The sequence below is a fragment of the Phocoena phocoena genome, chromosome 2, assembly GCF_963924675.1.
Source record: "Phocoena phocoena chromosome 2, mPhoPho1.1, whole genome shotgun sequence".
Lineage (NCBI taxonomy): Eukaryota > Metazoa > Chordata > Mammalia > Artiodactyla > Phocoenidae > Phocoena > Phocoena phocoena.
This window is the reverse complement of record NC_089220.1, coordinates 151938199-152061467: the sequence shown is the minus strand read 5'-3', so window position 1 is coordinate 152061467 and position 123269 is coordinate 151938199. Positions and strand designations below refer to the sequence as shown.

Sequence of the window (123269 nt, the reverse complement as noted above, 5' to 3'; positions counted from 1 at the left end):
ATGTTACTTTATTCTCCATATTCTCGTGTGTGTAAAATATGTTCTACTGAGAACAATGCAAACAGTTCATGGACGGTTAGAACTTACAGAGGGAAGGAGAGAGGTAAAGCCACCAGCAGTCCAGGGAGGTGGGGGCCAGGCTGGGGTGAGAGGTGGGACCCCTGAGGCTCATCCCTGCCGAGCTGTTGCCGAAAAGGGTTCGATGGGGCCACAAGGCAGGAAGAAAGCAGCAGAAATATCTCTTCATCTATTGCCTGGGGAACAGAACGGGAATCTGGGGGTCTGGGAGAGGAAGTGACTTACTTCAGGCCTCGGATGAGAGAAGGACCTGGATGGACCGCAGGGCTCCACCTGCATAGCTGCTTTCCAGGGGGCGTCCTGGTGGGCCCACCCTTGGAGGAAGGAGCCCTGGGGAGGGGTCTGGTGGAGACCAGGGCTTCACCATCTTCTTAAATCTGCCGGCCTGTGTTTTAGTGACTTTCTCTTTACACCGGACACTGCAGGGGACAGAAAGAGCTTCACGTTGGCTCCAGGTGGCCTGGATGACCTTGGTGGTGGTGGTGGTGGGGGGGGGGTGGCCCAGGTTACCCAGCCCCTAGTCCTGAAGCTTCCCTGCCCCATCTAGACCCCGAGAGGATAAGGAGAGCGAGCTAGAAGCCTCCCAGGAGCCAAGGCGGCTCGAGGTCACATCAGGAAACCGGGGGCTCCGAAAGCCACCTCTGAAAATCCATTTGCCGAGACTGGTTCTGCAAATGGTCCGCTTGCTGGTATTTCCCAATTTCCCAAAAAATTATTTCTAAAGACACTTCACAGGATTACAGGGATTCACATTGGATAAGATGTTCTTAGCCGTTGTTGAATATTTCTCTGAAGTTTTGTTTAGTTTGATATTTCAGTTTTTAGTTTGACTGTGGCTTGGAAATTGTTTGAGTTGCTGTCAGTTCACCTAAACATCGAACAATAACCTGACAGAGACGAACAGTCGCATTTCATCGCCAGGGTGGATGCAGAGCGGAGCTGACCTGTTCGCTGTTGTCCTGCAAACAGGAGCCGACACTCACCCCGAGTGCCTGGAATGTGAATCACACACAAAACTGACATTTGGCTGAGCAGAACTGAACTGATACATTTACGGGAACTGGTTGGGGTGAAACCACTTTGGTGAAAACAAAACTAATCTCAACTAAAGCAAAAATCCCTCCAAATCCTTCCAGGCATTAATTTTAATGAATTATGCTACCTCTGGTCGAAACAGATGTTTCAAATTCCATATACTAAATAATACATTTTCTTCACTGAATTGTCCCTGTATCTTTTAAATCTTAATTTATATCTATTCCTGACAGGCCTTCTAAGGTCCATATCAAATGCCTCCTCCTCCAGGAAGTCCTCCCAAACAGGACCTAGCATGTTGTGGATCCTTAACATATACCCTTGGAGTGAATGACTAAACATCTCCCTCTTAGTATGAGTCTCTCAAAGTGCATCTCGTATTGTAATTCCTTGTGAACAAGGCCAAGTCTCCTTCCTCAGGACCCCACATAACAAAATAAAACTCATCAACGTTTACCCTAGATTGTAAACCCATTGAGCTCAGGGCGTGTGGATTTCTGGATTGGGGTTGGTTTAGTACAAACCCTCCCACCATCTGCACTAGATGCCAGACCTGGCAGGCTCCCTCCCACATGAGGCATGACCTCTGCAGGGAGGAGGTGGTTCCCGTGCTGCCGATGGGGTGAAAAGGAATCTCTACAACTTCACACTCGACAAGAAGATGTGCGACTGGAGAGAGAGGGCACCTTATGCCCTGGCTTCTAAGAACCATGAAGACAGTCCGCATATGATCATAACATCCCAGCTGTTCTGTATTTGGGTTCTCCAGAGAAACAGAGCCACAGAACCGGTAGGGTCTGTAGAGACACAAGGAGATTTGTTATAGGAATCAGCTCATGCATTACGGAGGAGACAGAGAAGCCCCAGGACCTGACTGCTGTGGGTGGAGACCCAGGAGACCTGGGGAAGTAGTTCAGTCCAAACCAAAGCCTGAGCCTCGGGAGCTGACAGGGTAAGTCCTGATCTTAGTCTGAAGGCTCAAACCAGACCCACATCCGAGGGCAGGAGAAGGTGGATGTCTCAGCTCAAACCAAGGAGTGAACTTACCCTTCCTCTCCCTTTTTGTTCTGTTTGGGAACTTCAGTGGATTGGGTGATGCCTACCCACAATGGGGAGAGAAATCTGCGGAACCCGGTCACATGTTCATGGCTGCTGGACACACCCTCACACACGCACCCATTAACACTGTTTCCCCAGCTCCGTTTAGCCTAGCCAAGATGCCACATTAAAGTTAACCATTACAAAGTTCTTTCCCTCTCTGTGTAGGAGGGAAAGATTCCAGGGCAGGTAACTGGTAGGACAGACAATGATTTAGATGTCAGGCCACTTGTACCAGTTGATAAGATTTCAGATCGATGCTTCTCTCTTCACAGTACCCGCCCCCCCCAAAAAAGAAGTTGTTAAGAGTATGTTCTCAATAGATACAGGCTACGCCCTAGATTCTCAGGAACAATCTAGATAAATTATCCAGCCCCATTTTCTGTCAACCTGTTCGGGTTCTGAGTTTTGGGGTCATGAATATGGCTGCCCTACCCCTCCCCTTCACCAGGACTCTGCTGGGTGGTCACGCTCCAGAAGGAGCAGCCCACTCCTGGGAAACCAGGGCCCTCCTCCCCCCCTCCCCCGGCACACTGGGAGGCTGCTGTCACCCAAGTCCAGTCTGAGTCACTTTGGGAACAGACGGTGCTCTGCTGGGTGACCCACGGCCCCCCACCTGCTCTGTCCCCCTGAGAGCCAACATGGAGCCCCCGCCTTTCTGATCTTTGGCCCAGATGGAAGTCAGTTCTCGGGGAGGGGATGCCAGTGCTCTCAAGGAGTCTAGTTTTCCTGCATCCAGACCCATGTGGTCACAACAGCGAGGTGGTGATGGCGGTGACATTCACTCACTCACTCATTCATTCCTCCCACAGTGTTTCCTTGAGCCCCACGCCTCCCCGTGGGCCTGTGAGGATGGGAGCAAGGTCACAGCAGGCTCAGGGGGAGATGGGAGCCGCCCGAGTGTGCAAACAGGAGCCGACACTCACCCCGAGAGCCGGGCTTCTGCTGGAGCTCAGGGACTCCTTTGTCCTTGCATCTTCCCCTCCTTCCCTCTTTTCTTCCTTCACCATTATTTCCTGACACAGTGTTAGGCGCTGGTGATGCAAGAAAGCCTCCACTTTGAAAGCTCCCTGTATCGGGGACCAACGTGGGCACAGACGATTGCTGTTAGGGAGGGGGCGCCCACTGGAGAGCTGGTACCCCCTGGAATGGGGACTCACCCTGCCGGGGGCAGAGGCAGCTGGACATGACGTTTCAGCCGGGTCTCTCAGTGTCCAGGGCTTCGAAGATCACGTGGGTAGTGGGCATTTCAGGCCCGGGGAGAGTTCGGGGTTCACTGGAGCCAGGGCTGCAGAGCCTGCCTTTTAGGCACCCTCTGTGCCCACCTTTGGGCTCGTGGTTCGTCCTGGTTAGAAGCAGCCTCATACCTTTGGGGAGGGCACCAAACACCCGGACCCCATGCTTGTCCAGAGAAGTGTGGGCTGCCTAAACTGCTATATAATCCTCTCTCCTCAAAGCCACTGAAATTCTGTCTTTAAGGACGAGCCTCCTTCCCAGGGTGATGACCTTGGGTGGCCCTGCACTGGCTGAGCTGCCCCTGGGCTGGCCCTGCTTCAGAGGCACCTGAGGTCTGGAGAGACAAAGGAGCCAGTGGGGCCTTTGGGAAGGGGGTGCGCAGGAGGGGGGCTCTGCTACCTTAGGGACTTTGCCTGAGCTGCTATCCTTGTCATTGGATCTCAGCCCAGAGCGCCTGCCTCACTATTGCTGGTCGTGCTTCCACTCCAGGGAGCATGGCTCTGCTCTGTCCCTTGCTTGTTCCTCTGCATCCACCATTCCTCCCCCCGCCCTGCCCCCGCCAGAACATGAGCGTCAGGACCGCTGGACTCTATGCTTCCTGCGCATTGCTGTTACCCCAGCGGCGGGGCTGATTTCATAGGATGGATGAACAGCACGGACACGGCCATCGCTTTCATTTCCAGGCGCCTCACTTCTTGGTGAAGGGTAGAGACGGACTGGAACCTGCCCAGAGAAGAGTGACCAGGAAGACACTGCAGGGGGGGCGTTCAGCCCGGAGCAGGAAGACCCGAACAGCGGCTGCTGCATAGCTGAAGAGCCGCCCCTGGAAAGGGATTCGGACCTGCTCCAAGCGGCCCCAGGGCCGGCATGTGTGCTGGGGGCAGGGGGTGAGGTGGGGTGGGGAGCCCGACGGCAGCTCAGCAGAATGACGCTCCCGGACCGCAGGGCCACCCGAGGGGTCTGGGGCTGCCTCGGGAGATGGGGGACAGAGGCGTTCCCTAAGATGCTCGGGAGACATTTGGGAAGGACCGTGGAGGAGTCTCACCCATCCCGCGGGTCCTGGGCTGGATGGACGTTGATGTTCCTCCCGTTTCTGAAGTTCAACGGTTCTGTAGTTTGGGAATCGTTTATGAAGGTGGGTCTAAAGGTCTTTGTTTTATTGGAAATACTGAACGTTACGGGCTGCATTTTGTGTCCCCCCAAATTTATGTGTTGAACTCTAACGATGTGTGAAGTTTTCTCTGGGAAACAGATCCTGGACAGAGTGGGGAAGGCCAGGGATGGGAGGGTTGCTGCTACAAGCCGGGTGTGCCGAGGATGCAGACAGCCACCAGCACCCCAAGAGGCGAGGAGGAGATTCTCCCCGGAGCCTCCCATTGGGAACCAGCCCCGCCTGCCCACAGACACCTGGCCTCCAGATCTGTGAGGACAGAGCCACCAGGTTTGCGGTCACTCGTTCCAGCAGCCACAAGAGACAAGTATAAGTGGGTAAAAAGTGTCCAGCACTTGCTCACAAATGCACGTTGAGGAAGGAGCTCCCAGGCTCTCCAGGGCATCACCCAGCAGAGACAGCGAGGTTCTCCTGATGCTCGGGGACGTCTGAGCAGCTCCGCCCATCCTTGATCACATCTGGAAAACAAATGATGCAGCAACTGTGGTTTGTTTGGTGAAAACACAGTTTGGGGAATAACAGGGGTCCGGGGTGGGAGAAAAGTTGGGAGGCGTCGGATGCGAGATTCTTGAAGACCCTCCACTGCGAGGCCAGAGCAGGGGTGGGGGACAGAGGCCTCCCAGGCTGTGGGGCAGCCACGCGCCAGGCCCTGGAAGTGAGAGCCAGGGGTTTGAGAAAGGCTGGGGGGGGGTCTTCACCCACCCCTCAACCCCCGAGGCTGAGCCCCGTTCAACCCAGGCAGAGGGCTTGGGTGGCGGGTGGTCTTTGACGTGAGGATGCAACCCTGTAACTGGGGCCCAGCTGTTCCCTGGGGCTATGGCCCAGGCAAGGATGGGTGTCATGGTCCCTGAGGGGAGAGAAGGCAGGACAGGGCGCCCCATCACCAGGAGAGGAGGCCCAGGGAAGTCTGTGGGCGTGGTGGGGTGGGCTGGGGACACCAGGGCAGAGGCCGACCCAGGCTCTCCCCCTACAGCTGCTCAGAACACACGAGTGGCCTCAGCGTTCGGGAAGGAAGGGCAATACATTTGGTGAGGACTTACTCATGCCCACTGTGGGTGGGGGAAGCGAAGCTGACCTTGTTAGATCTCTGGCAGAGCTCTTGACCCTGGTTTGCTCATTTGCAAAACGGAGGTAGTAACAGCTCTTCCTTTGCGGGCTTTATCAAGTGGTAGTTGGACTCCAAACCAGCTCAGATCTGGTAAAACACGGTGCAGAGGCAACCGCACGGGGCCTCGGTGGTGTGTGTGTCTTGTCGCAGGCTCCCGGGTCCCTGCAAGTGTATGCAGAGCCTGTGGGCTTCCGGGCCCGAGAAGATGGGCTGGTTTCACTCCAACATCTTGGGGTGGAGCCTGAACAGTCCTCACGACTCCACTTCCTCCTCTGGGTTTTCCATGAGGCAGAGGGGATTTCCTGGCAGGAACCACCACGGTATCTGTCAGGGCCAGTGGGCAGAGATATTGGAAACACAGCCTGTTATCGCTCCCCAGACAATGCCGGTGTCTTGCTCCGTGGCTGGTGCTAGCAAAAGAAGAACAAAAACAAAAACGCTTTTTTGGCATACGCACTTTTAGACCAGAGGACTGTGTTTGCATGTATGTTATGATTATTATGGGGTGGGGGCGGAAGAGCGGGGAGAAAGAAACAGAAAAGTAACTTGTAGACTTTTTAAAATTTTTTGGCCACGCTGCATGGCACATAGAATCTTAGTTCCCGGACCAGGGATCGAACCCATGCCCCCTGCAGTGGAAGCGTGGAGTCTTAACCACGGGACTACCAGGGAAGTCCTAAACTGGTAGATCTGAAAGGGAGTCCATTGTTGACTAAAGTTTGGGGCCTGATGGTACCTGAGATGATTTTAGGACTTAATCTGGCAAAGGTAACAAAGGAGAGAGGTGACCTCCCTTTCAAGGCAAGAGTGTCTCGGGCAGGACTTACCGTGTTGCTTTCAGGATGGTGATTGTTATTGTTTCCTTCTGGTTATAGCGAGGGAAGCTGGTTTTCCACTTATAATCACCACCTTTTAAATACACTTACTAAACGCAGAATGTGTCGATTAAAGAATAGCAGGTAGAGAATGGTTAAAAAATGCAGAATTGTGATGGTGGCTCTAAATGACTGGGCCTGGATGTGCTCCAAACCTTCCATTATACTGAAGATGGACTGAGGCCACGGAAGGGGTGGGCTTGAGCCGAGTCCCAAGAGGGAAAGATGGGTGGTGGGGACGGTGTGTGAGTGCCTTGGAGAATGAGAAAGACAGAGGATAAGTGACAGTGAGGGATGCAGGAGAGAACTTCACCTACATAGACTCTTCCAGGGGGAGCCGGGGGCAGGGCAGGCGCAGGTGGGGGCAGAGGAGCCCTGGGCCTCGAGCTCCTGCAGGTGCAGCCAGCCTGCCTACCTTGGCTCTCCCCCTGGGGAGGGGGCACAGCACAGGCACTTCCTGACCCTTTCTCAAGACCAGAGGGAGCTCAGAACTCAAGCCAGGGGCCAAAATCTGGCTGCAGCCACGGGGGGACCTTTTTAAAGATTCAGCTTTCAAAACTTCTGATTCATTTCCAAAGGTTTGCAAAAACTCCCCGAGGTCTCAGAACTTGTTTTTGCTCATCAAGAAGAGCACCAGGGACCACTTCCTGCCTCGTGACCTGTAGGTTTCCATCCAACCCAAAGGGAGGCAGAGAAACAGGGGGTGGGAGGGGGACGGGCACTGTTTGGCCAGAAGTGAGGAGAGGAGAGAGAGGGCTTGTTCTTTGGGTCCAGGGGAGACAGAGAACGAAGGACCAGTTCAGTAACTCCAGGAGGAGTTCAGAAGGCATCCAGAAAATATTCTCAATATGAATGAATAGCTGACAGTTGGCAGGTCATCTGGTAAACCTGCCTAAGCTCTGAAGCCAGGGGCTCAGCCAAGTCACTGCTGCAAGCTTCTGGTGTACACAGAAGTCTGGATGGAAGGGTAGTGAGGAGGTGCAGAGAGAAGAGAGCCTTCCTGAGACTGCCCTGCAGGCTCTCCTCTGCATCTCATTCTCCTGTTGGGCCTCCCAGCACATTGGGGACATGGCTGCAGAGGCTGGGAAACAGCCCTGCTTCTGAGAAAAGGGTCTCTCCGGAGACTGAAGAAAGGACGTCCCCAGGGACTGGGTGGCGAGAGTCCTGCCCGGGCCTGGGGGTGGGTGGGAAGCTGTGTAGCTGAATTTAAGGGGTCCCCTGGGGAACACCAGGTAGAACCTGGGGGAGATTGCAGACACTGCCCAGGCTGGATGTTGAGTTACATCCGCAATTAGTGCAAGAGCCACCAGAAGTGTGAAGGACAGGCTGTTGGGGGAGTGACTACCGTCCTGGCCAGTAGGCAGGGGCAGGTGAGGCGTGGGTGAGGGAGGCGATCAGCCTTGAAGCCAGTCCGTGGGGCGGTGCAGCCCGGCTGGAGTCAGAGGAACGGGATGCAGCTCTCAACCCCGCGGACAAGTCAGTCCTCCGCTGTAAAGTCAAGAGATTGAGTAAGACCAGGGCTTTCAAGGTCAGCTTGTTTGCCTTGTCCAGTGGGATGCAGGATTCAGGGACAGAGGGCAGCAGGCCTTAGACCACAGCTGCGTCTGGTTGATGTTTATGACCTACTCCCCTGTTTGGGGCCCCGGGAGACGAGCCTTGGTTTCTCTTCCTGAGGTTTGCACTAACTTGCTCTCTCTGGTTTGGTCCAAACCACAGGGCCTATGAGGCCCCTCGGACCGGGCTCTCCCCAGGTCTCCCCACGACAGCTCCAACCCAGCTCACCTATCAGGGTCTGTACTTACCTATGACTACGATAAGAAATTCCGTAAAAACTGTTACTAAACCTGGCTCAGTTTGCGTAGCAGCCAGACACCGAGTCACTGAGGTTTGCAGCCGAGAAAGAGCAGAGGCAGCCGGATGAGGAGACTGGAAAACAAACCGCAAATCTACCTCCCCGAAGGCGAGGGCCTGGGGTATTTATGGGGTAAGGAAGCAGCGTAGTCTGAGGCGTGGGGCGTGGCGGAGTGATTGGAAATAAGAAAAAGGTGAGTTTCCTTGTTGTTCTGAGCAGGTGTTAAGCTGCAGGCTTTTCCACGGGAGCTTGCTCAGAAGACGGAGGAGTTAGCGGTTCTGAAGGTGGCGTTCTGGGCTCCTGATGACAAAAGGTCACTAAGCAGATACCTGTGCATGCCCAGTTGGAGGGTCAGTGGTCCTAAGCAGCCTTAAGTGGCTGGGGCTTGAACTAGACACAGCTGACTCCAAGTTCCTGGAAAACAGCTAGGGCAAATATCTTATTGTTTGGGCTCCGTGACATGTGGAGGACGTTCAAGTCTTTCATGGCAGCCATGAAAGCGAGCTTCATAGGTGAGGGCAGGTACAGGTGCAATGGACTTGACGTCACCCTCGGCTTCAAAACCTTCATCAACACACACAATCTCACAATTTCTCCAGGAGCAAATTAAGGAGTGGTTCTGGCCCAGCATCTTTGATGAGGTTGCATCATCCAAAGGCTCGGCTTGGGGCGCGAGGTCTGCCCCCCACCCCGTGTCTCCCTCACGCGGTGGGCAAGCTGGTGTTGGCTGTGGGCACGAGGCGTCAGTTCCTCCGCCCGGGGGCCTCTCCACGGGCCAGCGTGAGTGTCCTCACAGCATAGTGTCTGGCTTCCTCCAGGACCGAGTAAGGCGGAAGTGGCTTCAAAGTCACATGCTGTCATGTCCATCTTATTGTGTTGGTCATGCAGACCAGCCCAGATGCATTGTGGGAAGGGGCTGGAGAAGGTCTGAATTCCAGGATGGGGGCTCATCGGAGGCCTGGCTGCCACAGGGCCCTCGCGGGGCTGAAAGTCTTCAACCAGATCGTTTCCTGTAACACTGACTCTTGCTGAGGCAGAGCTAATTTAGCCTTCCTGGTTCATTTAGCAAACACGTCCAAGCATTTTCTCTACGTCAGGAGAACTGGTGGGTAGGACACAAAGACCAGTAATCTTACAGACGAGTAGAGAAGGTGATGCTCACACTGGAAAGTGTTAAATGTCACAGGGGTAGCCACAGACCCCCGGTGTGGTGGGGACGCAGCGGGGGGATGGGTCTACAGGGGTGTCAGAGGCCTGCAACAGGGGAGGCCTAGCTGGGTCTGAAGGATCAAAACCGAGGGTGATCATTAACTAACTCCATCGCACCTGCCTTTACTAATCAAGGTTGTTTTAATTGTTGCTACAAAAAACTTGCTTGTTCTCCAGGCCGCATGGAGCCTAAACAATAAGATGTTTGCTCCAGTTTTTTTCCAGAAAGTTGGAGTCAGCTGCGTCTAGTTCAGCTGAGCGAGAGTCAGCTGTGTCCAGTTCGAACTGAGCTGGTTAAGACTGGGTGGGACCACTGACCCTTCAACTGGGCAGGCGTGCATGTCCACGTGGTGGGTGACCTTTTGAACGTGCAGAGGCCTGTAGCTTCCTTAGGCCTGCGCAGAACAACCATCACCACACCTTTTCCCAATCAGCTCTCCCCATGCTCCCCATGCTTCAGATCACCCTGCTTCTTTAGTCCTCATCCCTTAAGTGCCCTGGCCGTTTGCCTTCGGGGAGCCGGATTGGAGATTGTTTTCCTATCTCCTCGCCTGGCTGCCTTGCGAATAAATCCCTCTCTTTGCTGCAAACCTTGGCGTCTCAGCATTTTGGGTTGCTGTACACGGGGCAAAACAAGCCTGATTCAGGATGAGTAGGAGGTCACTAGACAGAGGGAAGGAGAGAGGCGGGGAGGGAGGGGGGAACAGCTTCCCAGGTTGGGGAGCCAGCCTGGCTGCTGCAGGGGAGGGAAGCTCAAGGTGCCGGCATTGCCGGGTTAGGGTGTCACTTTTCCCTGCTCTGATTTCGGCACCTTATTTCGCATCCCTTGGACCCATGCTGTTCAGCAGGCATATGCCAACAGCTGCACTTGTTTGTTACTGCAACAAAGAAACTAACTGCAAAGTTCTCAGAGATCCAGCCCCAGAGGACCTAGCCTGTTAGAGCAGCAGAGAACGACTGCAGAAAGTTTCCTCTTGTGGAAAAGATTCACGCCCCTGCCGTGCAGGCAAACATCATTTTGTGCTGCAGGGACTCTGCCCAGTTGCTCTCAGATGGGAGGTGCGCGGGAGTGTGTATTTACTTGCCTGTGTGTCGTTTTCCTTTGTTTTGGGCAAGTGCGCTGCCCGCTGGGATCAGGCACGCATAGGTCTGAGGGAACACACCTGACTCAGGCCTGCCGGTCCCCGGGCCGCGTGAAGGCAGTGCTGGGTTTCCAGCTACTTCTGCTGCCCTGTAAGAGGCATGTACCTTTGACGCTACGGAAACATCACCTGCTGGCTATTTGTCTGTCCCTGTGGTTTGTGACGTTTGTCCCGTGTGGGTTTCACTGCTGGCTGTCTTGGGCCACATGTTCCTTTGGGGCAGAGACTCTGTGCGAAGGTGCCCCCCGCCCCCGTCACTTGCCTGGAGGGCACTGAGTACAGGCCCTGGAAACGGGAGAAGAGCAGGAAGAAAGTGGGGTCGAGGGCTCCACCCTACACCTCATTTGCCTGTATCTGCAGCGTCGACCTCGGGGAACTGCCTGCCCTTCCCCCTCCCTCTCTTCCCCCTCATCACAGCTTCCACGTGTTTTCTCTGACAATGGGGCGAAGATCCGAGCGCTGAGCATCACACCTGGAAATGGCCCGAGATGAACATTCAGGTGGGCCCGCGGAGGTGCCTGGTAGGGAGAAGGCGGACCAGCTTGAACTCGATGCTCGACGGTTGGCGAAGGTGCGCGATGTCAGCCAACAGCCTTTTTCCAGTCCTGGGGCAGTTTCTAGGAGCGGAGAGGGGCCTGGTGCCAGCCTCTCAAGTCACGTTCAACGGGCAGCTATAGCCCGAGCCGCTGGAGGGGAGAGAATTACTTCAACCAGAGAGCTGCAGCCTGCTCCTTCCTCATCCTGTCCCCCAGCGCTGCCGGGGAGGGGGCGATTGGCAGCCCTGGGCCTCTGCCCACGGGGCACGGAGGAGAGGCCCGGCTCGGACTCCAGGCAGAGACACAGAAGAGGCAAGGGCCTCTGCCTGGGGCTGGTCCACCCCTGCTCAGCTGGGACAAAGGCAGCTCCAGCCCAGACTCAACAGGGGTGGACAAACGGCAGTTCGGAGCCCCTCTCACCCAGACTGCGGGCACCTCGGGCACATGCCTGCCTTAGATCCTGACCCTTCAGGAGCTGGAGGTGCGGCTGCCCTGGGTGGGCGGGGCCTGCGATTAGAGCCTGAGACCTGGCCTCTGGGTGCACAATGTCCCAGAGCAGCCGTGGGCTGAGAGCGAGGGCTCCTAGCCCGGTCGTTCAGGCAGACGGGCCTGAATCACTGTGCTAGGTGCTCGCCGGCAATGTGTGTAGAACGCGTGCTCTGTCACCCCAGTTTTGATCTCTGTAGACAGTCTTTGAAGGATGTGTGCTCCTAGTGGCACATTGGGACTGGGTAATTTTTTTCTTTCTCTTAAAAAAAAAAGACTTAATTTTCTTAGAGCAGCTTTAGGTTCACAGCCAAATGAGGTGGAAAGTGTAGACTTCCTGCATCTCTCAGCCCTCATACCCACGGCCTCCCCCACCATCACCACCCCCACCAGACGGCACAATATCTTTGTCAGTGTCCTAAGGGTTGCAGAGGTGGAGTCTATGATACTATTGATCTAGTGGAGTTGGCCATAGGTGCTGAATACAAACAACCATTGGAAATGGATTGTCATGAGATGGCAACACTGGAAATTTTTGTTCACTTTGGTCTTTGGGAAATTGATGGGAGTGGGAAGGTGTCACAATTTGCCTTTTCTTTTTTGCTCTATCTTTCTAGGGCTTATTTCATCAGCATATTTTTTTTTAAAGTGCTTTGAATGCAGATGACTCCTTCCTGCTGAGCTAGTCAAAGTGCTTTACATACATTATCTCTCATTTGTCCTCCTCTAATCCTCAGTGTTTGATAGGTGTCAAAGGAATGAAAGGAATGACCTTTTTTTTTTTTTATTTGAGGGGAAATCAGGGCTACAAAAATCAAAAATACAGAAGAGTGATTTTCCAAGATGGCAGCCAACTTTGGAATTCACTTATAATCCAGGAAAAAGGTATGGACACGTCATCCTCATCCAGAGTCTATTGTTGACATTAGGGTTCACTCTTGTGTTGTATATTCTGTGGGTTTGGACAAATGTATAATGACGTGTATCCATCGTTACAGTAGCATTCAGGGTAGTTTCACTGCCCTAAAAACCCTCTGTGCCTCACCTATTTATCCCTCCCTCACCACTAACCCCTCAAAATCAATGATCTTTTTACTGTTTACATAGTTTTGCCTTTCCCATAACATCAGTACAGTTGGAATCATACAGCATGTAGCCTTTAAGTTTCCTCCATGTCTTTTTCATGGCTTGACAGCTCATTTATTTTTAGCGTTGAATAATATTCCACTGTCTGGATGCACTGTAGTTTATTTATCCATTCATCTACTGCAGCACATCTTGGATGTTTCCAAGTTTTGGCAAATCATGAATAAAGATGCTGTAAAAGCATCCATGTGCAAGTTTTTGTGTAGACATAAGTTTTCAATTTCTTTGGGTGAATGCTGAAAAGCATGATTGCTAGATCACGTGGTAGGTTTTGTAGTTTGGTTAGATTGCCAAAACTGTCTTCCAAAGCGGCTGCACAATTTTGCCTTCCTGCTAGCAATGAATGAAGGGTTCCTGTTGCTCCACAGCCTCGTCAGCATTTGGTGGTGTCAGTGTTTTGAATTTGGGCCATTATGATGTTGAATATCTTTTCATATGTTTGCCACCCACGTATGTTCTTTGGTGAGCTGTCTACTCAAGTCTTTTTAAACTGGTTTGTTCATTTTCTTATTGCTGAGTTTTAAGAGGTTCTTTTTAAGAGGTTTTTTGTTTGTTTTTTTGGTATATTTTTGGGTAATAGTCCTTTATCAGATATGTCTTTTACAAATACTTTCTTCCAGTCTGTGGAGCCTGTGGGGTCTGAGATGAGGGTATTCTCATTCTCTAGAGGCAATTTCTTTTTTATACTTTCCTGAGTTATCGAAATTTTCCATGATGAAAATGTATGATTTTATTTATTTATTTGTTTTAGTTTGGGCTGCACTGCTGCGCTCGGGCTTTCTCTAGTTGCGGCGAGTGGGGGCTGCTCTTCGTTGCAGTGTGTGCGCTTCTCATTGCGGTGGCTTCTTTTGTTGTGGAGCACGGGCTCTAGGCGCATGGGCTTCAGTAGTTGTGGCTCGTGGGCTCCAGAGTGCAGGGTCAGTAGTTGTGGCTCACAGGCTTAGTTGCTCCATGGCATGTGGGATCTTCCCGGACCAGGGCTCGAACCCGTGTCCCCTGCACTGGCAGGTGGATTCTTAACCACTGCACCACCAGGGAAGTCTGAAACTGTATGATTTTTAACAACAGAAAAAATTATTTTTAGAGCTCTAACATTTTGCTTTGATATATATATATTTTTTTTTTTTGAAGAGCAAATATCAATTCTCAGAGGAAACAGTTAAATCTTCTGGATTGAAATAAGGACTACGCCACTTGAAACTAAATGTGAAAACAAGAGCAAGGAGTTAAAAAAAAGAGGATGTTTGTGCCTTACAAATAAAAACCACCCAGAGGAAGACCAGGAACGAATAGGAGAGCAAATATAAGGACTAGGATATACAGCTGGCGCAGACTATCACTGACCTACTTAAGGAAGACTATTATTGTTATCTAGGGTAGAAACAGGACCTTTACATTTATTGTAGGACTTAGAAGAGAGCCTTATGTAGGAAATTTACAGTTCAGCCCATCTCCAATTTTCCTTTCTTCAGGTACCATTCTAGCAAGTTGCTAAGATGTTTTGAAGGTGCGTTTTAAAGGTTTCCCTTAAAGACTTAGTGTTTAGGATAATGGCCTTGTTGTTTTCATGAAGTGGAGTACACAAAACCAAGAGATTTGATAACTTATCATGATCTAATTCTTTAGAAAGATCATTCTGGTTGCTGTATGGAGGGTGGATTGAGAGTGGCGAGGAGTGGAATGTAGGGACCAGAGTTTACTGCAGCTCACCCTGGGTGGGATTCTGAATGTGATGTGAAGTCAAGGTGATGCGGCTCAGAGAGTGAGTGGTCATGGCATGTGAGTGAATTAGAGGAATCAAGGGTGGATGGACGGTGGTGTCATCTACTGAGATGGGGGAAGGTTCAGGGTGGCGGGGGAGAGGATTAGGGATGGACAAGCAGTGGTCCTCTTGGGTCACGTCAAATGTGAGATCTTAGATTTCCAAGTGGGCACATGGGAGAGGCTGCCATGCCAGGTGGTGAGTCTGGAGCTCACGGGAGAGGTGAGGGCTGGAGGTGTCCTTTGGGAATTGTCAGGCACTGGTGACAGTAAAGTCATGGGAATGGATCAGGTTTCCCAGAAGCATAGAAGAAGAGGTCTGGGGACCGAGCCCTGTGGCTCTCTGCCATTTCAGGTCTGGAAGAGAAGGGCCCAGAGGAGAGAAGATGTGAGGGAGGGAGGACTAGGGGAATGTGCTGGCATTGCAGCTGGAGGACGAGGGCCTTCAGGGAGGAAGGTGGTGCCTGCTCCCAGGGACCGAATCTGGAGAATTAACCCAGAGGGCGAGGCCTACCGGGGACGGGAGGGATGGTGGGTTTAAGTTGGCTCTTCTTAGAGGAAGCTGAGGGGTAAGGCACATGCTGCTCGGGGCCACATAGGCCGCAGTGCGAGCTCCAGGTGCTCAGGGCCAGCGTGAAGGGCGGACGAGGCCTGCCAGGAGGGGACCCCGGACAGCGGGAGCCATGGGGACGGACGCATATGGTCCTCGAGCTGTGCCTGCTGGTCTGCTGGGGGCGTGGGGCTGATTTTGCAGAGTGCCCGGAGCACAGCAAGAACGAAGACTCTCAGGTCCCGTGTTTGGGATTTGGCAGAGTGGGGTTGGGGAGGCACTGGAGACACCCTCTACTGGGAGCGGCTTGTGTCCTGGAGGGAGCAGGCTGGGGGGAAGGCAGGCTGGGTGGGCACCAGGCAGCAAGTTGGGCCTGTATTCAGAGGGACGAGGGAGCCACCTGACCACATAGGTTGTGGGTAACACAGTGGATGACACCAGGCGCTGGTCAAACCTGAGGGTGCGGGTCTCTAAATGCGCAGAGAAGCCGGTGTTTGAGGGGAAAGAAAGGGAGATGGAATGTCCAGTTAAGCCTCTGCTTCCTAGTTTAGGGGGGGCAGCACCCTGGTTGGAAGGCTGGGACCAACAGGCCTTGAGGCCTCAGCACAAGCAGAGAGCTCAGAGGCCAGGGCCGTAGAGCCCAGGTCAACCCACCCCCCATTTTCTAAACCAGGGAAACGGGGTCACGTCTTTTCTTCCCCTTCACTCCCAACACTTCTGCCAGCCCTGCGACACCCTCTTCCCTTTCAAACTGAAAGAGCACCTGTGGCCACCTGGGTGGGGGGACACCGACAGGCCACCCTCTGCCACCCCTTCCCTGCACCCCAGCTTTAACATCCCCCCACCCCCAGACCTCCTGAGACGGGAAGTTGTGAACACAGTGAGTGGAGTAAACAGCACCAGCAGTCCGAGCCGAGTTTCCAGCTCCATCTTTGTCACCTGCCAGCTATGAGGCCCTGGGTGATGCTTTGACTCTGAGCCTGCACCTGCATAACAAAGAAGATGGCACTCAGTCTGGGAAGTGTAAGGCATCAAGGCTGGAGAGAGCTCTGGTTTTTGGTTTCCGATTTGAGAACAGTGTCAGCTCCTGGGAACAGAATGAAACCAGTTTCTGCGGAGCTGTGTGAAGAGGTGAACTGACCAGGGTCGTACCTGCTGCCTATTCGAACCAGACACGAATCTCTGCTGTGGTCACTACTCATAACACACTCGTTTCCAAGGTCTGCGGGAGTCCTCCAAGGCGGGTCCTCTGAACCTCCGTGGGCTGTTAGCAGAGGCGGCATCTTCAGGGGACACACACAGGCCGGCACAGGCCTTTAACCTCAGCTCTGCTACACACCCGCCGGCTTATCCTGGGCGAGTCATGTGATGTTTCCAGATCTCAGATGCCTCAGCCGGTGAACAGGGGATCAGACTAAACTCTGTGTGAGGTTCCAGGCCTGACTTTATTGATTTGTCTCTCCTGGCCCTGCCCAGAGAGGGAGGGAAACAAGACCCCCACCCCTGCCCCCAGCAGCAGCTACAGAGGAATCTGAATTCCGTGGAAGGTTAGCTGAATTCTTCGAAGGTAGCTGATTTTGTCTCACCTTCTGGGCTACTCAGCTGCGCAAACATTACCAGAGACTGTAATGCTGTCTCCTCTCTTAAGGGGCAGAGATGTAGTTAACCAACTGGCCCTTGCTGGAAATTCTCAGGGTCAGGCCACATGGAGTCGCTTCACTGGGGACCTGGGAACATCTTTCTCACTGCCTCAGCTCAGGGTGGAAAACACGTTCGTGTGTCCGGGAAAGAGGGCAGGTGAAGGAAGCAGATGATGGTAGAGGGAGACACACAGGGAAAGGAAAGTAGAGGGAGGAAAAGGCTGTGTGGATTAAACCAGAATCCAGATTAGTCCGATCCTGTCGCCAAACTGTAACAGAGGACGCAAACGTTGAATTTAGGCACAAGGTTTGTGTATCTGTGAGAGGGGAGAGAGCAAATCATCTGTATTTGATAAACATTCTGCCTTTATTTTGAAAAGTGAAGACTGGGGGTTCAGAGTGGGTTAAGAGATTGAGAAGTTGGAAACATTAGGATCCTGGAATTTCATTAAGTTCTTTTTCTTTTTTAACTTCTGCTTTTTTAGTGAAAAATTTCACTTATCTTCAAAAAGATATGCAAAGAATATAATGAATTTTCATGATCTCTCATCCTGTTTAAGCAATCCTGAACTGCTGGCCAATCTGGTTTCATTTTTATCCCTAACCATGCTCCTGCCCTGCAATTTTGAAGGAAATCTCAGACCTCATACAATTTTATCGGCACAGTGGCTAAGAATCCTCCTGCCCATGCAGGAGACACAGGTTTGAGCCCTGGTCCAGAAGATCCCACATGCTGCAGAGCAACTAAGCCTGTGTGCCACAACTACTGAGTCTGCGCTCTAGAGCCCACGAGCCACAACTACTGAGCCCACGCGCCTACAGCCTGTGCTCTGCGATAAGAGAAGCCCCCACTTGCTGCAACTAGAGAAAACCTGTGTGCAGCAATGAAGATCCAACACAGCCAAATATAAATAAATTTATATAAAAAAACCCCATATCTAGGGGACTTTAAATATCCAGTCTATCCTGGATATTTCAGATTGTCTTATTTAAAAACAATTTGATTTAGGATCCAAGTAAGTCCATACATTGCAAAGGTTTGACATGTCTCTTAAGTCATAGATACCTCCATCTTTCTCTTTCAATTTTATTTTGTTGAAGAAACTGTCATTTGTCTTAATTTCCTGCAGATGCAACTCAGGCTGATTTTCTTGAGAAGACTGCTTAGGTGGTAGGGGGCACCACTGTCAGGAGGTACGCCGTGGCTGGTGGTCTTTATTAACGGCTGAAATCTAGATCCATCAATCCACCAGGGCTTACAAAATGGTGATATTCTATCATGCCTTCTTCATTGATTAGCTGGGCTACTGCTATAAAGAAAATCTTCCCTTTCTCAGCTGTTCAGTTACCCTGAGATACAGTTTGTAGAGGAAAAGGCAGAATGCATGCTTGATTTTTTTTAAATCAGTTCTCAAAGGAGTAAGTTGGTTTCATGAGATACTCCAAAGGCGATTTAAAAGGTTGTGCTTTTTCTTACAGAATCATTTTGAAGCTATGGATTTAAACATTTATTTGTTACCCTAGTGGATGCTCCCATTGTCTCAAAGCGCGCATGCTAAATAAGATTATGTACCACCAGACCTGAGGAAACCACCATATCTGGTAAGTTCCTCAGACTTGCAGTTGGTTCTGGAGTTGCTCAAATATGCAAGCAAAACCCCAAACTCCTCTGATATAGGAAGTTCTAGACTCTAGGACTGAGGGAGATTTACTTTGCTAGGATATTCCTCTCATGGGTATCAGCTTCAATGGACAAAGGAATGCGATTCTTTCAAGGGTGTTCGCTAATGCTGATTAAGAAAAGCCCAAGTTTGCAGGTTGAGGTATCACCTACTTTGAATCCCAGGACTTCTAACCCTAACAGACAATACTACCCACCAGTTTCCCCTTTAGGGACAGGCAGGAGTTCTAATAAGGAAGAGAACTGGAGAGATGCCCCCTTTGGTCTGTATCTCAGTCATCAAGACTGACAGACGGGAGCCTTAGCCAGGCATTTGCAGATGGCTGTAAAATGAATTCAGTAACATTAGCGTTAGCCATACATATACTGTAGAAAACCAAGTACTGTGCTGGGTCTGCACGTTTACTCAAGCACTAAACATAAAGTAGAGCTAAGCCAGCACAAGAGTGGCAAGTCGCCTCCCGGATCAGCTGAGGAAATGCCAGTCTTAATAGCTTCAAGGGTGATTTAGTGACACTGGTGTCCCACTGGCTGACAGTTAATCCAGATACCTGACCTTCCCTCCCACCTGTGTGCACACATCCTAGGTTGAGCCCTCAGTTCAGAGAGACTACCCTTTGCTCAAAATATACAAACATGCTCATGGAAAGAAGTTAAAAGAAAAACTGTACTTACTTCAACTCAGACTCTGAAGAGTTTAAAGGCAAACTGAGAGGCTAATAGATATATGTCAGTACTTACTATATAGCATTTACATAATGGCTACTGGCTAGATCAGTGATTACTAAGTGCTGACCCAAGGAATGCACTGTATCAGAATCACTAGGGGGAAGTGTTTACAAATATAAATTATCAGCCTTCTACTCCCACCCCCCAGATACTGACTCAGTGAAACAGGTGTAGGAATTGGGGGAGGGGAGCTAGGGGGTGAGGCCCAGTTACCTTTATTTTTTTCAAATTACCCCTCGTGACTCTGATGCCCAAACAGGCTTGAGAACTACTAGGCTAAATCGTCAGATGTTCTCAAATATAGATGCAATTTACGAAGAGTGTCCATTCTACACAATTATTCAGTTTCTGGGTCTTATTTTTTCCCTTGAGTGAACCCAAGGAAGCTAGAGTTTTCAGTAAAACATCATTTCATTAACAATATTAGAACTACTATTGTTTCTACAACTTGAGGCTGATCAAGGTAATTCTGGAAGAGACTGTATCTTATAACATCTCTACAAATGATTAGAAATCTTGCTGATTTTTCAAATCACAACCACTGGTATAATCTATACTACTGACTTTGAATTTCCAGAGTTAGAAACCTGAGATACCTAAGTTAAAATCTGAAAATTAATCAAATTAATGAGGATGCTTTGCTAATAGCGCTACTATTGTATCCAGAAAGTGGCCAGATGTTCAGCTGTCTTCAATTCAACTGCTATTTCTGATTATAATGTGTTGTAAATGGTTTAATAAGATTCAAAAAACTTGACCTAATTGAAGCTTTTTCTCTTACTTTTCAATGAATTTCAAAGGTGTAAGTATTTATGACTTTTTAAAGAACTTTGTGAGGCTTGCCATCACCCCCTTTGCTATACCAACGCATTCTGGCAAATGTCCCCCAAACATCCACCAGCAAAGAAACCTTTAAGGGTGATTATGTGTGTGACTTTCTTTTTTTAATTGTATAATTCATTTATACAGAGAAATCATTTGGATGTAACTATTTACAGTCTTTTTCAATTTTCATTTCCACTGGCCAAATATAGTTCACATAATAGTCAACATTTACTTGAGCTGATCACCATTACAAATCTGCCATGACATAGGGCTTTTAGCACCCCCGCCTTAAAGACTACAATCTCATTTGAACAGAAACATTTCATAGTAGAAGATTCACCAGTCTCTTATGAATACATCTGCCAAAACTGATCTCATATGGTCAAATTTTCAACACATTTTCTTTTCAAACCCATTATTTGCAAGTATTGTAAACCAAGGCAAATACAGTTCACTTCCCTCAAGCCTTCTACAACTTACTACACACTCTCAAGTTTAGCTTTTACTATCTTTCATAAATGTCTGACACAACCAGACATTTTTTACTTTAAGACAAAACTACACTCTTTTTCCCTCTTTTTTTTTTTTTTTAATACTTATTACCAGCCAACTTCCTTCCCTCTTGCTTTTCAGACAATATTAACTTTCCATGAAATCCTTAAGGTGGTTTTCTTTCAGTAGTCCAGAATATACTGAGTCATTTCATGTATGTTCTAACCCTGAAATACTACACTTTAAAAATTGCAATTTTCTTAACTGGCTCAAAAACAGTATGGCTTGATTTCACTTGGTAAAGTTAATATGATTTAAAAAAATACACACACACACACACACACACACACACACACACACACACACATTTTTAATCAAGGAAGAAAAACACTTTAAAGACATGCCAATTTGAAAAGGCATCAAAGTAAAAAAATAAAAGCAAACACTAAAAACTACTTTACAATGAAAAAATTAAATAATTGGCAGGTTAAATCAATGAAAAATGAGGAATGTGCAGTGAAAAACAAACTAATAAAAAGCATTCCAGTTGGTAAAATGGAAAACCTATTAAGTTTTGTTTTTCCAAGGAACTTATGTTTCAACATAAATTCTGAAATATTGCAAACATATATTCCAAGTAGATCTTAGATGCTGATGTTAAAATTTCAAATTCTGCATGCAAAGTTTATCAAATAAACACTGGTAAAATCCTTGTATTTGCAAAATTTTAAGCTTTGGCCAATATTATAAATATCACAATTGGTATTAAAAAGTCATGGGGCTTCCCTGGTGGCGCAGTGGTTGAGAGTCTGCCTGCCGATGCAGGGGACACGGGTTCGTGCCCAGGTCCGGGAAGATCCCACATGCCGCGGAGCGGCTGGGCCTGTGAGCCATGGCCGCTGAGCCTGTGCGTCCGGAGCCTGTGCTCCGCAACGGGAGAGGCCACAACAGTGAGAGGCCCGCATAACGCAAAAAAGAAAAAGAAAAAAAAAAAAGTCACAATGAATGCAGAATGAAGAGAAAACCCATTTCATAAGTATTTCATTTGATTAAAAATACCAGACTTACATGTTCTAGATGATCTGAGGAAAAAAAAAAAAAGACTGCAGGTTAACAGTAATCTGCATATATCTTTAGCTGCCATTAAAAAAAATTAAAAAATAAAAAACCACCACCAAAACCCAACCAAAAACACAGAAAATGTGAAGACTGGTATTAAGTAACCCTGCAACGCTCCCATACTCACATTACAAGAAAGAACAACTGTACACAGTTATAAATAAAGTCTCTCCCCCGGTTACCACAGAGCTTCCTTTACACCAGTGTCTCTTTCCGCTTGCCACCGACCTGGGCTTTGTCCCTGGCTTTTCGGAGGCCAGCCTGGGCTCGGGGCGCTTTTGTGCCCTTAGCATCGTCTGCTGTGTGCACCGGGGTGCCACTTTCGGAAGCGTTTCCATCAACTTCCACCTGAGTCACGCTGGATGCCGTGGACGCCCGTCTCTGGGCCCTGGCATTGCTGGCAGGGGGGCAGTTCTCTCTGTACTCCTCGTGGGGCTCTGGCAAGCCCTGCAGCTCGGAGGGGCTGGTGGCCTGTCGGGAAGGGGCCATGGCAGCTCGGATACAATTGAACCACTGCTGCTTGTGGAACACGTCATTGGCTTGTAGAGTGTGGGACTGGCCTGGAGAGGGGTCTTGGAAGCGAACTCGAAAGATATTTTTAGCTAGAAAAAGAAAAATTAAAAAATGGAAATCAGACTTAAAAAGTATATTCTAGATAAAGTGAATATGGGTGCTGGTATTTATACAGCATGCACATGTTAGGCAGATACATTACATAGTGCCTAGATGTTACTTATTAGGTACATGTGCTGTACCTAACTGTACCTAGTTGGCAGCACAGCACCTGCCAACTCAAGGAGTGTAATAGGTATAGGATGATGGAACCCATTTCATTTTTAGTTTTTTGTGTGGGGACAGAATTCTTATAGATTAAAACTGAGTTTATGATTATTGAAACTATTTTAAAGCGTGTATTTTTACCTTTATCTGAATTGCTGAAAGCCCCTCGAAAGGACCCTCCCATCCTCACATCTCCATCCTGCAGGTCTTCCAAGACCAGCTCCTGGATTGGGATTGGCTGCCGGTAAACCTGGTAGGAGTGACGCTCGTTTCGTGTAACAGGCCGAGTCAAAACCAAGATGTCTTGAAACAGGAAAATGTAGAGTTTCTGGAGAAATGAGAGAAAAAAAAATGCTTCCTAGATATGGAACTTTGTGACTTTAAGTGACTGAAATCCATTGTAAAAACAACTTGATTTGATCTTACTAATTTCATCAAATTGATTTACTAAGATCCCCCTTACAAATGACTTCATAACGATGGTGATTTTAAAGTTATGCATGTTCTCCTCGGAGAGCTTTTGTCATCACAGACTATATGCAACTTTTTTATCCGTGTGTAACATTAGATTCAGCAGCAGCTGAGCAAACGCTATGCACCACAAAGACCTGACTGTCGGTGGTAACGTGACTGGAAACACCAGGACTATACACCACAGTCTTCTAACAGGGTGAGGATTTAAAAATGTAAGCTGGTAAAAATGTTAATTGTTCTGTTTTGTCCCACATAAATTTAAGCTTTTATAGAACAATGAGGCCTCATGATAGAAATCAGAGATGAAAGATTAACTCTTTTCCAAAAAAGAACCTCAACTTACAAATTGGGCTTCTGAAAAGCACTTAATGAAATAAAAATACCGTCCCATGCTTATACTTAGTTCTAGCAGGTACCTTTGTAATTAAGATTTAAAAAATAAGTTTGCTCTCATTCAATCTGCTGTAAAAATTTGTTTAGTAGTGCTAAAAACTACTTTTATTACTATAAACTCTTCAAAAAATTTTTTTGAAGGATATGCTTTTTTATTAAACATCATAAAACTAATAATTTATTTAGAAAGGAACCCCTAGCCAAACAAGTTGATTTATGCTTCAAAACTAAAAAATAAATGATTACTGATTCTCCACCCAAGACATTTAACTTATTCGGTAATGACAGAAACCAAATGTTTGCTTTACCAAAGCTGGTAACATAAAATCCAGTTACCTTCTTTCAGTATGTGATGAGTTTATTTTATAAACCTGCTTCATAATCAATGTGGAAGAAAATTAAACAGTGAGAAAAGGGCAGTAACTGCTCACTTCATATGTTAGTGTCCAAATGCACTTACATGTCCATTTTTATTTTTCAGTTCCCCATGGCAAAGCAATACTTTGCTAGCTTCAATTCTAGGGTCCTTCTGCTTTTCATCCAGATACTCCAGCTTGTCAATATAATACTGGCATTCCGATTCACCTTTCTTCAAGTTGATATCAGAGAGAACTCCTTGTATTATCAATATCTAAAAATAATAAAAAAAAATCAATGTAGCATTTTCAGCATATTAGTTTATCCTGTTTCCCTACAGGACTAAAATGTCACATTAAAATGATAAAATGTTAAAGCTTGAAGGGACTCTAGAAATCGGGTAATTCAGCCGTCCCTTCATTTTACAGCCTCAGCCAAATGGGTGATTTGCCCAAAGTCACACAGCTAGCTGATCGAAGAGATCAGATTAGAATCCGGTCTTCTAACTGAAATATAAGTATAAAATGTGTTATGTATTACACATCTCTTTATTAGTGCAAAGTGCAGTAACATACGAGAACTTAAAATGACTACAGAAAACTTCACTGTGCTGATTCAACATGCAGACAGTGTGAGAGTATCATTGTATATCTTTCTCAGGCAAGCTAATATGTAAACTTGAAAAACGTAAGAATCACTTATTGGACTACTTACAGCTTCCTCCAGAAGCTGAACATCAGAGTGATCTTTTGGAGTGTGTCTAAGAATTTCTTTCAACAGTAAAGGGTATTTAACGAGGCGGCTTCGAGGAATATCTAGGAAGCTCCAAAGATCTAGTTTTCGACTGAAGGGAGACTCAAGACATCGCTGGAGGAAGTCTTGGACTCTTGGATCCTGTTTCTTTTGATCAAGAAGAGCTTTGGCTGCCAGCTGGTTACTGCAGTAGCCTTTGTAGGCATTCAAGCCTGGCAACTGAAGAGTAATAAGAGAAAACAAAGTATAATGAGTTCCTGTTACAATTTAATCCATTAGTAAGACTGTGGACACAAAACAGAAAACTTATAGCTATTCTTTTTTTTAATCAAAAGCTTATTATATGATCCTTTGAGGTTTATCACAGTAGTTCAGAATCAGTTTAACATTTGAAAAACCAACATAATTTACCATAGAATACTTATAGCTATTCTTGAAAGTTTTAACAAGCTGTGAAAATTCTCCTGCAGGTGATAATGGGGGTTGGATAGTATTTCGGGCCAATCTGAGAATGCCCTTTTTCAATTTCCCTAATATGGCTAAATCCAAACAAAGACTCATGCCTCCTACTTCCCCAGCCTCAGTTACATGCTGGTCTCCTGTATTCCCAGGACACCTGAGCCCTCCTCTCTCACATTCTTCAACAGCCTTGAGACTGGTTATTTACTGCCTGTTCTCTCACTTGACTATAAATGCAGAGACCATCTTTTATCACTGAATCTCTAGTCACCCCTCCTAGAACAGTGGCTGGCATCTGGCAGGCACTCAAATGTTAACTGAGAGAATAAAACAGATAACTGATGGTATATAATGTGGGAATTCTGTCTAAGGAGGAACATATTCTTAAAACAAATGAAACTGCATCATTCATGAAATATTTTTTAAACAGAGACTATAACTTCTACAGCTATGTAAATTTGTTCAGTTTTAACGCCTTATTTATCTGATTTTAGAATCCAGTAACTGGATCAAATCAATGTGATATTGATCATAAATGACAAGTCTGGCACATCTGTATAAACCTATCTGAAGGCAACAACTTGCTACATACCCAGTTCACAAGAATGTGACCAATCTGCTCTACTGTTCCACCAGGCTTGGTTGCTTCTCCTATTCTTGCCAACAAATCTGAAGTGTAAAGAAGCAGAAATGCCAATAATAGGTTTATTTAAAAAATAATTCAGGGAGGAGAAAGATAGGGGCAGGGGATTAAGAGGTACAAACTACTGTGTATAATATAAATAAGCTACAAGGATATATTGTACAGCACAGGGTATACAGTCAATATTTTATAGTAACTTTAAATGGAATATAATCTATAAAAAATCTTAATCACTATGCTGTACACCTGAAACTAATATAATATTTAAATTAACTATACTTGAATAAAAATTTAAAAAATATTCAGCACTAAGTTAGAAGTTAGACTTAAAATCACTTGTTACTGCTGTTCAGAATCCTACGAAAATTAGGTAGCATATCTTACCTTCATGCAGGGGTATATAAGCGTCCAAATCACCAAATATCTGTGTGAGTTCCTCTTCTGACATAATAGACAACTTTAACATGGGGTCATGATAGGCCTGTCAGAGGGGAGAAATGTGTCACACAAAGAGATCAAGCAAATAAAACATGATGAGAGATCTGTACTTGAATGCAAGCATGACTAACTATGTAAAACTAGTGTGGATTCTATTTTATACATAAAAGAAATTAAAGTATATGTTAAGCCCAAAACAGACTTACTGATATTCATATTTGAAGAGATGCATCTAATAAACCTCATCTAAAAGAAGTATTCACCAGTAGATATTCTCTACTTTTCAACTTCTAAAGGTAAGAAAATCATCCTTTAGAATTTGTGAAATGTAATTTTTAAAAACTATGGCACATGATAGAAAGTTATTTACTGACCTTTCTTGCAAGCTTGAGATCCTCAATTAAATCCTGTTCACCTCGGGACATTTCATATATTGCCTAAAAAGAAATCCAGCAAACATCATAGATCACTCCTCCCTTTGAGAAACAAAAATTATATACAACTGATATTTACCATTTAACTGACGTTTTGAATGGCGCTTTTTAAAGTGATTCCATCTGAAAACTAATTCAGAATGGAATCTCAAATTAGAGGATGCCGTAGGTTTCATAATTCTACCCCATCCGAGTTGTTAAACTGGATGACCATCCCCCATCTCAGGTGCTGCTCAGCATGTGTTATGAATGGCCTTCAAGTATAAAAATGCAAGTTTATCTTGCCATAGGCATTAGTTTGCTATTCTTCTGGCAAAACATATGTTTAAGAATCAGGGTCAGGGCTTCCCTGGTGGCGCAGTGGTTGAGAGTCCGCCTGCCAATGCAGGGGACACGGGTTCGTGCCCCGGTCCGGGAGGATCCCACATGCCGCGGAGCGGCTGGGCCCGTGAGCCATGGCCGCTAAGCCTGTGCTCCGCAATGGGAGCAGCCACAACAGTGAGAGGCCCGCGTACCGCAAAAAAAAAAAAAAACAAAAAACAAAACAACAACAGAATCAGGGTCTATTTTTTTTTAGTTTAAGCCAGTACACATGGTCTTGCTACTGAGCATGGCACACCTCCTGACGTTTGATCTCTCTGGAGGTTAAAGACTGCTTCATGTTGACGTCTAACATCTCCGACCACAGGGCACTGCTTCTCCTTTTGGCGGGCGCCGGGACTGTAGATCTGTTGGATAACTTCTGGGCAGAAGCGGGGGATCTGTTGTCACCACGAAGGGTAAATGACTGAAAAGAAAAGAGGTGAACGAGAAGAAGGTTTGGAGGATACAGGAATTATTACTTTTTTTCTTAAAAAAAAAAATAGAAAGACAAATTAAAAGCAAGGTTCTGAGAATTTCTCTATGCATAAAACAATCATTTATCCAAGCTTCTATCTAGCAGTATTCTAAATATTTATCAGTCAAAGTTCTCTCTGGGAATAAAAATTATCAAAGATCTTGCTTTGATATAAGATACAAACTAATATAATGAGGTTATATAAATATTGTTCTGGCAACAATATGCCTTACCAGCACATTCCAAAAAAGGAAAGTTATGTTTAAGTATAATAGTAAAAACATGTTTGTATGACTCAAAGAAAATGCAAATTTTAGGCTTCTATAAAAAGTCCCCTCACTACATTACTTGTCCCTACCTGTATGGTTTGACCAAATCGTCTGACGGCTCCATTTCTTACAGGAGAAATTAAATTTGCCAAGGATGTGACCCGAGCTAGAGGCCGAACTCTTTTATTGCTTGGCTCCTGTGAAAACAAAAACAAGTTATACTAAATGTGTGTTTAGGTGTAATGATTTCAAACAAGTTTGGACAAAGTTAAGCCCTCTCAAAAACCAGATATTTGTACAGTATAAAATGCAGAAACATGGAACTCTGAAAATGAATGTTGTTTTTCATTGTTGAAATACAAAGAACACTAATGAATAACAGTAATTTATTAAATAATAAATGGTGTAAGAAAGGCCAGTCAAATATCTGAACATCACTCTGAGAACATAACATACTATCATTAAACAGAAAAAAACCCAAAATTAAAACAAACAATTAGATTCTAAAAACCTTTAGAAGCTTTTAGCTTAATATAGAGAGTAACTTTTAAAAAACACCTCCTTATTTAGAAAAATTTCAAACATACACAAAAGGGGAGAATAGCATAATGGACCTCATGTACTTATCACTCAGCTTCAGCGGTTTTTAGTGTAACAATTTGTTTCATCTCTGCCTCTACTGAAATATTTTAAAACAAATGCCAGACATTCTATTATTTTACTCCTGAATACTTCAGTTAGAGAATAGCTTTTAAATGAACACATCTGACATTGGAATGGGTCAGCTCTAAAGGCAGTGAGGTAGGTCCCTGTTGTGGAGGTATTCTAGCACAGTTAGGACAGTGGTTAAGAGGACAATCCGCCTCTGGAATTAGACTGACTGGGCCCAAATCCTGGTTTGGACACTTGATATGAAACATCCTCGGTCCCAGTTTTCTCATCTGTAAAATGGGGTTAATATTAGAACTTCTCTTATAAAGGTGTTATGAAGATTAAGGTATGTTTAAAGGGCTCAGAACAGTTCTTGGAGCATACTAAGTTTTACCCATTACTAACATTCTTTCTTAGGAATATTTCCACTTACTATGTAAATGTTGGTATTTATAAATAATTAGATCCTCTTTCATACATTTAATTAACTTCAAGGAAAAATATATACAAATTCAGAGGACATATTATTTTACATGTATTGTTTTTAAAATAATAATAGTATAGCAAACATCATTTATCATTCAAAGACCTCAAAATTTTACAAATTTTTTTATTACTCTAATTTTACTGCTAGGAAAATGGAGGCATACCATTAGGTGACTCACACTGCTATTGAGATAAAGAAGGCCAGATCACAGAACAGGCCTATCCTTTATGATGTCTATGGAGCATAATTATTTGTTTATATTTGGTGCCTTTGACAATTGTGGCATACTTGACAAAATAATTTTAATGAGACTTCAGAAGGATATACGACAAAAAATTATATAAAAATTACCACTTAAAAATGACAGATAAAAAAATTTTTTTCCTAAGAATTATTTGATATGACCAATCAAAGAATTGACTGGTCATAAAAAAGAGATGAGGAAAGTGAGTAAAAATAATTCCCTAAGAATAATTTAAAAGTAAAGTGGCAGAAAGGGTTAAAATCCTCTGGAAAGAAACTTAAATGATGTGAATATTCAAAGAAGCAGTTAGACTTATTAAAGCTCCTAAAGGTATATACACATATGAGGAGGGAATATGACCCACTAAGGTAAGAAGACTTTGTGGACAACCAACAGAGTTCAGGCCCCTGAGTCCTTAAGAGGTGGGGCTGTAGACCAACCCTCCCCCGCCAAAATAATTAACTCCAAAGTAAAACTATGACTATAAAGCCACTAATGTGCCAATGTTAAATGAACCGAAAAAGAAGGCTCCAGGATATGTAGTAAAATGACACACTGTGTGGCCAAGGCCATGTGTGGATGCCTTTACCAGACCCATCTGTGCGAGACTGAAGCGACACATGCATGGGCAGAAGGCGGCAGAAGGCATTCCTTTCTCTTGAGTAAAGACAGGACAAAGACACTTCTGTTTGAATGGGGATATAATTACCTCACAAAGTAAGATATGCCAACGCCAACTAGAAACAAAGCAGTTGTCAGAAAGTTCTGTTCCATAGTTTGGAAAGAGGTTAATTCCTCTTCCTTGTTTAGATCATAACCCATTTGACTTCCTAGTAAATCATAAAATATTTAATTTCAATTTAAAAGTCTTTGGAAAGGTGCTCTTCTCAGTGAATTTGAAAGGAAACAGTTTAGCTGGAAGGAAAAGAATTTTTGATATCTAATTTAATACATAAAATCAAAAAATTCTTATCTTTGGATCAGTACAACTATTAATTTCCTGGTAATTTAAAACTGTGATATTTAAAATAAAAACCACAGAATTTAGATTTAGATAATTAAGTATAAACATATCTAAAGCACCTTTCTGAAACTAAAACTCTGAAATGTGGATTTTGTCTCTTTAGTGTGTCAGGATATAATGCTAATAAGCAGTATTTTGTTATTAAATATGTTCCACAGTCCTTTAGAAACTCACCTATAATCTCACTTCTTCACAAAGAGTAACTTAGTCTCAGGGCTGTATCTAATCTAAAACGTCTGGTAAGAGCGCCTGGCTAGCTCAGTCAGTACAGCATGATACTCTTAAATCTCTCTGTACCAAAGTAGTGCTGAATCAGGAAGTATATGGGGGAGGGGGTGGGGTGGGAGGACACCTTGTACTTTTCACACAGGCTTTTAAGATCCAAAAGTAACTTTCCTGCCTTACTAAAAGTTCATATGTGATGAATGTTTGGCAGACAAAACACAAACTTTTAGCATATATATTTACTTCAAAAGTATGAAGAATTTTAATGAATAAAATAACTCAAAAAGTGTGACTGAAATGTAAAGGCATAATACTGAATATGGCTCACGAATTTCAGGATAAATATATTATTTGAAAAAAATCATACAGACAACTTTTGTGGAAAAGTGTTATGAACTACGCATTCATAGGTCACCTATAGGGTAGGGACAAAAAATTGTCTCTTCATAGATTAGAATTTGGTTCATGTGAGCTACAACCAAAAGCAGTTTTTCTTTAGAGGTCTAGACGAGCCACTTTATTTTGGTTTGGTGTTTTGAGAGCTGGGATTCCGCCCACCTCTGCCCCTTTGCAGACACAATGCAGGTACAGGGTTTGGAGGTAAAGAAGGAAGAGAGGAGTAGGACTCTACCTATCTTACCATCACCCAGAATAAGGTTTTCATAATGGTTTTGCTGCCGTGGTTGTTTATTTTTGTTTTGGAGCATTGTTAACAGCATTATGGTAAATACAAGAAGCTTAAAGAACGAGTACAGATACTGAAACTACACACCCTCCTCAAAAGACAATCTGAAAACTTACGGGAATAGATAAAGAACACCAACAAGTTTTACATACTCAAGGAACTTTTTCTACTGTAGGCAACCTTTCACCAGGGCTAGAGTTCACTTTACGAACTGTAATATTCATTTATGTTGTTTACTTAGGTTACCTTTTAACCACACTATCTAGTTTAGCCAGGCAATCACATGCGTTGTTATAGGGAATCTGACTTGAGACGAGTTTTTAATCAATCTATTTATTTTACTAATCCAGTTGTAGTCAGATTTTATGCCTTAAAATATTTTCTGGATATCTATAAACAGAAAATTGTTAACATCAATTTCAAGTCTTTTACTGGAATGTACCTTGCACATAAAAGCAACAACATGGAAAAATTCTGTTGTGAACCCGGTTTTTTTGTAAAACGTTTTTTTTCTCCTAATGATGTCACATAAGAGAATACATTCCAGGAGGGTCTCTTCTAGAGTCAACCAAATCAAGACACACAAAAAAACATGTGTCTGGGTTTACTCATTTGGGTTACTAGATAAATAATTTTCTCCTCTACCTGGCAAGAACTTTAAGAAGAATGAAAAGAAAAAGTTATTTATAAATAGATAAAGATGAGTTATCTCACAGGATGTCTTCCCTTTCCTCTTAGTAATAGAAATAGTCAAATTTAGTTATTTATTTAAGGCTGTGTTGCTAAAAACCTGACAACATTCCTGGTGTTTTTAATCTTTGGAATAAAGGTGTGCCAGAACATGGCCGGTGTCTGATACCAAACAAAAAGACTAGTTCAAAAGACTAGTTCAGTTTTAGTATTTACACTGATGACCACTTTTGAGAAAACAAACATATAAACAAAACCAAACAAATAGAAAAACAAAGACAAATCACACCAAATAAAAGTATACCTTTGAAAGACGGCAGCTATTCTAACTACCAAAAGGTGTGCGTATGTATGATACACAGCTATACTGAGATATACAACACATTGCACATATTTAAAATGTATAATTAGATAATTTTGATATATGTATACAACCACAAAACCATCTCCCCAATGAAGATAAGAAGTATAATAATATAGTATAACCATGGAGTGTATATATATTGTGCTGTGCTATATAAATAGAATGCCCACACAGTATTAAGTCAACTATCAAAATTAAATAAAATGGCATAAAAATCACTTATTTTGATAAATGTTCATAAAGACTTTAAAAGTACGACTTACGTAATTAAAGCAAGGAGGGCAGAAGCACCTAAATAATGGTTTGTTGGCTTAAATATTTTAACACATTTTGCTTTCTTAAGAACAAAAGTCACACACAATGAACTTATTAGACATGGAAAGAAAAATGAACACTAGGTCAGATGGCATTTTGTTCACTAGCACTAACTTGCAAGGAAGGGATTCTTATTTTCCTCTTACTCCACAAAGCAGTTCTTAAGACTTACTAGGTAATATAAATAAATGCAGGTCAAAACCCCCCCAAAACCAAAAAACCTCAACCAAACAGAAAACTGTATTAAGCATCAGAAATGTGACCAATTTAACCAAACTGAACAGCATATACATTTAAAATGTTTTTCTTTTGTATAAAAGTTTGTGTACACTCAAGCTACACTATGCATAAATGTTCCTAAACACATTTCAAACCTGTATGTAAATCAAAGTCATACATTTTAATACTCAGTGAGATCAAAAGTTTAACAATATACTGTTAATAAACTGTTAAACATCGAATAAGTTTCGTGGAGTTAGAAACCTTCCTTTGGCTTTTCAAGTCTCACCTCCTGCTCTCTGAAGGACTGGTTGTTCACATCGAGGACTCGTATAGTCCTTTTAATAGGTAGGAGACCTCCGACCTCATCGTGCGCCACCATGCTTTCCGAGTACCCTCACGCCCCCAGCCCAAGTCCTCCCGGAGTCGGCAGCCTGCAGGGAAGTTCCCGGCTCGGCCCGGCTCGGCTCAGCTCGGCTGGGCGCTCAGCTGCCCCGCGCAGCCATCACCCAGCGTCTCCGGCGTAGCGGCTTCTGCAGGCGCTCGAGACGCCAGCAGCACTCCAGGCTCTGTGGGCGGGGCCGGCTGGGCCGGGTCTAGTGGGCGGGCACCCGAGGGACACGTGACAGCCCTTAACTGACAGCGGGGCACACCTAGGCCTCTCCGCTTTCTCTGCCAGAGAAAGCTCTTTATCAAGAGGTTTGGAATTTCTATAGTGAGACCAGAGGGGAAAAGGAAACTGGGTTACTGTAAGGCTTTTCCTGATTTAAAAAGCATTCCCAAAGACAAATGAATTGCGTATCTAGGTTACCTTTCTTAGTACTTAGCTGCACACAGGGATACTTTTTCTATAAAACCCTATTTCCTAGAAAATAATTTAGAACGACTTGACAACTTTAAGAAAATTGTAATTCAGAGTTAAAAAATGTATATACTAAAGAAAAGCCTAATTATCCAGGGGCCTTGCTTTTATATTACGTAAGTGCAATTTCTAGTCCAAAGCCTTGCATCTATGAAGCAACCCTACTTCTGTTGGTTTGGTAGGCCTGCAACAAAGCAGAGTTTCTTCTTTAACAGTAAGTACTGTATTCTATTTCGAAAAGTAGGATTTCCTCTTAACCATATGCTACTATGAATGATATGATGCTGATAATTTGCAAAAACGTTTCTATTAGGATTTATTAGGGTCAGAGAAATCTGAGAAATCTATGTAAAAGGCACTATTCTAGACGCTATGGGTGATAGAAAAAACTAGGTTTCATATACGCTCCTAAAGCGCTAACAGACCATTGTGTAAAGCTAGGCCACACGAAGAGATAAGTAATGCAAGACAGCTTTTGACAAGTCCAAAATAAGCTGTACAGCTAGCAAGGAGTTCAGGAGAAGAAACCAATTCTGGCAGATGAGATGAGGGTGGCAAAGACACTAGGGAAGAGGCTGTAACATGTTGTTTCAGTATCTTGAAGGCCATGTTATTTTTTTCAAAGGTCTGAGCAAGGGAAAAGTGCAAGGCTTTCCCAAAGGAGCATGAAAAGCAAACTCACAGCCTGACGTCTCAGGCTGTGGGTAAAGACAGATGAGCAGAGGGGTTTACTGAGCACGTGAGAGAGATAATGAGAGGTATGTTGTAAGGTGGTGTTTAAGATGGCTTGAAAGATGGCTGGAACCATAATGCAAAAATCACAGTCAGGGACCAAGAACTTTGCCTAAGGTAGGACCAGTGGGAAAGGAAAAGGATATTTGCAAGAAGTCAAAGATGCCAACAACTGTAAAGTTAGGAAGGGTAACTGTTAATGCAAATAAAGAAATACGGAGGAATAAGCTTTGAAAGAAAATTCTGGGTTTCATTTTAGATATACTGAGTCTTGGGTGGTGGAAAAATATGCAAATAAAACTTGAGCTAGAACCTGGAAATGTTGGACAAGGACTTGAAGAGGTCAGAGGGTGGATTTAGACTGGGGAGTCGGAGACACAGGGATCAGAGTTGAAGCTCTGAAGTGAACGAGATGCCTGGGGGAGAAAATCTGGACAAAAAGAAAAGAGGCCCAAGGATCTAACTTTGGAGAGATGCCAAGGGAAGAAAAGGTGTTAGTTACGGCAAAAAGATTAAGATGGGTAAGAAAAGATTCATGGATTTAGTGATTACAAGTTTAATGAAGACCTCAAGTGTGCTAGTTCAGCAGAATAAAGACAAAAGAGAAACCACAAAGGTTTGAAGAGTGAATAGAGCAGAGTAATAGTGGACATAGACTATAATGACAAATAATCTATAAAAAACAATTTAATAAGGTTCACAGGACAGTGTTACTTCTTGCAGGAAGAAAGAACGCTGCCTTTACATAAACACCAATGTGTTTTGCATTTGGGATGATGTTCTTAATTTGTCTTTCTGCTTTTAGACTTCTGAAAAAAGTAATGGTGATTGGTTATATTTCGTCAACTGTTCTTTATTACCAGGTCACACCTGGGCAACATGTGTGATGCAGTTGGCCTTGAGAGGCTGTTTGTGGTAGGTAGTTCTATGCTATACAGCATTAAAGTGGAAGCACCTTAGAGATCATGGAATCCAGTTCCGCAATTTTACAGGTAAGAACACTGATCTGCTTAAGCCCTCAGAGTTAATAAGAACCCAGTAGTCTGGTTCAGTTAGTTTCATCAGTTAAAAGATGGTTGCAAGTAAGGCCAATACTTTATGGCTACTTAGTTTCATAAGGGAATAAAGGACTTATGCAGAGTGGGAGTGAGGAAAGAAGTTGCTAGGGCATTCTCATGGTCTCTTACCTGATGTCTTTCTCCAAACTATGTTTTTCTATTTAGTTCTGATAGAGGTAAGGCCAAGGTAACGAGGGGAAAGGACATCTCTCATTTCTCTCCTTCAGTAAGGGTCCGAAGGGTAAAGGTAGAAGTCTTAAATGCAGAAATAGCCTGCAAAAACCAAGTAGGGTCTAATAGTGAATAGTCCCAGTAGAAAAATCCCAGCTCACCAAACCTAAAATCTTAGTTTCATTTTGGATGTTCAGGTTTGTGGTCTAAATATAATTCAGACAACTGTAGACAGCATCTATAAAAGCAACAATGGACAAGGGATGTTCAGTTAGCACTCTGAGCCATGAGCCTGAGAGAATCTTGACTCTAACAATGCTTTATAAAATACGAGGGCTGAAAAGGTCCTTTGTGATCATTAATTCATCCTCCTCAGTTTTCTTAGGAGGAAACTGGATAGTGAGGAAAAAGAAAAAGGAAATGTGAGTCCTTACTCTGTGCCAGGAGCTTTATGCATATTATCTTATTCAACCAACTTTATGAAGTATGTATTATTACCTTCATTTTACAGATGGAGGAAACTCAGAGAGTTTAAGAAACTTGTCCCAAGTTGCATAGGTCATCAGTGGCTGGACAGGTTTGAATCTGGTCTGCTCAACTGTGGCTGCAACGTCTCTTCCCCGTGAGACAATCCATGTACCACCTTCAGCACCGGTCTGTACAGCTCAGTGCTCAGGCACTGCTAGTTGTCATTCTACGAGTTAGGAGCAGAGCTGGGTTTAAAACCCAATCTCCTAGTCCCAGGCTAGTTTTGCTAAATAACTGCCAACATTTTATAGAGAAGGAAAGCATAAAACCACAGTAGAGAGATTACTTGTATTATAGGCAGGTAAATAAAAAAATAGTAACAAAATAGTTCCAACTGCTTAAGTTTTAGAAGAGATCCTATTTCAATCAATGGTTTACTTTACTGATCATGTTATTAATAGCAATTATTTATATGACTTTCTACAACTGAAACACAGATTGGTTGAGTGTCTTTTCTTTGTGTAGAAAATCTAGAGTTTATAAACTTAAAAACATAACTGTGTTATCTAAAAAGAATAAGGCAGCTTTGTTTAAGAAATCAAGTTTTTGATAAAATTACTGTTTTCCAAAAACCAGGTTTAGTTAGAGCCTCTGTTCTTCTGTTTGTATGGAGCCTTCAATGCTTCGTTTCCTACAATTTGAATAAGGTAAAGAGAAAGATGTTTCCCTTCTCTACAGAAAAAGGACTATTACCCTACTTACCATTTTTCTCCTTTTAATGTGAAATTAGAATTCTGGAATTTAGAAATAAATTAAAGCTGAAGAATAATCATTACTTTTTTTGGTATAGATATCTGTTTTTATTTACTTTTGTCTGGAACAATAACAAGCAATTGGAACTTAGGCTAGGAAAGCCTTATTATCGGTAAAGAAAAAACAAAAATCTAAGCTCTCTGCTGCCCTCTACAAGGGATATTGTGAAATGCAATTGCCAACCTACTTTTTTCCACTTTATGTTGTAAGGGCTTATATTGATAGTAAAATTTTTATCTTTAGCCCTGTGTAGCTCTCATGTTTTATATTGATAAATTAAACATATATTTTAAAATTGTACAAGTGTATAAAAAGATTCCACAGTTCACAAGAAATATTTTAAGGACTTTTTCTAAATATAAAAAAAAGATGTTCCACTTTAAAACTCTAGAGTTCAAGATTACAAATAACTACTATGTATCTCACTAAAAATAGGTTAGTTAAAAACAGAATTTCAAATCTTACTAAAAAAGGAAACACTGATTGAAATATTAACAAGATGGAACTTCTGAAGAATCAGAGTTCTAAAATATCTAGTAATGAGTTTAAAAACACCACCAAAACAGGCAGTTACATTTGGATGAGATGAGTATGAAAGAAGTTAGTAATGAAGTTGTATGTGGATTTGAGTTCTTAAATGTCATTTGGATTAAAATTTCAGTAGGTCCAAGCTTTACTAAGAATTTACTTTGGGAAAAGATCAACTCAGATCAGTTAATACTATTAGAAAGACTAAGAAGCTTGATGTTATCAAAACCATGGTTCTTTTTGCAATGATAATACAAGCAGCAAATAAAATTGGGTATTGGTGCTGTCAGTGGTGACTTTTTATTTCAAGTACACAGGGATCTTCCAGTATCATGTAAAGATTGCTTATACTTCTATAACAAAATGTTGAGTGGGATTTTCTGCCTTTTTTCCCTGAAACTCAGCTAAGGTCAAAACCTGACGACCAACAACACTGTCTCATGCCGGCCTCCTGTTTTCTCAGCTCATTTCTTACTCCAGTTGTTGCTGCAGTAACCAGCCCCGCCTCCAACAGGTCCTGGCCTCAGCTGCGCCCCTCTTGCTTTCCACCCTCGACTTCTCGGATGCCGAGTGTGGCATTTACACGTGTAGCCTGGAAGTGTGAGGGATTAACACCCCATAGGACAGCCATTGACTAATGGAGCACAGGAGCTAGTGGATAAAAGACCCTCTTCAGACCCTTGAGAAGACAACTGTTTGGTGTATTTTACATGGCTCTTTAGAAGGTCCCATAATTAGATGCATGCATGAGCTGCCCCCTTGTTCCCTGGCACCACACCTGAAAAGAGACTACCTGTCAATTATCTCACGTCTCAGGCTCTGATTTCTGGAGGGAACACTGGCTAAGACACTGACACTGAGACTGGCCCTAGAGATTAGACACACCGGATGGGATTCTGGAACTGGTCACTCATTGATAAAATGGTATTAAGGACCAAGATATGAACTGGGTACAGATGGAGCAGTGAAGCAATAACATATGTATAGCAGTGGTGACAAATGAACAACATGGGGGCAACAGTAATTGTAAGGATTGCAGAGTTGGCTGGCTTTTGTTAATTGCTTTAAAAGCCTGAAAAAGCAAGTGGTAACCTTCAAGTTCTCAGAGTCATTACAGAGGGAAAGGCCAAGTGGGAGCCCCTGAAATTTCACCCCCTACACCTGGGCCAAGGTAATAAACTGAAGCAATATTGCACACCGAGAGAAAACGCAGAGATGGCCATCAGAATTACAGCAGGTAGGAGTGGTAGTCTCTAATGTATCTCCATTCAGTTGATCTGTGTGCCTCCTGCAGCGAGATGGCCTGTGATGGCTAACAGTGGACCACTGAAAACTTAAGTGGCAGCTTTAATCTCAACTGTTGTGCAAGATGTAGAACCTTTACTGGGACAGATCAACACATCTCTAGTATTTGGTATACAGCTATTAATCTAGCCTGTGTGTTCTTTTCAATAACCATTAGTAAGGAGCGAACGTAGTTATCTTTTATGTGGTAGACAGCACTCTACATTTCATGTCCTGAGGCTGTTAACATTTATGTTCTCTGTCATAGAGTCCACAAGGACCTTGACATCCCATAGAGCATCATGTTAGTCTAGAATACTGATGACACCATACTAACAGGATGTGGTGAATGGGAAATGACAAGTATTCTGGACAGTCTAGGAAGTCAAATGCATGCCAAGAAAATTCAAGGGCTGCCATATTAGAAAATTTTTAATAGGTCCAATGGCCTGAGGCTTTCTGGGATCTCCCCTCCTAGGTAAAGGTCAAATTGTTGCACCTTGCATCCCAGCACTAAGAAAGAGGCATGGCACTAGGTTGAAGAGAGCAGATACTGCACTTGGAAATTCTGCTCTGACCCATTAATGAGGTAATCTGAAACGCTCACAGTTTTGAGTAGGATCCAGAGCAAGAGAGGCCACTGTAGCAGGTCCAGGCTGGGTGTCAGGTGCCCTGCAGGCCATGTGAGCCAGTGTATCTGATCAAGCTTGAGATGTCTATGGTAGACAAAGATGCTGTGTGACGTCTTTGGCAAGGCCAGGAAGAGAAATTCAATGCAGATTCCTAGGGTTCTGAAGCTAGGTATGCTTTCCATGGCAGGAAACCACTTGCTGTTTGAACAGCAGCTCCTGGTGTGCTAGCAGCCATAGTAAAGACTGAGGACCTGCCCACATTACATCATGTGACTAATGCAATTAGAGCCGCCCCAAATGAACAAGGCCAAGTATACCAACTGAGTCACAGGATTGGCCAGGTACCATGGAAATGGTCTATTTGGAATCAGGCCTGAGCCAGTCCAAAGGGCATAAGTAAATTACTGAACAGATTGCCACGTTACCCGGTACATTACACTGAAATTTCCCCTTCAATTCTTCATCTGTTGGTGGGGGTGGGGTGGGGTTCTCAATAATCAACTAACATAGGAGAAAAACTTGGCCCTAGTTCATGGGTGGATTAGCTTCATCTGTTGTTTTGAGCACGATTACGGACCCATTTAGGGATGGTAAAGGGAAATACCTCCAGTGGGTAGAGCTGTAGGCAGCACTTGTGGCTGTTCACTTTATACAGAGGGAGAAAGGGCATGAAGTACTGATCCATACAGGCCCCTGAGAAGTGGTGAATGGTCTGGCTGATTGGTCAGGGACTTGGAAGGAGCAAAATCAGAAAGATTGAGACAAAATATTTTGGAGAAGAGGCATGCAGATGGACCTTCGGAGTGTGCACAAAGTGGGAGAATCCCTATCTCATGTTAATGCTTATCAAGAGTACAGAGGTGCTAGTATCCTGGAGGCATTAGTTAAACAGGATGATTTATCTCGTGCATATCAGAAGGTCTCTCCCTGGGACTATCCCAGCAAAATAAGAAAAGGCCTGAGAAATAAAGCTGTTGGTCTTTGGGGGCCTGCACTTTTCATGGAAAGAGATTATTCTCTCTTCTCCTCAAGCCCTCCATCCTTCAGGGACTCTCAATAGCAGAGAGGGCCAATATGGCACTGACTCCACATGAGTTTCTGGTTCTACCAGTATGAGGAACAGAGAAGAGACTGGGGAGATGGTCTTACTGGCATGGTTGCATCAGGGTAGGCAGACCCTACCCTGGGATGGTAGCATGCACTGGAAGGGCTGTTGGTATAATGCTTGCTAAGGTCATCAAAAAGATGTGGCTAAATCTTGCAAGAGACTACCAATACCTAGGGGAGTTTCACAGAATGGATTCCTTATTAGCCATCACTCATTCTCATTGATCCCATAGAGGGAAATTTAGAACAGAAGTTACAGCCAACAATGAAAAGGATGGTAATCTCATCCAGTAAGGTGACTATCTTATTTCCAGTCCTTTCTCCCTGCCTAACATCCTGGAGGAGACTGGGTCTTTAAGGAGGTGAAAAGAGGTATTCAAAGACTAGAATACATGTCTCCCCCACAAGTTTCTAGAGTCACAGACAGCTATAATCTATGCCCCCAATAGGATGTAAGCTTCATGAGGGCAAAGACTGTTTTGCTCTCTGTGTCTGGCACATAGTAGGAGCTCCAAAATATACTGATAGAAATGAGTGAGTGAATGAGTGAATGAATGAAGACCGAATATGCTGGGGAGTGGAGAAGAGCTACGAATGAAGTTTGAGATTAAAATTTTATCTTTAAGTACAGGTAACAGAGGCTTAGAATGGCTATGTAAGTTATACAGTCAAACAACTAGTAACACACAACTGGTAAGTCCAAAAGTTAGAGTTCATAACTTCTAAACAAGCTTCACTGGCCGTAGCATAATTTCATTTGATTTATGGCTTATTTTATATTAGTTAGTAGAGCAAATAGATGTTAAAAGAAATATAATTAATATCCCCAGAAACCTAATAGAGAAAATATATTAATAAAAAAAGACTATTATGAGAAAACAAAACAAAGAACTAGAGATTGTGGAAATTAAAAAGAAATTGTCAAAATAAAAATGTCAATAGTTAGGCTAAATAGCAGAACAGACACTAATGAGAAATTAGCACATTAAGGAATTCTCCCAGAAAATAGCACAAAAGACTAAGAGATGGAAGAATTTAAAAAAAAAAAAGAAAGAAAAAATGGAAGAATAAAAGAGAGTAATAAACATATAAAGTAATTCAAGATGTTCCAGATATTCCAAAATCTTCTGAATAGGAGCTTTAGAAGCAGAGACCAGAGAATAAAAGGATGAAAATAAACTAAAAAACAAGAAAATTTCACAATGCTGAATTAAATATTAATCTTTAGATTAGGTAGGTTGTGTGTTTCTAGAAATTTGTCCACTTCATCTAGGTTATCCATTCTATTAGTGTACAATTGTTCATAGTACTCTTGTAATCCTTTTTAATCCCGTAAATTGGTAGTAATATCTCCATTTTCATTTCTAGATTTTAGTAATTTGAGTCTTGTCTTTTTTTTCCTTAGTCATTTTACCTAAAGGTTTGTCAATTCTGATCTTTTCAAAGAAACACATTTTAGTTTCATCGATTTTTCTCAATTTCTCTCTTGACTGTTCTATTCCCTATTTTATTTAAGTCTACTCTAATCTTTATTATTTCCTTCCTTCTGCTAGCTTTAAGTCTAGCTTGTTTGTCTTTTTCTGGTTCCTTAAAGTGTGAGGTTAGGTTGTTGATTTGAGATCTTTCTTTTTTTTTTGCGATACACGGGCCTCTCACTGTTGTGGCCTCTCCCGTTGCGAAGCACAGGCTCCGGATGCGCAGGCTCAGCAGCCATGGCTCACGGGCCCAGCCACTCCACGGCATGTGGGATCTTCCCGGACTGGGGCACAAACCCGTGTCCCCTGCATTGGCAGGCGGGCTCCCAACCACTGCGCCACGAGAGAAGCCCCTCTTTCTTTCTTTTTAACGTGAGCATTCATAGCTATATATTTCTCTCTTAGCACTGCTTTTGCTACATCCCATTAGTTTTGGTATATTTTGCTTTCATTTTCATTTGTCTCAAGGTCTTTTCTAATTTCCCCTGTGATTTCATCTCTGACCCATCAGCTGTTTACTAGTATGTTGTTTAATTTTTACTTACTTGTGATTTTTCCAGTTTTCCTTCTGTTACTGATTTCTAGTTTCATTCCACTGTGATTGGAATAGTACTTTGTATAATTTCTATCTTTTCAAATTTATTAAGACTTGTTTTGTGGCCTAAAATATGGTCTATCCTGGAGAATGCTCTATGTGCACCTGAGAAAAATATATATTCTGCTGTTTTGAGGTAAGATGTTCTGTATTTGTCTCTTAGGTCCAATTGGTTTATGGTGGTGTTCAAGTTCTCTATTTCCTTATTAATTTTCTGTCTGGTTGTCTATCACAACAATTGGAAAAAGGTTTTAAATATTAGTAAAATCCAGGGCTAACAAGAGTATAAGGATATGTTTATTATCATAGACTGATGGAGAAGTGAAAATCAAATTTTTCTGGAAGGCAAATGAACAGTATTATCAAAACTGAAATTTGCAACCTAGCGATTCCACTTCTGGGTAACTGTATTAGAGACATAAGCATGGTCCCTCCTTTGTGCACAAGGAAGAGGTACATTAAGCATTATTTTTAATGTAGAAAGAAAAGACAAATATACTAAAGGGCCATTCTTAAAGGACTGGTTAAGTAGACTATGGTACTTTAATACTATGGAATACTATTTAAAAAAAAAGCACAAGGTAGCCCTATATGTATTGATAAGATATAAATAGCAAAAGCAAGCTATAGCATAAGTATATATACGACATCATATATATGTCACCATTATACACACTGTGTGAAAGTAGGTAAATAAACAGAAAAGGACCTGGAACACATAAAATAGTAACTGGTTGCCTCAGAGGATGGAGGTGATAAGAGGGGACTTGAAAAAGTTGTTTTACTTTTGTACAAGGACAATGCATTTGTGTGTTACTTTTACAATTAAAAAGCACACAAAAGTATTTAGATGCACATAGCAGTCTAGGAATGATTCATAGCTATCTAGGAATGATTAATTTTAAGGATAAATAGCTCTGGATTAATGGATTTTTAGAGCATTATCAGGAATAATTGTTTTATATTTAATTTTTATATTTTAAGTTAAGAGGAACCATTTTGATATACCTTTGGTTTCTCTTAACTTTTATCACCTGTACCAACAGTTGGCTTTATTTTCTGGACTTCTGTCACAGAGAAACAATGTTTTATTATTTTACAGGGCAACCAGTAGAGATCACAAGTTATATCAAAATGCAAAATGAAGGGCGGTAAGGTAGCCTTGTTCAACAAGTTATATGAAAATGCAAAGTGAAGGGTGGTAAGGTAGCCTTATTCATAAGTTAAGTCACCAGCTTTTGTGTGTCAGCTAGCTTCAAACTTCTCAAATCTGTGCCCCAGGAAAATAACCAATTACCTGTCATAGTTATTAAGGAATAAAATACATAATTTAGTATTAGGCTTAATCTAAAATTGCACAGTACAGCAATACTCAAAATATAACACTTCAATAGGCTATTTAACTTTTAAGAAAATGAGATCCCCAAATCTGAACGTTGAGAAAAAGAACGAACTGTTCATATATTTTAAAAGATTTCTTCTGAAGTGTTTTGGTTTGTTTTTTGATCACTATCAGAGTTAAAGAACTTCAGTCATAAAAATGACTCAGTATTACTCATCCCAGTATTATTTCACATTAACAAAGTAAACAGTCACTTTTGACTCTTCCTATCAGAAGAAAAAGGCAAGGTTATGGCTGCTAAGAAACAGAGCTGAGAAACACCTTTGGAAAACAAATACTGTGTTCTTTTTAAAATGAATAAACTTATACATACCACAGTAGTAAGACAACCTGATAAAAGATAGTGCTGAAATTTTACTTAGAGACAAATCTGATAAGCAATCACAGCTTCACAGCCAATGATGCATCACATGATAATTCAATTAATACTAAATTCTTCATATAAGATATCCTAAGTCAAAATACATAACACAATGCTCATGTTACATCCTTACCCAAATCCAAGGTCTTATTTCATTTATTTGACCAATATTACTTATCTGTTTACTCATCAAACAGATGGCTATGAAATATAGAGGTAAATAAAGTGAATGATTTTCAGCAACAGGCATTAAATGATCATACGAACTGATTACATTTAGCTTATTACATACTAACTATCGTTCTTAGATGAAAGCCCACGCAAAAAACAGGGGTTGGGGAGTCGACACAGTATCTATTTTGGGGGGAAGGATAAGTTTAAGAATGCCATACTCTAACTCAGTAGTTTTCAACCCTGGCTATAAGCAAGAATCACCTGGACATCTTAAAAACAAACAAACAAAAAAACCAAACAAATTCCCTCCTCCCCAGATGTTCCTAGGTCCCAATGTCATCCACCCTCATTCCTTACACCATCACCCAACTTTCACATAGTCTGGGATAAGGCCCAGCAGCACATTTCTTCCCCTAAAAGCTCCCAGGTGACTCTGACCTGACACCAGGGTCGAGCACCTCTGTTTTGGCTGGTCATTATTTTCAAGGTGTAAATACAGCTTAATGCTACTGTGAACTTCATTGCTAACTTCTTTCCTCCTCGTGGAATCCTAACTTGCTCCTTCCCCATTCAATTCTCCCTACCAAGGGGCACATAGGAGAAGTAGCCACCCTAGGCGGGTGGGGGCATGAAATACACAAAGAGAGGTAAGACTCTGGGAAGGACTCCTGGAGATAATGCCTGAATAGTGGATAAAGAGGCATAAGCCAGGTAAAGAAAGGGAATGAGGATGTGCAAAGGAAAGGGAATAGGAAGTATGATATGAAAAATTCTGGAGCGATGGAGTAGGGAAACTCATCATAAAGGGGTTTATATGTTAAGTGAAAGATTTGATTTTTATCTTTAAAGCAATAAACAGCTTCTGAAAGAACTCAAGCAAGGTACTAAAAAGACCAAGTTGTGGAGAAAGATCAATATGGCACCATAAAGAGGCTATAGGCAGGGAGGCCAGTTACAAACCCCTAGAAGCAATCGGATAAAAAGTTCTGAACATTAGGACTGTGATCTGGCTTAAGGATTCAGACTAGGAGTCATCAGTTTTAGACAGCAGCATCTATTGACTGAATGAGTTCTCCGAGAAGGATTAACTAAGAAGAAGAGATTGATAAAGATGGAACCTTAGGAATGCTGTTTTCATTTCCACAGCCATTACTCCAATTCAAGGCCTCTAGACTATACCAGACCATTACTAACCTATACCAGACCATTACTAACCCATACTTTCTATACAGATGGAAAGACTATACTTCAGAAAATCATTTCAAGAATCCAGAATGTTGCTTCTGTTGATTTTCATGTGAGATCAATAAATTCTTCAGCCTATCATTTATAGCCTTCAACTAAGTGGCCAATTAACCTTCTGTACTTCATTTCTTCATTCTCCTATATTTCTTTGACTCTTTCCAAATCATTTGTTCATCATTGTATTAATATAACTGATTTTAATTCCTGGTACTTGTAGATGCCCCTTCTCTATCTGGGTTGGTCTTCCTAAGTTCACATTTGCTTTCATAAAAACCCAACTCCAAACCAAGACCTCCAAAATATCTTCTATTACTCTCATTCCTCCTTCTAATACCAACTGGTACTTCTGCACAGTCTATTGTAATCTATGCAGGCATGATTTTGTCAGAGGTTCTTGTTTCCTGTTTGTATATAATCTTATCTCTAAGGTCCAGTATGGTGCTTGGAACATTGTGGGTGTTCCATGAATGTTTGTGGAATTTAAAAAAAAAAAAAAAAAGAGGGCTTCCCTGGAGGTGCAGTGGTTAAGAATCCACCTGCCAATGCAGGGGACACGGGTTCGAGCCCTGGTCTGGGAAGATCCCACAGGCCGTGGAGCAACTAAGCCCTTGTGCCACAACTACTGAGCCTGCACTCTAGAGCCCGTGAGCCACAACTACTGAGCCTGCGTCCTGCAACTACTGAAGCCCACATGCTTAAAGCCTGTGCTCCGCAACAAGAGAAGACACTGCAATAAGAAGCCTGCGTACTACAATGAAGAGTAGCCCCTGCTCACCGCAACTAGAGAAAGCCCATTTACCTAGTTGGTGAGTATTAGTTCATAATATAATATCTACCCTAAAAATTATAGTAATTCAAATAATTCCAGTAAATTCAATGTCAATAAAATCTGCTAAAATTACATTATGTTTAGAAGAATGCTGAATTTGCCTTTCACCACACTGGGAACAAAATAACATGAGGCACAATTCTGGGAATAAGGTGGTGGCAGCGGTACAGTTTTACAATTTTTCCAAATCCTTCCATAAGGACATGTAGAGCAAGGACAGCAAAACCAAAACCCAAAGTCAATATGCACAGCACTCTGTAACAAGATACACATCTCCATGAATCCAAAAATACGTTAACATGGATAAACTAACAACAACTCTAAGACCTATATGGTATTGGATGAGAAAACAGAGAAAAATAGCAAAACATCTGCCAGATCTGAGTAGAGAAGAATCCCCAAAACTATTAACAGCTCCTCACTGCAGAGTGAGGCAAGCCACTCTGAGAATAGCAACTGCAACTGGAAAGAGTTTTATATACTCAAGGGTGACAGTAAGGAGTTTGTGACTGGAACACCTGAGCGTAATGGACTTTCAAAGCTCATTCAAAGGACAAAGCCCTACACCATGGAGCAAGTTCTGGGAAGATTTCAAATACGAACACAGTAGAGTAGAGCTGACAGATACAGGAAAGAAAAAGTTCAGATAAAAGTTGAGGAGAAAAACAGGTCCTGGAGAACTCAGAAAGTATATCTATATATTTATCATTTCTTTCTTTTTTTTAGCCACACAGTACAGCTTGTGGGATCTCAGTTCCCCGACCAGGGATTGAACCTGGGCCCTTGGCAGTGAAAGCACAGAGTCCTAACAGAAGAGGAATTTTTAGAGTCATGAAGCTCTCCTGACTCATTCCTTCTTTCTAAAACTATTTTCACATAACAATGACCAGGAAAAAGAATCATAATCAAATCCAATACAAAGTTTTTATATTAAAAAAAGATATAGGGGAAAAAACATCCCTACAAAAAATAAAGGCATTGGGGCTTCCCTGGTGGCACAGTGGTTAAGAATCCACCTACCAATGCAGGGGACACAGGTTCGAGCCCTGGGCCAGGAAGATCCCACACGCTGCGGAGCAACTAAGCCAGTGCGCCACAACTACTGAGCCTGTGCTCTAGAGCCCGTGAGCCACAACTACTGAAGCCCGCGTGCCACAACTACTGAAGCCTGTGCGCCTAGAGCCTGTGCTCCGCAACAAGAGAAGCCACCGCAGTGAGAAGCCTATGTGTTGCAACGAGCAGTGGCCCCTGCTCACTGCAATTAGAGAAAGCCCACGCACAGCAACGAAGACACAACGCAGCCAAAAAAAATAAATAAATAAATAAAATAAAGGCATGGTAGAAAAACATACTCACAAAAACTATAATATTCCAAAATTAGCTATGAAGGAACATAAATCAGAATTAGAGAGGCAATAAAATTAAGGAAAGAATGAGGCAGAAAATACCAAAACTTGAAACCAGACAAAAAGGATGCCCGAATGCTTTTTCATTAGATTATCTCATTTTCTAGGGCTGTGTACCTTTTGCTTGATTCACTATTTGCTATTAAGGTTTTTTTGTTACAACTCTGTAAGGGTAGATGTTAACTCTGTAGGGACTGATAGCAATGTAAATATATTTGGTAGGCAGACATGTAGATGAGGCTATTAATCTATTTTGTATCAAATTTAGCAATTGTACTCCACCATTCCTTCTTTCAGTGATTAGAATACTTCAGTGTTTCCTATAGCTCTTTGACCAGCTTTACCATTCTGTTGGCTTACTCATCAATACATTAATACACTAATCTTTGATAGGTCTTCATTCTTTAAAGAAAAAGAAAAGGCAGATAGAGCGACTACCATAGCAAAACAGAAAACCCAATAAACACCAAAAATGAGAGTGCTTCCCCCCACACCTTTTGTTGGTCAGATGGAGGCAAACTGAACAGCTATGAGACCCACATGGTTTCAGCATTTGTGCACAGAGAAGCAAAGGGAAGGCAACTGGGCTTGTCTGATGGCCCCAAGAATAGGGGAACCCCAACAGTGGTGCACTGCGAACAGTGGTCTAAACTGGGAAGGATTCCAAGGACCAAAGCCTCACGCCATGGGCAAGAGCACCTCCAAGTAACAAGGTTTATTGGTGCTGGAGCAGTCTGGGCCACAGAAACTCTTGAAACTAACACTGCACTGAGAAAAATTTCTAGGAGTAGGATCCAAATTGAGCAGAACAGGGTAACAGAAGCAAAGACAAGAAACAGTCCAGATAAAAGAGAAAGGGAGCAGAAACGAAAGATTTCAGAAAACATGAGGCCATACTTTTTTTTTTTTTTTTTGGTACGCGGGCCTCTCACTGTTGTGGCCTCTCCTGTTGCAGAGCACAGGCTTTGGATGCGCTGGCTCAGCAGCCATGGCTCACGGGCCTAGCTGCTCCACGGCATGTGGGATCTTCCCGGACTGAGGCACGAACCTGTGTCCCCTGCATCGGCAGGTGGACTCTCAACCACTGCACCACCAGGGAAAAGCCCCATACTTTTTTTTTAATAGATCTTTATGGGAGTATAATTGCTTCACAATACTGTGTTAGTTTCTGTTACACAACAAAGCAAATCAGCCATATGCATATACATGTCCCCATATCTCCTCCCTCTTAAGCCTCCCTCCCATCCTCCCTATCCCACCCCTCTACGTCATCGCAAAGCACGGAGCCGATCTCCCTGTGCTAATGCTGCTGCTTCCCACCAGCCAACTATTTTACATTCGGTAGTGTATATATGTCCATGCTACCCTCACTTCATCCCAGCTTTGCCCCCGCCCACCCCATGTCCTCAAGTCCATTCTCTATGTCTACCTCTTTATTCCTGCCCTGCAACTAGGTTCATCAGTACCATTTTTTTTTTTTTTAGATTCCATATATATGCATTAGCATACGGTATTTGTTTTTCTCTTTCTGACTTACTTCACTCTGTATGACAGACTCTAGTCCATCCACCTCACTACAAATAACTCAATTTCATTTCTTTTTATGGCTGAGTAATATTCCACTGTATACATGTGCCACATCTTCTTTATCCATTTATCTGTCGATGGACATTTAAGTTGGTTCCATGTCCTGGCTATTGTAAATAGTGCTGCAATGAACATGTGGTACATGTCTCTTTTTGAATTATGGTTTTCTCAGGGTATATGCTCAGTAGTGGGATTGCTGGTCATATGGTAGTTCTATTTTTAGTCTTCTAAGGACAAAAGAGGCAAGAACATACAATGGAGAAAAGACAGCCTCTTCAATAAGTGGTGCTGGGAAAACTGGACAGCTACATGTACAAGAATGAAATTAGAACACTACCTAACACTCAAAAATAAACTCCAAATGGATTAAAGACTTAACTGTAAGACCAGAAACTGTAAAACTCTTAGAGGAAAAACAGTCTTTGACATAAACCACAGCAAGATCTTTTTTGACCCACCTCCTACAGTAACAGAAATAAAAACAAACAAATGGGACTTAATTAAACTTAAAAGCTTTTGCACAGCAAAGGAAACCATAAACAAGACAAAGAGGCCATACTTTTAAAAATCACTTTGTGAAAACAACACAAGAGGGGCTCTAGAGTCATGAAGCTGAAAACAGGCTACCATGGCCCACTCCTCTCACCTAAAAATACAGGAAAGGAAAACTTAATGTACTTCATAAATGAATCATGAAACCCATTTAAAACTACTATAAGAAAACAAAATGTGGAGTAGAATAATGTCTTTATAGCCTAAAATAAATGAAAATTATAGAAGCTATGAAAGAACATAAAGTTCAGAAATTAGGTAAGTGGAGAAAGGAGGATTTGAAATGAAGTGATAGAAGGAAAGAATTAAAAATAAAATTATTTCAGAATGAAAAAAAACAATGACTAATGCATTGAGAGAAAAAGAAGGTAAAAAAGGAAGATGAATTTAAAAATAAAAAAGACAAAAAAATGTTTTGAAAGAAAGTGATAAAAAGAAGACCCAACCTAAGTATAAAGGGCAGGGAGGAGAGGCAAAAACAATAGAAAAAATACCAAAAACTATAATTCAAGAAAAAATGCTCCTAAAACAAAAGATGACTTGAAACTATACACTTATTATAACTTTTCAACAGTGGCACTTTATACCAGAAAACAATGGAGTAAAATATTTAATATATTCAAGGAAAGAAAATATGAGCCTTAGATTTCATATTCATCCAAACTAACCTTCAAGTATAAAGGCTGCAAACAAACTGATATGAACATTCAATAACTCAGGGAATACTGCTCCCATGAACACTTCCTCTGAATTTACTCAACTCTAGAGCAGGGGTCAGCAAACTTTTTCTGTAAAAAAAAAACAGTAAATATTTTAGCCTTTGCAGGTCACATGGTCTCTGTCACAACTATTCAACCTCTGCCACTGTAGTGTTTTTAAAAGCAGCCATAAACAATATGTAAATAAATGGGCAGGTCAGATATGGCTTGTGGCCCACAGTTTGCTGACCCTTGTGCTAAAGAATGAGCTTCAGAAAACCAAAAACCTAAAAAGGTATAGATATAAGGACTGGTGCTGATCATTAAATATATACTTACCTGTAGAACTAAGTCTAAATGGTGGTTATCAGGGTACACAGCTTAGTTTATAATGGCTGAATGTGCTGACCCTGGGGATACAGCAAAACTATTTTTTTAAAAATGGAGAATGATGAGTGTACATGAAAAGTAAAATAAGCACTTATTACTTTAAATATATTAACTTAGAATAAAGAGAGATTACTTCAGTCAGAGGAGAGGAGAGGAGAGGAGAGGAGGGAGAAGAGGTGGCTAGTTAATTAAAACAATGCTCACAGGAATGAACAAATCTACAATAGACAAAAAGAGAGAAGTGAAGGCATCATAGAAAGATAACCAATAGAACAAATACATGAATCTTCCTAAACACTGAAAGATATAACAAAGCTAAAACATACAAGTAAAACAAAAAGGAGAGAATAAAACAGAACACATAAGGAAAGATAACATGCTATTGTTTATCCAAGAAAGTGGGATATACAAACATATGCAATTACTTATAATTTTAAAAAGTGGAAGGATAAACCATGAAATTAATAAAAGGAAAAAAAAAAACATTTTGTATAGAAGAAAGAAGTAGGGTAGGAGAACCAGGGATAGAAACAAGAATCTTGTAGAACTGACTTTGAAATTCTACACAATTTTGTTACATGGTTATAAGAAAAATTAAATTTAAAAAGCAGTAATTCTTAAAAATTGCAAATAAAGTGAGTTGGCATAATTACACATAGGAGAGAACTAGTTCAATAATTTTAAAACATAAAATTTATATATCCTCACTATAACCTATATATAAAAAACAAAAAATGTGAAACATAAAATTTTTTCAGTAATTTTATCATTTGTAGTAATGTGGTAGTAATTTGTAATAATGTAGATTTGTCTTTGAACCAAGGGTAAATCAAGTGAGTAATTATGTCAGTGTCCCACAGAAACCAGATTTTCGGTGCAGGTGAAAGAGATCTAGACAGTAAGATTAATGAGATTAAGTAAAAGATCCTTTAGCATTGAATTTAAAATATCAATATAAACTCATAATTTATTTTATCTTAAAAATTATATATATATTTTTAGCTCTGTCCATTAAAAAGGCCTAAAAACAATGATCAACTGGTAGCAACAAGTGTTCAAAATGCCCAGATTTTAGCCTCTAAAATCAGGGCTTTTAGAAATGACCGATTCCAGGTATGGAACAGGAAAAAAAGAAATGTACAAGTTGGCTTGGAATAACCTGTCATCCAGGAAGAAAAGGAGGCCATTTAGCCTCTAGATATAAGGTGAGGGTCATGTCAAAAGGACATAGGGAATCAAAACGTTGTACACCTTAAATTTATACAATGTTATATGTCAATTATATGTTAATAAAGCTGGGGGAAAAGGACATAGGAGACCTCCTGAGGCAGCACCCAGAGACCGAAGATGGGAAAATTTGAGCATAGTAAGAGTAATAACTAAAATGGATCAAAACACAAAAATGTGTTCATATCCATGAGTTCATAATAATATTAAAAAGAAAAATCATTCGTTACTTTTAGAGCATTTTAATGAATAAAACTCATTATTTTTGAAAACTGATAAAGGAAAGGAATCAAACACTTGTCCTACCTTTATTATAAATCAGTACCTTTGAGTAACCAAGGCTGATGAGGGGAATTTTCTCTTTACAGAAGTATTCCAGTTAATAAACAAAGGACTGATAAAGGCACAATATAACCACTTTGCAACCTCCAATGAATAAATGGATCTAGGCAATGATAATTAATGTTGGGAACATCACAAAAAGACATTACATACCTTCTGAGGGAAGTACATAATAGCCCCAAACACTCTCTAGATCTAACTACCAATTTATCAGAAATACAGAGAAAAGAGGAACACAGGAAATGATACCATGGGGATGCAGTCACAACTTTTCAGGCTGTGGAAAGCTCCCCAGGAAAAAAGACATGGTTCCCTCAACAACAACAAAAATTTGCAAGAAAACAAAGAGCTAGAGAGGAAACCTATATATTAAAAGATACTAAAGAGATATAATCAATCTCACTGTATGGACCTTATATGAATTACAATTCAAACAGATAAAATGAACAAAAACAAAACAAAACATGTTTAAGACAATCAAGGAAAGTGAGAACACTGAATCTGATGATACAGATGAAATGATACAATGTCTAGGATTTGCTTCAAAATAATCCAGGGGAGGCAGGGTAGGTGAGTGGATAGATGATATGAGACTGATCTGATGGTATATTAATTATTGCTGAAGCTGGGGTGAAAAAAAGGAGGATTGTCTTTAAGTAGATCTGACCATGGATTTTATTGTGGCAAACTCTTATTTCTGCATAAGATTTCATTTGAAGCACACCTAAAAATACTCAGGGTTGCCATTCACACCTTTTTCTTTCTTTGAAAACAAGATTTAAAAAATGTAACTAAAACTGTTTTGCAAAAAGCCTAACACTTAAAAACACATAATTCTTCTATAAAGACATGTACACATACCCACAAAATCTGGATTGCCAGATTTGCTAAAATGTTGATGGGCAGACCTATAAAAATTTAATTTTTAGAAAATACCTTGTCTTTAAAAAGAAGCAGGGACTTCCCTAGTGGTGCAGTGGATAAGAATCTGCCTGCCAATGCAGGGGACCCAGGTTCGATCCGTGGTATGGGAAGATCCCACATGCCATGGAGCAACTAAGCCTGTGCGCCACAACTACTGAGCCTGCGTGCTATGACTACTGAAGCCTGTGCGCCTAGAACCTGTGCTCTGCAACAAGAGAAGCCACCGCAAGGAGAAGCCTGTGCACCACAATGAAGAGTAGCCCCCCGCTCACCGCAACTAGAGAAAGCCTGTGTGCAGCAATGAAAACCCAACACAGCCAAAAATAAATAAAAAATTAAATCTTAAAAATAAAATTTTTTTCCAACCCTTTAAAAAAGAAAATAAAAAGCAGCAGCTGCCATCGTTAAACATGATGTCAAACATTTTTTAAAAATATTACTTTAAAAATGTGTAACTTTTCCATAACAATCTTTTTAAAAAGGTTCCTTAAAACCAAGATGGTTCTGTAAAACTTGCCAACTGACAAAAATGAAATAAGTAATTTCAAAGATGCCAGAGTTTTGGACTTAACTACAATTTTACAGAAGAGGATTATTTGGGGGGGCAGGTTTTTAAAATTATTATTACATTTTTCTTATTCTTTTAAAAATTTTTATTTGAGTATAACTGATTTACATTATTAAATATAATTATTTACATAATTAAATAATTAAAAATAATTATTAAAAATAATTATTTTTAAGTTTGCACTGGGTTTTAGTTTATCATAGATCACACATTAGAAACCCCTGGGCTACATCTGGCTTGTAGACAAGTTGTTTGGCTTGCATGGCTTTTTAGATTTGGGGGCTAGAGCAAAGGAGCAGCTACCTCTCTTGAGGAGAGGCATGGTGCCCTTCTAGTTCACCACAGTCCCCCACCTACTCCTTTCTCTGCATAGACTACAGGCCTGGTCTCCTTAGGCATGTGAGTTTGTGTTCACTATTATTCTGAGGGAGGTTTTCTATTTGTTCTTAACAAAGAAGTAGAACAGAAAACGGAGGAGATCTGTGACAGCCAATATTATTCAGTTTTGCACTTAAAAAATGCAAAATGCAAAAACCCCAGCATTCATTATTTTTATAGCACAGAAATAAAATGCTATCTGCATACTCTTAAATGTTTTTCCTTGCCAGAGCAGTAAGGCTTACCTTCAGATCAAGGCTGCTAAGGCTTATGACATCATCATCTTTTGCTCTTCGTTTTCTTTTCTATAAAAAGGAAAAAATTTTATTCTTATATAGAAGGCATGCATGTTAGTCCATTAAACAAAGACCACATACAACTAGAAAAATCAGTTTTAAAAAGTGAAGTCTTAGGCTGTATTCATAAGAAAATTATTTTTGTGAGGGATGCCCATAAATTATCGCCAGCACATACTATATACTTTCTAAAAAGTCCCCTCTGACTAAACCATCCCTTGTTGTGAAGTGATTCCACCCTATTAAAAAACTTACTTATCTAAAGTTTTTCAGAACAGAACTCTTATGTAAGTCAACTCTATACTTGTTAGAGAAAAAGTAAAATATGTTTTATATATAAAGATAATAAATTTCTTAAAAAAGGAACACATATTATTTATCCTATGGGGGGGGTGATTTCACTAGGAAAAAAATATCCTTTTCTCATGGCCCAAGTAATTAAGATTTGTTGCCTGAAGCAGGATTTATCAGGTGGAAAATGAACATCCATGTACCGGGAGTACCTTCCAGTTATCATTCATCACCTTCATTCAGCCCTACTGGTGCCAGTAGTGACAAAACTGTGTATATAGCTTTAAGTTCTGGTCCTTAATCAATACTGAAAAAGAATCCTTAAGTAACGTTTCTTCCCTTAAACCTCAAAATAACTTTTCAGGTTACTTGTGATACAGCTTAGCCCTTGTGAACTCTCAAAACTGACAAGCCAGGGCTCCCTTCCAGGACCTGGCCCCACCCTGAGGAGAAACTGTTGAGAGCAGAATCAACATAGAGCAGGATGGGGGCAACTGAGAAAAGGAAAGATAAAGTCCAGATAGAAGTGGGGGAAATATACGGAGCCTGGAAGTCTCAGAAGCAAGCCCCATGAAAACAACAAAAGAGGGAACTCTATAAAGTTAGAAAAGCTATCTGCACCAAGCCTCTTTGTAAAAGTTCAGGAAAACTAAATTCATATTAAAATGAACAGAAAATTCCCCAAGTCAAATTCTACACAAAATAACTGTAAGAAAAAAGAGAGAATAAGGGGCAGAATAACATCCCTACAGGGAATGAAGTCACCTCAAAAGGAAATGCTCACAGATGCAGAGCAAACCTATAAAATACTATTTCGAACTTAGCTAAAAAGACATTAAGAAAATGATACAAGACACGAAAGAACAATATAAATCAGAACTGGGAAAAACTAAAAAATGAGGTGACAGAACTCAAGAAATCTCTATTGATTCTAAGGTTATATCCAGAAGATGCAGCAAAGTATGAATAATATGATCCTAATTTTGAAAAGCAAACTAAACAAAAATCCTGCTTATGTGTATCTTATCTGTGAGGCTGTGTATTTGTAAATAATTATATGAGCAAAATATAGAGGGATACATACAGTGTTGGTGACATGGGTTAGCGCAGAACTGGGGGAATGGAAGGACTTACATGGGGAGAAGAGAGGAAAGGGGGAGGAAACTGCCAAGCAAAAAGAAGATTGTACTGAGGGAAAAAAAGCATGTACAGGATCATACTTATGTATTTATATAGAATCTATACATGTGTGGGCATATGTATAAAGAAATTTAACAGATTTTAAAACATTCTACTGTATTTTCTTTTAACTATTTTAAAGTTTCATCTTTCATATTTGTATATTCAACCCATCTAGAATTTACTTTTGTATGTATGTGGTATAAGGTAATTTGGCCAACTGTCCCCACCCCTAACATCATTTGCTGAGAGCACCATTCTTTCATAACGCCTATGATACAATAAGTTCTCATAAGTCGGTTTCTGGGTTCTCTATTTCATTCCAACGGTCTATTTATCTACACTTGCACCCATATAATGCTGTGTAATTTCTGTACCTTTGGAGTGAGTCTTAATAGCTTATACGCTCAGTCATAATGCTCCCTGATGGGTACACTACTTTCCCTGTCCTGGGCCTTCTATTTCTCTGCATGAATTGGGATCTATTACATTCTAATGAGATTTCTATCAGAACAGCATTGGCTTTATGAATTAATTTGGGAAGAATGGACATTTTTATGCTATTGAGCCTTTCCTTGCATGAAATGGTATATCTGTCCATTTCATTAGGTGTCCTATGTTCTTTACTAATGCTTTCCAGTTTTTCCCATAAAAGTCTCACCCATCTTTTCATAGATTTATTCCTAGTTTAACATTTTTTTATTTCAATAAAAGCATCTTTAAAAATTACATTTGTTGGGCTTCCCTGGTGGTGCAGTGGTTGAGAATCTGCCTGCCAATGCAGGGGACACGGGTTTGAGCCCTGGTATGGGAAGATCCCACATGTCGTGGAGCAACTAGGCCTGTGAGCCACAACTATTGAGCCTGCGCGTCTGGAGCCTGTGCTCCGCAACAAGAGAGGCCGCGATAGTGAGAGGCCCACGCACCGCGATGAAGAGTGGCCCCCGCTTGCCGCAACTAGAGAAAGCCCTCGCACAGAAACGAAGACCCAACACAGCCAAAAATAAATAAATAAATAAATTTTTAAAAATTACATTTGTTTGTTACTAATATACATACGTGCTATTGATTTCTTTTTATAACTTTTATGGCCTTGCTCAAACTCTTATTAGTCCTAATAGTTGCTATTAATATTCTCTTGGATATTCTATGTAGACAATCATATTGTCTCTAAGTAATGAAATCAGACTGTCTCTTCCTTTCTAATTTGTGTACCACTTGTTTTCCTGTCCTACTGTGTTGGCTAAGAGCGCTAGTACAATGCTGAATAAATATGATGACAGCATGCTTTTTTCTAAATTTAAAGGGACTGTCACTATCATTTTATCATTATGTATGTTGTTTGTGGTAGGTCTCAGGGTAAGGAAGTTCTATTCTATCCCTGGTTTGCCAAGAATTTTATCATGATTGGGTGTTGATTTTAATTTTTCCACTCTTACTTCTCCTCCTCTTTTCTTTGATTTACTCTATTGTTCTTTTTCTCACCTCTTGAGTGCTTAATTTTTGTTCTTTTCCCTTCTTAAACTCTGTACTTAAAAAGTTATAAATCTCCCTCTTAGTATTCCTTAATCAATCACATTCCAAAAGTTTTAATACATGAACCGTTAGATATTTCTTTTGTCACAGAGACCTCTACACAAATGTTTTCCCAAGTGAGATGCATCTATCCCAGATGATATGCAAGGTAACTTTCCTGGAATACAGGAGGAAAATGTTAGAACTTCATTTTTATGTATTTCTTAATCCTTAAAAAATAAGCTTTACTAAAATTTAATACACAGATGATGAGCTCATCATCAACCACATTTAAAAATGTGAGTTAAAGATAATGGCAATCTTATCAAATCCATTTTAGAAGTCAGCCCCAAACTGAAATTATCCCGACTATTTGAAATATACATTTATGTCCACTATCATTAATCTCACCCTAAGTGAGTACTGAGCTTTGAAATATTAGCTAATAAAGTTGCTACATACCTAAAAATTATAAATAAATATATCAGGGGTAATGCTCCAAATATTTTTGCTGATAGTCTTGCAAAATCAAATTTGGAGACACTTCTCTACTAGTTTTTCTGTTTAAGTTTAGGTTCTTCAACTAGTAAGGGAAAGGGACCAAGATGAAAAAAGTTTGAAAGGAAAATGTGGAACTGCATTAAAATCAGGAGACTCTTACCATGAATGCTTTACTGACCACTTAATGTATGTAAATGCTATTATTCACAGAAATCTCGAACAGGAGTCCCCAACAGAAAAACAAATTAAATACAATAGAACAGAATACAAATGAAATGGCACATCCTCAATACATGCACATATGTAAAGTTTGGCAAACTAGAGGCAGAATCGTTTTTGCTATTTCCCCCAAATACGAAGAGCATAAGAATCATGTTCTATTTGTACATACTTTATTTACATGAGTATTGTGAAGTAATGAGTATTTAATTATAAAATCCCCCAATTTTCTGGTGTCACTTTGCACAAGATTAGATGCCTCTGTAAAGTCTCATTCTAAAAATAATGGAGTCCCTCTATACTAAGATGACTAATAAAAGATTCATTCATTATATATATTATCTACAAGCATTTTAATATTTTTCAACCAAGAAAAAAGCTGTTAGAGTGTGTGCATAAAAATAGCCTCACGTTTCATTAATATAGTCTCTTAATTTTAACACGGGTAGGGATGAGAGAAAGAATTGCATAGAGTTAAAGATGAATAGATCTGATACTTTTCAAAATATATTTTATATTTAATTGAAATAAAAATTTCTTTCAGTTTGTTAGCAGAAAAGAATTAAATTAGGCTGCCAAAGATAGTGATAGAAACTCTGTACTTCAAGGTTTTCAGAGAGGTACAGACAACTGAGCTGTACACCAGACTGAAACACAACCCAGGAATTAACTAATGTCTTGAAATAAAAAACCTAGGTGTCTACTCACCAAAGTGAAGTCCCAATGGGGGCCAGGTGTTAAAAATGTGAAGGAGCTACCTCTCTGAAGGGAATATCTGTTAACAGAAAATTCAAACAATAAATACACTGAGAGTAACTTCAGTAAAATAAAGCACTAGACAGATAAAAGCTATCTTTTTCATAGTTTCAAAACTGTTCAAAGTAGCCTTATTAGTCATTCAATTGTAGAAATAAGAGGAAGGGTATGTAAAAAAGAAACCACAAAAAGTAAAAAATCAGGGTATAGGTTCTGGTCATTTTCAGAAACTTTACAAAAATGAAAGGAGCTTTATAAAATTAGTGAACAGATTAAGAGTATTTAAAGAAAATAATTCAAAACAAGCAGAGTTTATTCTAGGAACATACACATGGCTCAATAATATGAAATATATTTATACAATATACTGCACTAATAGGTTAAATAAAAACCAGTAAATGATGCAAAAATTACTTGATAAAATTCAGCTTCATGCTTAATATTTTAAAAATAAGAATAAAAGAATACTCTTAACATAATAAAACCTAAATGCATTTATTTTGTATTTCATGTTTAAATCTCTTCCATGTACTGATTTTTTTAAAAAAAAAAGATTTAATAAACCAAATAAAAAGTTTTGAATAACTATATAGGAGACAAAGGTCTCAAGTAAGATTAAAATTTGACTAAGATTTTGTTCTTTACTTCTAAGTGACACATTTTTATTCTGTGTCATCTTGTCATTCAATGTAAAGAAACAAAATAATCCTTATGACAAAAATCTGTCTTCACCTTTATAAAATATAAACCTCTATGTTTATAAAACATGTAGAAAATCACGAAACATAGCTAGCACATGAAATAAATTTTATAAACTATACTTATGAGAAAAGCAAAGGCTATTTATTCAGAGCTTGCTACGGCAAGGGAGATGGCCACCATCACTTGCGTTTAGGCAGACTCAAAGGCAGGCTGAGTAATGAGAAAGCTTTACAGTGGAAAAAAGGGAAGGCTTCAGGTGTACCCTGACTGGCAGGGGGAAGCTGTAGGCAGGCTAACTAGGACTAGGGCATCCTATGTGATTTACTGGGTGCAGATTTGATTTGCTCTAGTTGGTTTTAAGTTGGAAGCAAGGACAAAAATTAGGGAAGCTGGCAGCTACTGATCAAGTCCTGGCCATCTGGGGCTGATTATTACAGAAATTACTGCGCTTAGCTTCCTGCATTGTCAGGCCACTGTCCACTTGTATATTCTGTCTCTCACCCTTGACCCTCATAAGGGGTCTATAAGTTACAGAAAACCACAGATGGCCGTTATTTCTACAAATATTTAGAAGCTTAAATCAAACACAAAAACTTTTATAGTTTTCTAAGCTAAATATAAAGCAGAAGTTTATTTGACAAGGAACACAAGTGAAAATGGCTACAAGGAGAAAGAGGATAGCAAAATGGCTTCACAGAAGAATTAATACTTAAGTAATACTAAAGCTGAATCAAAGAGAAATAGCAATTAGCAAAGCATACAAGAGCCAGGAAGGCTCTGTGGGGAAAGGGAATAGTACATGTTAAGGGGGAGTGAACTGAATTATATTCAGGAAACTGCAAGTAGTTCCTTATGTTTGAGTATCAAAAGAAATAAAAAAGGGCTAGATCATGATAAAAGGCCTCACATACAATCCTTAAAGAGTATGGACTTGATCTTGAATATGTACGGCAACTGTCAGCAATTGAGTTCTAAGAAACAAGAAGGCTGGATTGGAAGAAGGCCACACTGGTCAGGAAGACAAGTTAAGAGGCAGTTCCAATATTGCTTACAACAGATGGTAAGGGGCAGAGGGACAGCAGTAAGGTTAGAAAGGAAAAGCAGACCAGAGAGGGCTCAATGGCATAACTGGATGGAGAATTCTTTTCCTCCCTAGGCCTGTTCAGTTACTATTAAGGTTCCTGACATAGTGAAATAGGATGACACTAATAATAATTAGAAACAGTTGCACAAAGATCTTAAGTTTTTTTTTTTTTTTGCGGTACGTGGGCCTCTCACTGTTGTGGCCTCTCCCGTTGCGGAGCACAGGCTCCGGACACGCAGGCTCAGCAGCCATGGCTCACGGGCCCAGCCGCTCCGCGGCATGTGGGATCTTCCCAGACCGGGGCACGAACCCATGTCCCCTGCATCGGCAGGCGGACTCTCAACCCCTGCGCCACCAGGGAAGCCCCCAGATCTTAAGATATTTAAAGCAAACATTTCCTAAATAATTATTTGGAGCTCAAAAAAATTTTTGAGGGCCTCTTTAGTGGAGCAGAATAACCCTAAGGAACTGATGATTTCTTGCCATTGCAGAAAAGTCAAGCAACAATGAAGAAAATAGCATGATTTTTGATAAAACACTAAGACATCAGCAATAAATTATAATTCACATGACTAAAGAATACATGGGGGGCTTCCCTGGTGGCGCAGTGGTTGAGAATCTGCCTGCCAATGCAGAGGACACGGATTCGAGCCGTGGTCTGGGAAGATACCACATGCCGCGGAGCAACTAAGCCTATGTGCCACAATTACTAAGCCTGCGCTCTAGAGCCCGCGTGCCACAACTACTGAAGCCTGCGTGCCTAGAGCCCGTTCTCCGCAACAAGAAGCCACCGCAATGAGAAGCCTGCGCACTACAATGAAGAGTAGCCCCCGCCCGCTGCAACTAGAGAAGAGCCCGCACACAGCAACGAAGACCCAACGCAGCCAAAAATAAAAATAAACAAATCAAAAAAAAATAAAGAATACGTGGATATAGTATTATAGTATACATAGATAATATCTATAATATTATAAGCAAATGCCAAAAGATTACAGGGAAAACAGGACCTTCATACCTTATGAGTCCACAGAGCACACTTTTTAAAAACACTCCTCTAGGGCTTCCCTGGTGGCGCAGTGGTTTAGAGTCTGCCTGCTGATGCAGGGGACACGGGTTCGTGCCCCGGTCCGGGAAGATCCCACATGCCGCGGAGCGGCTAGGACCGTAAGCCATGGCCGCTGGGCCTGCGCGTCCAGAGCCTGTGCTCCGCAACAGGAGAGGCCACACAGTGAGAGGCCCGCGTACCGCAAAAAAAAAAAACAACACTCCTCTAGGTAAGTGCTATCATCTACCAGTTAAAAAGAGCCCCAGTAGGGACTGGGCTGAGAAGCAACAATTATGATTTCTCAGATTATCTTTAATACAAATATTCATTACAAAGTAGTAACCATAGTGGCACTTAAAACAGTCAATAAACACTTCCTTTTGGGTATAAGACAAGTATTAAGGAGAACACAAAACCAAAGCTATTCATTTCTTTATTCCCTAGAATTGTCCATACTGACCTCAGAATGAATCTGATGTTTGAAAGCTGGAAAGAATTAGCTGTTCGGAATTTTAAACAGGTCAACAAACTGGAAAAATATTTCCAATTGGATGGCAAGATTCTTTCCAGCACCAGTTGTAATCAGCTTTACAGTAATGCTATTTTTTCCTATTTCAATAACAAGTACCTATTTATTTTGAAAACTCATGTAAAACAGGAACCCAAAAAACAAATTGTGCCCTGAAAGCATGTGAGTCAGTGCCGGCTTTCAAAAATCTTGGAAAGATATATAATCATTTTTTCACAGGGGTCAGACTCAAAATGTAATACAGCTATTTTAAATCCTTGTGGGAAAAATTTTTGATTTCATAAAACATTAAAAATGGCCTTTCTAGAAGATACCCAGTACAGTCCATTTAAAAGGGAGCTCAAAGGCTGAAATAAGAAGTGACAGTTCTTCATCTTTTCAAGAATTTTTGTCCAATCCCCTTTTCTCATATATCCAAATAATTATAACATTTAAAGCATAAAATAAACTAATACCTAAAGGAACTAGCTTGGTATATTAATTGTGTTTCCTACTAACCCCACCATTGTGATTATTCCTTGGCCTCTAACACTTTTCCTTTTGTATCACTTGGTATGTTTTCAAACTATTATTTTTACAATAAACTAAATTTAGTCTAAACAAAGCGTAATTAAAATGGCAAAGTTGATGTTCAAAAGAAAATCATCCTGTTATTTCATTCTTAAACCGAATTGTATTTTCAGAGATTATGACTTGTGTCACTGTCCTCCTCTATCATGGCAGGTAATTAAGAGCTGAATTGGATTTATAATGGCAGATTTATAAAAGGCAACATTTTCATAAAGTGTACCAGACAATATAAGTGACTATTCTAATTAAAAAGGAAAATAAACCACAAAAATATAAAGATACTGGCTTATAATAAGATAGGTATTTAAGGTTTTGCAATGAAAATAACCAAAATGAGTTAGCAAAGTAATGTTTTTTAAAAAGCAAGCTAAATAGAAGGGCTAATGATAGGAGTATAGTAGAGTAGGTCATTGAAATTAGCAAAAAAGAAGACTTGAGGGATAGGGGCATTTGAAATATGACAAAGTATAATTGAAAAGTTTTTGGGATGCCTCCAGATCTGTTAAGAAAAATTACTTCCTATGTGAAAACAAGAACACAGTATTACTGACATGCAGCTGTTGGGTGCCACTCAAACACATTTCTCAGCCTGATTACAAACAACTATACGTAACTCACAGATAGCTAAATTAAAAATGTAATCTGTAAATGCCAAAGGTACCATGAATGTATCAATCTTATAGAATGAATGGTGTAAACTATTCTTTATAGATAACATTTGCTGGTATTTGGGGTGCTGAACTACTCAGTGTCTCAAGTGCTTTGCAAATTAGACAAACAATGACAAAATTCACTTATTTGGGTTTAATATCTGAGGAAGCAGACATCTCCTACTGCTTTGACTGCTTAGCATCTTAAGGGATTGTCTCCTCTCCACTTCGGAAAGAGCCTGGTGCAGCTGATAATCATGTAGACTATCTCCTCTACCACACTGGGGTTTTCTCACCTGTATCTGAAAGCCCCAAGTAACAGATAAATCTTGGAACATCTCTAGTCCAGAACACAGCTGAGCATCTAGAAACCAGCATGCACACACACATTCCAGACATCACAACATCCTACACTAATACTCAAGACTATCATTCAATGCTTTTGCGTTACAAATTTCTAATATACTTATCAGGTTGCCTTGCCCACAGCATCAGATTCAGGAGACAGAGTACAGGGGATAATGCCAGCAGCAAGTAATAGTGAGGGAAGAGAAAAATATCTAAAAGCTACTTCATTAAAAATCTAGTAGCCTTTGGAAAACAGTTTGGCAATTCCTTAAAAGGTTAAACATAAGCTTACCATATGACTCAGCAATTCCAGTTCTAGGAATCTACCCAAGAGAAATGAAAACATATGTCCACACAAAGACTTGTATGTAAATGTTCACAGCAGCATTATCCATAATAGCGAAAACTGGAAACAATTCAAATCTCCAGCAACTGGTAAATGGAGTAACAAAATGTGGATATTCATTTCATATAATGGAATACTATTTAGCAGTAAAATGGAATGAAATACTGATACATGTCATAATATGGACAAACTGCAAAACATGCAAATGCAAAAGATTATATATTGTATAATTCTATTTATATGAGATGTCCAGAAATAGACATTTATAGACATGGAAAGCAGATTAGTGGCTGCCTAGGTCTGGGGGTAGGAGCAAGGACAAACTGCAAACAAACTTGAGGGAGTATTTGGGATGATGAATGTTCTAACAGTGAACTGTGTCTATAAATTTACTAATAATCACTGAATTGCACACTTACAATGGGTGAATGTTATGACATGCAAATTATATCTCAATAAAACTGTTAAAAAGTACCGTCATTTCAATGTGGGAGGAAACAGCCTTAGGAGCTAGGTGGGGGCATCCTTTTATTTTCAGCAACTATTAATAGTAATAATAATGACAATTCGGGATTATCAAGGATTGGCTCAATTTGTGTTTATATGCCCTAATTTAGTTTTTTAAATGTTTTGAAAAATAGTCCATCCAAGAAGTTAAATTCCCTTAAAGGCAACAGGAATCCTCAGCTCTAAGTTAACAGAACAGCTAGCTTGGCTTAAGAATATACCTTTAACCCTGGATGTCCATTCTACAAATTCATCAGTTTCACTAGGAAAACAAAAGTCAAAGATCTAGCATTGTGCTGTTACCAACTATACTGTACCACCTCTACAAAAACTGACAACAGAGGTAATTGCTAAACATTCCTTGATAGAGGGTAAGTAAGTTATAGCTCTAGTGCTTCCTGCAGAAAACGAAAATAATGACACTTAAGATTTCTGGAGTATTTGCTGTGTCTAAGTACTATTCTAATGTTTTACTTGAATTACCTACCATAATTTTCACAACCTTATGAGACAGATACTATATGAAGTGAGATTTAAAGAGATTAATCACAGCCTTATGAGATAGATACTAATAATGAGCTAGACACTATGAAGTGAGACTTAAAAGAGATTAAGTCCTCAAGAGCAAGAGTTTGAACCCAAGGAGCCTGACTGTAAAGCCTAAACTCTTTAAACACTAATGTTTTATTTGGCTGTGGGTCACAGTCTCAAAGAGTGTACATTCCCAGAGAAAATAATTAGCTGAGTCAAAGCTGGGGCTAGAACAAACAGTGTTAGGAAAACTGGGCCAGAAAAGCAAGCCGCCTTCTGAGCTATGGGCTGCGTGGTGGGGCCCAGGGCTGCCTGAGGACAAGACCCTGGCCTATTACTACCCAGAACAAAAAGAGAGGGACGGTGGCGCAGGGGTTAAGACTCCACGCTCCCAATGCAGGGGGCCTGGGTTAGATCCCTGGTCAGGGAACTAGATCCCACATGAATGCCACAACCAAGGAGCCCACCTACCGCAACAAAGACCCTGTGCTAATTAATTAATTAAATGAAATAAAATAATAAATAAATAAAATTTTTAAAAAACAAAATAATCAAAGAGAGGGACGGAAGAGGAAAAAGGAGCGAGAGGCCTGCCACATAAGAGGCAGCTGCACAGAAAGCTTACACCCCAGTGGATTCCAGATGTCTCCACTATTTTCTCCCTAATTATCTTGCCCCTGCCATATCCTATAGTAGTCATCACACACATTATGTTCAAAAAAATTTATCTACACGCAAATGTGTGTACACATGTACGTGTATACACACACACACACACACACACACACGCTGCCTAGTTTCACTATGAATTCCTGACCACAAATTTCAAGTGATCCTCAGTTCTGCTCAGCAACGCTATTAGATTTCCCTTGTCATTTCCTCGCCTACCCTCTGAAATAACTATTTCAAACCTTTCTCTTTACTCTTCCAATACTCCTTCCCCATCCCCACCTCCCTAACAGCTTTGACTCTGCACCTTATTATATTATATCCCACATATTTACACTGTCCAGTCTAACAACCATGGACTTTTTCTTCTCTCTTGTTATAGTGGATAAGCTCTATTATTTAAGGCCAAGCCTTCCACTTGTACACTGGGTCATATCCTTGGTTCTCTACTCTTAAAAGCAGTCAGAGACAAAGAATAAGAATTAGATATTAAATATAAATGAATTAAGTGTAACGATACAAATTCCAGGAGAATATCCCTTCTGAATAAGGGAAAATGGCCAGTGTAATAAGGTTGTCTTGAGGAAAAGCAATTGTGTGATCAATCAGGTTGTGAACCAAATTAGCTTTGCAGAGAACAATATTTTTACTTGACAGAATGACTAACAGATAAACTGTCATTTGGACTTGAGTATTTTGCGGACATTTATCTATAATGAAGTATTGCTGCTGCCAATGATAAAAATTTGAGCTTTCAAATGAAAATTAGAATTTTTTGAAAACTGTACCCATCACTATGAGCATGGCATCCTCCCAATACTTAAAAGCTTTCACATGAGATTGGTGGTACTATTAATAATTGTGATTTTCTGATAGCATGTAACGGTATGTATCAACCTTTAGAAGATATGCTTAACTCCCTGTGCCAATATTTTCCAAATGACAAATGCATAATGTCACAAAATCAAGGATGGGTAAAATAGATCTATTCAAAGTTTTAACAGACCAATGGATTTTAATGTAACATAGAATGAAAAGTTCATTGCTATGGTTTCAGATTCTAAATTCCAGCCACCTGTTAAGAAACTACCACTTGTCAAGCTCTGGTATATTATCAAAGAATATCCTCAATTATCTGAAAAGCCTATTAAAGTACCCATGCCTTACTGAACTGAAAATCTATGTCAGGGCAGATTTTCTTTATCTACTAATATACTTCATTCTTTATATACTTCAACTTTATACATTGCAACACATTATATACAAGGCGATATAAGAATCCAGCCCTCCTCTGTTAAGCTAGATTATCAGTGATGTCAAACTTATAGAACTGCTACCCTAGAGAAAACCTGCACAGATACACAGAGGAAATGTACCAAAAACAACAACAAAAAAGAAACTAAAAACCAAATATACTGTATACAATATACCAAATAAACTCCATCTGAATTATGAAAAGAGATTTTAAAAACTATTATAGCTAATGATATTTCATTGTATAAAAGTATAATGTATTTAATTTTCTCATTTTTTCTAAACTTATTATAAAAATGTGTTGTGATATACTTCCTTATACATACATCTACATATGCTATGCAACTGCTTTTTTAAGATAAATCCCTCTAATTGCTTGGTTTAAATATACACCTTATTAAAATGTTGTTTTATCTACCAGATTTCGCACCAATATACATGCAGTGAGAGTACCAGAAGGAAAGGAGAGAAAGGAGCAGAAAAAAATATCTGAAGAAATAATGGAGCAGCAGAGCGGTGACAGGAGGAGGCAGAGGAGGGAGACCTCTAGGGAGGGTCTGCCCGGCAGCGTCCCCCTCGCCACAATGCCCGAGCTGCTGCCATGGCTGCCGCTGGAGGAGCAGAACATGGCTCTACATTCAATATTTTGCAATAAACAATAATGGAAAAGAATATATATGTATAACTGAATCACTTTGCTGTACACCAGAAACTAACACAACTTGTAAATCAACTATACTTCAATTAAAAAAAAAAAAGACAACCCACAGAATAGGAGAACATATCTACCTGCAAACAATGTATCTGGTAAGGGACGTGTATCCAGAGTAAAGAGTTCTTATATCTTAATAATAAAAAATATAAATAACCCAATTTTAAAAATGGGCAAAGGATGGCTCACTAAAATTGGCCACATGATTCTATTCATGTGAAATGTCCAGCAGAGGGAAATTCATAGAGACAGAAAGTAGATTAGAGGTTGGGATAAAGCAAGAAAGGAGTGTTGGGGAGGGGGATGAATAACTAAAGGGTATGGGTTTTCATTCTGAGGTGAAGAAAATGTTCTAAAATTGCCTGGTGATGGCTGCACACGTCTGTGAATCTATAGGACAACAATGAATTATACACCTCAAATGGGTGAAACTATAGTATGTGAACAATGTTTTTTAAAAAGGTGATTTCCTTTTCCTGTATGTGTTTTTTTTTTTTTGTTTTTTTTTTTGCGGTACGCGGGCCTCTCACTGTTGTGGCCTCTCCCGTTGCGGAGCACAGGCTCCAGACGCTCAGCGGCCATGGCTCACGGGCCCGGCCGCTCCATGGCATGTGGGATCTTCCCAGACTGGGGCACGAACCTGTGTCCCCTGCATGGGCAGGTGGACTCTCAACCACTGCGTCACCAGGGATGCCCATCCTGTATGTTGTCTTTCAAATCAGTGTATACTGAGTTTGTCTAGAAAAAGTTATAACATTTACATTGTCATATACATCAATCTTTTTCATTATGATTTCTGGATCTGATGTTATGCTTAAACAGTTGTCTTGCCCCACTATTAATTGACACTATCTTGTCAAACTTCACATGTTCTTGTAGATGATCTTACATCCTCTCCCTCCAAGGTTCTTCTAACTTCATTACTCTCCTCATGCTGCCTTTGCCTCCACCCTTTTCTCAGCTGACACCATTTCCAACCTCACACAAAAAATAGAACCCTGGTGGGAAAGCCCTCAAATTCCTGCTTACAACATACCCCATCCCCCAAACTTACCTAGCTCTTAGCCAGGCTAGATTCTCTACCCGTAATTTGGATTCCATCCTTTTCTGCCTTGCTGGTCACTTGTTTCATCATCTTTTCTCTCTTGTCTCTTCAACCTCTCCCTGTACTTGCTTATTCCCCACTGCCCCCACCCCATATCAAGTTTACCCCTTCTTAAGATTCTACCCCACAAGCTTGCGTTGCCTCCATTCTTCTTTCTTGCTCTCCAGTTGCAGCGAGAGTTCTTCAAAGTGGAACCCACACTTAGCGTGTCAAGTCCTCCTATCTCATTGCCAGCCATCAGATTCAAACACTCATCTAGGCTACTGCAGATAGAGTTCCCACCAATTCATCATCTTCACTTGGGGATTTTTAACTTGGTATCCATAGTTGGGCTGCAAGGGTCCACAAATCTGAAATTTTATGTATATGAGCACTTTTTAGGGAATAGTTTTCCTAAGATTTACTGTCATGGCATACAAGGTCCCTTCATGATGCGACTCTTACTTCTTCAGTATAATCTCTCATCACTACCTCCTCTGGGTCTGAGTCCTCTCCCCTACACAACTAGTGTCAAGCCACAGTGAACTAGTTATGATACCTAGAGCTCATCATGTTCATTTGCTTAAGGGCCTTTTAACATTTAACATCCTTCACCCATATGATGTCACCCATTTACACCTACGGTCTAAACCGGTCCTCCAAGACTCAGGGCTTACTACAAGGAATCATTTCCTGTCCTCTCCAGTCAGGGTAAGTTCTCCTTTTATTTGCATCTATGGCATCATATATATACAGCTATAGTAACTGTTGTCATACACTATTATAATTATTAACTTTCTTCCCTATATCATTATAAGTTCTTCCAGAATAAGGACAGTTTTTTCCATCTCCATACTCCTAGTGTCTAACGCTCACATATTTCCGGAACAAATCACACCGCATTCTCTTCTCAACCCACTACAAACATTCTAAATTCAATATTTTAACTGTTTCATGGAAACTATCCGAGGTCAATATGCTCTTCTCATTAGCAGATTTAATGGTCTTTTCATTCCTTATCTAACTAAACTTTCCAGTCCTTCCTTATAAGTCACATTTGACATAGTTTCCCATGTCCTTTCTCAAAATCCTTTCTTACATTTGGCGTCCTGGATCCTGAGCTCACTTGGCTCTTTCTTACCTCACCAGCTGTTCCTCTGAGCATCCTCATTACCCCGACCTTTAAATGTGGGGAGTGCCTCAGGGTTAAGTCCCCAATCTCTTCATTTTTAAAAAATAAATTTATTTATTTATTTATTTTTGGCTGTGTTGGGTCTTTGTTGCTGCGCACAGGCTTTCTCTAGTTGCGGTGAGCGGGGGCTGCTCTTCGTTGTGGTGCACGAGCTTCTCATTGCGGTGGCTTCTCTTGTTGCAGAGCACGGGCTCTAGGCGCGCGGGCTTCAGTAGTTGTGGCACGCTGGCTCTAGAGCGCAGGCTTAGTAATTGTGGTGCACGGACTTAGTTGCTCCGCGGCATGTGGGATCTTCCTGGACCAGGGCTTGAACCCGTGTCCCCTGCACTGGCAGGTGGATTCTTAACCACTGTGCCACCAGGGAAGCCCCCCAATCTCTTCTTTACTCAGACTCACTATCTAGATGACTTCGCAATGCTGTGATTTCAAGTCTGCTTGCTGACAACCTCCCGATTTATACCTGGTTACACAGATGCATTCACTTTATGAAATTTCACTGAGCCAAGAACACTTATGATTCATGCCCTCTTTCATTCGACTGTTACACTTCAATAAAGCATTTTTTTTTAAAAAGAGAAAAAAGCAGAAAAAGAGAAAAGAAAAAAGAAAAAAGAAACTGGTGTGATGAACTCCTTAATAAGAGTCTTATAACATATCCCAAGGCAAACTCCCCAGGTCTTTCCTTTGTAGGAACATGGAAACCCATTCTTCTGGTGCTCAGACCAAAAACCTTGGAATCATTCTTCATTCCTCTATTTCTCTTAACTCCACATTTAATCCATCTGCAAATCCCGTCAGCTCTACTTTCAAAACACATCCCAAATATGAATATTTTCCACCACATCTACCACTCGGATGTTTCAACTGCAATGGCCTCTTAGTTGGTCTCTCGGATTCTATCCTTGCCACGTAACAAAGTGATCCTTTTAAAAGACAGATCACATAATTTCCTACTGCTTCCCAACCACGGATTCAAATTTAAAGTCCTTCTGGCAGCCAACCATATACTACCCGATCTGGCCCCAGCCATCTCTCCGACCTCATCATCTACCTTTCTGCCCTTTGTTTCACTCCACTCTAGTGACCCTGGCTTCTCTGCAGTCCTTGAACATACCATATAGATTCTACTTGCACTTACTGCCTTTCTCCCCAAATATTCACATGGCTTTGTTCCTTAATTTCTTCAGATCTCTGCTTAAACATCATCGCTATCATCAGAGAGGCTTTTCCTTGTGATGTTTTAAAAACAGCAACATGACCCTCTCCTTATCTCTATCCCCCTTAGTATGCCTCTTCACAGCAATGACCACCTGATATTTTATTATTTATTTCATTATTGTCTTTCCTCCCCAAGCAGACTTTAAGCTTCAGGAGAGCAGGGAGTTCATCTGTTCACCAGAATTCCCAGTATCTACAACAATGTCTGGCGCTAGGCAGGTGCAATGAATTTAACACTGCCCCACTTGATGTTTTTGAAATTCTATGTTCATTTTCCCTTAACTAGGCTTTCCCGATTCTCCTATTTCTCAGTCTCAGAGATGATGACATCTCTCTCTCTGCTCTTTCACTTCTTCTTAAACTAGGCTGTAATCAGTATAAAAGTTTCAGGCAAGGGTTATCGTAAACTTCAAAATAAAAATCAGTATCTAATGAAAGATACTGTTCTCTCTGCATGATAACTTACAATGAGTTTATAAATGCCTTATCCATGAAAGTAAGGTGTTTTCCTTTCTCTCAAAAAGGGATTGGCGGACCTCCCTGGTGGTGCAGTGGCTAAGAATCTGCCTGCCAGTGCAGGGGACACAGGTTCGATCCCTGGTCCGGGAAGATCCCACATGCCGCGGAGCAACTAAGCCTGTGTGCCACAACTACTGAGCCTGTGCTCTAGACCCTCTGAGCCACAACTACTGAGCCCATGCACTGCAACTAGTGAAGGCTACGCGCTCTAGGGCCCATGCTCCGCAAGAAGAGAAGCCACCGCAGTGAGAGGTCCGTGCACCTCAATGAAGAGTAACCCCTGCTCGCTGCAACTAGAGAAAGCCTGCACGCAGCAACCAAGACCCAGTGCAGCCAAAAATAAATTAAATAAATTTTTTTAAAAAAGGGATTGGCACATGCAGGCATGACTGGAATGTAAATTATGTAAGGAACTGTAGTTTATCTCAAGTAATAATGTGAAGTGGACCACAGTGCTTCTGAAAAGATGGAGCAGAGGTGGAATTATAGATAAAAATCAACAAATAACAGTTAACATTTGTTGAGAGCTCTCTGTGTACAGGGTTACACACATGACCTCACTGAATTTCACAACTTACAGGAAGTGGGTACTATTATAATCCCAGTTGACAGATGAGGACACAACTTCAGGGATGTAAGGTCCAACCGCCAGTCAGTGGAAACCCACCCCCTGCAAAATCGTGAGGGGAAAGCCACGCCTTTAGCACTTTCTCACCCTCTCCTCTTGCAGACACAGCCTCTGAAACCCTCGGCTAGTGTCCTTCCTTTGTAGATACACGGGACAGAATGTGAAATGTGTCAACAGCTAAAAATTCGTCGACCATCCTCTTTGCTCTCTTTACCCAGGAGGCTGGGGCCGTGAGCTGCGCTGAGCACCGACTTGGCCAAGGTTCCAAAGGAGGGACTCTGACCTCGGCAAAACTTTTCATATTAATGCTCGTTTTTAGGCTAAAAGTTTGCTGTCTGGTAGAAGTCCTCTGGCCCCAGGGACGATTCCCGTCCCCCGACCCAGCAGTTCCCCGTGGGCATTTAGGAACCTTCCCAATTCCGGCCCGAAACCTGATGGATGTTTAGAGGATCTCCAAGGCCCCCTGAGGGAGGTGGGGGAGGAGATTGGAGGGAGGGGGAAGGGGAGACGTAGGAAGGAGTGGGAAAAGGAAATAAAGGACGAGGGAGAAGATGATAGGAGGATGAGAGAAGGGGGAAGAGGAGGAGGAAGGAAAAGAAGGGGGAGGAGAAAAAAAGGTGGGGAGAAGAGGGAGGGGGGAGAAGGGGGAGGAGAGTAGGCAGCCCGGCCCTCCCCTGCCCCTCCCCTCCTCCCACCCCCTCCCCAACCTCGGACCCAACGCGAGGGGTCCCCAGGCGCCGCCGCCCCCAGCGCTCACCTGCCATCTGGCCCCGGCCCGGGGGTGTCGGCCGAAGGCTCTGCGGCGCCGCCCGCGCTGAGTCCCGAGGCCCGGCGGCTTCGCCTCCGCGGCCGGCTCTGCTCCTTGGCCGCCAGCTCGGGCTCCATGGCGTGAAGGGGGCGGCGCGGTGGCCGGGTGCCCGGGAGGCCCGCTGGGAGCCGCACGGCGCCTGGCCGCTTCGGCCCGGAGAAGAGTTCCTGTCAGGAGGGCGCCGCCACCGCCGCCGCCGCCATCGCCATCTTCCGGGGTTTGAAAATGGCGGCCGCGCGGCGACCAGCCAATCAGGGGACGGCGTGCGGTTGCTAGGAAACGTGGAGTCCCGCCCCTCTCCTCCTACCTCCAGGCGCTTAACTTCATAGAAGCTAGAAGGGGAGGGTAGCCGAGGGGGTCACCCTGTTGAAAACGTGTAACCTGGGATTTAGTTCTGACTCCATTCCTAAATCCCCAAGACCCGATTAGTAGTTCACAGTTCATTAGGACTTTCACCACAAGCCAAGGCAAATTGGAAGCATTTTAGATCTTTCTTAGCATGTGGGGAGATGTTGAAAGTAAAATGAGGTTTGCACACGCTGAATTATTCATGTGAGATAAATCCCCGGTCACCAAAGGTATTGGAAAAATGTGTTCTCAGGGCTCTCTCTAGGAAACCAGTAAATCTGATTATGAGACCTCCTGTCTCCAGAGCAGAAGAGTCCAAGTGCCTTCATCCTCTAATTATAAGAAGGCACTACAGCACGTAAAGGACCTTCTCAAATAAAAAAGAAAATTGTTAAATAGCACATTCTTTGGTTTAAAATACTGCTTTCTTTATGTCAAAGGCTTTAAAAATCACCTCCCCTTTCACACTCTGATTCCCTTTCTGGGAATCTATCCTAAGAAATAAAATTGTATATACATTGAAGGGTAGCAATATATGCCACCTTAAACATGCCGCTTTGGAAGGAGGATTATTTTTAGCTGCAGGCACTTGAAGAACACCAGGTGCAAGAAGGGCCTTCTGACCTCCCCCTTTCTTCATGAAAGCAGGAGATAAATCTCCCCTGTGATAGCGGCCCTCCCCATATCAGGAGGATGGGGGGAGTCAGGGACAGAGAATTCTCTACAAACAGAAATTGTTTAAATAACTCTTATCTTCTTTTGGTCTCCCCGTCTATTTTACTTGCTCTTCCACAATTCCCTCTCATTGTCCAACCTCGTACATAAGCACTAAGGTTTTGCTCCTTCTTTGCGTTTTTATTTTCCTATGGAGGCTCCTCTGTACGTGTAAAAATCTGTTTGCTTTTCTCCTGTTAATTCAAATTCTGTCTTTTTTTTTTTTTTTTTTTTTTTTTTTTTGCGGTACGAGGGCCTCTCACTGTTGTGGTCTCTCCCGTTGCGGAGCACAGACTCCGGACGCTCAGGCTCAGCGGCCATGGCTCACGGACCCAGCCGCTCGGCGGCATGTGGGATCTTCCCGGACCGGGGCACGAACCCGTGTCCCCTGAATCGGCAGGCGGACTCTCAACCACTGCGCCACCAGGGAAGCCCCTCATACATTCTTAATACAAGAGGAGGATTCTTTCTTAAAGACATTTGTTATTTTCAACCTAGGTATACGTCGCAAGCAGATTTGGATAAGCTTTAGATAATTCATCGGTAGTTGTGCACAGACTTTATCACAGGGTGTTCAGGTAGGCGCATCACAGCTCCTCTGACACCAGAGAAGTGAAAAACTGAAAAGAGGCTGTGCTGCTTTAAGTGTCTCAGCCCTCAGGTAGAGTCACTTCCTGCCCTTTGATAAAGCTTACCTGGGCGGCTCCTCCTGTCAGTACCACTGGGCAGTGGGGCACCTGCAGATCAGCATGGTAAGTGGCTTCTATGTTGCTGACAGTGTTGCTGTCAACAGTTGCAGCAAATTTTTTTCATCATGTGTGTCTCTCTTTTCCCCCACCAAACAATTCTTCATAGATTCCTGACACAAGAGAAGAAATTTTTAAAGAGGCATTTGTTTCTTTAAATATCTGTGTTTGGATCAGATTTGAATCTGCTCTGAATCTCATCTATTCATCTATAATTCTGCTGCTTTTAGGACAAGCTTTGTTGATTTGTAGTGGTTCACTGCCTTTAACGGAAGCACTGAGGCAAGATCGTCTCCTTCCTTTAGTTTTTACATTTGCTTTAGACTTGAGTGTGCTGGTTTTTCTGTAGAAACCAGTGGCTTCGTTTTTAGTAATGCTTTCAGAGTTTCTGGAAACTTCAGAGCCAGGTCACCGTTGCTGAGCTCATAAATGTGAGGCTGGGTGAAGCGCAGGGACCTCTATGTTGTCCTCTCTTGAGTCTAGTTCTTTGAGGACAATAATTAATACAGTTACTTACAATAATTCTGTTTGGGGACCACCTCTTATGATCCACTTTCCTTTCACTCTCTTGGTTTTTTATTTCTTTTTTTAATTGACGTAGAGTCTGCTATACAATATTATATGTTACAGGTGTGCTATATAGTGATTCACAATTTTCAAAGGTCATACTCCATTTGTAATTACTATAAAATATTGGCTCTATTCCCCATGTTGTACAATGTATCCTTGTCACTTATTCTATACCTAATAGTTTGTACCATTTAGTCCCCTACCCCTAAATTGCCCTCCCCCCTTCACTCTCCCCTCTGCTAACCACTAGTTTTTCTCTATATCTGTGAGTCTGCTTCTTTTTGTTATATTCACTAGTTTCTTGTATTTTTTAGATTCCACATATAAGTGATATCATACATGTTTGTCTCTGTCTGACTTATTTCAATTTTTCAAGTCCATCCATGTTGCTGCAAATGGCAAAAATTTGTTCTGTTTTAATGGCTGAGTAATATTCCATTTTGTGTGTGTGTGTGTGTGTGTGTGTGTGTGTGTGTGTGTGTGTGTGTATATACCACTTCTTTATCCATTCATCTGTTGATGGACACTCAGGTGGCTTCCGTGTCTTGACAATTGTAAATAATGCTGCTGTTATGAACACTGGGGTTCATGTATCTTTTCGAATTAGTGTTTTTGTTTTTCTCAAAAATATACCCAGGAGTGGAATTGCTGTTTCATATGACAGTTCTCTTTTTAGTTTTTTGAGAAACCTTCAAACTGTTTTCCACAGTGGCTGCACCAATTCATGTTTCCACCAACAGTGTTCTTATCTCTTATGTTCCAGTCACAGTAATTTTTAGTCTTAGAATTTTTAATTCTTAAATGGAAGCAAGAATTCGAATTACTTTTTCATCTTTGATCTTCTCACCCCATTGGACTCTCTCTCCAACATTTTAAGGATGTTTATTTTATATTGTTTTGCTCTTAAAAATTATGCCTTCCTACATCAGGGATCCTTGCAGTAATGGAAATGCTCTGTCTTGAGTGTATCAGTTTTGATATTCTGGGTGTGATCTTGCAAGATATTTCCACTGGAGAAAAACAGGTAAGGGATCCATGAGCTCTTTCTGCATTATTTCTTATAACCACACATGAATCTACAATTCATATTTATCTCAAAATAAAAAGGTAATTAAAAAACTGTGCTGTCCTAGTAATTCCCAATAAGCTTTAAAGCAGCATTTATTAATGTGCTGTGACATCACTACTGATATTCAGTGGGCATTTTACAGTCTTTATTTTATATAGTGTGACTAATATTTTAACAGATAGTTTGGAAAGGAGGAAAAGGCTAAGAATAAGGTGGAGATAGCCTTCTGTCCCTGGGATACAGTTATGAGATAAACTCAGCTGCTTCTCAAACCAGGATGGGCAAGATTGGTCCTTCTTGGGCCAAGTATTCCTGCCAAGTTCAAAAAGCTCAGTTTCCCTCCTATGTCTGTATCACTTGGGAGAACAGTCCCCATGAAGATCAGCAATCGTTTTTCATGTTGGCGATTATTTTTACCGTGAATATTAAGAGCAAGTACCCTGTGTGCATGACCTGTTGGACTGGGTGGAAAACAGTCATGGAAGGATGTTGTGAGAGAAATCTACATGCAATTGGTTTTAATGACACAGAAACAAGGAATTCGCCGCCCCCCTTCACCCCCTCCACCCCCACCCCTCCACCACTTTTAAGTTTGTACCTAAATCTAGGAATTGGGGTAAGTTTTGATCTGATTACAGTAGCTAATGTACTGAGATCCTCTTAAGTCCTTTGGGAGGAGAGAGGATTGAAGCTGTGCTTTACAGACTCAGGTGTTAGAAGGCTGTTGATGGAATATGTTGTTTTGATTTTTCTGTGCCAGATAGAGGTTGGAAAAATTGGTTGGTACTAAGTGAAGTGCTTTGTAAATTGAGTTCACTTCCTTTGTCATGAGAGACATGGTTGCATACAAACGAAATCAAAGGGAAGTTCTACTCAGGTAATGAACTTGAATTCCTCATAAAGCACAGAGCTCTGTGTTATGCCCGTGACTCAAGGAGACAAAGTACAGGGTTTTTATGGCTGAGCACAAGCAGCGTGAGCAGAGTCTGGGTCAGATGGCAGGGCTGTGACTGGCCACAGAGACCTCCCTCCCCTCCTCCAATCGGTGGTCTTTTTGTGGTTGAATCTCAGACCTTGGGAAAGTGCAGCCACGGACAGACAGAGGAGGGCAGGGTTGCCTATCAGCATATCAGGCAGACAGCCTGAAGGGTCCTGATGATGCAGTAAACAGACTTCTCACCCTGTAAGACCCTCTGCACAGACTTGTTCCATGACCATCGGCAATCAAAACACAACGATATTAAAGCCAGCAATTGCTGTCCCTTTAGATTTTTAGGATTTAACTTTTTCTCCCCTCTCTTAGATGAGTAGATATTTAAATTACAAAAAAAAGTTGTTTGCCTTAAAAAAAAATAAAAGTGAATGGTAATTTAAAAGTGGGAGAGGAGGGCTTCCCTGGTGGCGCAGTGGTTGAGAGTCCGCCTGCTGATGCAGGGGACGCGGGTTCGTGCCCCGGTCCGGGAGGATCCCACATGCCAGGGAGCGGCTGGGTCCGTGAGCCATGGCCGCTGAGCCTGCGCGTCCGGAGCCTGTGCTCCAGAACGGGAGAGGCCACAACAGTGAGAGGCCCGCGTACCGCAAAAAAAAAAAAAAAAAAAAAAGAAAGAAAAAAGGAAAAAAAGTGGAAGAGGAGAGGGGAGGCTAATGAGGGTGAAGAAAATAGGTAAGTTTAAACAGGTAAAAAAATTCTACCCAGATGTAACTAGAGTTAATATTTTGATGCATTTTAAAGACTTTTTTTCTGTGCTTATTTTTACTTTTATTTTATTTGTTTATTTTTGTTGATGTATAGTTGATTTACAAAGTTGAGTTAGTTTCTTGTGTACAGCAAAGTGATTCAGTTATACATATATATATTCTTTTTCATATTCTTTTCTATTATGGTTTATTACAGAATGTTGAATACAATTCCCTGTGTCATTCAGTAGGACCTCGTTGTTTATCTATGTTATATGTATTTATATTTATTTCTCCCCTCTTCCCCTTTGGTAACTATAAGTTTGTTTTTTATGTCTGTGGGTATGTTTCTGTTTTGTAAAGAAGTTCGTTTGTATCATTTTTTAGATTCCACATATAAGTGGTATCATATGATATTTGTCCTTCTCTGACTTACTTCACTTAGTATGATAATCTCTAGGCCCATCCATGTTGCTGCAAATGGCATTATTTCATTCTTTTTTATGGCTGAGTAAGCTTATTTTTAAATGTATTTGACATCATACTTTATATACAATTATATAACATATGCTTTCATGTAACATTTTAACATAAGTATTTCCCATGTCATACAATTTTTTGGTAACTGTTGAAGGTTTGCATAGCATGCCATTGTATCGATGTACTTTCCTTTAAATGCCCAACAATAGGTAAATGGTTAAGTAGATTGGTTCTTGGTTTTTACTCTTATAAATAATGATACTGTGAATGCCATTGTGCCTAAATCTTTGCATTTTAGATCATTTCTTTCTTTTGTAATTCATTTGTTTATGTCATTTTCCTATTTATCTAATAGATGTCTCAAGTATTTTTTAATTGATGTATATAAAATTGCCTTATGTATAGCTCATATATGAAGGGCTATACATAAATCCTTTTTTATATACATCAGTATTTTTGTTTGTTTATTATAGTATGGAGTTTTTACATTTTGGGGTTATTAAATCTATAGCATGTTTCCTTGGTAAATTTTGCACTACTTTTAAGCTTAGAACATCCTTCCTTATTTAGAGCACATATGAACAGTAAATGTAAAATCTCAAGATATGAGATTTACTGCAGTGAGTTTTAACATATATCAGGCTGTACATTGATTTTGGTTTTATTCCTTTCCAATAACTAATTTTTTCTGGGTGAGAAAGCTTGATTTTATTCATATATGATATGTCTTAACTCATCCTTAGCCCATTACACAATAGATGCTTAATTTATGTTGTGTGAACTGGAGTCCTTGGTTTAATTGTTCCTGAAGCTTACCTGTACCTTGGTTTTTGGTTTCCATGAAACAGTTTTCATTAGCTTTATCACAAAGTTCTCTTGCTGGCATACGCTAGCCTGCTTTCTCTCAGCCCTGAGCGGAACTGCTGAGTGATGTAGCTCGTATTATCATGTTAGGAAGATGCACAGCTGTAACTTAAATACTACGGCTCATTTCAGAGGGAGTGCCTGTCTGTCCACATTGGCCAAGCTGGCGTCCAGATTGGGGATGCCTGTTGGGAGCTCTACTGCCTGGAACACGGAATCCAGCCAGATGGCGTTGTTCTCGACGGCAGGCAGGATCCGCAGGCACGTGCCAGAACGGAGCCTATGGGTGCATCTTTCGATTCCTTCTTTTGTGAGACCAGAGCTGGGAAGCACGTGCCCAGAGCACTCTTCATGGACCTGGAGCCAACTGTTGTAGGTAATGTACATTTTACGTTCTAGTGTGCTTAACCGGGTCCACAACCCAAACAAGCAAGTATCAGTGGGTGGGATCATCAGATTACATGAATCTATCTGAATAGGATCATATGGCCCTTTTCCAAATTTAGAGCATCTCTCAGTGGACACTTAGGGTGATCAACATGACAAACAAACCCAAAGGGAAGACTAACTTAGCCTTCTTTTTCTGTGTGACGAAAAGAACGAAAACCTTGTTAGTTTCTCCACACAATCTACTGTAACAGAACACTAAATCTTTTCCTGGGTTTGAAAACCAGTTGCTAGAAGCTTCTGACAAAGAATCTGAAATTTGGCATTACCTGCTTTTAGAGAATAGACTAGTTGAACATGATTCCGAAGAAGGAAGGAGCTAAATAACTCTTCTAATTGTGGGGAAATGATGATTAATGATTATAAAATGATTACTTATGATTATTAACAGCAGATGTTGTAGTATCTCGTGCAAAAACACTTGAAGTGGAGCTGGCGAAATGCTGGGGAGAGAAAGGGTCTTGCTGACTTCAGAGAAAACTACAGAGGAGGGTGGGTTTGGGTTTGGTACTCTGTATCAATTATTTTCCGCTGTGTAATAAATCGCCTCCAAACGTAGCAGTTTAAAACACCAACAACCATTACTTTCTCCATGAATCTGCAGTTTGGACAGGGCTCAGAGGACAGCTCCTCTGGTCCATATGGTGTCAGGAAGGTAGACTCAAGTGGGAGCAGGAAGATTCACTTTGAAAGTGGCTCACTCGCTTGGCTGGCGAGTTGGTGCTGGCTGTTGGCTGAGAGCTAAGCCAGAGCTGTGGGGTCACTGTGGGCTGCTCGTGCATCCTTGTGGCATGGTAGCTGGGTTCCAAGAACAAGCATCCCACGAGAACAAGGCAGAAATCCATGGCATTTTTATAACCTGGCCTCAGAAGTCACATTGTGTCACTTCAGCTGTCCTCCATGGGTTGAAGCGGTTACAAAGATCCATCCTGGGAAGGGATATAGACCTCACCTCTTGATACAGAAATAGTGAGGTTCTAGAAGCACAAGTGAGATAGGAAATATCATTACAGTCTTCTTTGGAAAATACAATCTGGATTGGAGTTCATTTCCTCATCAGAACGAAGTCTGAATCAAGTAACAAACTGATGGAGAAAGTACGGTGATGTCAACGTGAGGGAAATGATAGAAAGGTTTTTTAAATTAATAGGTGGAAGTTAAGAAATGTCAAGGCCAAGATTTATATTGATTCAGTATTACTCTGCTAAATGTTGTGAAAGAATTAAAAATAAGGAGCTGCTGATGGCTTCAAGAACAGGCAAGACTAGTATGGAACCTGAGAGAGGCAATCGCGTCATATTCTGACTTGAGTTATAAGTGCACTAAGAGAATGTCTGAATTTTCGTTTCAAACAAATGGGAGTTTGCAACTGTGAGCTTTAGCTGGAGTCTGGTGTGCCATGATCCTGGGCAGGGTAGAATACGTCCCCAGAGGACCTCGGTAAATGTGGCTGAAGGAGCAATGTGAGAGGTCACACCCCAGCATTATGAATATTGTAGCAGATATTTTAACTTGTGCTAATCCAAAGACCTAGGCAAATAGGAGGACCCAGGATCAGAAGCTAAGCAAGCTGGAGGAGAGACAGTCGGCAGGCAAAGACCAGAAGAAATTCCCCAATGCTCTAGAACTCAGCCTGGAGGGAGGGCAATTTTGAGGATCTTGAGCTGGTCCAAACAAAACACCATAAGCTCCAGGGTTTAGAGAGGAGGCACTGATTTTCCTTGTTTTATTCAACAAATAAAAATGCCTCATATGGTCAGACACTATCTTGACATTGGAGAGATATATAGTATCAGTCTTCCTGGAGCTTACATTCTAGTGGGGTGCAGACCTATAAAAGCCAAATAGTGTGTCTGGTGGCGATCGGAGCATGGGGAAAAACAAAGCAGGGCCATAGGGGAAGGGAATATTGCGTGTGGGCTGAGGGGGCTGTTTTTCAAAAGGAACATCAAGGAAAGCTTTACTGAGGAGGTGGTGCGTAGGAATCTGAAGGAAGTGAGGCCTGAGCTTTACCTCTATGGAAAAGATCAGAAAAGACCTTATGGACCAAGTGATAGTTCCTCTGAGTCTGGAAGACTGGGCAGGGGGATTTTAATAGTTCACAGGTGAGAGAGATGGAAACCATGAGCAAAGACACATCCAGACACCCGTGAGTGTTGTTTCAGCTTGAAAATGAGGAGGACATTGATATAGGGGAGTCCTAGAAGGCTTAACCTGGAATGGAGGTAAGGAAGCCAAGGAACCATCAAATAATAATCATGTTTTAAAACCACCAAAGTCCCTGTGGATGCTGGTTAAGGATGCTGGGCCAGGTACATGGTCTCTGAGCAGGGTGGAAACATGGCAGAAATTTGTATACTTGTGAATGGTGGTGCTATATCACTGATCTCCCAGAAAGTGGATTTTACTGAAGGAATTTATGGAACTGACCACCCTCAAGGACTCAATTGGACATTGTCTTGAAGAAGCAGGCTTCCATAGATTCCCTACTTAAACTGAACTCAGCCTTATAACTTCAGGTGAGAAGCTGGTAGTCTACCTGGAATTATATGCCCACTTGTTTGTAAATATATCTTTAAAACATCCCAACTTTGGTGGTTGTTTTTTGGTGTGCATATGTTAGTTAAAAGTAATTTCAACTCAGTTTTATTAAATTTAAACATTTAGGGGTGTACCAAATTGTGGTCATATACATGGTCATACACAGGAGAGCAAGGTGTACTGAGGGGACCACCTTGCTCTTAGAAAATGAATGCTTTTCCTCTTAGGCAGGAGCTTCTAGGTATCTGATGCCAAGGCCATTGAGGTACATCTGCATAAATGCATGACACGAAGCCATTATCATTATTATTTATAATCGTTATATGGGCCATGCATCATGCTCTGTGGTCTTTAATCCTCATGATAACTCACTGGGGTAGGTCTTGCTATCATCCTCATTTGTGAGAGGATATAACTGGGGCTTAGAGACACTAAGTAACTGCTCTATAGCTAAATGAGGAAGGCCAGCCATGCACCCAGGAAATTGATTCTTGAGCACATGCTCTGAACTGCTATGCAATGCGTATCCTACCCGCTATAACCAGGACAACATTCCCAGAACCTCCCTAGCCCTCAAATGCCACTGCGTCGATCTTCAGGAATCACGCTGTTTGGTTAATTCTAAGGTAGGTGAGTGTGACCTGGCCCTTGGACATGCTGTGTCTTGATGTTTTCTTGTTTTAAAAGGGAATGAAACCAGCAAGGGTTATGCTTGGTTGTATGGAATACTGACATCTTCACGCTATTTCCCTGCTTCAGGCATTTGTGTTAACTGCACCAAGTGGTGTGGGCATTTGAGTTTGCATGCTTCTCTTTTTTTTTTTTTAACATCTTTATTGTAGTATAATTGCTTTACAACGGTGTGTTAGTTTCTGTTTTATAAAAAAGTGAATCAGCTATACATATATCCCCATATCTCCTCCCTCTTGCATCTCCCTCCCACCCTCCCTATCCCACCCCTCTAGGTGGTCACAAAGCACCGAGCTGATCTCCCTGTACTATGAGTCTGCTTCTCACTAGCTATCTATTTTACATTTGGTAGTGTATGTATGTCCATGCCACTCTCTCACTTTGTCCCAGCTTACCCCTCCCCCTCCCCATGTCAAGTCCATTCTCTACATCTGCATCTTTATTCCTATCCTGCTCCTAGGTTCTTCAGAACCATGGTTTTTTTCTGTTTTTTGTTTTGTTTTTTTAGATTCCATGTATATGTGTTAGTGTACGGTATTTGTTTTTCTCTTACTGACTTACTTCACTCTGTATGACAGACTCTAGGTCAATCCACCTCACTACAAATAACTCAGCTTTGTTCCTTTTTATGGCTGAGTAATATTCCATTGTATATATGTGCCACATCTTCTTTATCTATTCATCTGTCAATGCACACTTAGGTTGTTTCCATGTCCTGGCTATTGTAAATAGAACTGCAATGAACATTGTGGTACATGACTCTTTTTGAATTATGGTTTCCTCAGGGTATATGCCCAGTAGTGGGATTGCTGGGTCGTATGGTAGTTCTATTTTAGTTTTTTAAGGAACCTCCATACCATTCTCCACAGTGGCTTTATCAATTTACATTCCCACCAACAGTGCAAGAGGCTTCCCTTTTCTCCACACCCTCTCCACCATTTATTGTTTGTAGATTTTTTGATGATGGCCATTCTGACTGGTGTGAGGTGATACCTCATTGTAGTTTTGATTTGCATTTCTCTAATGATTAGTGATGTTGAGCATCCCTTCATGTGTTTGTTGGCAATCTGTATATCTTCTTTGGAGAAATGTCTATTTAGGTCTTCTGCCCATTTTTGGATGGGGTTGTTTGTTTTTTGATATTGAGCTGCATGAGCTGCTTGTAAATTTTGGAGATTAATCCTTTGTCAGTTGCTTCATTTGCAAATATTTTCTCCCATTCTGAGGGTTGTCTTTTCATCTTGTTTATGTTTTCCTTTGCTGTGCAAAAGCTTTCAAGTTCCATTAGGTCCCATTTGTTTATTGTTGTTTTTATTTCCATTTCTCTAGGAGGTTGGTCAGAAAGGATCTTGCTGTGATTTATGTTGTAGAGTGTTCTTCCTGTTTTCCTCTAAGAGTTTTATAGTGTATGACCTTACATTTAGGTCTTTAATCCATTTTGAGTTTATTTTTGTGTATGGTGTTAGGGAGTGTTCTAATTTCATTCTTTTACATGTAGCAGTCCAGTTTTCCCAGCACCACTTATTGAAGAGGCTGTCTTTTCTCCATTGTATATTCTTGCCTCCTTTATCAAAAATAAGGTGACCATATGTGTGTGGGTTTACCTCCGGGCTTTCTATCCTGTTCCATTGATCTACATTTCTGTTTTTGTGCCAGTACCATACCATCTTGATTACTGTAGCTTTGTAGTATAGTCTGAAGCCCAGGAACCTGACTCCTCCAGCTCCGTTTTTCTTGTGAAAGCCTCTTTTTAAGCATATAACTAATCATTTAGATTGGTATGCTTTTCCAGCACACAGCTGGCTCTTTATCTTAAAATTCAAAAGTACCACGCATGTGTGGTGGGTTGAATGTTGTCCCCCCAAAACTCTGCACCCACCTAGCACCCTAGAATATGAGTTTATTTGGAACTGGAGTCTTTGCAGATGTACATAGTTAAGATGAGGTCATACCAGATTAGGGAGGCCCTATGTCCAATGATCTGGTTGGATATATGGATGATATATGGCCCATATAACAATTATAAATAATAATGATAAAATTGGCTTGATGACATGTATTTATGCAGATGTACCCCAATGGACTTGGCATCAGATACCTAGAAGCTCCTGCCTAAGAGGAAAAACACTCATTTTCTAAGAGCAGGGTGGTCCCCTCAGTACACCTATGAGAAGAGAGAACACACGGACAGGAAAAGGGGGCATTGTGATGGGGGCAGAGATGATGTGATGTAGCTGCCGGCCAAGAACTCCAAGAAATGTATGCAGTCACCAGAAGCTGGGAGAGAGGCATGCGGCCATTTCTCCACCAGAGCCTCCAGAAGGAACCAGCCCTGCCGACATCTGGACATTGAACTTACAGCCTCCTGAACTATGAGGCAATAAATTTCCCTTGTTTTAAGCCACAAAGTTAGTTGTACTTTGTTACAGTAGCCCTGAGAAACTAATAAAGGGTGTATGACGGAAAAACGTGCTTTCAATTTATATGGGGATAATTATACCTTTTCCTCGATTAAGAAGGGCCAGTTGGGCAGTTTAAATCCATTTCTTTATAGGACATTAGAAGAGAGAAAGCGAGTCAGGGTACAGGGCTGTGCAAGAGTTAGGGGTGGGATGGAGTGGACTGCACTGACCTCCTTTCCTCTTGGCAGATGAGATTCGTGCAGGCAGGTACCGCTCACTCTTCCACCCGGAGCAGCTCGTCAGCGGAAAGGAGGATGCTGCCAATAACTACGCCCGTGGTCGCTACTCTGTGGGGCCAGAGATCCTCGATCTGGTGCTGGAGAGGCTCCGAAAGCTGGCAAGTGGCTCCTCTCTCCTTTCACAGGCAGTGCCTGTGTGCCTGTGATCCTGTGGGACCCGCCCAAGCAGCACTTTCTACCTACGCCTCCATCACCACCCAACCTCTCCCCTGGAAGCCTCTTGCACATGCTCAAAGCTGGGCTGGTCCTGATGTGGGCACTGACTACCTTCCTTACTAGGCAGGGGAAAGAAGCCTTTGCACTTACTGTACAGCCCCCATCGACTATTTTGTTTTTCTTTTTATATTTATGAGGAAATATTTTATTTTATCTCCCCCCGTTTTATTGAGGTATAATTGACCTATAACATTGTGTAAAGTTAAGGTGTACATCATGGTGATGTGACACAGGAATATATTGCCAAATGATCACCACAATCAGGCTAGTTAATACATCCATCCCTCACATAATTACCTTTTTGTGTGTGTGGAGACGACAACATTTAAGATCTGTTCTCTTAGCAGCTTTCAAGTTTACAACACAGTGCTGTTAACTACACTCACCATGCTGTACATTAGATCCCAATAACTTAATCATCTTATAACTGGAAGTTTATACGCTTTGAGCAGCATCTCCCGCCCCCCGACCCCAGCTCCTCACAACTACTATTCTACTGTTTCTGAGTTTGGCTTTTTTCGATTCCACATATAAGTGAGATGATGCAGTACTTTTCTTTCTCTGTCTGACTTATTTCACTTTGCTTAACTGCCCACAAGGTCCATCCACGTTGTCACAAACAGCAGGGTTTCCTTCTTTTTAGTGACTAGCCCCCATCTACTCCTGCTTCTGCTGACTCATGGCATATCTTTTTATCAGAGACTTCCAAAGAACTCTAAAACTTGTCATTTTCCAATAGTTACTAAGATCTGTAAAGTTAACAGGAAGCACATCCTACCTGGAGATCAGTTACTCTTTACTGACAGTTAATTCTTCCCTAAGGACCTGTGTCTGGAGAATCCTTTGTCTAGTAAAAATTTTGATGTTTGGCATAATCGTTAGGGAATACAGTATCTTTTACACTAGCACAGTAGATTGGGTATGAAAATGAAAGGTACTTCATCTACCGCGGGGGGGGATTATATTACTTCAATATTTTGCTTGTCATTTTCTTTGTTATTGATAAAGACCTTACTTTAGATCACATACAGATAAACTCATCAGGGGTAGCAAAAGACAGTTGAATATTTATGCTTTGCTTACAGCAAAACTCTAAGCACTTCCCCCACTCCAGAAGTGACTTCTCAAGTATGTTTCAAAGTAAATATGTCTGTGATGAGTTAGTGATGGTAAACCAGTTCTTTCTGAAAGTTTCTGTTTGTTTTGGGGTACTAGTTGTGTCCCACGGCTACCACTGCTTCTGGGTTTATTTGGCTGAATTCTTACGTCCCTTTTACTTTCCCTAGGCGGAACAGTGCAGTGGTCTTCAGGGCTTTTTGATTTTCCGAAGCTTTGGAGGAGGCACTGGATCAGGATTTACGTCTCTCTTAATGGAGCAGCTCTCCATAGACTACAGCACGAAGGCTAAACTGGAGTTCTCTGTCTACCCAGCCCCTCGGATCTCCACGGCTATAGTGGAGCCTTACAACACCATCCTCACCACCCATCCCACCATAGAGCATGCGGACTGTACCTTCCTGGTGGATAACGAGGCCATCTATGACATATGCCATCGCAAACTTGACGTTGAACACCCGTCTTATGCCAGCATCAACAGATTGCTGAGTCAGGCAGTATCTTCCATCACCACTTCCCTCCGGTTTGAGGGGGCCCTGAACGTGGACCTGATTGAATTCCAGACCAACCTCGTACCTTACCCTAGAATACACTTCCCCATGACCAGCTTCGCCCCCATCATCTCTGCGGACAACGCCCACCACGAGGAGCCCTCTGTGTCAGACATCACAGCTGCTTGCTTCGAGTCCTCCAACCAGCTGGTCAAGTGTGACTCTCGCCTGGGGAAGTACGTGGCCTGCTGCCTGCTCTACAGAGGGGATGTGGTCCCCAAGGATGTGAACACGGCAATTGCAGCCATGAAGACAAGGAACTCTGTCCAGTTTGTAGATTGGTGTCCAACTGGATTCAAGGTGGGCATCAATGGTCATCCCCCCCGGGCAGTGCCGGGAGGGGACCTGGCCGAGGTCCAGCGGGCTGTCTGTATGCTGAGCAACAGCACGGCGGTCGTGGAGGCCTGGGCCCGCCTGGGACACAAGTTCGACCTCATGTACGCCAAGAAGGCGTTTCTGCACTGGTATATTAGGGAAGGCATGGAGGAGGGCGAGTTTGTAGAAGCCAGGGAAGACTTGGCAGTCTTGGAGAAGGATTACGAGGAAGTGGGGCGAAGTTTCTGATGCAGATCTGACTGGTGACAATGAATGCTAAGCTTAAGTGTCACGCTTTACACTTAAAGGCTAGAGTTCCCTTGATGAGGAAATTAAGGAAATTAAGTCAAGCGAGACCCCGAGTTCCAATCAAATGGGTCCATATTAACAATGAGCCCACATTTCCTTGTCTGTTAGTGTCACTCAGCACTGCACCCTGTGAACCTTCTAAGATTTGGAGTCCTTTGAATTTCTGGGGCTCATCTTTTTTTTTTTTTTTGTCAGAATGGAAACCTGGCTTTATTCTTTGCTTTTTCAACCAAGTGACTGTGAAACCCTAAAGTGAATGCTCTTCCTTTCCTGTTCCTGAGGTGGAAAATAGCATGTAATGATTATTAATGTTATTTTCCCATATATATATATTTTGTACATTGATTAAATAATGAATATTTTCAATATGAGTCTTTTCCTTCTTCCAAGGCCTTAAGGTCTCAGTTTGCTTTTTATACAGACAAACAAATAAACAAACAACAAGAATATTCTTGGGTTTTTCAGAAGTTTGAATCTGTGTGTCCTGCGGGTCAGAAGGTGAAAGTGATTTCTTTCCACTCCTCTGTCCTTGAGGATGTGTTCTGGAAGCATGGCCAGCAGAACCCTGCATGGGAGCCATTTAAGATGTTGAGAAAAATTGCAGATTCTTGAGCTTCGTTATGGACTTGCTAAATGAGAAGCCCTGGGAATTGGAGGGCGGGTCATCTGAGGATTTAAGTTCAAAAACCACCTCATGGAATTAACTTTGGGTATTAAACTGACTCATGTTCAAACAGGTGATAATTTAAAATGGACAAAACAGCTATAAATGCATTAAAACGACTAGCTAGATTTTAAAGATCCATGATGTTTAGTCTACTAGTTGGAAGTAAGATAAGACACTGCAAAGGTGCTCGCTTGGGCTTAGGTGTTGCTCTCGAGCTGATTGTAGGTAGGTTTCAGGTGCCTTATTCATCCACAGGGCTGACCTTTCAGCCTGGGCCCTCCAGTTATGCTCTCTTGGTCTCCACACGGTCAGTGCTTTTGGTCCGGCTGGACAACTGAAGGTAACAGGCTCTAAAGCCTTGGCTGGAGGCCTAACATTGTGGTTCTTGGTGTGAGATTTATCAAAGTGCAATGCTACCACCTTCTTTTTGCATGTGCCACCTGGACCTGAGAACTGCCGCTCCATCTTTAACACTTTCCTGGTAGATGCTTTTATGAACCAAAATCACTGCACTGAGATGTGGCCTTTAAGAGCTTCATTGCAACAATGTACCACTTTGCTTATTTTCAACTCACACTGCTGTCACCACGGAGGCTAATGACTGCAGTTTGGTGGAAGCATTGCTTAGACACTCTTCACCGTGTTTGCACGCATTCCGTTCAAGCTAGACGGCTCACCCCTTCCCAGCACGTTTTTTGTCTTTTCTTCCTCTCTCCTCTGCCTCTGCTCCTTCTCACTACTTTCTCTCTTCTTTCCTTCTGTGACCGTGGGGTGAATCCCGACTTCAAACCCAGATCAGACATCACCTGTTGCCTGTGGCCTCTTGGGAATATAGAGAGAGTGGAGATACACTATGAGGTTTCTCACTATATTGAAAATACTGTAGTAAATTCTCATTGATGAAATATATTTTTTCATGTGAATATCCTACATAGTTGTCTGAACGTTTAGTAGGCTTTTACTAAGAAAAAATGTTTTTATGTACATGTGTTATTCCCCGCTTTGGACACTGGAGGGCGCTAGTGAAATGCTTAAATAATTGCTGTTAGCTTTTTTTTAGTGTTACATTTGAGTGTGTGTGTGTGTGTGTGTGTGTGTGTGGGCGTGCGCACATGTGTGAAAAGACATTTAGAAAACTCAGAAAAGAACATCTAGAAGTTTCCTTTTGTTTTTAACAACTAATAAACTACTAAAATTAAGATTATAATCCTAAACATTTCTTAAATTTTTAAGTTCAGCGTGTAAATCTTATTATTTCTAAGTTTAGCAAAGTTAAATAATCACTTTTAAAGGGAATATGTTTGAATTTTTGGAGCCCTTTGCAATTAGATAAATGCTCAAATATTTTAGGTTGTATTTATAAATTTATTTTATTTTAAGAATTTTAATTGTCTGACAAACTTTCCCAAGTACTCTAATTCTTTTAGAATTTGAAAAAGAATAGATACATGTATATGTATAACTGAATCACTTTGCTGTACACCTGAAACTATCATAACATTGTTAATCAACTATACTCCAGTATAAAATAAAAAGTTAAAAAAAATCTAATTCTTTTAAAATTGAACAAAGTAAACTATAAATATGGTGATTAGTGTTCCTATATGTTCCAGACTGTCTATAAGCTAGTAAGAGTTTTAAGATCACAGGTGTAAATTATTTACTCAATTTACATATTTAAAATTGGAATTATAAGGCTGACTATGATTCTTTTAGGCCAAATACTCTTAAATATTATACATACTGCACTTTAAATGCTAATTATGCACAGATTCCTTGTCACGAGAACTTTAATAATCCTTACTTAATTAACTCATTCACCAGTTATTTACTGAGTGCCTGTCATGTGTTCCTCATTATTCTGACCACCGGGGATAAACATTAAGCCCTCCCGCCCCACTCCCCCAAAAATCCCTGCCCTCATGGTTTATATGGTAGTGAAGGTGGGGTGAAAGATAATAGACATGTTAAATAAGTAAGTTATATTGCATGTTAAAGGTGATGGGTACAATAGCGCACAAAGGAAATAATAGAGCCTGGTAAGGGGAAAGGAGGTTGCAATTTGAAATAGGGTGGTTACTAAAGGCCTCAGTGAGAAAGAGGCATTTGACAAGGAGCTGGAGGAAGTGACACAGGGAGAATGCAGATGCCTGGAGGAAGAATATACCTGGCAAACGGAACCTGCAAAGGAGACTCAGAAGGAGGGGCTATTGGGGAACGAGGGAAACAGAGTATGATGTCCTGAAAGCCAGACTGGAAAAAAAGTGTGTGCGGGGCGCAGGTGGTGGTTCACTGGGTTGAGTGATTCTTACAGATCAAGAGGCGTGAGGGCGGAGGCTTGACCACTGAATTCAGCAACGTAGGGGTTCTGGCTGACCTTCGTGAGCAGTTTCAGTGGAAGGATAGGGATGGACATCTGACTTCGAGAATGAGAGGTAAGTAGAGGGAACTTCCAAGGGAGCTCTGTCAAAGGGAGCAGAGGGTTGGCCACCGCCCGGAAGGGGTCAAGGGCTTGTAGGCTGTCGTGTAGGTTTCCGTGCCGATGTGAACCAGGCAGCAGGTGGGGTGACACTGACGATGTGGGAGGAAGAAGGGCCAGTTGTTGGCTCAATGTTGTAAGCAGTCGAGAGGGGATGGGAAGCTGGTGCAGAGCACAGTGTGGTCCTCCACCAGGAGCGGCTGGGCGTGTGGGTTTCTAGCGTAGAAACGAGGGCAGAGTGCATGAGTCCACTGGATAGGGAGGATCTATGAGAGGTTTGAGGAAAGAAGAGGAGGGAGAGTCTAGGACAGTAGGCATGTGAATGGTGTAGAGAGATGTGGCCTAATTGCTGAACAGCTTTAAGAGCCCATTTGAGGCGTCTTGTCAGGATTTTAAAGTGAGATCAATCAGTGTGTGTGTGTGTGTGTGTGTGTGTGTGTGTGTGTGTGTGTGTTAAGCTGTGTTCAGCTTCAAGGTACAGGGGCGGTATGGTGGAGTGTTTGAATTTCTCAGGGTTTAATGAATTAGGCAAAGCAAAAGTGGAACAAGAGAATGACAGGTGTCTACAAAAAACAATGATAATGATTGACCATGGCGTTTAAACTGGTAAAGAGTGAAGAGATGTTATGAGCAGAGGGTGAGGGACAGTGAAAAGGTAGCAGGATCAACGGATTACTGGTCTCAGTAGGGCTGAAAGACCATTGGAGTTGGTGTCCTACAGAAAGCGAGCTGGAGAGACAGGAGGGGCCGGTCCGACAGTGTATGATCTGTGAGGATGAAGTCTGGGGTGTGGCCATGGGATCGCGTGGCCGAGAGATGGTGTTGGACGGGGTCAGGGAGTAGACCTGAGACCCGGGATGTGGGGCAGGTCATCTTATGCATGTCAAAATCACCAATCGTCAGGGCAGGAGAGGTGTCAGAGAGGTTGGTGAGCTAAAATGATCAGGAACTGAGGCAGGCTGACCCAGGTTCTGGTAAAGAACAGTGCCAACAGGGTGGTTAGGCTGATTCGATCCTAAGACATGAGGTTCAAGCTGGGGGATGATGATTTAGGGAGGAAGGAGACAGGACTATCTCCTGGGGTTAAAGATGCTCGCCCCTTAAGAAAACACCATGTCATCCCATAGGCTTGGGGTTACCTTCCCAAGATAACTTTTTTGTCTTTTGCCTTCCCAGCTTGCTGAGGCTTCTAAGTGATGCTGACTAGGCTGTGACAGGATCTTGGCAGCTCTCATGGACGTGCTGAACCCTAGGCAACAGTCCATAACAGAAACTTCATTAATTAAAGGACGAGGTGGGATCATCGTGTCCTATGCCTGAAACTAATATGATGGTGTATGTTGATTACACCTCAATAAAAATACATTTACAGGGCTTCCCTGGTGGCGCAGTGGTTGAGAGTCCACCTGTCGATGCAGGGGACACGGGTTCATGCCCCGGTCCGGGAAGATCCCACATGCTGAGGAGCGGCTGGGCCCGTGAGCCATGGCCGCTGAGCCTGCGCGTCCGGAGCCTGTGCTCTGCAACGGGAGAGGCCACAGCAGTGAGAGGCCTGCGTACCGCAAAAAAAAAAAAATAAAAAAAAATACATTTACAAAAGAACGAAGTGTCCCATAGCACACCCTTAGATTTGAGTCTAACTAACTAACCTAACTAAGGTTAGTTTTCAAGTCTGATTCCATCTGTGGTTCTTACTAAGTTAGCTAGCTACACCATTTGATTAGGTTTTGTCTTTCTCTGGCTCTCAATATATAATCAATGTCTTTTAGTTTAATACTACATACGTTTGAGCTCATGTACCTCCCATTTCTTGGAATTACATAAAATATCTGATTGAATTCTGGGTATCACTCGGCTTTCCCTAATTATTTGGTTACAGCTTCCAAAATTATTCCACTGCCATGAAGCAGGCACCGTTGTCAGCTGTTGGTATTTGCGGGGTTTCTTGTTGGGTAGAACATTTGGAGATCCTGTTATCCATGCACTTGTCTCCTTGGAGAAGGTTCACTTGGCGTTTGAGCCTCACTTTATTTTAAAAAGAGAGCTTAAACCCGTTGTTTCAAGAGAGCTCAATACAGTTCTCCCCCTTCCCCCCGCCCTCCGCAAATGATTTTACAAAGTGAAATCGAGAGTGAATCTTGGTTTTACAAGGTGAACTCAAGGGTGGCAGATGGCAGCGGTGGTGATCTCTGGATGTGGCCTTCTCCCTTCTCACATGTTGATGTGACTGTGACGGGGTCCATTCTGGGGACTGGAGCTCGGACAGCAGAATGCGGGGCTCAGCAGGAGCCCCCGGCAGGAAACCTGTGCTTTCCCACTGTTCTTGGTGGGTCCAGCTTTGGCAAATACTCCTTAGTTTATTAAGCAGATGCTTCTGTTCACATTTAAATCACCTGTAAGGCTCTGAGGGCATTCTAAACACCAGACCCACCTGCTGAAGACATAATAAGTCCTAGTATCTGTGTGGGGCTTTCCCAGCTGCTTCCACGTTTGTGGTTCACTGGGGCTCGTGCTAGCCCTGGAAGGCAACAACATGGTTCATGTTTTTATGCCCTTTGTACACGTGAAGGGCCAGCTCTGCATGGAGGGATGAGCAGAGGCTTTGTGGCCAGAGAGATCTGACTGTCACTTACCAGCCGGGAGACCTTGGACAGTTCCCTCACTTCTCTGGGCTCCAATCTCTTGCTTCAGGTGCAAAGCTGAATCCTCTAGGATTCTGTTACATATGCCATTCCCCTTCCCCTGCCAGTAAACCTCACCACCGTAGATACATTTTAGCTTATACGTGATGGTGTATTTGCAAAAAGAGCAAGAGAAAATCTGGCATTTGCAATGATCTGTGCCTTCTTTTTTTTTTAATCACCCTTTTGATTGGAGCTTTTGTGATATAGGTACCGTCATTCAAAACAAAGCAAAACAAAACCTTTTAAAGCTACTTATCAAAGTCCGCTAGAGGCTGCTGTTATCAAGGCTTTGCTCACCTAGCCAAAGGTCCTGAGGAGACAGCTGTGAACTTGGGCGTGCTTGGGGGTACCAGCTGCAACTTTTAAGTTCTCCTAGTTTTTGGTTGTTCATGGAAATGTCACACCTGCTTGATTTTTTCCTTAGCCAAGCTAATCTCCTGCTTCGTGTCCTTTGCACCTTTGGTGTGAACAGAATATGCACTATTAAAGCAAAAATAAATATTAAATGCAAATTTTAAGAAATCTTCAAAATGGAAAAAAATAGTTACTTTAAGATATACTCATGAGAACTCCATGAGGTCACATTCATAAAGAGATTTCATGGCACATCAGCACTGAGGCAAGTTAAAGGATTTGCTCAGAGGCACATAAGAAGAGGAACCCAGACTTAAGGTAGGTATTCTGAGTCTCGGGCAGGATTCTTTCTGCTCTATCATGAGGGTTTTTTTCCCAGGATGGAAACAACGGCTGCATTTCGGGTTTTTGAACATTGGTTCTGTTAAGAGATGGGGTATTTTTCATTTCAAGTTTAGCTTAACATTTCAAAAAATGCACAGTTTCGCTTTTGCCAATAATGTCCACCAGAAGCAGGATTGTTGAGTTAAAGGTAAAGTGAACTTGTGATTTTAATAAGTATTTCCAAACTGCCTCTCAGAGTTTATATTCCCACCAGCCAGCAGTGGAGGAGGGTGGCTTTTCACCTCATCAATCACCGTGTGGGCCAATTGTCAAACAGGGACATTTGCCTATTTGATGGGTGACAAATTCTATATGAGTACAGGTTTAATTTGTTTTCTTAGCAATGAAGTTTAGCATCTTTTCATACATTTAAGGATCATTTGTATTTGTGTGTGTGTTTGTGTGTGTGTGTATGATCTATTCATGTCCTTGCTTATTTTTGGGGGGGGGATTGTTCTTTTCAGTTTTTAGTAGATCTTTAAATATTTGATCAGTAAGCCATCTGTGTTTCACATGAGTGGCAAACATTTTTCAAATCTGTCATTCATTTGTCTCTTTCTGTCTGGTGGTGATGGGGTTAGTTGCTGGTGTGTGTGTGTATGTGGTTTATTTTACCATGTGGAAGTTCCTTTTATGTATTCATGACTTGTTACCATGCAGAAGGCTTTGCTGCTAGAGGCCATCAGAGTTCTTGCCGATGTCCATGTCTAGTGAATTATACTCATATTAAACCTTCTCATCTTGCTCTGAATTCCTCATTACTTTTTTACACTAATTGCTATCACGTTGCCGTTCATCACTTATATACTCCCCAGTGGTATCTGCTTCTTTTCAAATTTTGCTTTTGTCTGTTCACTTAGACTGTTGAGGCATGGGGAGCAGAGGCCTTGCCTCCCACATCAATATCCCCTGCTGGGTCCAGCACTGGGCTGGACAGTGACCATGGGTTCAAGAAGCCCCTATTAAAGATTGGTGGCCCAATCCCTAGCAAGTATGGAGGAGCTGAGGATGTCTCCCATTAAACCCAGGGGCCCACTCGGTAGCAGATCCCAGGCTGTGTCCCTGGGTGGGACCAGGCCATGTAGATGGCTCTTGATCGAACGACAACCAGCACAGTCCTGCATCTTGGCCTTTCCCAAGCTCTTCTTCAGCCCCCCTAAAACCTCCAGGAACCATTCCTGTCCTGGGAGAGTTGGAAATGGACTCACATGTAACCTCCCTCACTAGCTGTCCCCTTTCCAAGCCCGGAGGCCTGAAAGCAGCCGGTTGAAGGAAGAGGAATTGAAACCAGCCAGGGGTTCAAGTAGCCATAGGTTTTAATGGGGGTGAGAGGGGAGGGGAGGGAATGCTGAGTGCCCTCATCTTCTGGCCTTGTCTGGGGAAGGTGGGTGTGTGGAGGGGAGAGGGGCTCTGCACGCCCTCTTCTCGGGCATTGGGTCATGAGGGAGCAGCATGGAGGGCAGGAGTGCATGACCTTTGCCTCTCATCGTGGGGAAGAGAGAGGAGATGCAGAATGTAGGTGGAGACATCAATGGCCTGGTATCTGTGAAGCGGGGACTATACTGCATTGGTGTGTGCGTGTACAGAGGAGCAGGGAGCTGGGCCAGAGGCAGGAAGAAGCAGAGGGGTTGAGCAGTGAAGCAGCCTGGAAAACAGGGCAGATTCTTCCAATACGAACCAACCCTCCCCTCCACCCTGACCTTTGTCCCAGATGGGCCACCCTCCTTCTGGCCTCTGCTTCTACTTCTTCCGCCCAATCTGGGCCATCATGTGGGCGTTGGCAGCTGCCTTGGCTCGTAGGTTCTTGGCCTTGGCAATGTTGAAGAGGATGTTCATGATGTTAGTGGGGACATCGAGGGAGAGCGTGAACTTGGTGCGTTGGTCACTCTTGGCCTTGTCCTGGTACAGCCTCCGCCGGAGCTGCGCCTGGGACAGGTATTTGTGCCGGGTGCTTCTAGCCCCACCGCCACCCCCAGAGCCAGGGAAGGTCCTTTTCTCCTTGTCTTTCTCCTCCTCCTTCTCCTGGTCTTCTCCTGAGAGTGAGTCTTGGCTGGGCAGGGAGGGGAAGCTTCTCTTGCTCAGCAGGGGCGCATCCTCCAGCTGGCTCTTCTTGTTGAGGCAGCTGAAGATGGGCTTGGCTTTGTACAGCTTTTGGGAGAGGCCTGTGCTGGGGGCCCCTAGAAGCAGCAGCAGTAGCAGCAGGAAGTGGGCTGGTATCAGCATCTCTCCCTGTAGCAGAGAAGAGCAATGTGGGAAGAGGGTGTGAGAGGGGGGCTTAGGGCGCAGGAGGAAATGGATCAAATCCAGTAGGGCTTTGTTCATGTTCAACTTCACTGGCTGTCAAAGTGTGGTCTCTGGACCAGCAGCACCATGTGGAAATTTGTTAGAAATGCGAAGAATTCTCAGGTCTTGCTCCAGAGCTAGTCAATCAAAAACTCTGGGGCCAGCAATCTGCACTTTCACAAGCCTGATGATGACTGATCCTTGCTTTAAATAATCCAAATGTATGAACTAGCTGGGTAGGGAAAGCAACACAGACTCTGCGATTAGTCAGGTGTAGGCTCAAATTCCAACTTGGTCCTTATTTGCCTGAGGGCGGTGGGCAGATTGGTTAACCTCTGAGAATGTCAATTTCCTCATCTGATAATTGGGGATAATAATAACTACCTCATAAAGGTTAAGTGAAAGATTAAATTAAAATGGAAAAGCTCCTGGTCTAACCAAATACTTAATGAAGACGGTTGGTTCATAACTGTTTATATATAAATCATCTCCAGATCCTATTAGGATAAGATTCAGTACACACACAGCCATCTCAGAAGTGATCTGTCTATATCTATATATCTATAAATATACTATAAATTATATAAATAATATAATATAAATATAAATTATATCAATATAATATAAATATAGATATACAAATATGCCAGGTAATTGGATCCTGTAGACCAGTATCTTTGTTGTGTTGTGTTTTTGGCTTTTCCGTTTTTTCTATACACCATTTGCTCCATCCTAACCCAGACAGGCTCTCCTTGCTTTGAACTCATTCTAAGTCAGCGGTTCTCAAGCCTCAGAGTGTTTAGAATCATGTGAATGGATTGTTCAAACACTAGCTGCTGGGCCCCATTCTAAGCATTTCTGAATCAGTAGGTTTGGGGTGAGGTCTGAGAGTCTGCATTTCTAACACATCCCTAGACGATGCTGATGCTGTGGGTTCATGGACCACGCTTTGAGAACCACTTTCTCAGTGTTCCAATCCATCTCTGAGCTCCTTAGAATTGTGTGTCCAATTCCCTGAGAACATTTTACAGGGGTGTGTGTTGACTGTGGAAAAGTGGACTTTTTTTCCCTGTCAATATTGTGTCAATAACCAGACTTCCTGCTTTATCATTTACCGAGGAGCTCCTTAGTTGTTTTGCATAATAGTAGCATGAATTGTGGCTTAGCTTAGAATTAGTTGCCTCACACCTTGGAGACATCTTAAAGCCTGGAAGAACTTTCAAAGGGCTTGTTAAGGCTGAAAAGATTTAAAAAAACCAAAAACTAATTGACAAAGAAAGGGTTAACACAAGGTGGGGAAGTTGTTTTCTCTGTCATTCTATCCCTTTGTACCCCCGCTCCTTTCATGGACCAGACTCAGCCCTGGCCTCCCACTAACTTGCTCAGCAGTTAAATGCTCTGGGTGCCAGTATTTCCGTCTTTGAGATCAGGGGATTGAGTTTCAGGCTCTTCCCTCTCTCTCTATCTCCTTGTTTAGCATTTGCAGCACAAAAGAACAGAAATGTCCTTTTCTCCTCACTAAAGTCTGATTCCTAAGCAAGTTTCTCCTCTTATGTTCTTTGGATTCTTTTGCCGTTACCCTAGTGCAACAACACAAAGGTTTAAGATTTCCCTCCTACCTGCTCTGAAAACAAGTGGTCTCCGCCTAGTTAGATTTAAGAGGTAAAGTTCTACATCTTTATTTTTCTCATTTGGATACCTGAAACTGAGCCATTCTTTGGGGTTATTATAAGCAGTGCTTCTCTGAAGATACACACTTACTTCTGAGAGCTGTGACAGCCACGTCACGCCCTAGGCTGAGAGGCACTGAGGAACCTGGGCTGGCCTGAAATTCAGAGCACCTGCAAGGGAGAGAGTGCTCGAAGGAAAAAAGTGAAGCGAGAAGGCAAATGTACAACTCTGTGGCTTCGCCCAGTGCCAGCCCCTTTTTCTAGCAGCGAGGAAGGCGGAGATAGTCCCCATGTTACCCAGCTCATCTGCAAACACTGATAAGATGTTGAATTAGAAAACACTTTATAAAACGTAACTGCTGAACCTAGGGGGCATTAAAGCATTTCAAAAGGTATTATAGTAATGAGCTGTGGACTCGTGGAAGTGCTTATGTGTCACATATACACACACAGACTTCCAAGCAATTCACCCTCAAGTGAGCAGAGAGGGTTCACTCATGAAAGACCCTTCTCCCCAGGAGGGAAGAGCGGCCAGGAGAAAGCTGACATGTTACAGATAACATTTGTCATTGGCAGCATTCGCATTCACGTTCTTACTTCATTCATTCTCAGAAGAGGGGTGTGCATGTGTGTGTGTGGGGGGGGGGCGTGTATGGGTGTGTGTTTGCTGGATTGCTATGTTAGAGGAGAACATTGCAGACAGGATTTCTCAGAAGACTTGGACATCAGATGGAGACAGCAAACATCCATCCATCTTTATGGTCTCCCCCTTCACAGGTGGCACCTAATCGTTACACACATCTGTCCCCTCCCTCCACTGTCCCCAGTATAGCCAGGGGAAAAGGGTTCTAGGCTTTGAAGGCAGAGGACCTGGGCTGGGAAGCTCCCTTACCCTCAAATGCCTTCCCTCAACCATTTAACCTCTCAGTTGTCACATCCTAAAAAGGAGACATTACCTGCCTCACAGGTTCATCAAGAGAACGAAAGGAGATGCCCTTGGTAACCAATAAATGCAAGCATCCTCCGGCTCGGGCAGGCAGCGGGGCATCGTACCCTGAAGTTTCTACCCCACGCCTTCCCCCATCCACTCCATTTGTAAACACGATTTTCATATTCACAACTAGACTCTGTTCAGAAAAATACATTTGTAGGAACACATTCTGCCTCCAGTCTATTACCTTTTGCAAAGCAGGTCTCTCTACCAGCGAAGGGAGGATCATTTTGCGCCCCCTGAGAAACTTCCCCATGGTCCCTTTAGAGCCAACTTCTTACTTAAAACACAGACCTTGGCGTTCAGCACGGTGCCCCCAGGGGCATTTGCAACTCTCATCTCTTATCCCATCCAGTCCCCAGCACCTCCTGCCTAATTTAGGGCAAATCAATTTATCCTTCATAAAGAAGTCCCCGACCAAAACCTTACCCGTGAGTGGACTTCCCTCCGGAGTGGAAAAGCGCAGTGAGATGTGCAGCAGCTTCAGGACCGGGGGATCTGCCCCAGGACCATCCCCCCGAACTTCTGTCTATGCTGGGGTCGCTGACTCCTTTTCTTGTATTGTTCGAAAGTGGGCCGTGATATTTCCTCTCTATGGAAACCACTCCACTCCTTCGTGTGTGTGTGTATATAAAAGTGACAGATCACGGGGTGGATCGTAAATCCAGACGCAGTGTCTACACTGGGATGCGATTCCGTTTCAAATACAACCAAAGCAGCTGTCCGCGTCATGGAGATGACAGGCTGCCGGCATCCTCGACCCCTCCTATCCACCTTCCCTCCCAGCCCTCTCATCACTTCCCCCTGCCCTTCCTGCCCTAGCAACTTGATTCACTGATAAAAAGGAAAAACACTCTGTTGAACTGAGAAGCAGCTTCTTTGAAGAGTTTTATTACTCACCTTAGTTCTCACTAACTTCAGCTTTCCCGCATCCCTGTCTCTCTACCCCTCCTTTTGGAAACCTGGCACCAAGACCTGCTTGAAAGTAGAGAAGAAAGGTCCTCTGCTGTCCTGTGATTCTTGTGGGTTCTGACTTGCAGTGTTCTCTCTGGTTGCTTACAAGGCTCTAGATGTTTGCGTTCATCAAAGGGCACGCAGAGCGGGTAGACACCTACCTAGAGCTTTCGGTGGGAAATCACTGGAACTTTACCCATTTTTATTTATCTATTCATCCAATATCTTTAGAGCACCTGCTGTGTGCCAGGTCTTGCAGGACCCTCAGGAATTCAAAGTGAATTAAGACCCCCGTTCTTATAAGGTATCGGCAGTTTAGAAAGATATGTAAAAGCAGGATAATTTCTGTGTGGCAAATGCCATAGCACGGAAGGGAGCATCCCTGTCCTGGAGACTCGAGACAGGTAATGTACCAGAGCAGAGCAGAGGGGCTGCAGACAGAAAAGAGGCCTGGGATGGAGAACGCAATGCAGAGAGGGACCTGCAGGAGGCAGGTGGGCAGGAGGTAGGGGTACTGGGAGGTACTATGACTTGAATTTTACTCTAAATGTAATGGTGTAGGTGTAAGGGGATTTAGGCAGGTGACCCCCTTATTTCACAGCTGAGACTGTGAGAGAAGTGACTTGTGGGGATTACACAGGCGCTTGGTGACTGAGAATCCAGGTCTCAGGTGGGCCCAGATCTCTTTTTACATCCACCTTGAACCTCGGGCTTAACCATCATGAAGGGCCGTGCAAGACCACGTTCTCTCCAGGTCTCCAGGCCAGACCACAGCTCCCATCCTGGATGGGCACTTTTAGATCTTGAAATTCCTCTATGATGATGAAGAGGTGAGTGGACTTCTGGAATTATCAAAACTCTTCAATGCTCACAGGTATCTGTGTGAAACACACGGAAAGCCCTTATCCAGAAGGACCCCGAGCTCTGGCAGCTTCAGCCTTCATTGTGGCTACGTGGGGATTGGACCTCACTCCTGCTCCTTCTTTTGGAGCTGCCTGTCTCTCTGGCTGGCCTCCTCCTGAGATTAGTGGCAGCATGGAACTAAGAGATCCAAATTCATTCTTTCATATATTCTGGTCTTCGGGAGAAGGTTGTTGTTTTTGTTTGTTTGTTTTTTCCATTTCAGATCCTGAGGCAGTCATGGAATTTGTGTAGGTTGAAGGGTAGAGAGATGGAAATCTGAGTTTCACTCCCTCTTCCGCCTTTCTGAGCTCTGACATGCCAGGAGGGCAGTCTTGTGAGGATACCAGACGCTGCTCCCCTCGAGCGGGGATCCTCAGCCTTGGCCCTCCTGACGTTTGGGGCCAGGTGATGTGGAGGGGCTGTCCTGATGTTCGGCAGCTTCCCTCTAGCTACTTGATGAAGTATCAGCCCTCCCCTGCCCAGCTGTGATGACCAGAAATGTCTCCAGATATGTCCCCTGGGGGCAAAATTGCTCCCTGCCCCTCTCCCATGCCATGAGAACCACTGCCCTAAGGTATGGGGTTTAGGAGGAGAGACAATGGACGTTGCCTTCTCTTTTTGTGATCTGCTCTGACTCCTCTCAACTTCCTAGAAAACCTCCCCACTTGATGCTGCAGCCCCATGGCACCAAACCATCTTTGTGTCAGGGGCTGGTGGCTGTCTGCTGAGCCTACCGGCCCGTGTCCAGACACAGATGGGCTCTTGTGTTCCCACTGGCCCATCCCAGGTCATCTTTGGGATTGGCTGATGGCTCCCAGGAGTTCTGAGGGTGTGAGTAGGCAGGCTCCGGATGGGATGCTCACAGACCTGGGCAGTGGGGGAGGGTCCTAAAGGTACTTTTCTTAGAGAAGAAAACTTCAAGAAGCAGTCTGTTTGCTTTATAGCTTGAAAAGTGCTTCCGGCTGCATCTGAGGGAGGATTGGGGACAGTCTAGGAAAGAAAGAGGACGATTAGTGAGCAAAAGTCCCCAGCGTTTTGGTTCCTATAAATGATGATTTCCCTTCCCACCCTTCTCTGAAGTGCACATGAAGCATTCTCTATGCTGGCCCATTTCTCTGGCCTTGGTGAGCCATTGGTATTGAAGCCGAATCCAGCCTCTGTACCCTGACACCGAATTAATTCTCAGAGCAGAGTTTTGTGTGAAGTAGAAAAGAATAGCTTTATTGTTTTGCCAGGCAAAGGGGGCCACAGCGGGCTGATGCCCTCAAAACTGTGTGTCCCAACCTGGAGGGGGTAGTGAGGAGTTTTATAGTAATGGTTCAAAGAGGGCGTGACCAGCTTGTGGACCTTCTTCTGATTGGTTCGTGGTGAGGTAAGTGGGAGCCAGCATCATCGACCTTCTGGTTCCATCCGGTCTGGGGTCTACGTGCTTGTGGGCAGCACACAGTTAACTTCTCCCACCTGGTGGGGGCTTCAGTGTCTGCAAAACAGCTCAAAGGTATTGTTATGTGTATCCCTTGAGGGGGAACCAGGACCCTGCCCCAAGGCTGCACTATTGTTTCTTGACTGCTCCTCCCCTGTCTCCGGGTCCTCTCCCTTCCCAGATTAGCATCTGTTTGAACCTGCCCGTTGGAACTCAGGGAAGGTCGTGGAGGCTGAATGAAGCCTATTTCCTGTTATCAAGAAATGGGGGACACAGAAAGGCTTTTGTGCCTAGGAGCCCCACAGGGCCCTGCTCAGTATCGGTATCTTCCATGAATTCATCTCTATGAATGAGGGATGCGTTAGAGAGTATGTGGAGGGCCCAGGTGGGGAGAAAATCTGATCGGCTTCATATATAGATAGAAATGGCTCTTACTTATAAAGCTCATTTCACCAAAGTGCCCAAAGCACTTACACATAATAACATAATTATTTTCTTAACATCTGAGCTAGGCAGAAAAAGATAAGAAAAAGGAATTAGGGAATTGGGAGGATGCTTGATTTATAGGAGAGAGGCTTTACCTTGGTGTCAGGAGAAAGGGTTTTCACTTCTGCCTCAGTTTCTAGCTTGGTGACTGGATTGGGACGGTCACTTACATTCTCTGCTCCTGTTTCATAAAATGTAGATTAGTGTATCTTCCTATTTTTCTAAGGTCAGTGTCAACATAGTATTTGTAAGAACTTGATAAAGTTTTACGTGGACACAGAGTATTATTCATCCTTATTTTTCAATTCTCCCCTTATTTCCCTTTTACTGATTTTTAGTTTACTTGACTCCTCAGTTTTCGGAGGGTGTGTGTTAATCTCCCACTGTATTTGTGGGTTTGTCGATTTCTTTTGGTAAGTCTGTCCATTCTTGCTTTATATATTTGGAGTGTTGGGTACGTACAGATAGCCCCTTTTATCATTTTACTATAAACACTTTCATGCCAAATAAGGGTTGCCTTAGAGTCTGCTTTGTCTGATATCAAAATTGCTATTCCAGTTTTCTGTTGGTTAACATTTGCTTGGTGCATTTTTTCCAGTTTTTTTCTGTGTCAAAATTCTTTTGTAGATGGCATATACTGAAATTTTAAAAATCCAATCTAGCAATCTCTGTATTAACAAGGCATTTGACACATTTGTACTAATAGCGATCACTGATGTGACACATTTGTACTAATAGTGATCACTGATGTGACACATTTGTACTAATAATGATTACTGATGTATTTGGATTATTTTCTATTTTACAATGTGCTTTCTATTTGCACTGTTTTTTTTCCCTTTGCTTTATTCCTGTTTTTCCTTTCCTGTATTCTTCTAGATTGATTAATTCTTCATTATTTTATAATACAAGCATTTAAAGCTACAATTTTTCCTCCAAGCACTGTTTCACAATATCCCACAACAAATGAACAGGGCTCCCTTTAACCTGCTGAAATTATTCTGGTCTGTTGGGTAGGGGAGACCCTTGCCTTGACTCACATTTTCCCCAACAGGCAGGACTGATTTAATTACTAATATTAGTACTTCTGCAATAATAGCGCACCCATTACACTGCATTCACGTTCAGTCCTTTCTGATATGGGTTCGCCAATGCTCTCTCCCACGGGCCTATCAGAAATCGGTTTCATTGGACTTTGCATCCACCTTGCAACAAGCAGCAGTGGAAACAGGTGGGGAAAGTTCCAGCCTGTCTCCATGTCCAGGTGTCCTGGCGAATCACAGACATTTTATGATCCTCTCTGATGGACTTTTGGTGGCTGATTGATTCCTAGAGTGAAGCTCCTGGGGGCCGCTGGTAAGAGGCAGCTGCCTCCTCAGGGCCACGTGAAACAGAGCATCAAAGCTCTCTGTCTCCCTCCAGGGAAGGTGGGGACGTTGCCTTCTTGGGTAGCCTTGCAGGGCTGTCCCATTGTCGCCTTCCCAAACGTGGGCCCAATCAAAGCATTCTGATTACCTGACGTGTGGACAAGGTGATCAATACCAACAGATCCACTTAGGGGATATGTTTTCTCTAGTGACAAGGTGACTTCTCCACAAAGCAGCAGCCTGGGCAGCGTGCTCCCAGGCAGAGGGGCCAGGATGGCGAGCTCACCCGTGGCTCTGCACAGGGGCCGAGTCAGTAGTCATGGTCGCCAAGCAGCCCATATTCTTCCAAGGGCAATAAACTCTCCTCTGCCATCCCCAACCCTAAACGTGTTTTGGAACCTCTGTCTACATGCCTGCAGGTTAGTCAGGTACTGCGTTCAATCAATTCACCAATCAATCGATCAGAAATAAAGCCGGTATGTTCCTGTCTGCTGTGAATTTTAATCCATTTCCCTTGTCAAGCCTAGGCTTTGAAGTTGGCTGTGGTCCATTCCTGCCTGTCTCTGTTTGTCTGTAAGCAGCTTGAGACTAAGATTTATGCCAGGAAAGGTACAACTAACACAACATCTGAAGTTTAGTAGAGACTCAACAAGGAAAGCTGTAGCTGCATATATATATATATATATATATATATATATATATATATATATACACACACACACACACACACACACACACACACAATTGCAATCAATTACATATAACTGAACGGATATTCTTTAGGTATTTTAAATGCCTTTGTTTCAATGAACTTTTCTAGAATCATAGAGTGTTTGGCCTAAAAGAGAGGTCATGCTGTAGTTCAATCACTTAGCTCAGGTCACACACAGGTTACCCTCATAGCTCAGGCCCCCGACACGAACATTCTCGAGGGTCATCTTCTTTTGCAAAGCTGGATGAGGCTGCATTTCTGACCATGAGAAGGGAACAGGACTTGGCCTTGAGAGTGAGGGATTGTTTCAGACATGGAGCCCCTAATTGAAGATCATATTATTGTAATGAAATTAAAATTAGAGATTATTAGAGATTTATTCAAAAAGACAAGTTGTAGGGAGTCAGACTGCATTGAGATTCCATTTTATCTCTAATAATCAAGGAAGGGTGAAGAATGTATGCGTGGGTCTCCACAGCTCGAGGCTGGGTTAGCAGGGAGTGGTACCTCTATAGTCAGCTTCCGAGAGTGTGAAATCATACAATTAATTTCCATTATAGAAGCTGAAGGAGTAATTCAAATTTCAAGGAGTACGCTTGTGTGTATATATATGTGTACAAGACAAGGAAAGTAGGGGGAGAATAAACAATGGATAAATCTGCAATTTTGGCCAGTAATTGTTAGGAGGTTAGGGAGAGAAGCTGCAGGTTCATCCCATGATGCCAGATCACTGGCCAAATGGGCAGGGTCCTCCACTATTGATGCTCTCTCTCATTTTGTTCTACAAGTCAAAAAATAAACACCACTTTGCCACTTCTGCCTCCACCCAACAATGCCCCAGATTCCTTACTCCAAGTAAAAGGAGGGTCATGAGTAGGATGAAAGGCAGCTGTCCTGATAAAGCTTTCCCCCTTTATTCTACTACTGTAGAAACATTCAATAAATTCACTCGTCCCTCCAAATCAGGTTTATCGGAAACCTACAAAGGACAAGGAACATAAGTGCTAAGTACTTAGTACTAAGTATTATAGTAAGTACTAAGTACTACAGGAGTCTGCTGCTCAAAGTGTGGTCCTTGGACCCCCAGGCTCAGCATCCCTGGGAGCTTGTTAGAGATGCAGAATTTCCTATCTCATCCCAGACCTAATGAATCAAACTCTTCCTTTTAATAAGAGCCTCAGGGGAGAAGAGCAGCTATGGGAAGCACTAACAAATGGCTTTATTTTTATTAATTAATTAATTAGACCTTGCCGGGCTGCTTGCAGGACCACCAGGGAATTCCCACAAATGGCTTTATTACAGGAATATTTTTGTAGACGTGTTTGAGGAATCAGGTGATTGAATGAGAAGAGAGCCTCGCAAGACTAGAAATGATCAGCTTTTTAATCCTTTGTGGGACACAGCTTGACTTTACCCCAGGGAAAGCCGAGGGGAATAGTGTCACGTTGCTCCCATTAGGGTCTGTAGCTTTGGGAAGGACACCATGTTACCGTGGTGGGGGGCTGGAAGTAGATGAAATTAAAAGTACTGTTCAGTAAGACGCCCCAGAAATAGCTCGTTGGGCCTTGGGGGCAGTGTGGACAGTAGGTTCCATATTATCAGACCAGGGCATGAGAAATGGGACTTGTAACCTGAGAAAATGTACGTACATGTATTTGTAGCCATAGGATAGATGTTATTTTACATTCTGCCCTTTCTCCCCCTCCCACTGCATTTTTGAACGTTTAAAAATCTGCTTCTCTTTCTGCTCATCTGAGACTTACTTTCCCACCCACTCTGTGTCACTGGGACAATAACATCCCTACCCTCAATCTCACACTCCGTGTACCAGGTGGATGGCTCCCGGGGTTGCTCCAGTTCCCCTGTGGGAAAGGGAGGTCTGAACAGTCATCTTGGTGAGCAGCAGGCACCTTCTCAGGTCCCAGGGTTTGCAGAAACTATCGCTAATGTTGTACCGTACAGAAGGCAGAGAAGCCTGGGTTGAACTTGAGCTGCTAACGAGAACGTCACTGCTCTGTGGAGTCTCCCTGCGGCAGCTCAGAGGTGAAAATGAGATCGTCCCAAACAATAATCTGTTGTTCATTCCAGCTGGCTAGTCCTTCTCTCCTTGGCTTATTTTCAAACATCCAAACTTTGTTATTGAAGAGATGGCTGGCTTCTCAGTGCTCTGCCGTGATGGTAACTCCACTATCCCCATTGTAAAACAAGGGAGTTGCCCAAATAACCCTCTGTGCACTCTTTTTTGACCCCAACTTTTTTTCAAAAATTTTCTAGAAACGTAGAAATAACAGTGTGATGAACGCAGGTATACCCTTTATCTAAATCAGCCAATTGTCAACATTGTGATTGCGTGTGTGTGTGTGTGTGTGTGTGTCTGTGTGTGTCTTGTGTATGAAGAATCCAGGCCAGGTATCTTGTGGAATGCCCCACATTCTGGATTTGTCTGTTTCCTCATATTTAGATTCAGGTTAAACACTTTGGGCAAGAATATCACATTGACGATGTTAAATACTTTTTATTGCATCATATCAAGAGTGTGTGTTACTGGTAGTGTTAATTTTGATCATGTAGTTAAGATGGTTTTCCTAGATCTCTCCTTTGTAGTCAATAAATAATCTGTGTTGATGTTTTGAGAGCATGTGAATATCCTTTTTCCTCCATACCCTTTCACCCAATGGTTTTTAGCATTTATTGACATTTGATTGAATAAATTATAACATTGGGGGTTGCAAATATTAACTTTCTAATTCCATAATCCTTCACGTTTCTTGGCTAACATTCTTCTGCAGAGAAGAATTTCTCACCCCCAACTTTCCCCTTTCTTTCTCTCCCTCTCTTTTTCTGTTTTGTTTCTGAATAACACCACAGACACAGATTCTTTGTTTAAAAAACTTCCATGTGTTAAAATCCATCACTATAATTTTTTAAAATTCTCAAATTAGTCAAAATTTGTCCCATGGTGGGCCTTCAAGCTCCTATGTCCTTTGACATGTCCCTATTAGTTTTTTAAAAAATATATCCTTACTTTCTGGTAAAGCAAGATGTTCTAGGCTTACCTTGTAATTTCACTATCCAGCTGTCTGGGATCAAACATTGTTCCAAAGAACCCTGGTTCTTTTTAGTGGGAAGAGTATATAGAAATGGTATTTAGTGGGGATGCTTCTTGCTACTAGGGTATCATTGTTTCTAGGCCCTTTCTATAGGCAGAGCTAGGAAATGTATTTTAAGAAATAATGAGGCCTTCCCAAGTTGATCTATGGATTCAGTGCCATCCCAATCAAAATCCCAACAAAGCATTTTGTAGACATTAGAAAGCTGATAATAGAAATTTTGATAAGTGATGTGTACCAAGAATACATAAACAGCACCTATGACTCAATAATAAAGACAACACCCAATAAAAATTGGCAAAAGCTTGAACAGACATTTCACAAAACAAGATATCAAAATGGTAATGTGCAGATGTCAACATTGTTAGCAATATCAATCATCAGAAAAATGCAAATTAACATTGAATTGAGAAACTTCCAGTTTCTGCTTAGGATATAGGAATTTAATCTAAGAAAAAACAAGTACCCCTATCTTACTTTGGGCTGCTATAACAGGATACCACATCTTGGATGGCTTATAAACAACGAACATTTATTTTTCACAGTTCTGGAGTCTGGGAAATTCAAGATCAAGGTGCCAGCATGGTCATGCTCTCATGAGGGTCCTCCTTCTGGTTCATAGCTGGCACCTTTGTCTTCCCACAGTGGAAGGGGCCAAGGAGCTCTCTGGGGTCTCTTTGATAAGGGCACTAATCCCATCATGGGGCTCCACCCTCATGACTGACGCACTTACCAAAGGCCCCACCTGCTAGTGCCATGAACTTTGGGGGATAGGATTTCAACATATGAATTTTCGGGGGACACAAACATTCAGACCATAGCAGCCTCCAAGGAGAGATGATTGTAAGTTCTCCTCAAACCTCATTGGGTGGTCATGAGAAAGATTGGACAGAGTGAGACATGGAGAAAGCCTGTCTCATGGTGTAGACTTAGAAGAAGCCACCTTGGGAAAGATACAAAGTGCTGTCCAGATGCTTTGGTCCATCTCACCCACAGAACAAAAGCTCTCTACTCACAGGAGAGGGGAATATATGCTGGGCCCAGATCATTGGAAGCCCCCTACCAGTACGGGGGAGGCAGGATTGTTGAGCAATCCCATCCCTGACATCCAGGCAAAATTCTATTTGAAGGTAGAATATAATTAACTAAACCGTATATTGTAAAATCTAGGGTAACCACCAAAAACATTTTTTAAAAGGATAAATAATAAGGTAAGAGTGGAGATAAAATAAAATCATAAAAAATAGTCAATTCAAAAGAAGGCAGAAAAATAGTTTAAAAGAAATGAGGAACAAATGGAAAAAATAGAAAATGGCTAGCAAAAATTAGATTTTAATCTGACAATATCAATAATTATGTTACATATGATCAGTATAAACACATCATTTGAAGAGTTTGTCAGGTATGATAAAAAAGCAAGACTCAACTACATTCTGTCGGAAAAGTACCTAGCTTAAATGTAAAGTCATGGATAAAAGAAAAGGATGAAAGAGAACAACTATGCAAACACTAATGAAAAGAAAGTGGGAGTAGATAGATTAATATCAGAGAAAGCAGACTTAGAAGAAGAAATATTACCACAGATAAAGACGGAGGTTACATAATGGTAAAGGAGTCAAATCACCAGGAAGCTAGAATAATCCTAAATGTGTGTGTGTCTAACGACAGAGCTTCAAAATACATGTAGCAAAACCGATAGGACTGAAAAGCAAAATACATAAATCTACAATTACAGTTGGAGATTTTAACCCTTAGGTCAGTAATTGATAGAATAAATAAAGAGGAAACTCAGTACGAATTGGTGACTTGAACAATGGCCTCAACCCATTTGACTTAATTCACACTTAAAAATCATTCCACTTGGGCTTCCCTGGTGGCGCAGTGGTTGAGAGTCCGCCTGCCGATGCAGGGGACACGGGTTCGTGCCCCGGTGTGGGAGGATCCCACATGCCGCGGAGCGGCTGGGCCCGTGAGCCATGGCCGCTGAGCCTGCGCGTCCGGAGCCTGTGCTCCGCAACGGGAGAGGCCACGACAGTGAGAGGCCCGCGTAACGCATAAAAAAAAAAAAAAAAAAAAAAAAAAAAAAAAAAAAAAGTAAAAATCATTCCACTTAACCGCAGAATACACATTCATTAAAACTGTACATGAAAAAAAAAAAAAAACTGTACATGACTGAATCACCAAATACACCATATTCTGGGTCATAAAATAAGCCCTAATAAATTAAAAAAAGGAAATGTTATGAAGTATGTTATTAGACTATAAAATAATTAAACTGGAAATTAATGACACAGAGATATCTGGAAAAATCCCCCAACTTTTGGAAATTGAACAAAAACAATTCTAAGTAGTCCATTGATCAAAGAGGAAGCCCCAAGGAAAATAAAAAATATTTATAATTAAATGAAAAAAAAACCAATGTATTAAGAATTGTGGCATGTAGTTAAAGCAGTGCGTAGAGGAATTAAATGCTTATATTGGAAAAAGAGAAAGGTCTCAAATCAAAGATCTAAACTTTGTCCTAGAAAACAAAAAGCAAATTAGGTCCAAGGCAAGGAACTTAAGCAGTAAAGATAAGAGTATCTATCAATGAAATTGAGACTAGAAAAAGAGAGAAACAATGAAAATAAAAGCTGGTATTTTAGGCATAACCAAATAAATAAATATTTTTTTTAAAAAGCTGGCGTTTTAAAATATTTATTTATTTATTTATTTTTGGCTGCATTGGGTCCTGGTTGCTCTGCGTAGGCTTTCTCTAGTTGCGGTGAGCGGGCTTCTCATCATGGTGGTTTCTCTTGTTTCGGAGCATGGGCTCTAGGCACGCAGGCTTCAGTAGTTGTGGCACGTGGGCTCAGTAGTTGTGGCTCACGGGCTCTAGAGAAAAGGCTCAGTCGTTGTGGCACATGGGCTTAGTTGCTCCGCAGCATGAGGGATCTTCCCGGACCAGGGCTCGAACCTGTGTCCCCTGCATTGGCAGGCGGATTCTTAACCACTGCGGCACCAGGGAAGTCCCCAAAGCTGGTATTTTTAAAGATCAACACAACTGATAAACCTCTAGCTAGGCTGCCCATGAAAAAAGAGAGACGACCCAAATTACTGATATCAGGCATCCAAGAGGGACATCATTACTGACCCTTCAGGATAGTAATGAATATTACAAACAGCTCTATGCCCATAAATTCAATGACTTAGAGAAAATGGAAAAAGTTCTTCTGTGTTCTTTGCATCTCAGTCACAATGCATAGTTCTTTGCTGAGTGCTAGGACAGGCATCTGGTTCCTTTGTCTCTTTCTTCATTCTGACTAATTGTCAATTAAAGCTTTGCATTCACTTGATTCTTTGGCTGCCACATGTCTCTGATGCCCTAACCTTTGCTAACACCCCTCCACTGAGTGTAATCTGAAGAGAATTAGATGTAAATGAGGATAAATCTGTCCAGAAATGAATTTTCTTCAGAAATATTTGCAAAGGGGGAGTAGGTGGGAGCAACACTTAAATATCAGTAATAAATATGTTTCAGTTTTCAACAAAGGAAGTGCTTCAGAGATGCCCTGCTTCACCATTTCAAAATTATAGGACTAGTTAATTGTTCCATTTGGAAGAGGAACATGTTGGGTTTGTAAAAATAGATTTTACATGATGAAGGAAATCTGAATTTTTGGTAAAGTCATTTGTTCACTTAAATATTTATTGAATGCCTATGGCTGTGAGGGACAGTCTGGACTTCGGGAGATTAAAGGTGCAGCAGGACAGTCATGATTCTTGCCTTCAAAGCAGCATCTCTCAGAACAAATGATGAACTCATTTCCTGTTGAGAAGGGATAATTCCTATTCATCCTTCATTTCACAGATTAAGTGTTAGGTTAGATGTCTAAGAACTGCCAGATCAAAGAATCTGTACTTTTATAATTTTAAAAGATACGATAATATTTGAAAAATATTGCCAATTGTCCTCTATAATGACTGTAGCAATTTGCAGTCTTAATAGCAACATATGAGAATGCGAGTTAAGGTCTGTTGAATCTGAACCACCTGTCAGGTGGGCTGAAGTGGGCTGAGGGTGGATAAAAAGGCAGTGGCCGGACAGTGGGATAACCCACTACTACAAGAGAGGAAGACCAGGGTGCTGTGAGGACATCCCGAGGGGCCCCTCGTCCAGTCTTGGGGTCCACCAAAAGATTCTTAGATGTCAAAGCTCACATTTAGTATGAGAGTTGAAGGATGAATAGAAATCACCCATTTCCAACAGGAAATAAGTTCCCCGTTTACTCTGAGAGAAGTTGCTGTCTTGTTCAATCTCTAATGTATCTTTCTCCAAATCCCAGATGAAGATAAGATTTCCTGTCTGTCTGCGTACTTGGGGGGATTGTTTTCTCCCCGCCTTCCTTGATCATGCACCTAAAAAGGAAGCACTTTTTTTTTTTTTTTGTGGTACACGGGCCTCTCACTGTTGTGGCCTCTCCCGTTGCGGAGCACAGGCTCCCGACACGCAGGCTCAGCGGTCATGGCTCACGGGCCCAGCCGCTCCGCGGCATGTGGGATCTTCGCGGACCGGGGCACGAACCCGTGTCCCCTGCATCGGCAAACAGACTCTCAACCACTGCGCCACCAGGGAAGCCCAGAAAGCACTTTTAACAAATACATTCTTTATGATTGAGTTTCCTTCAAGCAAGACCTTTGACGGATTGTTTAATATCCTCCCCTAGCATCAGCTTCCGACAGACTGATGGAGAGCAGAAGAACTTTGTGAATACCAACGTAAAAGGACTGCTTCTAAATATGCTCCTTCAAGCCTTAACTCCAAAGCATATTACAGCCCTGTCATCTTTAGAACGTTCAAGAACCTTTGCCCCTGTTTGGCCTGTCCAGGAAGAAACATGAGCAAGCTGCCCTGAGGGTAATGAAGTAAGGACAAGATTGAGGGGAGAGAGAATTGCTGAGGCTCAGCTGGGCACAGACTGATCTATTGCTTCCTTAGCAGCTTCACTAAGAAATGTGAGTGAGAATCTGGTTCAACAATATTCAGAATGCATTTTCTGGAACACAGTTTTGTACCAGGTTCTGTTTATGGGTCCACAGATACCAAAACAGAGGTGACAGAGCCACTCCACTGTCCTCCGTGACCCACACACCAATGGAGAAAATACAAATAACACAATTCAGTCTATGAGACATACCATTATTTTTTTTAAATGTTATAAAAACTGAGCAATTATGATATGAGTTGGGTGTATGTCAGTGTCCTTATTAGGAAAGACAATACCTATTCCGTCTCCAACTAACCACTCAAGAAGGAGAAAGGAATATACTTACAAAGCCTAGGTGTATTGACAAAGTGGGTGAGTTATTCCTCTTCTCAAAGTTTCTCCCTCTCTGGACATTAAGAATTGCTGTTTCAGCAAGTGGTGCTGGGAAAGTTGGACAGTTGCATGTGAATCAATTAAGTTAGAACACACCCTCACATCATGCACAAATACACTCAGAATGGCTTAAAGACTTATACATAAGACATGACACCATAAAACTCCTAGAAGAGAGCATAGGCAAAACATTCTCTGACACAAATTGTACCAGTGTTTTAAGTCAGTCTCCCAAGGCAATAGAAATAAAAACAAAAATAAACAAATGGGACCTAATCAAACTTACAAGCTTTTGTACAGCAGAGGAAACCATAAAAAAAACCCCGAAAAGACAATCTATGGAATGGGAGAAAAGATTTGCAAATGATGTGACAGACAAGGGCTTAATCTCCAAAATATACAAAGAGCTCATACAACTCAACAACAAAAATCTCCATGAACAACCCAGTTGAAAAGTGGGCAGAAGACCTTAACAGACGTTTCTCCAAAGAAGACATACAGATGGGCAATAAGCATATGAAAAGATGCTCAACATCACTAGTTATTAGAGAAATGCAAATCAAGACTACAATGAGGTACCACTTCACACCGGTCAGAATGGCCATTATTAAAAAGTCTATAAATAGCAAATGCTGGAGAGGTTGTGGAGAAAAGCAAAGCCTCTTGCACTGTTGGTGGGAATGTAAATTGATACAGCCACTATGGAGAACAGTATGGAGGTTCCTCAGAAAACTAAAAATAGAATTATCATATGATCCAGCAATCCCACTCCTGGGAATATACCCAGACAAAACTATAATTCAAAAAATACATGCAACCCTATGTTCATAGCAGCACTGTTCACAATAGCTAAAACATGGAAACAACCTAAAGATCCATCAACAGATGAATGGATAGAGAAGATGTGGTACATATATACAATGGAATACTACTCAGCCGTAAAAAAGAACAAAATAATGCCATTTGCAGCAACATGGATGCAACTAGAGATTATCATACTGAATGAAGTAAGTCAGAAAGAGAAAGACAAATACCATATAATATCACTTATATGTGCAATCTAAAACATGGCACAAATGAACCTATCTTCAAAACAGAACCAGACTCATAGACATAAAGAACAGACTTGTGGTTGCCAAGTGGGAGGCGGGGAGGAAGAAGGATGGACTGGGAGTTTGAGATTAGCAGATGTAAACTATTTCATTTAGAATGGATAAACAACAAGGTCCTAATGTATAGCACAGGGAACTATTTTCAATATCCTGTGATAAAATATAATGGAAAAGAATATAAAAAAAGAATGTATATAGGTGTATAACTGAGTCACTTTGCTGTACAGCAGAGATTGGCACTACTTTGTAAACCAACTATACTTCAATAAAAGAATAGAATTGCTGTTTCAATTGGGATGCTGGCATTTCCAATTCAATCAATGTTTTTTGAGGACATACCATGTAAGAGGTTCTGCAAGGGACACAAAGATGAAAAGGGTTGGCACCTGTCCTCCAGGGCTTACAGTGTGTGTGTGTGTGTGTGTGTGTGTGTGTGAGAGAGAGAGATTACAGACAAAAAATAGCTACCAGAAAAGCTATTGTAAATTGAGTACTTCCTATATGCCACCCACTACTCCAAGTTATTTTTAACCTCATTTAATCCTCTCAACAACGTGTAAGTTAGGTATTCTCAACTTACAGTTAAGTGACTTTCCTGGGGTCATGAAGCTAATAAGAGAAGGATCACAAGAGAATTCCAAACAAAGTCATGTGGGGGCTCAGAGGACGAAATATCACATTTGAATAAGAGGATATCCAAAGGTTTATCGTAGAGGGGGTTTAGGCAAGGCCTGGACATTGGGGAAGAATTTTGAAAGACAAAGACTGTGGGTGTGGGGTGTGGGATATATTCTCGGTGGAGGGAATATATGAGCAAAAGCCGAGGGTGTTCATGGAACAGCGTGGCTGGTGGGTTGGGAGGTGTTGGGGTGCAGTGAGAGATGAGGCTGGAAAGATGGGACCTTGTTTGGGAATGGCGGCTGCAATGTAGGGAACATTAATGGCTGAGTAGCAGACTTTGTGATGCAGTCTTAGCTGTGCTTTGAGGAGGACCCTGCTAGGATTAATACTGGAGACCAGGAATGTAGGAAGCAGTGAGACCCATGAGAAGCATGCCCCGAGAATTTCATTAAAGGTAATAAGAGTCTTAACTAGGGCAGGGACTTTGGGAGTGGACGGCATTATGATTTTTAAGATGAGCATCACGTGGGTTATTTGGTTCTAGGACTCCCAAGGAAGAAACTGTGACCATTTCCAGCAAGTAAACCCTGAGTATAAATACTTTGGTGGATAATATGGTTCTACTAATTCATCTAGAAATTATATATGCTAATACTTTCTAAGGAACGTTGCTTCCAAATAGCTCCAGTAGCCACCTGCTGATGCTTAAGGCAAAGCACAGGTGGTAACATCAGCCCACAGCCCTTAGTCCCATGTGACAGGCCAGTAGCTCAGCCCCTTGCTCACAGGCTACAGCGGGCAGACCAGGGCCGATGCTGTACCTCCAGGTGCCGACGTCACTCAAGGAATTAATCACAGGGGGGACCATGCCAGGTCATACAGGGGTCCTTCTTTTGAGAGGTCAACTAAATGTGGTGGAAAAGTAACTTCCTATACAAAAGTTTTCTGGAGCCTGGTCTTTTCTATCTCGATGCTCCCATATCACGTTGTACATACTCTCATGAGACCACTTATCACGTTTCACTGTTATTGTCTCTTTACCCAGCTCACTCCTCTATTACCTTGTGAGTTTCCCAAGGGCAGGGACTGTGCCCTATTTACCCCAGGACATTTATCCCAAAGCCCAGCAGTAAGGAAGTGAAGCGCTCAATAAGTGTTAACTGGACGAGGATAAGTGAATGTTAGAAGGAGCACAACATCTTTGGGAACCAACTTTGATCACAGAGACCAGGATCAGAGTGAGAGAAGCCTTGTGGAGGAGGGCAGACAGCGGGGGAGAAAGTGTCAAGACCCCATGCGCGTTGAGCCCATCCTCTCCTTCCTGTCGCCTAGAGCTTCTCCTATCCACCAGTCTTCTGTTCAAAGCTTGGAGGGTTTTCAGTTTGGTTTTTATCACAGAGATCATTTCCCTTTCAAAACTGGAGGGGTTTGGCAGGTTGAACATGAAAACTATGCTTTTCACTGTGTTACAGCCAAACTCCTCCAGCCATAGTGGAAGGAAGCTTTTGACCTTCTTGGTGTGAAAATGAGGAAGGAGGTGAATATTGGAGTGAGGACAGCAACAAGTAAAATCTGTGGGGTGCCCACCTTTCAATCTGGGAGGAGATATTGGGCAGAATTCATCTGACCAAATTTTGTTCTTGGGAGCAGGTAAAGTTTTGTTATCCTTATTTTACTGAAGATGTAATTGGACCCAAGGTTAAGAGGGTCCAACAGCTAGTAAGAATGCAGATCTTATGACTTCTAAGGCAAGACTCTTTTCTCAAACTCTCTGAAGCTACTTGAGCAATAAAGTAAAGAGATCACTTGAGCTTCCTCCAAGGAGTGAGTCAACTTCCCAGCTCTTTCACATTGACATAAGTGCCTTTCTTTTCTGGGCTCTGGAATAATCAGAAGTCATCTTAGATGTAGACACGTCAGGTAGTTTGGGTTAAGGGAAAGGGGTATGGAACCCCCCACCCCCAGGGTAAAGCAACTTCCTGCTATCCCATCACCCTTCCATATGAAGGCATTATATAGAACAGTGCTCTAGAGAAATGACATCCTTTTCTGAAAGTTCAGTATCTTTTAACTTTGCTAAATACTCACTAATTCTATTTCTTTTTGTTACAAACTCCATGGCAAACTCATTAGTAGCTTATTAGCCAGGACTGTTGGAGCTGAACTGATGCTAGTTAAGGAAAATTTGTTTGTGGAAGTTCAATCAGTGCTGGAAGTGACCCTGGTCTGGGCTAACGAGAGCTTGATAAATGTCACAGCAACAGTGACAAATGTCGGCAATCAGGCAATAAAACCTTTAATGAATTTCAATAATTCTGTCAAAAAGGTCACATATTAGCCGGGGCTGGGATGAGCAGAAGGAGAATGTAGGAGTCAGAGAGTAATCTCATCAGGAATTCAATAAATTTGCCAGGTTTTGGAAAGGAAACAAACAGATCTTTTTTTTAAAGTTTTTAATTTAATTTAATTTATTCTTTTATACAGCAGGGTCTTATTGGTTATCCATTTTATACATATTAGTGTATATATGTCAACCCCAATCTCCCAATTCATCACACCACCACCCCCGCGGCCACTTTCCCCCCTTGGTGTCCATACGTTTGTTCTCTACATCTGTCTCCATTTCTGCCTTGCAAACCGGTTCATCTGTACCATTTTTCTAGGTTCCACATATACGCGTTAATATACGATATTTGTTTTTCTCTTTCTCACTTCACTCTGTATGACAGTCTCTAGATCCATCCACGTCTCTACAAATGACCCAATTTCGTTCCTTTTTATGGCGGAAACAAACTGATCTTGAAGCCCAAACTTCAGGGCAAGTAAATATATTAAAGGAATCTTGCTGTTAAATGTTAAAGAAGCATTGATATGTTAATTCTTGATAACGTTATAGTCTTGGGTTCCTTATAGAAATGATTGGTAAGTTTGGATTCACAGTGAAAGGGAAGAAAAAGATGCTTTCCACTTGTAAAGCTCTTAATTCTGTTCTTAACCACTGGCCCTCTTATGTGATTCCTAGGCATTTCAGTCTAGCGTGGTTTAGTGTGTTACTTAGAGGCACAATGGATGGATGACTAGGTGACTGTACTGTGCCATCTTTGAGGGTCCCCATCTAGCCTCCAGTTTGGATGCTATAAAATTAGATCCAAGAATCTATAGAATGAGTGGACTTTGTCTTTGGCTCAATGAGACCCCAAATAATTTAATACGAGTAATAAGAAGAAGCTCACAGTCACAGCCACCCTACTTTATAAATACCTGCCCTTCCATCTTACCTGAAGAGGTCATACCTTCTCTTTAGGCTGACTGGTACCTTTGGAAAACTTCAAAGGCAGAATTTGTGAGACTCAGGCATTAAAATATATATATTTTATATAAATTTACATAAAGTAGAATTGACGTGTGTGTGTGTGTGTGAGAGAGAGAGAGAGAGAGAGAGATGTTTCAGCTCTGCTCTCCAAATAGAAAAATTTCCATCATATTTTACAGAACAGACACTTGAAGGCAACCTATAGGACAAAATAACTACTGCCAGAAAAAACTTGCATGCCTGGTGAGGAGTATCCCCCAAGCCCAGAGCAAAGCCCCTGCTGGATAATAAACATGATAGATAATCTGTCTCTATGTGCTCTTTGTCCTATATGGGAGAAGGGACAAGCATTTTGCATGTAATTTTCAGATCTATTTACTCTTGTATACGTGCGTTCTTAAGAATGCTTTGTCAGCTCAATTTCCTCCAGTGCTCATGACTCCCACACTTATATATTCATATCTTCGGGTGCTACCTGTCTTCTAATTCAATTGTATACAGTCCTTTTCAGTGTCTTTTCTGCATCTCACATTTCACATGTACAAAACTGAGCTCTGATTTGTAAACCGCGCCCCTCCCCCCGCCCCAAATCAAACCTTCTCCCTGCAGCCTTCTCTGTCTGGATTAATGGCAATTTTATTTACTCGCTTGCTTAGGACAAAACTTTTGGCATCATACCTGACTATTCTATTTCTCTCAGAGTTTGTTGCAGCAAAAATAGAAATGAAGTTTTCCCTCTCCTGAGAGCAAGGAAAATAAAGGGAACAGTGAACAGGCTAGAGAAGAAACATAAATTGGCCTGAGTTAATCAATCCTAGTTTTATTTGAACTGTTACTAATCTGTAGTGTCTGTAACTAGATTTGCCTTTCACGAAGCTAACCTGTCATCCCTAATTCTGTGTAATTTAGGTAATTTACTTCCTGCACCTGGTATTTGCTCTTTACTCTCCCTATAATTTCTTGTAGCAAATCTCTCTTTGTAGCTGTATTTCAGAAAGGAGGTCGCAGACCGATAACCCAGAGACACTAACGGACCCAATTACCGGGCTGCCAGACCCAATTACCGGGTTGCCGGACTCCAGTGGTGACTGTTTTGAAATAATGCAAGAAGAAAAATGCAAGACCTTCACCATTTTGATCCTTACCATTCACTTTGGACTGCGAGCTTCCCTATAAGAATCCCTGTAATTCCCCAGGAAGGGGGTGCACAGTTCTTGAGGCTCTAGCCTACTGTGTCTTCCCTTTGCCTGGCAAAGAAAATAAAAAGCCTCTCTATTTCTTATCTTCCAAATCTCTGTCTCCGCCTTATGCACAGGGAGCCAAGATTTGGCAACAGTATCACATCTGAGCTGTCAGCAAGTCCTGTAGACTTGGTCTTTAAAATACATTTGGAATTAAAAAAAAAACTATCAACATAATTCATCACATGCACAGATTAAAGAATAAAATGATATGATTATCTCAATAGCTACAGGAAAAGCACTTAATAATACTTAACATATTTTTTGATTTAAAAAAACCTTTTCATTAAATTAAAAATAGAAAGGAATTTCCTTAACTGGATAAAGGGTATTAAAATCTATAAGTGTCATCAACCTAAATGGAGAAATATTAGAAACGTTCTCTTTAAAATCAGAGGCACGGCCGTGGGGTTTGTATGACCTCCCCAGAGCCTAGCCCCAGGGTGGACACAAACACAGCAGGTCTTCAATGAATAGCTGGCAAATAAATGAACAAATGAATTAATGAAGGAGATTAGTATAGAGATGTATCAAAGTCACCTTAGGTGAAGGGATAGAAGCTTCGTGAGTTCATTGAACAGATGGGGGGCCGTTTCACGTAAGTGTGGGAAAGAAATTCCAGTCTGTTCCAAGAAGGTAAGTCAAGTGTGCTGAGCCTGCCCCCGCCAAGACTGACCCCTCCCCCCGCCAAGACTGACCCCTCCCCCAGTTCAGGTGCCAATCCCAAGTCCAGGTTGTCACCTGTGCTTCTGACCAACTGACTACAAATCTGGGTTCCCACAACCTCCTCCGAAGGTTTGATGATTTGCTATAAAACTTCACAGATCTGAGAGAAAAACAGTTTACTCACTAGATTAGCAGATCATTATAAAAGGATACAACTCAGGAACAGCCAGATGGAAGAGATGCACAGGGTACGGCACAGGGGGAAGAGGCAGGTCCTCTCTGATGCTCCACCCCACCAGCACCTCCACATGTTCACCAACCTGGAAGCTCTCTGAACCCCTTCAGTTTAGGTTTTTTATGGAGGCAGCATTACATAGGCACGATTGATTGAATCATTGGTCATTGGTGGTCAACTCAACCTCCAGCTCCTCTCTCCTCCCCAGAGGTTGGGGGGTTGGGCTGAAAGTTCCAGCCCTCTAATCAGTGGCTGGTTCCCCTGGCAACCAGCCCCCAGCTTCGGGAGTTCTCCAAAAGTCACCTTATTAGCATAAACTCAGTTGTGGTCTTTGGCTCAATGAGGGCTTATTACGAATAACCAAAGGCACGCCTTTCACCTTTATGGCTCTTATCACTTAAGACATTCCATGGGTTCTAAGAGCTCTGTGCCAAGAACTGGAGGAGGACCAAATATATATTTCTTCTTATAAATCACATATCATAATGACTAAAAAATAAAAATAAAAATAAACCCTTCAGCTTTAATGGGATTGTCTCAGGAGGACTCCTGTTCTGAGTACTTTGTGACATTTGGTTCCCTCTACTGCTCTCATCCACTGACATGAGACCTCAGGGTTCCCTGAAGTAACGTGCAAAGGCTGATCAGAGGGACAAATGATAGCAGTTATTATCATCTTAAACATCAAAGATGAATTAGATATAGCACAGAGATATCAGTATGCATGTAATTGGCAAACACCTCTACTCAAGTATATGGTGAGGCAGGAAGCCTTGAGTGTGAACAACCAGAACATGGTCCCTGCAGCAGGATTCTAAGCCAGTGGAAAGGATGGGTTAAGTAGATGGGCTGTAAGTTACATGGATCAAAGCCTTGTTAAGAGAGAAATAGAGGGTTAGGGTCTAGTTCATGGTGCCTGCTATTTAATATATATTTGTTGAGTGAATTTGTTATTGTTAGCCATTTCATTTATAGGTTTACATTGTAGGCACAAAATTGTAGATTTACACAAGTCCATTTAATGGCAAGGAGAATCCTAATGGTCTAAATTGAGGACAGGCCCTAAATCAAATCCTATAAACTTACAAGAAGATAAAAGAAGCAGTAGAAGTTTGGGATCAGTGCCTCCGAGCTCATCAGCAGGAATGGCAGCCCCGGGGTACAGTTCTGGGGTGCCCTGTGTAATCAGCATATTTTAGGGATGTGTATGGGAGCAATTAGAGGTGACAGAGGTAATTAAAAGGTAAGGCACAGAGGTGGGAAGGTTGAGTCACAATCTAGTATGATTACATAGTGTTCAAAAATATGAACACAGAGCTGTCCAGACCAGTTTGGCTAAAATTTTCCACCTTGATTATTTCAACTCTTCTGCATAACTCATTTTAAATTAAAAAAAATGCTATTATTATATCACCTTTAAACCATGAT

At 42.2% G+C, this 123269-nt stretch overlaps 3 protein-coding genes across 4 annotated transcripts; 1 reads left to right on the top strand and 2 right to left on the bottom strand.

The window, feature by feature from the left end:
• Positions 1-21964: 21964 nt before the first annotated feature.
• Positions 21965-73549, bottom strand: NET1 (neuroepithelial cell transforming 1). 2 transcript variants are annotated; one of them, XM_065871055.1, is made up of 12 exons: positions 73422-73549; positions 59029-59095; positions 54565-54624; positions 27697-27804; positions 27120-27287; positions 26441-26503; positions 26013-26109; positions 25578-25654; positions 24488-24745; positions 23877-24047; positions 22691-22877; positions 21965-22371 (listed from the first exon to the last, which is right to left on the bottom strand). In XM_065871055.1, exons 1-12 carry the CDS (start codon positions 73547-73549, stop codon positions 21965-21967), a joined length of 1791 nt encoding a protein of 596 aa, XP_065727127.1. The 2 variants fall into 2 exon arrangements, with proteins under 2 accessions (XP_065727127.1, XP_065727128.1); XM_065871056.1 differs by lacking the exons at positions 54565-54624; positions 59029-59095; positions 73422-73549 and adding an exon at positions 32801-32893.
• A 3244-nt stretch (positions 73550-76793) lies between these two features.
• TUBAL3 (tubulin alpha like 3) lies at positions 76794-88766 on the top strand. Its single transcript, XM_065871784.1, has 4 exons — positions 76794-76874; positions 80073-80316; positions 86269-86417; positions 87822-88766. Exons 1-4 carry the CDS (start codon positions 76794-76796, stop codon positions 88764-88766), a joined length of 1419 nt encoding a protein of 472 aa, XP_065727856.1.
• An 8368-nt stretch (positions 88767-97134) lies between these two features.
• Positions 97135-97617, bottom strand: UCN3 (urocortin 3). Its single transcript, XM_065872738.1, has one exon. It carries the CDS (start codon positions 97615-97617, stop codon positions 97135-97137), a length of 483 nt encoding a protein of 160 aa, XP_065728810.1.
• Between the last annotated feature and the right edge of the window lie 25652 nt (positions 97618-123269).

Excerpts from the sequence above, each read along its gene's own strand:
- NET1 (XM_065871055.1), bottom strand. The coding sequence starts at position 73,549 with ATGGAGCCCGAGCTGGCGGCCAAGGAGCAGAGCCGGCCGCGGAGGCGA. Across the intron at positions 27,805-54,564 it reads TTAGCAGCCTTGATCTGAAG|GAGCCAAGCAATAAAAGAGT; the intron begins GTAAGCCTTACT and ends TTGTTTTCACAG. Across the intron at positions 24,746-25,577 it reads GTCACATTCTTGTGAACTGG|TTGCCAGGCTTGAATGCCTA; the intron begins GTATGTAGCAAG and ends ATTACTCTTCAG.
- TUBAL3 (XM_065871784.1), top strand. The coding sequence starts at position 76,794 with ATGGAAATGCTCTGTCTTGAGTGTATCAGTTTTGATATTCTGGGTGTG. Across the intron at positions 76,875-80,072 it reads TTTCCACTGGAGAAAAACAG|AGGGAGTGCCTGTCTGTCCA; the intron begins GTAAGGGATCCA and ends GGCTCATTTCAG. Across the intron at positions 86,418-87,821 it reads TGGAGAGGCTCCGAAAGCTG|GCGGAACAGTGCAGTGGTCT; the intron begins GCAAGTGGCTCC and ends TACTTTCCCTAG.
- UCN3 (XM_065872738.1), bottom strand. The coding sequence starts at position 97,617 with ATGCTGATACCAGCCCACTTCCTGCTGCTACTGCTGCTGCTTCTAGGG.